At 39.0% G+C, this 144,179-nt stretch overlaps 2 protein-coding genes and 1 long non-coding RNA gene across 13 annotated transcripts in view; 1 reads left to right on the top strand and 2 right to left on the bottom strand.

Moving 5' to 3' along the window:
• Chd7 (chromodomain helicase DNA binding protein 7) overlaps positions 1-4,667 on the bottom strand; it is a 194,825-nt gene extending 190,158 nt beyond the window's left edge. For 4 of the 7 annotated variants that reach the window (XM_004842140.4, XM_004842142.4, XM_004842141.4 and 1 more), the window contains exon 1: positions 4,529-4,667. The gene's annotated coding sequence lies outside the window, so the exon portion shown is untranslated. Of the gene's footprint in view, positions 1-3,425; positions 3,796-3,843; positions 4,175-4,528 lie in introns of those variants that run through there. The other 3 variants (XM_087190359.1, XM_021256089.2, XM_087190360.1) reach the window with 3 other exon arrangements.
• Positions 4,668-31,643: 26,976 nt separating this feature from the next.
• LOC110348598 (uncharacterized) lies at positions 31,644-44,601 on the top strand. Of its 3 annotated transcripts, none has more exons than XR_015442697.1 (7): positions 31,644-31,751; positions 33,443-33,550; positions 34,450-36,224; positions 36,776-36,901; positions 37,042-38,093; positions 41,056-41,160; positions 44,360-44,597. It is a non-coding gene; the product is annotated as an uncharacterized LOC110348598 (long non-coding RNA). The 3 variants fall into 3 exon arrangements; XR_002393952.2 differs by having other exon boundaries at positions 36,720-36,901; positions 44,360-44,595; XR_015442696.1 differs by having other exon boundaries at positions 34,450-36,901; positions 44,360-44,601.
• A 15,648-nt stretch (positions 44,602-60,249) lies between these two features.
• Positions 60,250-143,945, bottom strand: Rab2a (RAB2A, member RAS oncogene family). Of its 3 annotated transcripts, XM_087190354.1 has the most exons (9): positions 143,606-143,919; positions 141,146-141,270; positions 117,237-117,308; positions 107,929-107,996; positions 101,770-101,852; positions 101,153-101,245; positions 95,743-95,854; positions 63,481-63,549; positions 60,250-61,545 (listed from the first exon to the last, which is right to left on the bottom strand). In XM_087190354.1, exons 4-9 carry the CDS (start codon positions 107,974-107,976, stop codon positions 61,450-61,452), a joined length of 501 nt encoding a protein of 166 aa, XP_087046480.1. In that variant the 5' UTR covers positions 107,977-107,996; positions 117,237-117,308; positions 141,146-141,270; positions 143,606-143,919; the 3' UTR covers positions 60,250-61,449. The 3 variants fall into 3 exon arrangements, with proteins under 3 accessions (XP_087046480.1, XP_004842201.1, XP_087046479.1); XM_004842144.4 differs by lacking the exon at positions 141,146-141,270 and having other exon boundaries at positions 143,606-143,945; XM_087190353.1 differs by lacking the exons at positions 60,250-61,545; positions 63,481-63,549; positions 95,743-95,854; ... (2 more) ...; positions 107,929-107,996; positions 117,237-117,308 and adding an exon at positions 128,045-140,001 and having other exon boundaries at positions 143,606-143,746.
• Between the last annotated feature and the right edge of the window lie 234 nt (positions 143,946-144,179).

The following is a 144,179-nucleotide window of genomic DNA, read 5'->3' as shown; positions in this document are numbered from 1 at the left end:
AGGCAGCTTGTTTAATTAATCTCTCTGGGCTCTAGTTTCTTAATTTGAAAAATGAGAAAGTTCAACTGGCTCTCCAAGGTCCTCACATTCTACATATCCAAAGACTCTAATGATTATAAAATTAATTTCTATTTGACAATATCATTCTGATTTTGTATTATCAGATGATTTCATTTAAAACTATGAATATACTGATGAAAGTAACATAGAACAGTAATCACCACCCCGGCTCTTCACCACCATCACAATCCACTATGAACTGCTATACCTGCAACCTGGCTGATACTCAAAATGAAATAATTTTTCTACAAAACAAAGATGGAATAACTTAAGTGATCATTCTCAATTTCTTTTATATTTTAACATTATCCATCATCTTCGAAGGTCAAAGATTTGGCCAAAGTTTTCTCAAGAAAGAAGAATAGTTTATCTTTCCTATGAAGCCATAATGGTTTTAAAAACCTGATAAGAAAGAAGAATGCTAAGTGCTACACAAATGTGTCCAGGTGAAGGCAACTGAGATTCACAGAGGATCAACCAAAAATTTTTCTCTGACTTACAGGAACACCCTATTTCGTGAATTTAGCTATGCAGCCTATAAGTGTGTGCCAACTTGCTTTACATGTAGAAATCATTTAAATTCTGGAGTGATCTTCTTATGAAGTTTTAAGCATCATTTTTTTGTACTGACATTTTGCTTACCCCTGACTAAGCACTTTTATTCTTGTAATTCCTTATTTACAGTGGATGGCCGTGGTGCTCAATAGCAACCCTAAAAGGCTATCCCTAAATAATGAAGGATAAATGACAACCAGTCCCTGTAAAATTAATCTTTAAAAAGTCAAAGACAGGGCAGGGGATTTACCTCACTAGTTTTGTCACCTGCCTCGCAAGCTCAAGGTCCCGAGTTCAATTCCCAGTACCAAAAAAAAAGAAAAACCCCAAAACAACAAAAAAGTCAAAGACAAGCATTTGCTTATCCACAGAAAGAACTGTCTCTCCTAACAGATGGTAAACTCTCTGAGGGTAAACACTATCTCTAATTTATACTGTTTTGCACACAGATGGCTTGCCAAGGTTTGCTGAATGGAAATGAACTAAATGGATGGTGACCGGACAGCAAGTATCAAACTTTTTCCTACATGTAATTCTAGGGTTAAAGGACTACTCTAAATATGTCACATTCACTGCTCTTACAAGTTACACAGCAGGTACACAGATGAAAACATCCTTGTTCTTTTGACCCAACTGCTTAAAAACTGTGTTTAGTGATTGTGCGTCTGTCAGGAAAAGGCTGTAACATCTATTTCGTGTGTACTATTAAAGAGATACGTCCCACAGCGTTCATTTTAACTCAATAAAAGTAAAGCTATCTTTTTTTTTTTTTTTTTTTTTTTGGTACCAGGGATCGAACTCCGGACCTTGTGCTTTACAAGGCAGGCAGCGGAACCACTAAGCTAAATCCCCGGCCCAAGAAAAGCTATCTTAGAAGACTCTCCTTTTGGACACATTCCTGTAAGTCAAACCATCTAAAAACTAGACCAAGTCCAGGTGAATCTATGGAAGTATTATTTTAAAACTAAGTTACTGAATATATTTTTTTGACTTTCATATTTTCAACTTATGGGGGGAAAAGTGTTAATTCTTTCCTTGAAAGAAAAAATCATTTTCCTATTCCACTTTCCATGTTAAGACACAAAAGGAATTTTTTTTAAACTAATTTAAAAATAAATCCATTTATTAAACCAATAGAACTAGAGTTTAGAGTACACATGTCAGTTTTTCAAAAGTATATTCATTTCTGATCTAGTAACTCATTTGAATCTTGGAAGCATAAACCTAGGATAGAATTCATCAAATTTCAATTTAGTGACTTGCACAGAGGGAGAAAATAGGAAATATCAAGAGAATATAAATAATAAAACCCATAGTGCGAGAAAACAATCTCCATTCCTGAGTGTCATACTGAGGAAATTCACCTGTTACAAGTTTTGACAAAAATCCACTATGTCCCTTAAGCAGATTACCAAAAAAGGGAGAGAATACCATATTCCCACTGCTGCACACAATTTTAAATTTAGCTCCTAGAATCTGCTGTTCAATCCCTTTCCCATTTCCAAATTCTCATCCTACTTTTAACTTTTCTCCTACAGAAGAGTTTTTTAGGAAATATAAACTTAGTGGGCAAATAATGGGCAAACTAGAAGAAATAAAATGCCTCCTACTTGTCACCTAGAAAGGCAACCCGAGTCCTACCCCGTGCCCTATGCAGCTAGCTTTCAGCCTCTTTATTATCATTGTCAATGAATGGGCCCCAGTCAAATGAAAGCTGCCATTTTAGGGTAAAGACTGGAGGGCTTCTGTTGTGCAACAGCAAGACAAAAACACTGCGCGACAGATGTACTCTAGGGGATGGGGGAAGGATTCAACTTCATAAAATCACTGCTCAAGTTATTTCCGAAATACGAATCACCCAGTACTTGGACATTACTAGAATCTAAATGTAATTATAACAGGGATAAATCAGGTACCCATGCTGCTAAAGTCACAGTCGCTAAGATTTTTTGCCATCGTTAGAATGGATCTGGGAGGAAATAAAGACATGTATTTCCTCCTATTGATTATCAGGCATGATGAGTTTACACCCCCACCCCTTTACTGAGAGAATCGGGGGAATGTAACACTCAACCCCACTGTAAATACGGCTTAAAATAAAATTTTTAGAAAATAAAAACCAGGGCCTTCACATAATCCTTTAAAAATAAAGATTATTTAATGTGTTCCAGAAACCAAGCCCAGAAGACAGACACATTTTGAGTTATTTAAATCGATTGCTAGATAATATACAATGGGAAACTAAAAAGTATACTTAGCAAGTGGAGAGCTGGATAGTGTATCTAATTCTAGCAATTCAAAAGGAAACTCTCCATGTGGGTCGCTACTTTTCTTTTGTCCATTGTCTGTTCAGAAGAGGGGGAAAAAAACTAGTTTAAAACCGAGGCGTGAACAGTCTCTGAAAGTGACCTCCGGGGAAACCGTCCTGCCTAGCCTGAGCACTCCCCGCGCCGCCCGCTCCACGGGGGCGCTCACAAAGCCGGCGGCTGGCCGCGAGTTTGGGGTGCGCTCCCACGGCGCGGGGCTACTGGAGGCAGGGCCATCCGGAGAAAGGCGGCTCGGTAATGATGGCTGCTCTGGGCTGGCGGCTCCTTCCCCCGGAGCCTCCCGACCGGCCCCCCCACCGCCGCCCCGGGTCCGCCGCCCCCCCCCAGGCCGCGCTCGCCCCGCGCCACTGCGCCCGCCCCGCACCGCTGTCCACCCGGTGCCCGCGCCCCCGCCCGGGCCCCGCGTCCCCGGCGAGCCCCGTCCCTGGTGCGAACCAAACAAACAACGCGTCCCCCGCCGCCCTCCTTCCTCTCCTCACTGACCGCTTGGCCTCCAGCCACCTCGACTGTTCACGCTCCGAGCCGCGGCTCCCTGAGGGGCAGAGCGCACCCGGGACAACCGGGGGCCACCTGGTAACCCCCCCCGCGCTGACCCCCTACAGGCTGGGGGGAGGGGGCCGGCGGAACCGAGTTGCTTTCGGGGGTTAAAGTCGCTATTATGCAGCCGCCGCCACCGGCCCGGCCAGCTCGGCAAGGTGGGGTCCTCTCCTCCCCGCGCTCGTCCCGGCCGGGCTCCCTTTCTTCTCGCGCACTCGAGAGCCGCCGGGAGCCTCCGGTTGCGGGCTCGCAACTCCGCGCCCGCCGCAGGCACCGGCGGAGCTCAGGACGCCCTCCGCACCGCGTGTTCGCGCCGCCTCCGCCCCACGCGGCGCCCCGCGCACTTTCCCCACCGCCGACCCACCTCGCCGGTGGCTGTCCCCGCGCGGGTGGCGCCGCCGCGCCGGGAGGGACGCACTTTGTTCGCGCCGGTGCGGCCGCCGCTCCCGGCGAGTGCGGCGTGGTCCGTCCGGAGCGGGGAGCGGGGAGCGGGGAGCGGGGGGCGGGGGCGGGAGGCGGGGGTCGCCGCCGTCCCCGCTTAGCCGCCCCGCGCCCGCGCGCCCATCGCCCGCTCGCGCTGGAGTTGGAGCCCAACTTTTCCTCCTTCCCTTTTCTTTCGAATGAGGCCGGTAACTCGTGCTCGGCGCCGGCGGGAGGAAATGCGCTCGCGCTCCCCCCGCGCGCAGACACGCTCCCTCCTGTCCCCCGGCCCCCCCAACGCCGGCAGGACAACAAAAAGCCATTTACATGCGAGGAAGTGACCCTCGGCCGCACCGCGCGCCCCCGCCGTCGCCGCCGGCCCCGCGGACGCAGGCAAAAGTTGGGGCGCCGCGCTGCGCTCGGGGCGCAGGTTCGGGCCCCACGGGCGGCGGTGCGGGCGGCGCAGCGCTCCTCGCCGCCCGGCCCCCGTCCGCCCGCGCCCCGCGCCCCGCACACGCCCAACTCTTCGCCTCAACTCCGCGCGCGGCCCCAGCCCCGGCCCGGGGCGATTTCCTGCCGCTGCCGCCGCCGCCGCCCCTCCCGGACGCCGGGCGAACTCTCGCGCTCACCAGGTCGGTCGGGCGATCGGTCGGCGCCTCCGCTGCCCCGTGCCGAGGGGAAACAAAACGCAGAGCGGGCTCGGAGTTGGCCGGCGGCCGCGGCCAAGGCGCGGAATCCACGGGCGCGGAGTTGGCCGGGGGCGAACGCGGCTCTGGCGAGTTTCAGGGTCTCCGGGTCCCCGGGCCGCCTCCTCCGCGGCGCTCCTTTGTGTAATTTCACTCGATTCAAGTTTAATCCGATAGTTCCCGAGCACGAGCGCGTCCGCACCACCAAGGCTCAACCCCCGCGCCGCCGCCGTCGCCGCCACCGCTGCCGCCGCGGCCCCAGCACGCCAGCGCCTGCGCGCGCCCAGCACGCCGCGCGCGCCCGAGGCCGCGGGACCGCGCGCACCCGCCGCCGACTCTCCGTCGCGCGCCTGCGCCCGCGCCCGCGCGCCGCCACCTGACGTCAGGCGCGCCTGGCATAATTTATGCAAGAATTCGGCCGGGGTGGCGGAGGCCGAGGGAGAGGCCAAGAGAAAGGGGGCGGTGCGGGGCTGCGGGGCCGCGGGGCGAGGGCTGCGGAGGGCGGGCTAGGCGCCACTTCCCGTCCCCGGGCGTGCGCCGCGCTGCTGGCGGCTCTCTTCGCCGGCGGGTGCGCGGTCGTTGCGCAGCCTTTCACGCCGGGCGGCTCGGAGCGCTCGGCTGCGGTGCCCCGGGCGCGGGCTGGAGACGGTGCCACGTTTCCCCGCGCGGCAGCTTCCCGAGACAGGGTGCGCCGCCCGGGGGCAGGAAACGGAGGCTCCGAGCCGGCAGCGAGCCTTCGGCCACTGCGCGGACGGCGGCGGCTCGGGTGTTTGGGTGTCTCTTCTGCAGTTATCCTTCAACTTGAAATTATTTTCCCACATGAAATTATTTTAGAATGGACACATTCTGTTTCAAACAGATTCATTCCTGCTTCTCTACATTGCTTTTCCTGCCTCCCCCGTGATTGGAGAGTCGGATCCACCACTAAATAAAAAACTTCAATGGCATGGATTTGTGTTGAAATTGTTACCATGCCCCCCCAAAAAGGCGAGAGAGCGCAATGGTTATGAAACAAAGAAATATGATGTGTGCCCATTATTAAACGTGTCGGGACTGGAATGTTTTAATTATTTTTTGACCAATATGGCACTTGTATATGATCTAGTCTTAAATTTCTGACCACCTTCTTTTATTTCTCTTTCTGGTACAAAATACTAATCTTGGAGAAATTTTTTTTTTATTAATTGTCCTTTTAGGAAATAGATCTTCAAAGATTTATTTAGCACCTTCGGTATGCAAAATAACAAGCAAGTATAATTTATAAACCGTCAACAGTTGTAAACTAAAATGATCTTATTAGGTTAAAGTTTGCACTTATTTTTAAATCAAGGAAGGAACTTGTATCAAGCAACTGTCCTGTGACAGAGTGGAGCAACTTGCTATTAGAATGATTCAAAATAAACTGAGGAAAAACGGAAAAACTAAAATGTACTAATCTCACTCATGATTTAATGGTCAAACTACCTATAGAGCTGAGCCTGGCATGACAATATTTCTGTTTGGACAAAGGATTTATTGAAAAATTTCTTGTGTGAGTACTACAACTATTTAATGACTTAATTTGATTATCCTACTTATAAAAATATTTACTAATACTAATAATTTTATAAGTGTTTGTCACCTTATACTTGGCTTATGAAAATATACTGCTTTTGGCTCTCTTTTACGTCATAATTGAGTGTGTTTTAAAAGAAATGAGCATTTTGACCAAGGAGCTTACAGATAAGCAGCAGAAAGATTGACACCACTGAAAGCATTGTGACATTAAGAAATCTGAAAATACTAAAAGTAAACTTTACTCTTTTTATAGCCCCATATCATAAACCAAGAATCAAGTTGGCAATTCTGAGGCTAAACTCCCTTTTCTATTTCAATAAAAGCATATCGGGATGCCTTGGCATGTGTGTGCATGTGGTGGGGGGGGCGCTATTGTAGACAGGACACATGTTTAGAAGGAAATCACTAGTGCCTAACTATATTAAAATACATTTTAAAAAATAATGTGACATAGAGGAAATTTTCCTATTTGTTACAATATATTCAAGCTCAACATCAGATGTGCATCTACTTCAAGGCAATTTACACACTAAAAAAGTTACATCTACCTATTGTGAAAGCATAACGTAACAGCTAACTTGTGAACAACAAATAGCATTGAGTAACTATGAGGAGGTTCCCCTGTATCCCTGTACATTTAGCCAGAAAGTTAGGCAATTTCTTCTCGTAATATACTGTGCTAGAAATGGTTGAACCAGTATACACTGGAAATGCAGCCTCCAGCCTCTCTCTAACTTACTCTCCTTCTTTACTGTGGTCATTGTCCTGAGTCAGAAAGAAGTGAAAACTTTTAGGGATGGTGTTGCTGTGGAACTCTAAGGGCCTGGAAGAGCAGAAACGCTCGGGGCAAACTCCTAAACAGAACTGACCTACCCAAATCCCAGTTCCCAATCACCCTCACCATTTTTTTTTTTTTTTTTTTTTTTTGGTAGCAGAGATCAAACTCAGGACCTTGCACTTGCAAAGCAGGCAGCTGAACCCCTGAACTAAATCCCCAGCACCCTCACCTTTCTTACTCCTGAAATGTTCTCTCTCCATTTGCTTCACTATTGAAGTTTTCTCAGTGACAATAATTTGAATTCACAAGCTTTCCCTTTAAGTATGCAAATATCTTAGAGCAAGATAAGGTGATAAGGGTCATTCACAGATGAGTAAAAATTAATTCAATGAGTCTTTATTTTCCCCAACACCTAGTTGAAAGTGACAGATTTAAAGGGCCGGGGATTTAGCTCAGTGGTTCCACCGCCTGCCTCACAAGCTAAGGACCCGAGTTCGATCCCCGGTACCAAAAAAAAAAAAAAAGAAAGAAAGTGACAGATTAAGAGATATAGTCATTGCTTCAAAATTGAGTGGCCAAGAGGTTCCAAGCTAGTTCTAGATCCTGAAAATAGAGCAATGAACAAAACATACATTTCTTGCCCTCATGGAGTTTACAATCTAATGGTTTGGGAGATTTGGTCTTTTTTGGATTTTGAGTTGTGTTTGTTTGTTTGTTTGTTTGTTTGTTTGTTTTTCAGTACTGGGGACTGAACCCAGGGCCTTCACACTAAGCTACATCCCCGGCTGTGTTTTATTTTTTATTTTGAGACAAGTTCTCACTAAATTGCCCAGACTGGGCTTGAATTTGTGATCCTCCTGCTTCAACCTCCCAGAGTGCTGGAACTATAGGCCTGCACCACCACACCTGGGTGGGTTGAAAGTTTGGCTTTAGCGATAGGAAAGAATGGTCATTTTGCAGTCCAAGTAACTGGAGAATACAGGTCTGAGTTAGTTGTAGGCAGGAAATTGTAGAGACCTGGAAATGGGGCACTAACTGATGGAGTGGGCACCAACAGAGAGCAGTGGAGAAGCCAAAGATATCATGACCAATTACAAGAAGGTTTCCTAAACCATGTGGGATAGTTCACACTTGTCATCTCAACACTTTGGAGGCTGAAGCAGAAGGGTCTCCATTTCAGTGCCAGCCTGGGCCACACAGAGTTTGAGGCTAGCCTGTACTGCACAGTGAGACTGTTTAAAAAAAAAGGGGCTGGGGGTTTAGCTCAGTGGTTTCGCCGCCTGCTGCGCAAGCGCAAGGACCCGAGTTCCATCCTCGGTACCAAAAAAAAGCAAACAAAGTTTCTAGGCCTCATGAAATGACAGCAAAGTCTCCTAAGAACTTGGGTCATAGTAACTGACCTGTAACTCCACTCCATTACTGATTAGACAACTAAATCTTCATCTCTGGGAAAACAGCCCATAAAGTATCAAACTATACTATCTGGGGAAAGAATAGGGAAGGATAATGTGCACATCCAAAATAACTCGAACTTCTACAACAACTATTAAAACTTGAGCTCAGTCTCTTCTTCCAAACGTTCTAAACTTTAAAGCTGGGCACAGTGGCATACGCCTGTAATCCTAGCACTAGGGAGACTGAGGCAGGAGGATGACTGGAAGTTGGAGGCCTGCCTGGGCGACATAGTGATTTCAAGGCCAGCCTGCATTACAAAGCAAGACCTTGTCTCAAAAAACCAAAAGCAAAAGTTCTAAACTTTGAAAAGTTACGTGAATTACACTAACTCCAGCCTTGAGGGCATATTTTCATGAATTTTTAGAATTCATCTTTTGCAATCATGTTTATAATCAAATTGTAAGTCCTAAAAACTCTCTTTACAACCATATCTCTTCTTTCCACTAAAAACTGTGTTATTCTACTTTGTCATTTACCAAATTTACATCCAAAGGACTGTGGCTAGCTCCAAATAATACATTTTGCCTTTAAATGGTGAATATTTACTGCTCTTGAAGCTATAGAGAAAAATAAAGATATAGCTATGTAGAAGATAATGAATACTGTACTAAAGAAAACACCCCAAACAAAAATCTAAGAAACTTTTCCTGCATTGCTGCAGTATTAGGACAATCTTGGGTGATTTTCTTTTTCATAAAAGAAAGAACCCAGTTGGAAATGTAAGTGCTGGTGTAGAAAACTGATCACATCACTTTACACTAAAACATTCCTAAGTTACAGCTGCTTGTGTGATTTTACCTTTTATTAGTTATGCTGCTTTAAATTTCCTATTTGGTCACTCTTATGCCAATTGAAACATACCTGGCTTTGGTTCTTTTGAATATTACTTTGTTTAGTTTGTTCCCCTATGTTTCTAACATAGATAGTATCTGAATATGAATTGGTCCACTTATTTTTCTGATGATTCTTTTCTTAAGTTATTGGTGGGGCAACCCTCATGTACTTTTGTATTTATCAAGAATATGTGGTACAAAATGTTTAGCAATAAGTCCACAGTTTCTCTTGAATAAGCAGATAGTGTATTGGTTTAAACATCATTAGATAAAATTCCCATTTCATCTCCATTAGCCCAAGAATATTGTAGAAGGCCATTTTGCTGGCAACTGTCAAAGCTGATAAGGTTGAGATATCAGTAAAAAGAAAACCAGTAGGGGCAGAATTCCACCATTGTTGCCTCTCAGAGACACCAAGTTTAGGTGAGTTTGAACCATTCTTTCAGGAAACATTTATTGAATACTTACAATGTGCCATACTGTCTATTAGCACTGGGGGAATGGCAAGTCCTAGTCCTCAAGGAGTTCATGGTGTGTGGCAATGGAAAGAAAGGAGCAATTCTTGCTGCCTGGGACAGCAGAGCAGGCTTACTAGAATATAGAACCTTGCACTGAATCTTGAGGAAGCATAGGAATCTGTCACAACAGGGAGGGTCATGGGAACAAGGGGCACAAAAGGGATTTTTAACAGAGGACAAAGAGACTTGATGGTCCCAAAGCCAGCCAAATTCAGGTTACTGCAAGTGGTTCCATTATGAATGAAACATGGAGGTTGAGCCCCTCTTCTCTGGTGTTCTCTAGTACACATAGTACTGGTTCCCCATGAGTCGGTTGTCCTTCCTTTGTTCTCGCAAAGACTCCAACTCCATCAATACATGCTTATGTTAAATTATTTTTTACTTTTTTTCTATTGGATTGTGAGCTACCTCACAGCAATGAATATCTTGTCCTTTGGCATCCCTGGTTAGCTAGAGCCTCCCTTAGAGAAAGTACTGGGTAAGTGCTTACATGCTTGTATAAGGGGGAAGGATAGGGAGGTAGGAGGGTAGGAGATCACAATGGAAAAACAGAAAGGGCTAAGGAGGCTAGACTTCATCCCAGAAGTTTGAGGCAATCACTGAAGAGTTTTCAGCAAAAGAGAAACAAGTCAGATCAGTGCTACTTCTCTCCAGAATGAAGAAAACTCTTCCCAGAGCAGAAAAAAAAGTAAGGAAGATCTCTGAACACGCACACACACGCGCACACAGAGGAGGGGGCTGGTCATCGGATGGGTAAGAGGAGACAGGAGTAAAGAACCACTCGCACCGTGGCACTGTGCTGGACGGGGAGCAGTGTCCCACTTGGAGGGAGCAGTGACAAAGCATGGAGAGGACGAGTCCTGAGAGGCAGTGCCACCACCTGCACTCAGCTTCTTCGCCTCTCGTCTCATTACTTTGTTACAGAATTTCATGACTTGGGGTCACCAGATTTATCCTAAGTGACACTGGCAGTCTCTTAAGCACATGATTATCCCCATCTCTAGTCTATGGTATGGAGACTCCTAGTAGTAACTTAGTTAAGATACTTTTATAAAACACTTAAACTGGAAAAATACAGTGTATTATTCACCCAATAGTTACTGGACACTTGCTGTATATCAAACACTTGTGCTAGGTAATGTGAACACAGGATTCAAGCAAAGCCTTGGAGGAAGTTCTATGAATCCGGTGGGGTAGGCAGACATTTAAGAATGTAATTACAATCAAAAGCTGTGCCAATGGTGGCATTGCTGGGTACAGTGATAGTCAAGAGGGACAACTAAGTTTGTTTCTGGCCAGACACCAAGGGGAGGCTTCACAGAGTGTATGACATTTAAGTCAAGCCTTGCTAGTCTCTGCAGATGGAGGGGAATGGGGAGGCCTAGCAGGCAGGAAAGCAGGCTGAGATATGCATGGGACAGATGGCTGGTGTCAGCACAGCAAGCAATTTGGCTCAGCTAGAGCACAGCACACACAGGGAAGGAAGTGAGGATGGAAATAAAGAGTAGGGCCAGGTCAGAAAGGGTTTATAGCATATTAAGAAATGTTCATCCCATAGGTCGTGAAGGGCCGTGAAAAATACTTAGTAGGCTGGGCATTGTGGTATGATGTAATCCCAGCTACTTGGGAGGCCAACCCAAGAGTATTTTCAGTTTGAGGCCAGCTTGAGCAACTTAATCAGACCCTGTCTCAAAATTTTAAAAGGGGGAGAGATGTAGCTCGGTGGTAGACCACTTACCTAATATGCTCAAGGTCCTAGGTTCAATCACCCAGTACCGCAAAAAAGGGAAAAAAATTACTCAGTAGAAAAAAGTGAAAGCCAATACATATGTGTTCACTGTGTGGACCAAGTCTCAGAGGCATTTCACAGTAGATAGGCATCAGTGATGATCCAGGTATTGCACAGTGAGGTTATAAGGAACAGATGTGTGAGGTATTGAGCTGATGTGTTTGGTAAGCTGTGGTAAATGAGTGAAGCTGGGGTATGACTGGCAAGGAGAAATAAAGATTACTTCTGGGTTTCTCCCCTGTGGATAGATAGCTGGTTGCACCACCAACCAAAACACAGAGTAGGGGCAGGAACAGTTTACAGAGCACAGGGCTTTAGTGTGGAAATTCAAGGTCATTTGTGGAGACCTAAGAGTTGAGAACCTAGAAAACTGATCTGGTCTAGAAAGGTAGGTATAAGAATTCCAAGGTATGAAGTCCGGCAAGGTGGCTCATGCCTGTAAGCCCAGCACTTGGGAGGCTGAGCCAGGAGGATCGGGAGTACAGGCAGTTCAAGGTCACCCTGGGCTACACAGTGAGTTCAAGAACAGCCTGAACTAAATAGTGAGACCCTGTCCCAAAAAACATTGTAAAAAGAAAAGAATTACAAGATATGAACAGCACTAAATCCCTTAGAATGGATTAGATTGCTTGAGGAAGTATGCAACTGGAAAGAAATCCAACAGATGAGAGAAATCTTTTTCAGTGGCCTATTACTTCTATTACTGTATATAAAACCACCCCAAAGCTTAGTGGCTTAAAACAACAAATTATAATTTATCTGGTAGGTTGTTTGGGATTCGTTCAGTTGGAAAAGCTGAGGTAGTGTTCTCTCTCTGTCTCTCTCTCTCTCTTCTCTTCTTCTTCCTCTCCCCTTTTCTCCCTCTCTCCCTCTTCCCTGACTTTGCTACTACATTTTGGTCATCTTGATGACATGTCACTCTTTGTACAGTTTTCCAAGAAGGCAAGGCCCAGTGCATGTACACTTATCAGGCTTCTGCTTGCTACCATGAGCTGATGTTCCATTGACTAAAGTAGGTCCCATGGTCATTCCTGCAATCAGTGTGGCAGGAATAGCACACACCCAAAGGTATGATTCATTGGGGAACACTATTTATTCACGTACACACATGCTAAGAGATAGGCAGGAAGAAATTGTAATGGGAGACCCTAAAAGAGAACCCACTGAAGGAGTCTCAAGGACTCATCCAAAATGAAAAATAAGACATCAAGGTGGAAGAATTTCTAGGAGAGAAGAGATATAGTATCCAATGTCACAGGGAGATCAAGCAGGAAAGGAAGAAGGATATTCATTGAATTTGGTCACTATTAACCTTTTCAGGTTCCGATGTTGAGGGTAGAAGCCAGCCTGCAGAGTATAAGGAGTCACGTGAGTTGAGGGTACATGGGGAGTTGGTGTGGACTCCAGGCCCCTACCTGAAACGTGGCTGTGCAACAAAGAGAGTTGGTACCAAGGAGGAATTCATGTTAAAAAGCAGACAGCAGTTTTTTGTGTATGTATATGTTTGTTTATTTATTTATTTATTTTGTGGTACTGGAGATTGAACCTAGGGCCTTCGCACAAAGCTGCATCCTTGTTTTTTATTTTTTATTTTTATTTTGAAACAGGGCAGTTGAGAAGCTGCTCAGGCTGGGCTTGAACTTGTGATCTTCCTGCCTCAGTCTCCAGAGGAGCTGAGATTATAGGCATGCACTACTACACCTGGCACCTCTCCCTCTGCAAAGCATTCATAATAAATAGAATCTTGGATTCTAGTCTTTCAGATCCTGTACAGACTTTGTCATTGTGCAAGAGAGGAAGGTGAGGCTTTAAGTAGTGCTCCAGGTCACCCTGCTGCAAATGACAAAGATGGAATCCAAGGCAAGTCTTCTGATCGCCAAACCCCCATCATGTAGAAATTTAAGCACTTCCAGAAAGCCACTTGCCTTTATCATGATCCACTGTGAACTTGAACTCCATTGCATCCAACTGTTCATACTTTCCTGTGCATTAGAGGAGAAAAAGTTGCATTTGACTGACAAGACTGCACTGTCACTCCCACAAGATCTTGCATTGGGCTGCAGCTCAGGATAAGATTGACTGGAGAGTTACTCAAGCAATTCTGATTAATCCCTTCTCTTGGTAGAACAACTGGCTTTTCCCTGCCTAACCACCCCCTTTGCAATATGGCAGACACAGGTACCCACATGGGTTTGTGAGAAGTCAAGTCCCTGCCAGCACTAGCACAGTGCCGGGCATTCAGAGGCACTCAACAAATGCTAATGGATTATGTGGCACCCAAGGTGCCAGGATAACTGGATATAGAAAGGCAAAGATCATGTTTAGAGAACATTCTGTGCACTTGAATCTTAAAGTAGAACATTCTTAATTTTATCTTAATTTGTATTTTGACATAGTTAACTTCCTCCAAAGTAATTACTTTTTAATATGTTTATAATGTGTTTATAATATGATTGAGTTGCTATACTGGGGTTTTTCATTTAGAAGCTAGCAAGACGTCGTAGCAGACAGTTTTCTAGGCTTCCCTCTGCAAATCCTCTGAGTGTGTGATGCGGCTGGTAACCTCAGCTCACATGATGGGGCTTCCTGGGGTCAAAAAGGCAAAAGCTGACCTGATGTGAGCTGTGAACCATCCTCCCCCCAGGCCCTTCCCATCTTCACAGCTGCTGTGGTGGGGCCCTTCCGAGCCATTGCCCTTCGGCCACTCCTAAGTCACCTGGGCCTAAAATAGATTAAGTACCCATTCACATATTTCACAGGCAGCCTATCTGTTTATTCCTCTCTCAGGAAAAGAAAATGTAATATTGTCAGGCACAACTCACAGAGGGTAAAACATGTGGACTCATCACAGCAAAAATCAAGGCAGTGGAATAAGAATGACAATGAAGAAACAATACAATATTCTGTGGTGTATGTTTCCCTTGTAGGTCTTTTTGGGTTTTTGTTTGTTTTCTGTAGTACTGCGGATTGAACCAGGGTCTTTGCATTGAGCTACAGCCCTAGCCATTTTTGTTGTTGTTGCTGCTATTGTTTTTGGGTTTTTTGGTACCGGGGATCTAACTCGGGACCTTGTGCTTGCGCAGCCAGCCCTGAGCTAAATCCCCGGCCGTTTTTGTTTTTTGAGACATTGTCTTACTAAATTGCCCAGGCTGGGCTTGAACTTTTGATCCTCTTTCCTTAGACTCCTAGAGTTCTGAGATTATAGGTGTGAACCACCATGCCAAGCTTTATGCTTTCTACATTATTGTAAAATATAGCATTATAACCGTTTTTAAGTGTGGAAGTCAGCGGCATTAAGTACATTCACATTGTTGTAAAGCCATGACCACCATCTACCTCCAGAATCTTTCATCATCCTAAACAGAATCTGTACCCATTACAAATAACCCTTCACATATTATTCACTTTCTCAACACTAGGGTAAGATGCCTGACACCTGAAACTTAAAAGAGAAGAGGTTTATTTTAGTTTACAGTTTCAGAGAATTCAATTCATGGTTAACTGGCTTCAAGGCAGATGTTGCATGGTGGAAGGGCCTGGCAGAGAAAAGCTGCTTAACCACAGGAGTCACGAAACAGAGAGAAGGAGAAGGGAGGAGCTAGGAACAAGGATGCACCCTTCCAAGTCACGCCTCCTCTGGTGAGTCACCTCTTCTGCCCAGGCCCCAACTCCTAATAGCACACTGAGCTATGAACTCATAAATGGATGAGTCTACTAATGAGTATAGCGCCTCATGATCCAATCATCTGCCAAAATCCTCACTGTAGAACACATGAGACTTTGGGGGAACATTCTAGATCTAAACCCTAATCCTCCATTTCCCCTCTTCATAGTCTGACAATCCATTCTATTCTCTGTCCCTATGAACACGACTATTCTAGGTATCTCATAGAAGTAGAATCATACACTGTGTGACCTTTGGTGCTTAGTTTGTTTCACTTAGCATAATGTGAAAATTCATCCATGCTGTATCACATCAGAATTTCCTTTCCTTCTGCCGGGGGTTTAGCTCAGTAGTTCTAGTGACTGCTTCACAAGTGCAAGGTCGATCCCTGGTACCAAAAGAAAAGAATTTTCTTCCCTTCTAAGGTTGAGTAATGTCACATTTGTTTATCCATTCACCTGTTCATGGACACTTGGAATGTCTCCACTCTTCAGCTGTTGTTCATAATGTTGCCATGAACATGGGTGTAGCATTGTGCCTTCTTAAGATAGCACCCATCCAGCTGGGTTCTGTACTCCGGAACTCCTCCTCCTGGAGACCAGTTCACACTGGCTTCCATTGTCCCTCTGCCCGCTCCATGGTGAAGGTCTCACCTTTTAGGAGCATAACTGAGGTGGCTACCTTTTGCCTTGCTGTGCTCTGTCTTTGGAGAAGTACTTTTTGTCCTGCAGATTCCTGAGACCTGAGCTGCATTTTATCTCTCCTGGGAGCCACTGCCATGTATCAGACACCCTCAGCCTGGCTCTTGCTCTTCATGAGTGGCAGTGCTGTGACTTTGAATGCCTCAAGATCAAGCTTCCAGAACATTCCATAGATAACACAAATACATTCTAACATGGGAAATTGTAGTGAAAGACACACACCATTGATTTGATAATGTTATAAGACTTTCTCAAGCTATCCCTAAACATTATTATAAAATAGAATTACTTGTACTTGACTACTGATAAAAATTTGCAATTGGTTATTTATTGAGACTTTCCTTTATGGAAAGTGTTATATGGATTTGTGGGGAACATACTAAAAGTAGACATATTTCTTCCATTGCCTGCAGAAAGAGTATCTTTAATCAGAGAGACAGGGACCATGACAACATAACTAAGCAAGTAAATTATGATTTATCTTCAGAGTAGAAACTACATTGGTAGGGCCGAGGATCTAGCTCAGTGGTTCTGCCACCTGCCTTGGAAGTGCAAGGTCCTAAGTTTGATCCCTGGTACCAAAAAAACCAAAAAACAAACAAACAAAAAAACAAAACCAAAAAACAAAATTACATTGGTATTAGAAAAATGAGGCAGAAATTTATGAGCTAATGTGCTATAATCTCCAAACTATAATACCATATAGGAGGAAAAAGTCTCAGTACAGAAGAATGTAGGTGGTATATTCATAGTTGTGGGGAAAAGGAATGAAGGATCACACATATGCACACACATGGACATATATGTGTCTACATGTACACATATGTGTATTTGTCTGTGGATATAAATGCATAGGTTGTATCTAAAATGATATAGGGAGAACTAACAATTGTAATTGCCTCTAGGATGAGGAATTGTGGGTGACAGAATATTTTTCCCAGACATCTCTTTTTGTACAGTTTAAGTTTTCTGTGTCCACTTACTTTCTAATTTTAAAAAGTGTTTACAGAATGAGCAGTAAAAGTGTGTGGTAGGTGACAAACGGATAATGGAGAAAGAGTATGGGCAGCTCTCAAAGGAAGCAAGATTACTGTAGGCTGGGCAGCAGGGTGGTTCGTGAAGAAGAGGAAGGTCTTTGAATGAGCTTTACAGGATGGACAGGATTTTGGGGACAGGGAGGAGTGACAGAAGAGCAGAACTTTCTACCAGTACAATTAGAAGGTACATGACAGGGCCAGGGATTTAGCTCAGTAGTTCTGCCGGCTGCCCTGTAAGCTCAAGGACCAGAGTTCCATCCCTGGTACCAAAAAAAAAAAGAAGGTACATAACATGCAAACTTGGAGTCTTAGGAGGTAATTGATCCACCCTTGTCTAGGGTAGAGGAATGTGATGGCATTTACTTACTTAATGTGTACCCCCAGTTCCTTCTCAAATGAATATTAAGCTTGTAAGAGGAATAGCAACACAAAGTTACTAAAGTAGAAACAAAGTTGTAATCCTAGCACTCGGGAGGCTGAGGCAGGAAGATCACTGTGAGTTCAAGGTCATCCTGGGCTACATGGTGAGTTTAAGACCAGCCTGAACTACCTAGTGAGACCCTGTGAAAGAAGGAAGGAAGGAAGGAAGGGTTGGAGGAAAGAAAGAAAGAGAGAGAGAGAAGGAAGGAAGGAAGGGTTGGAGGAAAGAAAGAAAGAGAAAGGAAGGAAGGAAGGAAAGAAGGAAGAAAAGAAAAGAAAGAGAATCAAGATCTAGGGAAAAATGTAAAATTTCTAACCAAGAGGATCAGCTAGTTATTTAGTCTCGTATTTGAGTCTCCTTGCAATCTATGCAAAAAGGAAAACTATAAATATATAGCTTTTCTATGGAAAGAAAGATGGCACACAAGCTCTTTTAGTACCATTTCTATCACCAAATTTTGTAAGAAAATGTCACATGGGAATTCACACAGGGACAGTGTGTTGTGGAAAAGAACAGGATAAGCTAGGGTGTTGCTCAAGGGCACCTTGGTTGAAGGTCTTCAGGATGTAAGTATCCACTGATCTATCTTAACAAAGTTCTTAAAAGACTGAATGAGTATCATATCTCCAAAAGAAATTTCTCCAAAATTTCTTTCTCTGGGAGTCCTTTGTGCTGCTTGGAGTTTCCATATTTGGTTTATAATGAAAGCCAGAGAAGAGGTGGTTGGAGGACAGAGCTTGGTTGGCTGGTATTCTGCACTTCCAGCCCATGGCAAGTCACATATCTTAGGAACAGGACAAACAGGCAGAAGTGTGGACATCCTATTGTGAAAGCTGGGAGAGGTAACAGGCTATTTTGCCAGGTGACAGGCAACTTTCCTTCCTCTGATTGGCCCCTGAGACCAGCCCAACATTGTCCTCAGAGGCAAGCCTTGCCTTATTCCAGCACTCAAATTGGAGGGTTCATGTGACTGTCCAATACTAAATACTAAGATAGGGTGTCTGATAGGACATGGGTCTACACATGCTCAAGTCAATTGATTTCCACAGCTATGGGGAAAATGTCTAGTGCTGAGTAACAAGACCTAGGTTTGGAATCAGATGTGTTGCTTTAGTCTGAGAAGTTTACCCTTTCTTCCAGGGTAATAGGTAGCCATTGAAGGTTTGTTAGTAAGGAAACACATTTTTAAAAATTATATGTACATATATGTATATATATTTATGCTATAAATGACTGGTCCAGTGACAGTTTAAGGGGGCAGGTCTGTGGAAGGCATCCTAACACTTACAGAGCCTGTATTAGGACAGTGGGTGTGACAGTCACAAAACTACATACATGAAGAGCTAGCCTGTCTCCATGATTGAATACTGGAGTGCCTAGTTCAGGGGTTCAACTGTGTAGTCCCAGCTACTCCAGAGGCTGAGGCAGGCACATTACTTAAGCCAAGAAGTTTGAGGCCAGCCTGGGTAACATAGTAAGAAACCCATTTCTAAAAAACAAGGATACTGGAGTGAGGAAAAATGAAAGATGACTCTGAGACCTGGAGCCCAAATTATTCAAAAGAACAATAGAAATTATAATAGAAACAGAGGGGTCAGGAAAGAACACTTGTCTGAGGGAAGAACAATTAATCTGTCTTACAGATGCTGACTCTGAGATGATAATGAAATATCTAGAATTAGTCAAAGACAAAAGAATCAAGCCAAATAGCAACAAATGAATTTTTTTATGAAAACTACCTACTCAATTTCCAGAAGGAGAAAAATATATTAAACAACACAGTGGGAATTCAATCAACAAAATTCAGAATGTGAGATTCTGCACAGGAAAAGGCATCTGCTGTTTTTAACAAATCAGTTGCAAGAAAAAAAGGGAAAAGGGAAATCTAGAGATTAAATAAGACTAAAAAGGGCCACATCAACCAAGTGTGACTGTAGACCTTATTTGGATCTTAATCTGAACACACTAGCTCAAGAAAGATTTATGAGACATTTGAGGAAATTTTATCTGACTGGATATTTGCTGATACTAAGAAATTCTTTTTAATTTTTATATATATTAATGTTTTGCGGTTATGGCTTATTAAAATGAATCCTTCTATTTTAAAAATATATCCAGATTACCTATTATACATTTTAGTCCTTATTTACACTTTCAGTTTCTCACACCAGAGAAACTATTTGGTATTTATACATGTGTGTCCTATTTATTTCACTTAAGAGTATTGCCTCAATGTGCATCCACTTAGCTATAAATGTCTCTAATTTCTCATTTTTTATGGCTGAGTAGTACTCCATTTTATAAAAAAAAACAAACACACTTTCTTTATCCAGTCTCCACTTGATGGGCATTTGGGCTGTTTCCAAGTTTTAGCTATTACAAATTGTGCTGCTATGAACCATGCGCACACATATATCACTGTGGTATGATTCTTTTAATTCTTTGGGGAAGATCCCCAGCAGGGGAATAGCTGGGTCAAATGGGACTTCCAGTCCTAGTTCTTTGAGGTATCTCCATACTGATTTCCACAGTGGTTGCACCAGTCTACACTCCCACCAGCAGTGGAGCAGGGTTCCTCTTTCCCCACAGCCCCGCCAGCATTGGTTATTGGTTGATTTCATGATAGCAGCCATTCTTTCTGGAGTGAAGTGGAATCTCAACGTTGTTTTCATTTGCATCTCTCCAATGACCAGGTAATGTGAGATAGGAAGAAATAGGAAGAAAAGGGGCAAAGGGGAAGGAAGTGGGAGGGCTAGGGGAAAGGATAGAAGGGAATGGGATTAATATGAGAAAATGGACAAATAGGAACAAAATCTTTGTAAATAGGGAGGAATGGAGGGGTTGAAGGGAGGGCTGGGCAAGGGTGAAAAATAAGAACCAAGAGAGACTATGTAAAGGTGCAGATTTCCAGTGATGAATGTCATTATATTGTATACCTAAAATGTACCAATGATTAGAATGAATAATTGATAATGTAAAATAGGAAGAAAAGGTCCAAAGGGGTAGGGGTAGTGGGAGGGGCAGGGGAAAGGAAAGAAGGGAAAGGAAAAATGATGAGAAATGGAAAAAATGGAAATAAAGTCTTTGTAAATAGGGAAGGGTGGAGGGCATGAAGGGAGGGCTAGGAATGGGGAAAAAATAAGAACCAAGATGCATCATGTAAAGGTACAATTCCCAATGAGAAATGTAAGTGTGTTGTATACCTACAATGTACCTATAAAAGAATTTAATAAAGTGCAAAAAAAAAATATCCAGAAATACAAATATGTGCTACTTAACCTCAGGATACTATGTTCAGAGAAACGTATCCTTAGGCAGATTCATCATTGTGTGAACATTGCAGAGCCCACTTACACAAATGTAGAAGCTCTAAATGTGGCTTCTTGTTGTAATCAAGGGACAGGACAAAACAGGAGATGCATGAGGCTGGCTCACACGGCATAGTATTCTGTAATAATGTTTACACATACGAGTAGAAGTGCTGCACTGTTCTATACAAACATGACAGTTTATCATCAAGTATCATTACTTTACATAATTGTAGGTACTACTTTTTTGTTTTTGCTTTTTGAGACAGGGTCTTGCTATGTAGTTAGTGCAGGTGTTACAGACGTGTGCCACCACACTTGGCTTGTATTATACTTTTACACAGCTGGCAGAACAGTAAGTTTGTTCACACTGCCACAACCTTGTGAAGAGTATATCGCACTACAGCATCAGGATGGCAACGACATTACCAGGTGATAGGAATTTAGCTCCATTAGAATCGTATGGGACTTCCATCATATACGCATGTCCAACATTAACTGAAATGTCATTTTGCTACAGATGGCTGTACTAACATTTAAGTGAAATCAGGAAGAAAGGAACAACAGTTTTCTGGAATAGAAGCAGTGTGCTCCACTGGTAAAACATCTGCTTTGGAATTCAGTCAACCTGGATTTGAGTCCAGCTCTAAGTCTTAGCTTTGTCATCTTGAGCACATTCCTTACCTCTGTAAACCTCCAAGGCTCAGTTTCTTTATCTGTAAAGTGGAGATAATAATTGCATCTATCTTACAGAAATGATTATGAAGGTTAAATGAAATCAGGTATACAAATCAGCTTATATTCTGACTGATACAAAATAAGTGTTCATTAAATGTTCATTGCTAGTACTGTTGTTTTATTACTACATAGAATTGTCATAAGAAATAAGGACAGAATCAGGGTACGTAGTGTGACAGAGGCAAGAGAAACCTTTGAAGAAAGGGCAATAATAATGGTGCCATGCTAGAGTCAAGATTAAGTCAGATGGAGGTCAACGATGACATCACCATGTTACTTTCAAAAAGATGTGGCAAGGGCAACCAGATGACAAGGAATTAGGATAGAAGTGGTGTTGTAGCAATGGGATCAGTGGATACTGTGCATTTCCTTATTTGGTGATGAAAGGAATAGGGCAGCAAAGAAAAGAGCCCAAAGTAAGGGACCAGGCAGAGGCAGATGCTTACTGAGCAGTGGAAGATGCCAGGCAGGAGCTCAGTAGCCTCAGTCAAAGAGATTGGGGCAGGGGTGGGTGGTCCTGCAGGTAGTCTAGGGTTCTGGGGAGCTGATCTACAGTAGAGCAGAGCTGACAAATAAAACCAGGACAAAGCCAAGACCAAGACTGGGGTTTCGGAGGACACTCCAGAAAGAATGGTGAGGGAGGAAAAATACCAGAAGGAGAAATAATCAGAAGGGGGACGGAGAAGCACAGAGAAGTATGGGAATGGGAGCAACAGAGTAGCTAAGCACAGGGCTCGCCGACTAGCTTGGTGGCTGAGCACAAGACCGGTTAAGAGGCAGGGCAGGGGCTGCGGAGCGCAGGCTGGAGTCCAGCAGTGACAGAGAACTGAGCAGGTGGCTGTCTCGACTTCGTCCTGCCATGGAAATGGTTCTGTACCCTGTTAAGATACCTCCTCTAGAGCGACTGGGAGAAGGGCGTTAACCTACACCTGTGAATCGATCTGTGTCCCCACTGGCCCGTGGTGGCATAGAGCCCTCCAGCTGCTCTGGGCGGAACTGCAGGTGCCTGAAAAAGCTCAGAGATAGGAACGCTGGCCAGAGAGTTCAGGAGAAAATACAAGACAAGCAAATCTAGCCAGCGAGATGTGGGGGTCAAAATAAAAAGCGCTAACTTGCAAAATATTTTTGTAAGAACTGAACCCTTCTCTTTACTTTTTTATTTAGCCAAGGGGGGAGCTCAAACTCACAATCATACTACCTCATCCTCCCGAGTACTACAATTACAGACAGGTGCCACCACACCTGGCCCTTCACGCTGCTTCTGCCTTTTACCTCTGTTGTCCTCCACCCCATCTCTAAGCCTTGTCCAAACAACAAAATTATACCACAGTTTCATTGTGGCATCTTCATACATGCATTAACATGTTTCATTGTATCTGCCCCCCAGCATCTTCTCTTACATCCACTCCCTCTCATTCTCTTCCTATTGCCTATAGTTTCCCTTCTGAGTCATGCTTATTTTTGCTTAACATGATGATTTCCAGTTCCATCCATTTCCCCTGCAAAATACATAATTTTATTCTTCTGTATGGATAAATATATATATCTGTATATATGTGTGTGTGTGTGTGTGTGTGTGTGTATACACACACACACACACACACATCTTTATTCATTCCTCTGTTGATGGGCACTTAGGCTGATTCTATAGCATCTTGGGTGTTTCAAATTCTGCCACAACAAGCATGGGCATTCAGCTATCCCTATAATATGCTGACTTTATTTCATGTGTATATCAAGGAGTAGTATAGGTGGATCATGTGCTAGCTCTAATTTTAGTTTTTCGAGGACTAGTATTGTTTTCTTACATTGCGGTAAAGAAGGGGGGTTGTCTGGAAATTCAGTGATTTGCTTGGTGTAAAAACTACCGAGTCTAAAGGTCATGACCTGATAAAGGAGATAAAGAGTTGGGAAGAAAACATGTGAAATCTAGATTATCTAGGTAATGATGTTATCATATTTAGGGCTCTCTTTAAATGTTTATATGGCCGTTCCTATTTTTGTTTCCTAATATTCATGGCTCTTCTTCTTCTATAGATGAAAATTTTTAGCTGGGGACATTTCTTCCTAAAATATGAGCTGTATATTTTATCCTTTCTCATAGGTAGGTGTGGTTAAGTTGTCCTAGCAGAATGCAAGCAAAAATACTGATTTAAGCTTCTGGAGAATGTATTTGACAGGCAGTTAGTGCAGTTCTCTACCCTTTTAAGAAATATCTTCCTCTACCCTGCTGCCAGGAATGTGAGTCCAGCATCCATCTTGGTCTATGAAGACTGTGGCACAGCCTCAGGATGGAAAAGTGAAGCTGGAATACAACTGCTTAAGAGTTGGAGTGGAAACATATATCAGACCAGCACTGTCTGCCCTTGAACTTGTACAGGATTGTGATAAAAAAAAAAACCACTCTATTTTGTTATGCTACTATCATTTGAGGATTTTTGTTACTTGCAACCAAATCTAATTCTAATGATATTTATACTAAGTAAAAATTTGCTAATCATGGGGCAGAGGGAATGCAAAAGGCAATGAGTTGATATTTCCAAGACTATAATAAAAAAATCACAGAAGTGTAAGCCAAATTATCATCAGTTGTTCAACCAATATGACTGAGTCAGGTGCTGTGTCAGACTCTGGAAATGCATAGTGAATAATCCACAGTTCTTGCCCTCATGAGTCTCACATCTGGGTAAGTTGGACCATAGCTTTGATAGTGAGTAGGCTGAGTGCTATAAACATACTCCTCCTTCCTGCAGCCTGAGGGGGGCGGGGACAAGGACTTCTCCCTCAGAGCTGAGGTCTCAAATGAGACCCAAAGAGCAAAAAGGTGTTTGTCAGACAAAGAAAGGGAAAGAGGCAGCCTTCCAGGCAGTGGGACCTATTGGTGCAGAAACTCGGAACAGAGCTTTTGTTCATGCAGAACCACATGAGAACATGAAAAAACAGCGCTCTTTTATGTGCACCAGTAGCTGGCTAAAGTGCTGTGGAAAGAAAATTAAGAAGAGGGAAGTTTTAGCTGGGCAAGTGGAGCATGCCCATGGGAGGCTGAGGCAGGAGGACTGCAAATTCAAGCCCAGCCTGGGCAACTTATCAACTTAATGAGACCTTGTCTCAAAATGAAAAATAAAAAGGGCTGGCCATTGTGGCTCCATGTGAAGGCCATGGGTTCAGTCCTCAGTAACCCCTCCTCCTCCCTACCAAAGTCAATTTTTAGAGTGGACGAAGAATTCCCCAATGGATTTGCAGAAACAAAACAATAAACTTCACTTTAGGTTGCAGATAATGAAGCAGCAGGCCCAGGATGCACCATCGTGCGATCACCCAGCAGTGTTCAGGAGCTCCAGCAGAAGAGAAGACAGAAGGCCAGAGAAGGGAGAGGGAAATGGTGAGGCATCTGAATGGAGCAGGGACAAGGAGAGACACTGAGAAAACACAACCACTATGAAGTTCAGCAGCAGGAGTAACAGCATCAAAGCCACGTGGGGAAGGATGGGAAGCTGTGGGAAACTCAGAAAATGTGACAGTTCCAGGCGGTGTCCCCGGTGAGCATGGAGGCGAGGCTCAGGGTGGCAGTGACTGCTCCAGGGGGTGGCGGTGGGCGGTAGCAGAACTTTGCTTGAGGAGAGCTGGGAAAATGCAGACACCAGACACGGTGTGTATCGGAAGGGGGCTGAAGAATATTCCCTGGAGAGACCTGTGGTGGGGGGTCTTATCTTCCAGAAAGAGACTGGGGCTGACTCGGCACTCAAACAGATCTCCAGAAGAGCCAGGTGCAAAGCATTAGGCAGATCACACACAACAGGCCTTTAGCCAGGGTTCCCTTATGGGCTTCCAGACTTGTTTGAAACATTTTTTATTGTCGCAAAATATGCACAACATAACATAACATTTGCCACTTGAGTCATTTTAAGTAATGCACAACCCAGTGGCACTGATTATATACATATATGACTATATATATATATATATATATAAATATGTTTTGCCATGATCACCACAATCCATTTTCAGAATCTTTATCCTTTCCTAAACTTTATACCCCCTAAATAATAAATCCCTGTTTTAGTTTTTTCCTTGTTGCTGGGGCAAAATACCTGACACACACAAGTTAAGGAAAGAAAGGTTTACTTCAGTTTGCAGTTTGCGAAGGTTTCAGTCCATAGTTTGCTAGCTCCAAGGCAAGGCGGCATGGCAGAGGGGCGTGGCAGAGAAGAAACAGTTCGTAGCAGGGCAGGCAGGAGGTGGCAGCAGCAGCAACAGCAACAAGGCTTCCTTTCCCTTTCATTCATCCAGGCTACAAACCTACTTTTTGGTGATACCTACACCCAGGTTGGGCCCTCCCACTATCCACACCCAGAACTATTCTAAAGCCCAACAATGGACTAATTTACTTAGCACACACCCTTAATCCATAGTAACACACCCTAGATCCAGCCAGTTTTGAAAAGCCCCACCTATGGTGCGTGAGGCTTTGGAGGGACTTCTAGATACAAGCTGTAACATTCCCCATTCTCTCTCCTTCCCACCCTCTATTTACTTTCTGTTTCTATGAATTTTACCTATCTTAGGTATGTCATCTAAGCAGAATCATAAAGCACTTGGCCTTTTGTATGTGTCTCATTTCACTTAAGCTAATGTCTTCAAGGTTCGTCCATGTTGTGGCTTATGTCAGAATGCCATTTTTTTATTTTTAAAATTTTATTAGTAGACATTTACAGTACATACTGATTATATTCATCACGGGGAGCCGGTACATGTATACAACACAACTTAATTCTTTTTAATTTTTCTCCCCTTCCCCTCTCTCCTCCCTCCATGCCATTCCTTTTTAAGGCTGAATATTTCATTATATAGCACATTTTGTTTATCCATTCATCCACCGATACTTTTTTTTTTTCACATTTGAAGGATGTAAAGTTTTTGGTCACTAGCAGTAGAGGTTAAATTAAAGGAGCTAAGGATTCTGGAGGAAGTTAGCAGGGGAAGGAAAAAACTCAGCATAAAAAGGGTGTCAACCTCCTGTCTTGTACAAATATGGAAACTAAAGTCTGTAGAAGTATGAATGGCTCAAATTCACAGAGAACGCAAAGTTTTCTGACTTTCAGATTCTTTTTTTATCTAGTACCCATGTCTACCACCGGGCTAGTCTGACTTCACCTGAGCTCCATGACAGCAAGGAATAGGGTGAGGCTTGTGGAACAGACAGACACTGGAACACTGAGACAGAGCTTCTGCAGCACGATGCCACAACAGCACAGAGACGGGGCTGGAGACAGGCGTTTCCGGAGTGAGACTGTGACTGTCAAAGTGTCTTTGGGTCGCCTCGCTTGGTCACTGGGCCTTTCTGCACCTCTACTTTTGTTGTTCACAGTCCCACTTCTATGTACCCATCTTTTTTTTTTTTTTGTACTGGGGATCAGACTCAGAACCATGCGCTTTTGAGGCAGGCGGCAGAACCACTGAGCTAAATCCCCGGCCCCTTTTTTTCTTTTCTTGATCTCCTCAGGGCAAGAATAAACTTTGCTGGACAGGTGTAGATTATTTAGGTGTTAGCCACCTACATCCCTAGGGAGATGTGTATTTTAAGGAGCAACTTAAAACTGAAAATGTTAGGGCCCAAAAGAATGAGACTACTGGTAGAAGGGCAGAGGAGAAGGTGAAAGATTCAGGCATGAGTCCCCTCTGGTAGGGCTTGTTAGAAGGTTGCAGAGAAACAGCTGGGGGGTGCTGCCCACTGAGGTTTTCTTCCCGTTCAAAGAATGAAGCCCACTTGCAAATGTGGTAGGACTTCAGCTTTATTTGCTTTTTATTTTGGTATTTTCATAACTTGATTTTCACTTTCTTGAGAAAATACATCTTATATTTATTTTACTGTCTATATAGAGCACATCATAGCTCACTCCACATAATAAGTTCTCAGGCAAATCTCTTTGGATAATTCATCTCTGGCTAAATATTTCAAACTTGGATGAAAGCATCAAGGATAATAGAAGAATTGCTTTCACTGCTACTTTGCTACTCTCCCTCAAGTATTTTGGTCAATAATAGCAAATAAATACTGTTGATGAGGAACACCTTCCTTTCTTAACCTTTGACAGTGAGCATTGAAGAAGATACACTTCATTAAATAGTTCCCTTATTTTATCTATTGTATTTGTTTCTTTCTCATACACAAATATTCCTTTGCTCTTGTATAACACTTAGAGCTCACCAAAATCTAGACTGTAACAGAATCCTCTGTAGACTTACTGCAATGGAACATATGAATCTCCTTTAAAGAACAGTTTGTGAAGAGGCAATTTATTTCCTACTTAGAATATTTTTATACTGCTTGTGAGATTATATATATATATAATTTTGAAACTGCTTGTGAGATATAATATATATAATACATTGTTATGTGACTTTGCTATACAAACATCAGAGTGCTTACACAAAGATGGCTATGACATCACTAGGTGACAATCTTACAGGACCACCATTGTATATACCATCCACTGGTGACTGAAACATTGTTACATGTTGGCCGGGGATTTAGCTCAGTGGTTCTGCCGCCTGCCTAGCAAGCACAAGGTCCCGAGTTCGATCCCCGGTACCAAAAAAAACCATTGTTACAAGTCTACTTTTATGATTTTCGTGAATACGAAATGTCTCTAAGCCCAAAATGGAATGTGTAGAACAGTGTCAGTCATCAGCGTTTTAAGATTTGCATTATCCTCATTTGATGCTTACATCAGCACTGTGAGGTATTTATGACAGCAGTCACCCCATTTATAAACGTGGAAACTAAGTTTGATGTAATTTGCAGAAAGTAGAAAATTGGCTGACTTCAACTTGAGTCTTAGTTCCACATTCCACCTTCCCCCAACCCTCCCATTCTTGAGCCTTCCCTCTGCATATCTCTACCAGATTGGCTGTTTATTTCCAATGCCAACTGACTTGAAATCTCTGCTAAACTCAACAAATGCAACAAATGACAACCTGAGATCTCACCTGAAACGTGTCCTTTTTGAGTGGTCATCTAACCATGTTTGGTATGCTTCAATAAGGCTAAAATGTATCACCTCTCTATACATATACTGTTAAAGCCAGTTATTAAAACTATAATCATTTAAAATAATATTTTTACTATTCCATCAACCATGGTGATAGGAGTTTTAAAATTTTTTAAAAAGTGAAAAATCCAGATAGCTAAAATGTAAGAAAACTGTTCACACTTTAGGACTTTTACCAAATTAGTGTCTAACACGTTTTCTAAACTCAAAATTATGCAAGCCTGCATCCAAAAGAGAAGTCATTTCTCCAGCATTTATTTTTCTCTTATCATTTGTTTATAACAGTCATTTGACATGTCCTATAAACAGATATGATACATACCCGGAGAATATTTTTCTGTAGAAACAGTAAATTATTATAGTGCATAGCTCTGCTTTAAATATTGTTTTCATTAAATTAATAGGGCAATATGTTATGTTAATTACTAGCATAAAAGCATAGAAACAAACTGCTTTTTATGTTTTTCTAGCTTAAAGTACACTATTGCTTGACTTTTGTCTCATTTACTCCTTGCTTATTTTATTAAACAAATTCTCCTTCCTTATTCTTATTTTTTAACTAAATTCCACCCCCCTACACACACACAAAAGTGTAACAAAGTCAATAGACTAGTTGTATAGTGGTGAGAAAATCAACAAGGATCTCCTTCAGAGCAAGGCTAAAGGGAAACAATTTGTAGTAGTTAAGATTTATTCCCCTATCCTCCCCTCTAAATATTACATTGCTCAACAAAGAATTCTTGTTTAATTTCACTGCAAAGTATGTAGTAGGGCCATGTTTAAAATACTACAGATTTAAAGGTACATAGGTTAGCTTTGCTAGCTGGGAGTGAGCACAGGAAAATGATAATTTCTAATTTGTTACACTGACATCTTATATATACAGAGGAAAAATATTAAGAGTACCAGCATTAAAACAACAAAAAGTCAGTGCTGGGGCAATTTCTTAACATACTGATAATTGCTGTCCTCAATATGAATCAACAAGGATCTAGAATTCTTAGCTGAATACTCTTCGTTATCATTATTATTAATACTCTTCTTCCACTCCTTTTTCAATCATTATTGGGGCAAAGTTTTAGCTTGCTGTTTTAAAGTTTCAGAGTCTGAGCTTAAAATGAACATTTTTGCCCATCTGGATTGAACAGGGAGCCATGGCTCCCAAATTTCATTTCATAAACCACACCAAACTATTGCTGCTAAAAGAGATTCCTAGTTGTGACAAAAATAACAACTGAAATCTTGTATCAGGTTTTTTAAAAAACATTCTTATAAAGAAACTTGTAATTCAGAAAGAATTCAAAACAGAAAAATATAACAAGGTAAAGAAAATGAATCCACAGATGTCTAAGGCTACTCCGTTTTGTTTTTCTGGGCTCACTACTGTGTTCTCTATGAGGGTTGTCGGCTGGTCGAGTGCTGCCGGGACCACCCTAAGAACTTCCAGCAGTGTTAAGTGCGACGGAGCCCCCGCCCGGGATGGGGTGGTGTGAGACGCTGTAACAGCCAGGCGGGCCACAAGCACCCGTGGCGTGGGGCGAAGGGCAATTGTGGAGGCAGGGCTGCCCTCACACCCTAGCCCTTGCTTTGGGGAAGGACGTGCAGGAAGGGAAGGACGCCACCACCCAGAGCAAGGAAACGAGGAATTGTGGCAGCAGCTTGAGAGGATTCTCACGGAGAAAGAACTGAAAGCTGTTCAGGTTGGCTGGAACCGGGGAAGAGCCAGGGGTGGCCCGATGTAAAAGATACAGCCCTAGACGAAAGCGGAAACAGCATTAGGAGGACATTATAAAGAGAATTTTAGGAGAAAGGACTTTATCCCGAGGGCGACAAGAAGCCCTTAAAATTTTTGAAACGAGAGCAACACGATCGAATTCAAATTAAAGCATTTATGTGGTTGTGCAGTCGGGGTGGGGGAGGGGCAAAGGCGGAGCCAGAGATCACCTGCAGTGACCCAGGTGAGACGCTCGGCCTACACCGGGGCAAGCAGGTGGCAGGAGTGAAAACCAGACAACACGAAATAGGGGTGCGAAACGGATTGAGGGCCTGATGGTCGGGCTATACTAATCCTGTCGCAGAGATGGGAAACATGAGAAGTTTGCAGGATAGGTCTGGAGCTCCGTGTGGAATGTGTTGTAAGGTTTTTTTCAGGACAGGGGTAGTCTGGGAGTAAGATGGTGTTCTTGGACCGGACAGGACCACAAAGAGCACGCACAGAGAATATGACCCAGATAACTCTCCAGGGAACTCCATCCGTGCGCCTGACAGTGCTTGTATTTGTCTTTTCTCCAAATGTACACCGAATCTCAAAACATGCTGCGTGGCGGTTAGGGAATATGACGACACGGGCAGAAAAAATAACACTTCAGGATAGGCAGTAGTTACTACACTGTTTCGCCAATTTACCCTCCGCTACCTACAGATTAACTCAGTGCCAATGTGGAACACATTTTCTCTCAAATTTGTAGCAGGATCACAGAAATGGATTTTGCTTTTTGTTCCTTTCTCCCAACCCTTACAAAATATTAAATGATCAACTTTCCATTTTATTAAGTATCACCGTGTAAAATACGCAGTCACTTTAAAAAACTGAAAGGAGGGTCGAGGATTTAGCTCAGTGGTTCCAGCGCCGGCCTCGCAAGCGCCAGGTCCCGAGTTCGATTCCCGGTACCAAAAAAAAAAAAAAAAAAAAAAATGAAAGGAGTAAAATCTCACTCCATCATTAAGTACGCAAGTTTTAATAATTCTTTGTCCGGCATGAACACACACACTGTCAGCTTCTGGCTGTTCGCTTGTTAAGCCAGCCCATCCATCCCCGGTTTTCCAGTATCCAGCACCGGCTACCCCGCTCCCGCCCACTCCGGACGCACCACCTGCTCCGGCGCCTCCCCCTCCCCGCCCCCAGCCCCCTGGCCCCCGCCCGCGCGCGCACGCGCGCGCGCGGGTTCTCACGCACGGTCTGCTACCCTCCTCGCCTCTCCCGCCCCTCCCACTCGGCGAGAGCTGTGGAGCCGCAGCAGCCAGCCCGCCCCGAGCCTAGCTCCCCAGCCCGGCGGGCGATCCGCTTCCTTCAGACTGCTTCTCGCCCGGGCGCCCCCTACGAAGTTCTCCCTCCCTCACCACCCCCTGCGAGGACCTCAGGGGGCGGTCCCGGTATGCCCGGCGCTGATTGGCTACTCGTAAAGAGCCCCGCCCTCTGGGCACGCGCAGGAGGTGGGGCGGGCTCGAGAAGGCCGCGCGGTGCGCGGCCCCGCGGGCTTAGCCTTCGTGACCCGCGTGCTGGCTCTGGCGTCCGGGCTCCCGGGCGTCCGCGAGGTGGGGATGGTGACGACCGTGACTGGGCAGCCACAGGCTGGGGGTGGGGGCTCACGTGCCTCGAAGGACCTCTCCTGCCCTGCTGCGCTCCCAAGCCGCGGCGAGCCGGGCATTCTTCGGGGACTAGAAACTGACCGAGGGGCTGTCGCTGTCGCCAGCCCGGTAGCCCGGATGTCAGTGCCCCCCGGAGGCTCGTCTTAAAGGGACAGCGCGCGTTCGAGCCGGAGGGGGCGGCGCGTCCTGCCCTCCGTGCGCGACCCCTGCCCCGAGGGGACGCTGTGGCGCCCGCCGCCCAAGCCCGCCCTCTCGGCCGGCCGCAGCGGGAGCGCGGCGCCCCGCCCCGGGGTGGCCGCAGATGGCCGCCCGGAGGCCAGGCTCTGCTTCGGTCGGAGCGGTGGCCGGTGGCGCCGCGCGGGGCCAGGAGGCGCCGGCCTGTGATTGGCGGAGGCCGTCGTGAATGCAGGACATTGTCTGGTGGCGGCCGTCTCTGTCCCTGCCTGGCCGCCCTTCCCCGGATGGAAGTGGGTGCGGGGCGAGGGTCCGGGTCGGCGATCGCCGCCCGCCAGGAGTCCTAGGAATGTGGGAACGCAGTGGTCTGAAGGGGTAACTTTTGCGAGCACAGATTGTGAGAATGGTGTTTAAAGATGCTGTTTAATAAATACAAAACAGTCTTTAACGAGGAAATAAAATTATTGTTTGACATAAAGGTTTCCCTTAAAATGAACAATATTGAAAGAATCAAAGAGACAAATTATAAAAACAGCTTATAAAAACGTCAAGAGTCCTTTAATTAGGATCTAAATTAATCTCTTTTGTAACATTTTAGGCAAAATTAACTGGTGTTAACACAGCTGTAGATCTTGTCCTAGTTCAACCTTTCTGGGTCTTGTTTTTCGCGTGTGTGAAATGAAGACCACTAGACCAGATAGCTAACTTTGCTTCCATTGTGACAATATTCTGATTCTAGTTTTGCAATCTTAGTATATGCTGTGTATTTAGATCATACCTCAAGGCCTTGGAATAGCTGAGACCTTTTAAAGAGCCCTTGAGCAGAGTGTAGTTCTTCCGGATTATCTTTGAAAATATATGGAGGTTGTAATCTTTTAGTGTAATTTGGAGTAAAGGAAAATTAGAGAAATGTATGGAGATCAGTTAGTGTGAACAGGAGGATTTTCTTAAGTTTTCTAGGTAATGGAATATAATAAAGAGTAACCATTTTTCCTATTTTGTTACTAGTATCAAAGGAGTACATGGGAAAAAAATCTTAAAGGGTGGATGTAGAAAGACAGGAAAGGAGAGATGCACATTAAATAAGATACACAGAAAATGTTCGGAGAACTTGGAATAAAGTAAACTTGACATTTGCTTTTTTAAAAAAATAAAACAAAAAAAACCTAGGTAGAAAACAAAAGCAGATTTGTATTATATAAGATTTTTAAGCTGCATTTTCATGCTTTCAAAATTTAAAAAATCTGATTTCACTTAATCGAGTAACAAGAATTAAAGACTTGGAAATGACAAATGGAGGAAGGAAAGTATTTAGAAAAGAAGATAAATTTTGTGACATGATTTATTGTAAGAGACATCACCTGATGTCTCATTAGAGGTATTTGCACTAAACTAAATTGATGTTAAATAAATTTATTTTACAGACTTTTCTCAAACTTATGTCTTTTTTTTTTTTTTAACAGAATCCCATTATGTAGTTCAGGCTGACCTTGAACTCACTATGTAACCCAGACTGTCCTCTAACCCTAGAGGATCCTCCTGCCTCAGCCTCCCAAGTACTGGGATTACAGGTGTGTGACACCATCCCTAGCCTGTCTTTACTTTTTTAATGTGGAGGAAAAAGGAAGAGATGCAAAAGGAAATTTAAAAAATATTGTCACAGCTTCCTCAAATGACAGTTGTTTTGGGCTGTTCACCCTCACCTATTACAATATAGAAATAAAAAAGCAGAATTATGAAATCAGAGCTCTCCCCAGAAATGAAACATAGTGTGAGCTTTTATTTAAATTTCTAGCATTGAAATTGTTAATTTTTATTCCACATAAAACTATAAACAGTAACACTATGTATGAGATACTTGATATGTGCCAAACACTATGTTGTGTCTTAATCTTCAAAACAACATTTTTAAGGGCAGGTATAATTATTATCCCCGTTTTAAAGATGTGGAAACTAAAGCTCTAGAGGTTGGGTCCTATGCCCAAGGCCTGGTGAGTACAGAGCTAGCCCTAAGATCCCGTGGGACTACTCAAAGTCATGGTTCTGTCTTTTCAGCCACTCATTAAAAAAACCCACCTCTATAAGTTTGAGTTTTCCAATCTATGGATTATTAATCCTTTTTTCCCTTTAGGTGCTGAGGATTGAGCCCAAGTGCTAGTGTATACTAAGCTTGTGTTCTACCACTGCATTATACTCCCAGCCAATTCATCCATTTTTTAATTGGACCTTTTGGACAGTTTACTCATTTAAAAATTTTTGTGTTAGCCCTTTCATTCATTTTCCAGGCGACAGTGTTAAAATGTGAAGAGGGTCAAGAGATGGATTGAGTGGGGAAGGAGAGACAGGAAAGGGGATGTAAAAAGAATTTAGATGTGTTATGTACATGTACTAATTCCCCACAATGCATGTAATCTTTATGTACTGCAAACATGAACTAATAAAAAATTTAATCTTTTTTTTTTGGTACCAGGGATGGAACTCGGGTCCTTGTGCTTGCGCAGCAGGCGGCGAAACCACTGAGCTAAATCCCCGGCCCTGTTTAACTCTTTTGACTAAAGATAAGTGTTAGGATTTGATATTCTGGGAGGGGAAGGGGTGAAAGGATTGTATCCACCCATCTTTCCCTCCCACCTGCACCTGAAGCTAGCTCTTGCACTCTATTCTTGGTCAAAAATGGGAGATGAAACACTGTCCAGCATACCCACAGCAGTATAGAAGAAAGAACAGCAGCTGCCAAACCTGCTTCACCAAGTCACACTGCCACTAGTGGTGACCAGGACCAAGGTTTTAACACTTGAGGAGCCTTGAATGGCAGGGCTAAATACAACCACCTTGCCTTGTGTTAGCTAGTGGGTGTGTTTTAACAAGTTCCATAAGTAAGCTTTTACCATTTGATACTTCTCAAATTCAAATGCAGATACCTCTTGACTTATGGAGTTATGTCACCATAACCCCATGGTAAGATAAAAATATTAAGTTAAAATTGCATTCAATACTCCTAATCTAGGGCCAGGATTTAGCTCAGTGGTTCGGCCACCTGCCTTGCAAGCGTAAGGACCTGAGTTCAATCCCCGGTACCAAAAAAAAAAAAATACACCTAATCTATCAAACATTGTAACTTGGCCTAACTTTTCTTAAACATACTCAGAGAACTTACATCAGTTTACAGTTGGGCAAAATTATCTAACACAAACCTATTTTACAATAAAATGTTGAATATCTCATGCAATTTATTGAATATTGTACTGAAACTGAAAAACATGGTAGTGTGGGTAGCTTTCACATGATCAAATTGAAAGCTGTAAGTCAGATCATCATAAGTTGGTGACTATATGAAAACATCTTGAAAATATATAAAAATACTTACAATAGCATGCATGTTTTACTTATCTCTATTCTAGTATTTCTTGGTGCTCAACAGATGGTCACTTTTCCTTGGCTCTAGCTGGAGTGGTTGCTTGTCTGTCACCCCACAGGCTAGGGTTGGGGATGGCTTTCACTGCTGCTGGGCTGGGGCTGTTGCACCTTGTTTTTTTTTTTTTGGTACCAGGGATTGAACTCGGGACCTTGTGCTTGCGAGTCAGGCGGCAAAACCACTGAGCTAAAAGTTGCACCTTGTTGATTTCCTTAACTCTGCTCACTTCCTTCAAAGTCCATTTATACTTCCTAAATGAACATGCCTTTCCTTCCCACCTTAGATGGTACCTGAACAGATATGCATCAAGGTCTAGCCCCTCCAATTTAATCTGCATGCTTTTCCTTCCGCACTCTAGTCTCTGATACAAATGAACCCCCTAGAATCCACCCCCCAACTCTGAACCTTGCATATGCTGTTCTAACAAGACTATTCCATGAAGACTTCCTAGATTTCCTTGCATGTAGGTGTTGTTACTGAGTTTTCCACATTGTATCAATTTTATTCATTTATTTATTTATTTTTTGGGGGGTTACTGAGGATCGAACTCAGAACCTTGCGCTTGTGAGGCAGGTGCCAGAACCACTGAGGTAAATCCCCGGCCCTATTTCGGTATTTTGAAACAAGGTCTCACTATGTAATTCAGGGTGGCCTTAAACTTGGGATAATCCTCCTGCCTCAGCTTCCTAAGTGTTGAGATTACAGGCATGTACCACCTTGCCCAGTTGATTTTATTATTTTTATACTTTTTTCTTCTTTTGCCACATTGTACTTGCCGCTTTGCCTTTTCAAAGCTGAAATTCCTTGAGGCTGAACATTGTGTCTTAATGGTAAGTAGATCTTTGGTGCTTAGTATAATATCTCATGCATGGTAGAACATCATGAAGGAATAACTGAATGGAAACTGAAAATCAATTTTTTTCCTCCATTGGTTCTTCTTCTAGGTTTTCTATACTTGTAGTTTTTCTCTAAATTTAATCAGTTCAAATTGAAATTTCCTTTATTTCAAGTAGTTAAAATTATATTCTTTATTTTTATTTATTTATTTATTTTTTGGTTCTGGGAATCGAACTCGGGTCTTTGCGCTTCCGAGGCAGGTGGCAGAACCACTGAGCTAAATCCCTGGCCCAAAATTATATTCTTTAATTAGTATTTGTATGATAGCATGCTTTTACCACACTGAATACAGCAGGTATGCTCTGGAATGTTCAATAAATTTTATAATTGAAACATTTAAGATTTTAATACAACTTCATTTCTTATTTAAAATTTTAATACAATTTCATTTCTTTATTAGTAACAAAGCTTTTTTCTTTTTTGTATAGCAAACAGTCATTCTCCAAGTTATTTGTTTTGGAAATATTACTTCTTCCTGTATCAGATTTACCTTAAGGTAATTCCAGTTCTCATGGGCTTCCTCAAGATGTGGATGGCATAAAGGACACAGATACCAAGAAGAGCTCACCATCATGGCTTTCCTCACGATAGGCTGCCCTGCTTTCTCCAGGTGTCCTTTTATTGATTTTTTCCTTTTACTCAGGCCAACCTCCCTCTGCCAAGCCAGTTTCTCCCCTACTCTTCACTTTTACTTTCTAGAATAAAGTTTGTCACTGTTTTTTGCTCATTTTGTTCAATTCTTTGCTCCAGATGAGAAGAACCTGGAATCTAACTCCAGAAGGAGAGATGAGCAACCCAGAACCTGCTAATGCTTAATTGGTGAGCCACCTTTGGAAGCAGGCTACCCAGAAACAGAAGGAGGATCACCTTGAGTTCGAGGCCAGCCTGGGCTACATAGTGAGTTCGAGGCCAGCCTGGACTACATACATAGCAAGACCCTGTCTCAAAAAGACCAAATAAATAATAAATGAATAAATAAATGTCTGAATTGGAATTCAAAAAGAAAAGAAGAAAAGTAATTCCGTGTTGTCCCCTAAGACATTATAAGATTTAACTGAAAAGAATCAGTTGACTGTCTTTTTCTTTTTTTCTATGAATAGAACAGTAAGGACAAAGATGAACAGTAGTATTTTTCTTCTGTGCAGTTCCCTTCCATGTTTTGGGCAGTAGAGAAAGGGAGAGGCAAATTTCTCCCCAGTCCCTCGTTTCTCTCCCTCTAGCAGGGTGTTTTCTGTAATTGGCTTTCCACATTTGCCAAGAGTCTGTTTCCTCTTAACATCCAACATGCTTAACAGAAGCCTTGTAATAGTTCCAAAAATGATAAAACCAGACCCAAGAATAAAATGATACACACGACACATTTGTTTTGGCCATAGCTTTGGTTAAGTTCTTTTAAATAATTTAGGGTTAAATGTGGTAGAAATAAAGATGTTTTCTTCACAGTAATAAGACCAAAAAGATGCAGTCAGTGACTCGTGCAGGGTTCAGGGGAGGGGTGAGTTGTCAACACAGAGGCGGGTACAGGACCCTGTGAAAAAGAAGGCACTTCAGTATTGTGGATCCATGTATGTGTATATGTGCCTGTGTGCAGATGTGGGGGTACTTCTGTGTGTGTGTGTGTGCGTGTGTGTTGCTGTGCATTGAACACAGGGCCTTAGACATGCTATGCAAGTGCTCTATTGCTGAGCTGCATTCTCAGCTCTTTATTTTTTGGCTTTGAGACAGGATCTTTCTAAATTGCACAAGCTGGCCTCAAACTTGTGATTCTCCTGCATCAGCCTCCTGAGTGACTGGAATTAGAGGTGTGTTACATTTCCTATAATGCTGTATTCTGAAGGAACAAGAGCTCATCCATCCAGTGTATCCTTAGGGCTGTTCTTAACCAGATGAAATCCATTTCTCACATTGTCAATTATTAAAAGCAACATTAGCTTCTTTTTTTCTTTTTTGCTACTGGGGCTCAAACTGAGGACCTTGTGCTTTTGAGGCAGGTGCAGTGCCACTGAGATAAATCCCTGGCCCAACATTAGCTTCTATTTTACTCTACCCTGTCATCAGTTCTAATACAGTGGTTAAAATGTCCAACAATAAATGTCTGTGCTTTAATAATTACATGTTTGACAAGTGAAAAAAATGCAGGCTTTCTTTAAAGGATACTACTGTTTGTGTGTGTTGTTGTTGTTTTTGGTACCAGGGATCGAACTCGGGACCTTATGCTTGCGAGGCAGGCACCGGAACCACTGAGCTAAATCCCAGTATCCCAAGGATACTACTGTTTAGTTTAGTTTTGTTTTGTTTTTTGTACCTGGGATCGAACTGGGGACGTTACGCTTGTGAGGCAGGCGGCTGCACCACTGAGCTAAATCCCTGGCCCACTGCTCTTTAGCTTTAATATTATTATTATTAAGGCATCTTTAAGTATTCAGTGCGTCTGGACTTAGGAAAAGCGTTTTAATCCTAGAGAGAGGTTAGAGGCAGCGGACAAGCAAGTAACGGAGCTAACAGCAGAGTCTGTGATTTTTTGCAAGCTATTTTAACTGTTTACTCATCAGCAAACTGGAGTCCAGGAAAAGTAAGTAATCCTGCAAAAGGAATATGATCTCCTGTGTCACTGTTACATCTCACATTCCACAACTGGCAGGGTTCTATCTCAGGAAAATTTCATCCTTTCCCAGAATCCATCTGTAAATTATCCCACCATTTTCCCAGACCTGGGTGTGGGAAACCTTTTTGCCATAGGTGTGGTCTGAGGCCAGCAGCATCCATAAGACCAGAGCCTCCAGCCATACCTGGACCCCTGAATCCAAGTCTACATCTTAAGGAGGTCTGCAGGGGGCTAGTGAGCAACCTTTAGCCATAAATCCCCACAGCTTGTACAGTGGGGGCCCCTTGTTACAGTGTGCACACCATTTTAACACATTTCCAGTGGAAAGATCTTGGTAGGGCAGTGCTTTACCACCTCAATGAAAATGAGTAGTTCAAATTGTATTATCCCCATTAAGGTAAACACAGAAAATTTTGATAGAGGAATTATCCTCCAGGGAGTATTGCATTTTAAGTCTATGTTAGTTTCTTAGAGCTATTGTAACAAATTACCACTGACTGAGTGGCTTCAAACCACAGAAATGAGCTCTCATTGTTCTAGAGGCCAGAGCTGGGCTCCCTCAGAGACGCTGGACAGAAGCCTTGATGTGCCTTGGCTCGTCACATCAGCACTCCAGCCTCTGCCTTCATTGTTACATGGTGTCTGCCCCTTTTCCCAGTCACATTGGGTGAAGCCTCACCCTGCCCAGTGTGACATCACCTACAAGGACTTTGTTTCCATATAAGGTCACATTTTGAGGTACTGGGATTAGGATTTAACATACCTTTTTGGCTGACACAGTTTAACCCATAACAAAGTCCTGCACGTGTCCTTATAATAAACCTTCACTCACGGGGAAAAATTAGTAAAACTTAAACACAGACTAGTCACTTCATACAAAAGACTTCATTCAGAGACTGCATCCTCTGTGTTCCACCCCATATGGACCTGACAACCCAGAGGGAAGAATACCTGGCTTCTGGTCCTCAGGAGTTTCAGGTTGGGGAGAGGGGAGGGCACAGAAGCAGAGGGTCCTATAGCTCAAGGCATTCTTGCTCTTCACAACATACTCCAGGGATCTTCATTCCCATTCAGATCCCAGGGCTCTGGAACCTGTGTTTATAACAAGCCCCAAGTGACTCTGACACAGGGAGAAATAGCCTCACTTGCCACCCACTGCCATGGGCATCTGGATACTGGGGAGTTCTCCCCAAACCTCTGCAGCCTGCAACACCTGCCTGAGTGCACCTCAAATGTGCATGCAACTGATCAGAGCTAGGGGAGCCTAGCTGTAGGGAGAGCAATTAAGAGGTTACAGTGATGGGGAAAAAGAACCCTCAATAGTGTCATGAGGGACTCTCTTATTGTTGTAAAGTATATAGCTTAACTCTGAGCCTTTCATGTCAACTAGAAGTGGTTCTTCATTCATCATATATTTGAGTGCAAAGTATGTGTGAAGGACTCTATTCAGTACTTTGGGATTTGGAAATTTGGTTTTAGTTCAAAATACCTACAAATTAAATACTGTGAAATTGATATAGGGTTGCAAATTTTAAGTTTTAATTTGCCAATCATAGACATTTGAAAAAATTTGCCATCATAAAAGAAAATAATTCAATTATTCTTTCTTTTTTTCTCTTGCATTGAGGATGGAACCTAAGGGCGCTCTACCACTGAGCTACATCCCTAGCTGTCTTTAAAGTTTGTTTTATTTTGTTTTGAGATGGTCTTTTTAAGTTCCCAGGCTGGGTTCAAACTTGTGATTCTTTGGCCTCAGCTTCCTCAGTGTTGGGATTACAGGTGTGTATCACCATGACTGACTACTACACTACATTTTATTTTAATGTGGACTTATTCCTTTTTAAATAGGTAATAAAAAGGTAAAAAGTATCACAGGGGAAAGTACATGTCCTTTGCATGGAGGCAACCACCACTGTTACAGAAAAAACAGTTCAACACCAAAAAAAGTGGAAGGACATAATCTTAGAGAAAAATAATTTTTCAAAATAAAAAAGGAACAATTGGGGAAATTTTATGTGTATCTTTTCCCTTCCTTTGTTCATCCATTTATTCATTAGACAAGTATTTTTTTAAACCCCTTCTATGAATGAGATGTTGCAGGTACAGGGAAACCAAACTGAAAATCTCATCGTCTGCCCTCTGGAATTTATGTCCTGTAGGAGCTGAATCTGAAACTGGGGCACCTCATAGAGGGATCCCTGAGCACTGGGAAACCCCCACAGAAACTGAAAGTGAGCCAAGAGTTAACTTGGGTTTGCTACAAAGTAAGTACAAAGAATTCCCCCAAAATTTTAAGTACAAAGAATTCCTCAAAAACTGAAACTAGAAATTCCATTTGACTCAGGTAGTCCCCGTCTAGGTATCTTTCTGAGAGAGTTGAAAACCTCATATTAGAATGATACATGCATGTCCATGTTTATAGCAACACAATTCACAACAGGAAATGGATAAAGAAAATGTGGTGTTTATAACCAATGGAGTTGGTTTTACATATCCTTCTACCATAAAGAAGGATAAACTTGAGTCATCTGTAGGAAAATGGATGAACTTTGAGACCATAATATTAACTGAAGTAAATTAGACACATGAACTTAAATATTGCATAGTTTCTCTTACATGAGAAACAATATATAAATAAAGTGCAAAATAAATGACAGACAATAGAAAAAAGGAGAAAAGGGTTATGCAATACACTGTCTTAGTTACTTCTTCATTGCTGGGACAAAATACCCGACACCCATAAGTTGAAGGAGGAAAAGTTTATTACCTCACAGTTTGTAGAAGTTCCAGTCCATAGTCAGCTGGCTGCAAAGCAGCGGGGAATGGCAAAGGGGCATTGCAGAGATGAAACAGTTCATGGGAGGGCAAGCAAGAAGCAGCAAGCAGCGAGTCTTCCTTTCCCTTTTTATCCTAATCAGGCTACAAGCCTATTGGTTGGTACCACTCACACCTAGTGTGGGCCTTCCCATTAACTACACCTAGAACTATATTAAACCAATCAGTGGAATGACCCAGTTATTATACCCTTAATCCACTGTTACACACCCATGATCCAGCCACCTCCTGAAAGCCCCACCTGTGAGCACAGAAGACTTTGGGGACCATCTCGATATAAGCCACAATGTCCACCATAGACAACATATCTAAAAGTGTGCCTTGGCTTAGAATAATCGTTACGTGTTATACATTTTTTTTACCTGTTAGTTTGGTTGTGAATCTGTGTGTATGATAACTAACTTTATAAGGACTTCTAAGATAAATAAATGAATCTGATGCTGATGCAAAAAGGGGAGGTGGAAAGCAGCTGGATGGAAATTATGCCCATTCTCCCCTAGCTGCAGTTAGGGCTACATCTTCAGAGGGGGAATATTATAGACAGATAAATTAGGTAGAAATATTATATGCAGTCAGACAGGACTAGGCCCTCAAGAGAATCTATACAGAAGATGAAAACACATCAGAATTGTGGCTGGAAGCACATCTAAAGAAGATTAAGGTCACAATTTACAGGTTTACATTATAGTTCCCTAAGGAATAAAGGGAAGCCTAAGATTATTGGTACCACCCTTTTGAGATTTCCTGGTGGGCCGTCCTCTCCCACTCACTAAGGCTACTGAGACTAACACTACTAAGACTAAGACTAAAGACAAGACTACAACTATAGATTATTGACCAAGATTAATGAGTCATCCATAGGCCCTTGCTACTACTGGATCAATATTAGCCAAGTGAAGTAAAAATTCCATCTCCAGAAAGTTACCATATGTGTTAGCTACATTTCTCTCCTGGCCAAGACAAAATACCAGACACCCAAAGTTAAAGAGGAAAAGGGTTATTTTGGCTCACAGTTCGTAGAGGTTTCAGTCCATAATCTTCTGGCTCCCAGACAGAGTGGCACATGGCAGAGGGGCATCGCAGAGGAGAAACAGTTCATGGTGCCTACAAGGTAGCAAAAGCAAGAGACCTTAACAGCCTCCTTCTGCCCCTTTTATCTTACTCAGACTACTTAGGGCGGGTAGCAGTCACGCTTTTAATCCTAGCGCCCTCGGCCTAGCCCCACCACGAATCAATCATACACTTCAGATTCGGCCTCCTCCAACACAGCCTATGACCACATGAGGCTTTGGGGAAACATCTAGACACAAGTCATAACATCACAATCAGAAATTAGGATGTATTCCTTCATATAATTTTCTTTGTGTGCAGTCAAATGCTCTCATATATGTATACACGTGGTATTTGTGTACATATAATCATATATATATTATTCTACATCAAACGTTTTTATTTTACATGTCATTGTGTGTATACACACATGCGTGTGCACACACACATGCACCTTTACTTATTAAAGATGACTTATAAGATCCTGATGTTGTTTTTCCAAATACTCTGGCACTTCTTGTGTTATAAACTTCATAACTGTGTTCTTCCAAAATCCATATGTTGAAACCTTACCCTCTTTGGTAGTTACTTTTCTTTTGGTAGTTGCTGAGACAAAATACCTGACATCCAAGATTTAACTCACAGTTTGTAGAGGTTTCCATCCATAATCGGCTGACTCCAAGGCAGGGTGGCATGGCTGATGGGGATCATAGAGGTGAAACAGTTCGTGGCAGGGAGAAGGTAGCAAAGAAACCAAGGGAGGATCACAGATTTTTCTATCTCTTATATCTTATTCAGGCTACTTAGGGTGGTAACACTCACACACTTAATCCTAGTGCCCTTGATCCTAGCATTGTACCATGAATCAATTCCAGTGTCACACACTCTAGATCCAGCCACCCTTGAAAAAGCCCCACCTATGACAATGTGAGGCTTTGGGGGAACATCTAAACACAAGCCATAACACCTTCCAATAGGATAGTATTAGGACCGGGACCTTTGAGATAATTAAGCTTACGTGAAGTCATGGGGGTGGAGTCCCAATGTTGGGACTAGTGTCCTTATAGAAGAGAAAGAAACCAGAGCTCTCCTTCTTGACCATATGCGTATACAATGTGAAGGTAGCTGTCTCCAGATACTAGATCTGCTAGTGCCTTAATTTTAGATTCCCCAGTCTCCTGAACAGTGAGAAATAAATGTTTATTGCTTGTGATGTACTTTTGATATAGCAACCTGAACTGACCAAGATATCATCAGATCCCCACCCTGCCTTATTTTTCTCTTTCTGTTTAACCAACATATATATACACTGCTTACTGTGGCTAAGTTACCGTTTTAACGCTTTATAAATATTAGCCACTATTTCATCATCATAAAGATTTCGGTGATAAAGAAACACCATAACCACCTCACAGATATTACTAATATTCCCACTTCATTAAGGAAACTGAGGAACAAAAAATTAGATACCTTGCTCAAGATCATACTAGTAGTCAGTAGTGGAATAGATTAAAACTTTAAAATTTTCTTATTCATAGGCTTATATTGTGTCTCATTCTTTTTTTCTGTTTCCAATAGTGGTATAGTAAACATCTCACAGACACAGCAAGAAGCCCAGAGGATAAAGGGACGGGAAATCAGGTCCAGAGGGACTGAGGAAGTTGGAAGTCCAAAACAGGTAGAAGAGCTGAGGGTACCAATGTGAGTAGTGTGCACAATGAGCACATCTTCCCAGCGTCCCTGGGGCAGCATGAGCAGGCCACAAAGCCAATCAAGTGCAATTTGTCTTGAGGACAAGGTTAAAGGAAGTCAACAAAGGCCAGCCAGCTGGGAGGATTTCAGTGTGGGATGAGTGCTTATTAAGCCACAAGCAGTGACACTGATATCATTATTTTTTAATCATTTGGTTTTAAATATGAAAGAATTTCACATATTATTAAATAGCATATTAATATGATATACTGTACTACATTTACCTGGTAAATAATGAGTATTTGCTGAGTGTTCATTTGTATTGAATCAAAAACATACACAATGAGTATTTGCTATTTGTGTATTTATATTTTGCTCCTTATTTTTGGATGACATTTTATAGTTAAAATATAAGAAGGGCTATTTCTTAGGATAATGCATTGAGATATATAGAAGAGAAAATAAATAATTTAAAAATAAAAATAACCGATGAAAATGAAAGTTAGTAGAAATTTTAAAATGTACAAGCATTCTAGTCTAACATAAAGTAAACCAGGCAGAAATTTCAACAAAATGTCCTGAATTTGAAGAGGTAAAAGTAAAGCTAATTTTAAATATTGAAAACAAAGAGACCTCCTCAAAACAGAGGTGTTTCTGGAAGAATGTCATTGTCTCTAAATAGTTTCTGAAAGCCCTTATTGTGCAGTAGGCATATCATGTTCTTGGATGAGAACATTTAATATTATAACATTATCAATTATCCCTCAAATTAAGCTGTATATGTAGCACATAGAAATATAGAAATCTGTGGCCCAAGCTGGGTGTGGCAGCACATGCTTGCAGAGGAATCACAAGTTTGAGCACAGTATGTACAAGTTAGCATCCTATCCACACCCTACATCAAAATGAGCAAAAAGAAGGGGCTGCTCAGGATGTAACTCAGTGCAAAAGCCCTGGATTAAACCTCCATGAGCAGAAAAGTAATCTGCAGCATAATAAAAATTTCACAAACAAATTTCACATATATGCATATAAAAATTTAGTGTTATCTGAAAGCATTTAAATGTAGTGAGGAAAGAGTGAACTGCTTAATAAATAATACTGAAACAGAAGATGGACTCATCAACTTTTGGGGCTTAATACATTGTCAAATACATTTTTCAAATAAAAAATCATATTGCTGATGATGGTTGGCAGAAAACAGAATTTTTTCAAGATCTGTTTGGAGTATAGATTGGCACATTTCTGGAGGGAAAATATGTAGATTAAAAATCTTTAACAATGTCTATATTTTATGAACCAGTAATTACATTTCTAAGAATGTATTCTAGAGAAATAATTGTTGATGTACTTAAAGATTTAATGATAAGGATGTTAATTGACCATCGAATGTTTTGCCTAAATTATTTATAGCCAGCAGTAAGAAATGATTAGATTAATACACACAATGAGATACTATACAGCCATCAAAATTATAGAATAAGAGTGAGCTAACATTTACTGAGTACTTACTATATGCCAACCAGACTTCTAAGGACTTGATTTGTAAAGACACATCTCACCCTCTCTCAAAATTATGAGGCAATGTGATCCTTCTATTCCATAGCTGAGGAACCTGAATGAAGAGGTTCAATCTCTTGCTGATAAGTATTCCAGCCAGTATTTGAAGCAGGAAGTCATACTTCTGACTCACACTCCTAATCATTGCAGCCTAGGAGGTTACTGTAGCAATGTACTGTATATATATTATATATAATATACATAAATACTGTATATACTATATACAGTAGATAATATAATAAGTGAAAAAAGATATACAGGATGATGCTATTTTGGTAAAAGCATATGTGTATACAAAATCATAGAAAGAAATTGGAAAGCAGTATGATGGCACTCTGGGAACTCTGCTGATGTAGGTTGTGCATCCTTGGAATTAGCCAGCCCCATGGGTATCTATATCTATATATCTATATCTATATCTGTCTATCAGTCTATACATACATACATACACACACTTTGGTTTGTTTGTGCAGTACTGGAGACTGAAGCCAGGAGGTCTAGCATGCTACATACATTTTTTTTTTTTTTTTTTTTGGTACCAGGGATCCAGGGATAGAACTCGGGACCTTGCACTTTTGAGTCAGGTGGTCAAACCACTGAGCTAAATCCCTGGCCCATGTGCTACATAAATGTTGTACCTACCACTGAGATACACTCCCAGATTTAAAAAAAATATTTTGTGATAAAGTCTTGTTAGTTTGCCCAGGCTGACTTCCAACTTGCAATCCTCCTGCCTCAGCCTTCAGAGTAGCTGGAATTGTAACTGTGTACCACCTCACCCACTTCTCAAGGTCTAATCTTAGTCAAATCTGCAAACTCGCCTTTATCTTTTAGCGTAACATATTGATAGTTTCTGGGACTTTAGTAAATATTACTAAAGGAATAAAGTGTGCAAATACATAAAGACCAAGAGAATAGAAGAGAAAGCAGGCTACAGGAAATGCCAACAAATACTTGACTTAGCAGAATGCGATGCCACTTAGGGAAGTGAGGGAAGGTGAGTGAAGGTGTGGGAGTGGCTCTCAAGTCCCCTTTTCACATTGCACTGCCGCGGGTCCCACTTTGTGAACTCTCGCATTGGAGCTGGAAGTTGAGTCCTGGAGTCATTGGCTTTGGACAGAGGAGCTGGAGCTGGGCAATGAGAAAGAAGGAGAGAAATGGGGCCAAGAATTCCGGGGAGGAAATTCGGACGTGGAGAGGGATAGGACAAGGGTGTTGTTTTTGGGGTTTTTTTCTAAATAAGCCTAATACTGTTTAGCTTTCTAAAAGACTATATGCATATATGACTAACCACTTTTTAGATGAACTATTGAAGGAATATTTTTGCTATTTAAATTTAGAAAATCAAAAGTAGATTGGAGATAAGTACCGTTTGATAATCCGTTTGATACATAGATATGTATGTTTAATACAGCACTAGTCACAATAGCCAAACAGTGGAAGCCCAAATGTCCGTCAGTGAATGATTGGGTGAGCAAACCATGGTATGTTCATGAAATGTTATTATTATTCAACCATGAGAAGGACTGAAGAACTCATGTGGGTTACGAAGTGAGTGGATCTTGAGATCTGAAATGAAAAAAGCCACCAACTGCTTTGATCTGATAATTACATATTGTTTACATGCATTGAAAGATCATACTGTATCCCATTAAATATGTATAATTCAAATAAAAATATATTTAAAAGGAATGAAAGAAGTCAGACACAAAAGGTCACGGCCAGTATGATTCCATTTATGTGAAATAGAGTTAGATCCATGGCGTCAGAATGCACACTGGTGGCTACTCAGGGCTGAGTGGAGTGGCCAATGCAGAGTGAGAGATGGAAGTGGGGTCTCCTTTGGGGGTAATGAAAAAAATTCAAACTAGCTAGGAGTGTTGGTTGGACACATCGTGAATGTACTAAGAGCCACTAGAGTGCTCACTTTACAATGGTTAGCTTTATGTTATGTGAATTCCACCTTAGTTAAAGAAAGAAACATTTACATTGAGAAAGGTGTGGGAGGCAACAAGAATTTGAGCAGTCAGCACTGCTGCACATGCTGCATTTTCAGGAATGTCATGGCACATCGGCAGTGCTTCCTGATGGATGGCACGTGGTCTTAGCATAGGCAGCACAAAGGAGGCAACCGTGCCAGACTTGTGCAAACTCCAGTGATAAAGTCCTGAGTTATTTAATGAGTCTCGACCATGCAGTGAAACCTATAGACCCAGAGAGGGGAGTACTCCATGTGTTGGCTTTTCTCTAGGTTCAGTGGAACCTGGATTACGGGGTATTAAACTCAGGACCTTTGCACTGAGCTATATCCCCAGTCCTTTTTTATTTTTTGTTTTGAGATGAGGTCTAGCTAGGGTGCTAAATTGTCCAGGCTGGCTTCAAACTTGCCGTCTTCCTACCTCAGTCTCGCAGAGCACTGGGATAAAACTCTCTTTACACCTACTTTGCCTATGTATCAAATACAGTTTCCCCGATCCTAGACCTACTGGGGTTGAGCAAAGAGCTTAGTGCTTTCCTTTCTTACTTTCTCAAACTCACAATCCATTACCACATTTGCTATGGGCTCAGTTGTCCCCACCTACAGAAAAAAATTCATGTTCAAGTCCTAACCCTTAGGACTGGAGAATGTGGCTGTGTTTGGAGATAGGATGTTTACAGTGTAATCAAGTTTGAAGTGATTCATTAGGGTGGGACTTCTGACTAGTGTCCTCGAAGAAGGGAAAATTTGGATATAGAGATACATATAAAGGGAAGATGAGGTAAAGAGATAGAGAAGTGCCAAGTGCGGTGGGGCAGGGATTAGGGTCCCAGTTACTCTGGAGGCTGAGACAAAAGGGTCACGAGTTTGAGGCCATCTTGGGCAGCTTAGGTCCTGTCTCAAAAACAGAAAAAAGAGAAGAGAAAAAGGCTGGGAATGGAGCGCAGTGGTGGAGCACCTGCCTGACATACAGGAGGCACTGGGTTCAACCCCTGGTACCGAGGAAGGGCAGGACAGGGCCAGGGGCTGGGGAGAGAAGATGGCTCTCGAAAAAACCAAGGAGACCTCAGACAGTGCCAGTCCTACTGACACTTGATCTTGGCCTTCCACCCTCCAGAGCTGTGTGACCCTGCATTTCTGTTGTTTGGGCCACTGAGTTGCTGGTACTCTGTCACGGCCGCCCTAGAAATTAACCCTACATCGTGTAGTGCTCTGTGCATATTAACCCTAACATCCACATCACTTGTCTGCTTTGCCCATCTTGTACTGACTGGTCATGTGACACAAGATCCTGCTTGCCTGAGATTATAAACTTCATAGGACAGAGAATAGACAGGTTTTGGGGGCCTATGGCCCCTGACAGAACCATCTATGATTACGGTCCTTAATAAATGGTTTCATAATACTTATTGCAAAGAAAATGTTGAATATCAGTGCTTTATCATAGATTACCACATGCTTGAGGGAAAGGCCTAAAGGAAGAATGGATACCTCAAACCTGGGCAGCACCCAGTTCATAGACACGTACACATACAAGGAAGCAGCCGAAGGAGGGCTGTCTTTGTGGTCATTCACCGTGTTCTGTTTCGATTCCCATAAACGTGAATTCTCTCCAGCAGCATTATCTCTGGGGGACTCTAGTGCGGCTATTTTAATGCAAAATTAATTGTCAAATACAAGACTGCAGCGGCTTTCTCTCGAGTGATTGCCTCGCCCTCCAGCTAGTCATCTCCACTCTTGTCATCAATGCCAGTACCTAGTTAGCAATATTCAAATTATCCTACATGGCTTCAGCGTTTCAAACACAAAACATGCTACTTCTTAGCCAGCTTGTAGCCTCCATCATTTGTTCTTACTTGCTCATTTCCACCGTAAGATTGAAATCCTTTCTAGAATTTGTCTTATTTCTCCATTGTCATTGTCATCATCATAACCATAGTAAGATCACATTTGTGTACCTAAAACACTTGCCTCGATTTTCAACTGAATTCTGGACACAAGTAGCATTAAAACTCTACCTTTCATGTTATATAAAAAAATCTCTATGGGTTATACCTATGATTTTTCATGAAATCTCCTGTGTACTAATATTCTGAGTAGCATCTTGGTATGTAAATTAAATTCTTGTGAGGCAGGAAGATGCAAAAATAATATCCCCAGAGATTAATTTTGCTTCTGTCAGGATGAACTCTACACATACCAAACAGTGAAGCAGCTATTATTGTCCTATAAACCCATGGCTTTGACGTGACCCTCCACAGAAGGTGCAGAGACAGCCCATCAGAAAAATGGCTCCGTTTGTAGGGTGTAAAGAGTATACTACTGTCCTAGTGCTGCCATTACAAAGTATAACTGGGTGGCTTAGAACAACAGAAATTAATTCTTTTACCATTCTGGAGGCCCAAACCCCAAAATCAAGATGTCAGCCGTCCATGTTCCTTCTGATACCTGTAGGAAAATTCTTTCTTGCATCCCCCTACTTCTGATCAGTGGCCACCAATCCCTACCATTCCACAGCTTGCAGGTGCATACTCCAGCCTCAGCCTTGGTCCCCTCTGGTATACTCCTGTGGTTTTGTGACTGCACTTAATCACTGTCCACAAGGGTACCAGTCACTTTGGATGTGTGGCCCTCCCTGCCCCAGTATGACCCCATCTGAATAATACCCTCAATGATCCTACTTCTAAATACGGTCAAATTCTAAGTGTCAAATTCAGTTTTCTGTTACTATGACAAAATGTTTGAGGATAACAAAGCAGAAAAGGTTTATTGTGGCTCATGGGTTCAGAGGTTTAAGTCCATGGTCAGATGGGTCCATTGTTTAGGCCTATTGCAAGGCAGAAACCAAATCACAGAAGGCCATGGGGGGAAGCTGCTCACCTCACTGAAGCCAGGAAGGAGAGGGAGGAAAAATTTGAAAGAAGGGGCTGGGGACATGATGTAGGCCCCAAGAGTCTGTCTCCATGAGCCACTCCCTTCAGGTAGGCCCGCCTCCTAGGTTTCATCACCTCTTAACGGTCTTAGTTGCTTTCTCATTGCCGAGGCACAATACTCAACACCCACAGCTCTAAGGAGGAAAGATTTATTTTGGCTCATAGTTTGCAGAGGCTTCAGTCCACAGACGGCTGCCTGCAAGACATGGTGGCATAGCAGAGGGGAACGGCAGAGAAGAAACAGCTCATGAATGACAGCACAAAGTAGGAAGAGACCAAGGGAGGAGGGAGGGAGATACATACTTCCCCCCCCCCCCAGTGATCCACCTCCTCTGACCAGGCTTCACCTCCCTATATCATATTCAGCTATAAAGTTATCAGTAAAGTGATCTACTGATGAGTAACACACCCCCATGATCTAATCCCCCCAAGCCACACCTATGAGCACATGAGGCTTTGAGGGTACACCTAGATATAAACCATATACCTACTAATATAATCAAATTATGAAACAACCAGTGGATTAACCCACTGATGAAATTAAAGCCCCCATGACACAATTATCCTTCAAAAGCTCACCAGTTGGCAACCAAGCCCCCAGCACATGGTTTTTGGGAGACATTTTAACTCCAAACCGTAACACTGAGTTACTCAGCAGTTAGCATTTCAAGAGAGCTTTTTGTTGGAAGGAGAGATACAATTCAATCCATAACAAGGGGGATAAGGCAAATTCTGTGCATTTCAGTTTTGAGGACAACTCATAAGGCAGCATTTTTGTTTGTTGAGTGGTGATAAATGCTTATTTACAGAAAAGTGCATAAAACACGTAGGCATAATTTAAATGCATGTGAACCAAGTGTCTATGGTCAAGAAACAGAACTTTGCTAGTACCAGAGAAACCCCTGTATGCCTCTTGAAAATCACTGTATTAGAGGTAACCAGTATTCTGGCTTTTGTGATAATTTCCTAATAGTACTTTTCTTGTTTAATCTTAGAATTAACAAAATGATACCCTACATATTCTCTTCTGCATTATTTTTCCACCTTGTTTGCAGAATTCCTCCTGTTGCCGAGTGGCTGCAACTCAACTCATTTTCATTGCTGCATGTTCTCCTCAATGGAAAAAGACCATGATTCATCCCTTCTACTGATGGAAATGAGGCCTGCTTCGTTTGGAGCTATTATATATGAGATTAAATATCCTGGTAGCATATTGTGGTGCATGCATGAACAAGTTTCTCTAGAGCCTGTCACAAGAGAGGGAACTATGAACTAATGGTTATACCAATTTGTACTCCTCTAGTAGTGGATGAGGATTTCCTTTACTTCACAACCTTGCCAACATTCAAATACTTGTATTTTTACATTTTTCTTTTTTTTCCAACACAAAGATTGTAACTGTCTCATTGTAAGCTTTAAATATGTTTTCCTGATTACCATTTAGATTGAACACCTCTTTCAAGTATTTGTTAGACACTTGGGTTTCCCTTTTTTAAAGGTGACTATTCATTTGTGTTGCCTATTTCCTAGTGAGAATTTAAAAAAGTACATATTCTGAATCCTACTCCTTTGTTAAGTAGGTGTTTCAAATATTTTTATCCCCTGTGGCTTTCACTTTTAATTTTCTCCTATTGAATGGAAATTCTGATTTTTATCAAGCTTATTGGTGCATTTGAGGCCTGCATCATAGTCCCATTCATTATTGGGAATCTGCACCTGTCCATGATGTATCTTGGTTCTTCTTTTTCCTCCCTGCCCTTTCCCTCCCTTCCACCCCTCCACCCCACCTGATTTACAAAAAACTTTGTTTTCACTTTTTCCTTTTTTCTCATAGTTTTTCTTTCCTTTCTTTCCTTTCTCCTACCTGCCCCCCTTCCCTTTCCCTTTGGACCTTTTCTTTTTATTTCACATTATCTATTATACATTTTGGCCCTCATTTACACTGAAATTCTGATTTTAATGTAGTTGAATTTATAAATTAAGGCACTTATTTAATGAGTTTTTTGTGCCTGGCACTCTTTTCTTTTTAGTTTTTTCTTTTTTTTGCTATATATTTCAGGCTGGCCTTAAACTCACTATGTAGCCCAGGCTAGTCTCAAATTTGTGGTAATCCTCCTGCCTCAGCCTCCAAGTGCTGAGATTACAGACATGTGCCACCACACCCAGCTTTTTTTTTTTTTTTTTTGGTACCAGGGATTGAACTCGGGTCCTTGCGCTTGCACAGCAGGCAGCAAAACCACTGAGCTAAATCCCCAGCCCTACCCAGCTCCTTTTAAGGCATTTCTTAAAGCATTTTCTCATTTGAGGTATTTTTGGGCCAACAGGGTAGGGATAGAGGAGATGAAGACACAGCTCAGCATTTATTTGTTTTACAAATTGGGGATCCAGGTAGCCTTCCAGTTGAGGAAACTTTTTTAAAGCTTGAAGACTACTGCCATAAAGGTTCTGAAGGTGTCCTGCCAAATTTCTCTTTTCTGGGAGGAGCACCTAACAAAATGCTCAATTTCTCTGCTTAAGGGGGAATGAGGTGGGGTTGATTCAGCGGGACACATAGGAACAAGCATGACACAGTGGCCATGCAGTGACAGATCTGCATTGTTCCGAAGAGGGGTGGTGGGAGTGTTCTTTGAGGCTGTGACTCTGGAACACCAACTCTATGGCCACACTGCTCTTCAACAGTCACTGGCCACTTGCTCATGCTCAATTTGTCTAGCTTTCTCATTAGTGCTATGTTAGGGGTAAAAATATTTTTAAAAACAGAATCAAGTTTATAGGTATGTGTGCATGTGCTATATGTGTGTATGTGTGCACGTACCTGGCAAGTGCTGTGCCACAGAACTATACGCCTAGCGCTAGTTTTTCTGAGACAGGATCTTGCTATGTAGTTCAGGCTGGCCTTGAACTATGTAGGCTAGGCTGGCCTTGAACTTGCAGCAATCCTCCTGCCTCAGGCTCCTGAGTGCTGGCATTACAGGTATGTGCTACCATGGCTGGCTGCTTAGTTCTTTAACTTAGGCAAATTATAGCTATGTCTATCTGTAGCTATATATCTACCCCATGATGCAGTCCTGAGTAGCAAGGCATTGAACTATTATTGTGAGCAAATATTTTCATCTTTCTTATACCCAAATAAATCATCCACTTCCTTAAAAAATTTAATAAAATTTTTGGTTTGAGAATATTGGAATTGATTCCTTTGGGCACCTAACTTCATTGTGAGGTGTACTGGAGGTTTGTAGCTGGATATCATGATATTTTCAAGAGGTACTGAAATGCAAATAATCAAGCACAAACCATTTTTTCCTCCCAACTCTCCTCCACCATACTTGTTTCTTTGCACTATAAAAACATTAGCTTTTCACTGATCCCATTGCCATTTCTACTGCTGCTTGCCACCAGTCAGACTTCTTTATTACCCTTGTCTCCTACCTTTCTCCCTTTCCCATCAACACTGTATCGTTCTTTTCTTTGTCTTTTTGCAGTACTGGGAATTGAACGGTGGCCTTTGTGTATGCAGGAAAGTGCTCTACCACTGAGATTTACCTCAGAATAGCCCCTGGGATATCCTTTTATAACATTTTTGGGTGCTCACGGTGTCCTGAGCTGTCTGGATGAGAAGTTGCTAGGGGAATCAGATAAATGTAAAAGGCTGGTCACCAATAAAGTTTGTTTTTTTTTTTTGGTACCAGGGATTGAACTCTGGACCTTGTGCTTTCAAGGCAGGCAGTGGAACCACTGAGTTAAATCCCTGGCCCTCCAATGAAGTTTTAAAGTGCTTATTCATACTAAAAAATAATTAAATTCAACAAATTAAAAGTCTACTATGTGCAAAACATTAGGGTAGGTGCTGGGGTTTAAAGACAGATGGATGTTCCCATTTTATTTATTTATTTATTTTGGTACCGGGGATCGAACTCAGGACCTTGTGCTTGTGAGGAAGGCGTGGTGCCACTGAGCTAAATCCCTGGATATTCCCATTTAAATAATTCTTTTTTTTTTTTTTTGAGACAGGGTCTTGTTTTGTAGTTCAGGCTGGAATCAAATTCACAGCGATCCGCCTGCCTCAGCCCCCCAAATGCTGGGATTACAGGCATGCACCACCACATCTGGCTAAAGAATTCTTTGTGTAGTGCACACACATGGTCAGTATAAGATCAGTTAGGATATATTAGTTTTTGTGTTACTTTTTAAAGGTATCACAGAGGCACAGGTAAGAAATCTTTTATTGAACAAGCTTTAAATATTAAAAAGTTTGTACTACTCTACATACATATATAGTTGTACAATTCTTTTTTCTTTAGGAAACATTTAATTTTACTGATCAAATTAAAGTTACCCAACCAATGCAAAAGCACCAAATGTATTCTTGGCAAGTGCTAGGATGATTGTATTTCCTGTAAAATATATGATTAATAAGAAACTGTAGTTGGCAGACTAATGCCCCCTAAAGGTAACCATGTCCCAATTCTGTGAACCTGTTCTGTTACATAACAAAGGGGAGCAAAGGCTGCAGATGAAGTTAGATTTGCTAATCAGTTGACCTTGAGATGAGATTATCCCAGATTGTGGGGCTGAACCCAAAGTATAGACAAGGTGCGTGTTAAGATGAAGAGACAGTATCAGAGTAGTGTGCTGTGGGAGACCCAGCTGTCCATTGGTGGTTTGGAGATGGATGAGGGGAGCACAAACCAAGGAGTACAGACTTCCTTGAAAAACCGGGGAGGCAAGAAAATGAATTATCCCTTGCAACTCAGAAACAAACGTACTACCAGCAACACCTTGACTTTCACCTAATCAGACTTACAGTCTCCAGAACAGCACCAAGGGAAAACTGACACTGGAAAAAAATAAATCTAGAAAATCCTTTATACTTTAACTTTATACTTGAATAGGATGATGACAATTCCTCAGTAAGTTCCTATGGTTTAGCATCCATGAAAATAAACACTGGTTTATAAGCCTCATGAAGGGCGGAACTTTGGTGCTAGTGCTTTGAAAAAGAATTTGGGAAAGAATATTTGCTTTTGGAAAGGTGTTCTTTTTCCTAATTACAAGGGAAGTATTTGAAGACAGGTACAATCAGCAGGCAAGAAATTAGCATTAGAAGAAAAATAATGCCACTTCAATTTTATTATTGCACTGATTTTGTCTCCATGATTTTTTTTTGCCTATTATTTAGAGATGTCAGATTTTAAAAAATTTCAAAAGCATCATTTTGCATAGAATTGTCGTCTACCCCTCAATGTTAGCCTCTGGCATTAACTACAGAACAATCAAGAAAGTCAGGAAATGAACATGATCAAAATTTCATTAATTTACAGATGTATTCATAGTTTACCAGTTTTTCCATTAATGGCTCTTTTTAGGTCCAGGATCCTAGTCAGCATTCCACACTGCTGGATTGACTTGTCAGGTCTGCTTATCTCCTTCCACCCGTTATAGTTCCCCTTTCACAACACTGATATATGAGGTCCTGGCCATATACTTTGTAGAATGTCACTCAGTTTGAGGTTTCATCCTGACTAGGTTGAGGTAACACATTTTGGGCAACACCACAGAACTGTGCCCTCCATAGTGCATCCCATCAGCAAGTGCCTGCTGTCCTCAGGACTTTCCATTTGAAGGTGGTGTCTTCCAGGTTTTCCCTCTGTTAGTATTTTTCCTTTCATAATAGTTCCTTAATAAGGGAAGGTAGTTTGAGACATACGGTTTTGTGTCCTGTGTTTTGCTCAGTAGTTTTAGCACTGATTTTTGCCTTTAACAATGCAATATTGGGTTGCTTGTTTGCATCGTGTGTCTTTACATTTTCATGTAAAGAAGGGCTGCCCTTCCCCACATTAACTTGCTCATTTATTTCTATCAACATAAACCCATGGGTATTTTCAGTCTACAGCTTACAATTCATTATTAGCATCATTTCTTAAACTGTCCCAGAGTTGGCAATAATAAGCAAAAGGATGGTGCCTGTCAACTTTGACTTGCCTCTCCACTTCCCTGCCATTTTCTACATACTTCCTTACTTCTTGGCATCATAAGATGTTCCAGGCTTATTAGTTTGCTTGTCCTAGCCCAGGAATAACCAGTTCTTTATAGAGCCTCAGTTCTCTTTATTAGAGAATGGTATTTCTGAACCAGTATCTGGGCAGCAGGTGTGCTCATTGCTACTGGGAGTGTCTTTGCTTCTGGACCCTCAGCAGACCAAGCAAGGTATATACACATACTCACACATTCATCTACCTGTACTTCTAAGTCTAGGCACCTGCAATATAGTAAAATCCATGAGCTTATCCCATCTCCAATTCCAAACTGATATCATGGGGTTCACTCTAGCCTTTCCCAACATTTATTTGGCAACTCTTTTCCATAAGGAGAAACTCTGTTCTCATTACCTGTGAAACACTTATTTGCTCAATTTGCTTAGTATATACAAAAGGTAGTTTTAGAATTGCTAACCCAGAGCCCCTTATTAAGAGTCCAATATTTGTGTATAGTCCATTCTGTCTTTAGCCTTACAACATGGTGATTACACTATTTTTCAAAGTTAGGCATGTTAGTTTTCTTCCCTACCCCATCAGTGTTGCAATGTTTATGTATTAGTTTGTATTTTAAATTCCCATACATCGTGGTTGATTTTCATTACAGTTAAGGCATGCAAAACATGACCATAGCTCAGTCAGAGCTATGGAAAAATGCAGAGATTAGTGTCACCTCCCCTCATCCCAACTACTCCACTTTCTACTTGTATTTGTCTCTGTAGTTTCTACTTTATTCTAAGGTTCTTTTGCACAGATGAACAGATACATATATACTTCTTAAACTCCCTTATTGTATGGACAGTAAACTGCAGACATTCTTATACTTTTTCTCACTTAATATCGGAAGTCATGTCAGTTTAGAGATCTTCCTCAAACATGTTTAGAACTATTAGGACTCGATTGTGTGGGATCTGCTTTATTGAATCATGCTCCGTTGTGGAGATATTTTGGTAATTCAAGTATTTTGCCATTACAACCAATGCTGCAAAGAGTAACCTTGTGCACATGAGCCTTTGCATGTTGGACTGTCTTCAGGACATATTTCCTAGAAGGGGCATTGCAAGTGTACATGTAGTTTTATTAAATACTATCAAATTACGCTCCAGAAAGTGAGTTCCAGTTTGTACTTCCACCAACACCCAAATGATGTGCTTGTGTTGTACCTTTGTATCCCTCCGGGGTCAGGGGTAAATGGCACCTCAGTTTTAATTTGCATTTCTCTAATTGTGTTTGAGTTTTTTTTTTTTTAAGATAGAGAATCACTATATAATATAGTGCAGGCTGGCCTAAAATGCGAGGTGATCCTTGGCTCTGGTTCCCAAATGCTGGGATTACAGGTATGTACTATCATGCCCAGCTTGTGTTTGATTTTTAAAAAATGTTTTATTGTATATTCTTTAAGGTAGATAACATGTTTTGGGATACAGAGTAAAAAGGTTATGATGGTAAAGCAAATTAGGAAATCCAAGTCATATTATGTTTATATTTTTAAAAATACATTGTATGACTTGTCTGCTCATTTAGAAAATTATTTTTATGAAGTTTTGTGTCTTTCAAAATTTAAGAGTGGGTCTCATGATTTTATGTAAACTAATACATATACTGGCACTTTAAAATTTCTTGTCATTGCTTCAACCAAGTAGGTTTGTATATCATTAGTATATATACCCAATACCAATACTATACTGTAGGGCTAGTCTCTTAATTTGAACATCAAAGCACATCTAAAAATCTAAGAAATATAGGCAGCTGTTAGTCTATCTGTATAGTCAATTCTTATTACGGAAAAGGTTTATCTTTTTGTTATTATCTTTATTATTTAGCTCATAAAGTAAAACTTTACACTTTCAACCTCAGAAATAAACAGATAGGGTTCACTTCCTTTTTTTTTTTTTGGTACTGGAAATCAAACTCAGGACCTTGTGCTTGTGAGGCAGACTTCGGCACCACTGAGCTAAATCCCTGGCCCTAGGCTTCACTTCCTATGAGAGAATATAATTTACTGTGTTCCAATGCAGGCATAAGTATTTTTTTTTTGAGTGATCAGACACATCTTGGTACTAGTCACCTCCCTACCCTTTGACAATCAGTAGATAGAGACTATTTTCTGTTAATAGGCTATTTTAGAATATGCTTAAAAACAAACAATAATCCAGTTTAATTTCTACATATTAAATTGTATATCTAATTATATGCTACTCTTTCAAAAATGGCTATTTCTTTAAAATTAAGACAAATGATAACAATGTCTTTATGAAAACTGCAATTTTAGGATGTTGCAGAGACATTAATAGCTGTATTTATTTTTTCCACAACCAATCTTCTATAAAATTGATTACAGATCAATTAAAAACTTGATTACAGTATGAAAGGTTCAATTGCAAGTACCAAAGTGACATTGTGACAAGGATATAAAATGAATCAGGAGTGGATTCACAGATAACACTGCTTTGTCACTTAACATAAAGGATCATAACACACACTTCTCAGGGGTAGAGGGATCAACTGCAGCACAGTCCACCAGTTGCCCCGCTGCCCCAGACTGAAGCACACTGTGGGAGTTGTGGCAGCAGCTGAGTTTGAGGGGGTCCATTTTTTCTTAAGGTTTTAAGATACAGGAGTTGATTTGTTGTTACTTGTTTTTTATTACTGATTTCTCTCCTACAATTGATTCAGAAAAGAACTAGTATGTAAAAAAGCAGAAGTTAAAAAGCAGTTCAAAATTTTTCAGAGAATCGTTTCTTAGTACAGAACACATTCTTTTCTTATTCATCAGTAAAGAGCATGACTAGTGAGGTCAGTGAATTTGTTATGACCACTCTCAAGACAAAGTTTATGACAAAAATATTCATGAAAACTAGATTTCCTCTCACCCTTCACTCTGTCCTCCAGGGGGCAATAAAACAAAACTCTGACAGCATTTAATGATTTCCATAAGAGCGACATCAAAGCTTTGACAAGAGTATTGCTGAATCCTCAGGGAAGATCCGCAGAAAGTCGAAGTCAGTGAGTGAATGCAAGTGGTAATGAGTGTCATACTTAGAACTTCTTTATGCCTTTTTACAGGAATAGATGTTCTTGTACCAGCTGCATAAAGTACTTGCTTACATTTTCTACAAGAATTTCAATATAGGGAAAGAGTTTTATCATATTTTAGTCAATTTTTAAAAAGGGTAAACATTTTGATCCTTTTAAAAAACATGGTTAATACACAGAAAAGCTCAAAATGGACTAAAAATACATTTAAAAAAAGATGTCATAAAAAGGGAACATTTTTATACATAGGATTTTATTTTGCACTGCTATAACAATTTCATTATAGACCAAGGGAGAAAAAGAAAAAAAGGATAAAACCATCACACTGTGTAGATTACTAAAGCTTTTCTACTTTTTAACAGGATTTTCCATCCAGTAGATTTACTGTCATATCCCCTTCAAAACAGACAAGATGCTTACCATATCTTAAAGATTATACGTTGCCACTGAAAGAAAAATTTTACAGTCACTGTACATCAAGGTTGAGAAACTGTCCTGCATGAAAAATACACTTAGAAATCATGTGAATAAAAGAAAAAAAACATTATTGTGTTTAAGGAAAGATTAAGTCTTCATAATGTGCCATCTAAATGAGATGTAGGGTTTTCTTGCTTCTGCCCTTTCCACTCATTATACTGTTTTTACACAACAGTATTCATTAAGGCAAACAAATCCTTTTCTGAAGAGTTCTTAAGGAAACTGTGGACAAATAGCAAACTTTTGGCATTAAAACAGGTTAACACATAAATAGCCTTTAGTAGTATACATTAAGCATATTTTTCTTGGACTAGTGACAAGAAAAGATGAACATGCTTGTTTAACAATGTCAAAAAGTTTAAAATTCAATGTCCAAGCAATTCCTAACAATGCTTCTGTAGCTTTAAGCTCTAAACAGGAGAGAATTTATGCAAATGCATTAAAGAATTCAAGCTTGGCAAATTATACCCAAGCAGGTTATTAAACTATATATACAGAAAGTAAATGATAAATACAGAATTAAAAGAGTCCTTCTGCTTTTCCTTATAGCCTTGAAAATTTACAAACTTTTTGAGGACAGTTCTGTAATATTAAACATTAGTTAACCACAGGTTTTGGGAAACCTAACTACACAAACTGATTTAAAATACTCAAGATGACTTTGTAGTGTTTAATACAATTCAGTTTGTAGTTAAGGGCACAAGACAACATTTAACAAAAATAATCACATCAATTGACCTAGAAATCAAATGCAAATAGATATGAATACAATCTCCAAAATTTATCTTTTAAAGTGAACATTAACCATTTATTCAAAGTTATACAAGAAACTGAAGGATTAAAGTCTTCTGTGACACAAAGCCATTTCAAATAGCTTCATGTCTCAGTGGAGCAGGAGCAGAGGGTGAAATAATAAGTGAGCGGCCCTGCTTGGGCAGTTGTACAGTCAAAACAGACTCAACAGCAGCCTCCCCCAGCCTGCTGTCCTCCCTGATTGCCTGCATGTGTCGCATTAGTAGCAGCATGCTGGGGGCCAATTTTAATGCCATTTGCCTGAAATAGAAGAGAGTAACAACCATAAATGGACCCAACCAGACAACAGAATTTAATTAATTTAAAAAAACTCATTTAATTCTTAATGACACATTTTAAGTAAATTTTAGCAACAATTAAAACTCTTAGATGTTTCTTCTTTTAAAAACACTTTTTTTATGTTTCTGAAAATAATTCTTACTAGGAAAACAAAATCAGATAATGCTGCTTTTTCAGGGAGTTCTCATAATGGAGAAATTATTTAAAGCAATTATTACAAGGAATCTTTAAAGGATAAAAATATCCAAAGCTCCTGCTGTTCTAACATGATATAAAATCTTCTCTCTAGACAGCATTTCTGTTCCATGTTGAATCAGCTGTACAGGCTAAGGGCATATGAATGTTCTGTGTCATCAATAATTTCTATGATCCCAGAAGACATGGCAGGTTGCCAAGAACCCACACACCGAGTGGTTCTTTCATCCATCAAACTCACACTTATGTCTTTACCCTCACTCCTTCAAGTGGATTTTACCTAAAAATACAACACTTTGAGAAAAGTAATACAGTAGCTTCAGAAATTAAGCTCTTAAGGAAACTTTACGTCACAGTAAATCTCAGATTTATAGTGCTTGGCAGTTGTTCTGCAACAGTAGTAGCCTTGGGGTTTCTGGCACTCGCTCAGTATTGACAGCAGCTGATGTGGTTTCTTTTCGCTCTTTTGACTCCTCTTTAATAAAAAGCATGCCCTATGGCTCATTGGTTTTGCCCCCTCTGCGCTGCTAGCAACTTCTTGAGGAATCAAGGAGTCAGATTTGGCATTAGGCCAAATAAATAGCACAGCCTGTTGGCTCCTGATAGCACATTACAATCAAAGCTGCATAAGGCACAGTAAAGCAGTCAGCTACTATATGAAACCAGACAGAAACAATGAATGTGCCCTTTTAAATAGAGGCTCAATTACTGTTCAATTATTAGGGCATTAGTCTCTCAATGGTGTCACCTTTAAGTTAACTCAGAAGTACTGCCATATAAGTCTAGAAGATAGGATGGAGAAAGTATACTATTGCAAATAAAAAGGAGTGACAAAACTATTTTTTGGAAACCTTAGGCAAACTACTGTTTGTTTTAGCAGAGACTATTGAGGTAAATTCTAGAAAGCCGTGTGTATGTAGAAGCCAAGAGATACATTATGTGATAGCTTCATAGCACTTTTCTAACTGCAACTCGGGGAGGAACTAGCTTTTTTTTTCTTAGGAACTAGAAGTCTTAATATAGATGGCAAGAATATTTATGTAATGAATAACATGCTCTACTCAGATAAACATTTTGAAGTAATAAATGTAGAGTGGGGATTTAGGTCAAAATGACAGCTAGTGAACATTAGGAATTGTATACTTCAAAGTTATACATATTATCCTAATCACACCGAACAAAAACTGTCAAAATTGCAAAAACCTATTGATAATCGCCAACTGTATACATTAATTTAATCACCTGAAAACAAACTTTGCTATACTGGGAATAATTTCCAAACTAAGACTGTCCTCCTTTAATACCAGAAAACAAAGTATCTTGCATTAGTGACATACATAGTACATGCATTCACATACTACACTATTATTCCCCAAGCAGATGACACCATATGGACAAGTGGATAAAAGTGGATTTTCTTTGCTCTTTGGGGGATTTAAATTATTTTGCATTACATGCAATAAATAGATAGGACCACTTACTTTAATCCATTTTCACTGACAAAGCGATGCTCTACTAGAACATAAACATCTAACTGTTGTACTATATAAAATAGGTTTTCAGTTAGATGATTGCTAACTAATGCGTTAACTAATTATTATCAATACATTTTAGGACTTTAGAAAATATAAAATCATGAATCCAAACAGTAAATAAAAGTCAATTCTAAATTAACGTTAACCAACATTTGTATGTATATACCTCGTTATTAATGTCAAAGACTCCTTCTTGAATTTTTTCATAAATTTCTTTTGCTGTATTAATAAATGCCTGAAATATAAAGTAGAGGAATTGGGTTCACATTATTCAATATTAAAACAGCAACAAAACATTATATAAAAGTTCTAAGATGTTGAGTGCAGTGTGCACCTTTAATCCCAGCTTCCAGAGGCTGAAGCAAGAGGACCAAGAGTTCGAGGCCAGCCTCCACAATATCATACTCGTCTCCAAAACATAAAACAAAAATCAAAAACCAGCTCTAGAGAATATAACATTCAGTATATGAAAATTAACTCATGTAATATACTCTATTAACAAAATAAAGGATTAAAAACCTGAATAAATGAATAAAGGATAAAACATGACCATCTCAATAGATACTTCAACAACCTGTCATGATAAAAACAATCAACAACTTAGGAATAAAAGGCAACTTCCTCACCCTGATAAGCAGCACCTAAGAAATACCCACCAAACATTATATTCAATGCTGAAGACTAAAACTCTCCTCCTAAGATCAAGAACTAGGCAAGAACAGATGTGGTTTTTAAAATTAAGTTTATGGTATATTTTAGGTATACAATGATGACATTCATCATTGGGAATTTGCACCTTTACATGATATATGTTGATTCTTATTTTTTTCCCCATTCCTCTGCCCTCCCTTTAACCCTTCCCTATTTACAAAGACTTTGTTTCTGTTTTTTCCTTTTCTCATAATGTATTCCTTTCCCTTCTTTCCTTTCCCCTACTCCTCCCACTTCCTTTTCCCCTTTGGATCTTTTATCCCTATTTCACATTATCTATTATACATTCTGATCCTTATTTACATTTTCAGTTTCTCACACCAGAGAAACTATTTGGTATTTACACATGTGTCCTTTTTATTTTACCTAAGAGTATGGCCTCAATGCACATCCATTTAGCTATGTTTCTAGTTTCTCGTTCTTTATGGTTGAGTACTACTCCATTTTATTAAAAAAACCGTCTTTTTTATCCAGTTCCCAGTTGAGATATGTGAATTTTTATGAGCATTATTAGCAGCATCATTCACAGCAGTCAAAATGTAGGAACAACACAAATGATCATTACTGGAAAACAAAAATGTGGAGTACTACTAGAATATCATTTAGTCCTAAGAAGGAAGTGCTGCTTCATGCTACAGTGTGGATAATCCTGAAAACATGCAGAGTAAAAGGCAGCAGGCACAAAAGGCTATACATAGAACAACTCCATTTATACAAAATATCCAGAATAGGCAAATCCACAGAGATAGAAAATTGATTATTGCTTACCAGGGGCTAAGGAGAGGGGAATGGGGAGTAACGGATAATGAATATGGGGTTTTCTTTCAGGGTGATAAAAATGGTCTCGGATTAGACTGTGGTGAGTTTTGTAGTGTATGATTTATATCTCAAAGAAATAAAATCATGATAGGAGGAGATACCATAACATGAAAATAGCATTTCCAAGAACACTACCGGTCAAATAGGGAGCCTGCATAACCCTCCGCTGAAGACTGGTTTACTCTTGGAGAACACTGTCCCACACAGGACCCTTTCTGCTATATATTACTTGATAGACAGTTGACGAAGGAAAGAATGAAAATGCTTATGTTAGACAGAAGGCAGTTTAGGGTTAAAATACCATACACTAAATTAGGCCCACAAAGGGCTGAGGGTGTCGCTTAGTGCTGGTGTGGTTGTCCAGCACGCATGAGGTGATTGCTTTAAAAACAAACGAAACAAAAATCACCCCACAAAACAAGCCCTTAAAAGATAAAATTTACACTCATTCTGTATTTATATAAAATACTATACATCACTAATGTTACAGAAGGTATAAATAAACTCTGGTAGGTTTTAAATTATCAGATTTGAGAGCAGTTAACAGAACTAATCTCTTCAATTAACATTCTGAAAATTCATAAAAGAAAGTTATTCTCCTGTATCAAGGATATAGTCCTGATAGAAATTTGAAAAAGTAGACAGGGTTTGTGGAGAAGAACAAATCCTACCTTTCATCTTTTCTACACTGAAAACATCTGACTGCTGAACTTGCCATCAGAGCTTTTGTTTCCTAATTAACAGGACTGATATGTTTTCACCTTTAAAGGCCTTGCAGCTCCCCAGAGTAATCAATCTACTGCAGCTCAATTACTGCACCAAGCACACACCAGTCAGCCAAGGAGACCTGGACTGCAGCAGCAGCCGAGATATGAATATGCATGAACTCTAAGTGGCTGATCGAATCATCACAGAGGGTCATGAGAATTTGCAGCAAAATAATGAGAAGAATTAATCACTGCAGATTCACAAGGCACTTAGGACATGAGTACGCTTTTCATGTGTGTGCTAGTTACAGTGAAGGAGAAACTGGCTTCCAGCCAACTATGAATGATTTACATTCTTCAAAACTGAAGTTATCCCTATAAATAATGAAAAATTTAACTTTATTTCCAATAACATGGCAATTACTGTGATGGCCTTAGAAACCAGCTTAACTAAATACTGAAGCCAACAATAGATAAATTCCCAAGGCTAGAGTTACTTACAGGGGCATTCACATGTGCACATTTCACTAGAACTCTAGACAGACCCACAAGGTCTAATAAATGAGTTATAACATCAAATAAACAAGCAGTTTTATATTACAAAAGTAATTATTACATTAGCCAATTTATGTAAATAAACAGCCTCTGTGCCAATGTTGACAAATCATTTTAAAAACTGGCTTAAGAAAAAGATGTTATATGAAATTTCCCAAGTCACTACTAATTTTATTACCTTTTAGTACTTAATACTTTATTAAGTAGTTTTCAAAGCATAGCTGTACCACATGAATTTAAGGTATATTTTATATGTGAAAGACAAGTAAATTAATTTCCTTTAATTGAAATATAACAATGATTTTTTTCATAATTTGTCATTTCAGTAGTTTTTGGATAATCCTATCTTTACTCTGTCCATACAACTCTCCATATTTAAAACACAAATATTTTCTGTCCTTCCAAAATATTATAAATGTTTGTTTTATATGCTTCATGAAAAAAGTTAACGTTTAATATGTATTAAGTGATTAATGACTAATTTTAATGAGCTCATAGGGTGCGAAACCCAACATGACAAATGTAGACATGAGTATAGCTGTTTTTAAACTGTGTGGCTATGAACTGAAATTGCTGATTCTCCAAATACAAAGAACCTTAACCAAATACTATGAAGGCTTATTAGAGATCAAAGAAACCTAAGATAACAGTCTTTGGTGTCACAGGTAAAATCGTCTTAAGTTTCAAAACATTTTGATAAAGAGAAATAGATATCTAAATACTAACAAATTGGCTGGGTTTTTAAGAAAATGATCATTCAATATCAGTCCTCATAGATATTTTTCAATGTATAGATGTTTCTGGTTCCATCCTTAGACTACTGAATTCTTTATGGGCATATAAGATTTTCAAAAATAATTTTAAATATAGCTTAGTAAATGTGTCAGTATGTTCTACTGTTCCTCACAGAATTAGTTTAATTTGAATGGCTAAGCTGTTCCCTTAGAAAGACTTTATGTTTAGATATTAAGTGTATTATATTTTTGAATCTCTAGCACAATGCTAAAATAAAGCAGGTGCTTAAAAGACTTTCACTAAAGTCAATTACCCTCAGCAAGGAAATATCAAAGGGTACACTGGATTTACATGAGATGATGGTTTTGTTTTGCTTATGTAACATCTTTCCGGGAGCAAGTTCTTTTGAGACTTTACTAGGTGGCAAGCAATAGGCAAAAACCAATACATTTCAGTATAGGAAAAAAATCTGCAGAGAAACTAATGTCAAATGATTGTAGCAGCACTCTGCAATAATCAATTATTAGGCAGATCCATGGTTATGAAGTATAAACAGATTTCTTAGCAGCCAACTGATATTAGTGATCCTATTGCTTCCCATGCAGTGAGTACTCTATTCTAGTGGCAGAGGCCTGTCTCTCTCCTCATTGTACCACCAGCTTCCCCTTCACTACACTTTGATTAATTGCCTTGTTCAGTCCTTCACCTTCATTTTCTTCATCAGCCATTAATTTTCTTGCTTTTCACCTCAGACACTAATCTTTCAACCCTTGGCAGCAGTTATCTGAATGATACTGATAACACCTAAACTTAAAGAAAATTTTCCACAAATTACAATAAATATAACCACCAAACTCTATAAATGTGCTGTAATTCAAATACATATTCAGCTCATACACATGTCTATGTGCCTCAGGTCTCTGACATTACTCAAGGTCACTTTACTCAGAGCTTTGCTAGGTACCATGGAAGATATGAAGAGAACATAGTTCCTACTGTTGCTGAACTAAAAGGAATTAGGTGGGAGAATCTAAGCACAAGGGCTCACATTTCAGTTAAAGACAGAAAAAAACTTTCTGCAAGAGCAGATAGAGGGAGAATGCCGGGTAGGACCGAAGCAGGTCTTATTGTACACCACAAACAATGTACTAACAGGGGCTTTAGAACTCACTAGAGAGAATAGGGGCACGGGAGAACCTGGAGCAGTTTTTATTAGTTTAACAGTATTTAAGGCAACATACTGAAAATAAATTGTCTTCCAGTAATGCTTATTTCCTCATGTAACATGCTGCCACCTGGTGGCAAGAGAAAATTTACAGCACCTGTTATAAACTGTTACCTTGGTTCATGAACGCTTTTTTTGGTTTGCAAACAAAAGCATTTGGAAAAATTTTGTTTTTGTTCGCAAACTCTACATCAGGTGACAAACACGACCTCAGCTATTCTTCCCACACAAACACAAACGTGGCCATCTTTTCCAAAATCGTGGAACAAATTAAGTTTGTGAACCAAGGTACCGCTGTAACTCAAAAGTTACTTGGACAGATGGTAGAGAGCAAGGTAAGTCATAAAATAAGTGACTTTTTAGCTTGTTCTTCAAACTGGGATGATGTAACTAGAATACTGTTTACTTTTCTTCTCAAGTGCCAAAATCTTCCACGTGCCTAAGCTAATAATAACCAATACGTACTAAGTACTTATTATTGCTTAGTCATGACACTAAGTACTTTACATATCTTTTAATTATTTCTTTAAAAAATCAAATTGTGTATAGAAATGCTGAAATTAATTTTCTTTTCAAGGAAACTTGTGGTGGTGGGATGAAGTTATGCCTATAAAGTCAGCAGAACTGTGAAGGGTAGGGGTCTAGCACCACGTACTCCAGGTTCACACCACAGCGTTGCTTGGGATGTACAGCTTAACCTCTCTGTAAGATGAAGATGCCACTGGTACTACTTTGCAGGAATTTTAGATTAATGTAAGGCACTGAACATTGTACTTGACAAGCATCAAGTGTGTGTCAGCGCTCATCCTGAGAGTTTGGGGACTATCAAGTGTCTATGAAGGACTATGAGTCCTTCAGACACTGCAGAATGAAGGAAACACTGATCAAGGATCTTCAGTCAATTCACATGTCTTGACTAGACAAAACATTTTAAAAGTGCATTAGCAACATATGTGTAAAGGAGCCCTAAACAATAAGACATATGGAGAGACGACTTAAATATTATGCAAAGATGAGAAAGTCTTGTGAAAATAAATGCAAATTAAAACAACACTGAGATTCCATCTTACCCCAGAAAGAATGGCCACATCAAGAAATCAAATAATAACAAATGCTGGCGCAGGAGAAAAAAGAATCCTTCTGCACTGTTGGTGGGACTGTAAACTAGTACAATCACTATGAAAATCAGTATGGAGATTCTTCAAAAAACCGAAACTAGAAATTTTATTTGACCCAATACTCCCCTTCCAGTTATCTTCTTCAAAGAGTTAAAGACATCACATTACAGTGATACATACATACCCATGTTTACAGCAGTACGATTCTTAATAGCTAAATCTTGTAAGCAACCTACATGGCTGTCACAGGTGAAATGAACAAAAGAAAATGTGACATTTACACATAATGGAGCACCACACCCTGTTTGTTATTTTGAGACGGGGTCTCACTATGAGGTTCATGCTGGCCTTGAATTCACTGCTTCAGCCTCCCAAGTGCTGGGATTATAGGTGTGAGCCACCACATCCAGCTACTCTGCCATCTTTTTTTATTTTATTTTATTTTTAAATTTTTTTTAATTTTTTCCGGTACCAGGGATCGAACTCAGGTCCTTGAGCTTGCGAGGCGGGCAGTGGAACCACTGAGCTAAATCCCCAGCCCTTTTTAAAATTTTTATTATTTATTTATTTATGTATTTATTTATTTTTTTCTCTGCCATCTTTTAAAGAAAGATAAACTTGAGTCATTTGTAGGAAATGGATGCACCAGGAGACCATAATTTAAGTGAAGTAAGTCAAACACATAGGCTTGAATACTGCACGGCTTTTATTTCCCTCATGGTTTTTCTTATATGAAAAACTCAAATTATGAAGAAGAAAATTAAAACAAAATTTAAAAAAAAATACTAAAAAATACTAGAGGGCTGGGGATGTAGCTCAGTAGTGCAGTGCCAGCCTGGCAGGTGTGAGGCCCTGAGTTTGATTCCCAGTACTAGGAAAAAAAAAAAAAAGTGGAAAAAAGAATACTAGATCAGAAATTGGTATTAGTGAGCTTAAAAAAGAAAACCACAAAACTTCATATTCTGTGACTTCAAAATGTACTGATCCCATTTCATTTAGCTTCAAGGGAAGAAAACTCATACACCATCTAGTACAGTGGCAGTATTGTTGGGGCTACCTTTTGGGGATGAGGAGGGAGTAAGGTAGTCCAGGGAAGAGAAGTTTTTTCTTTTTCCTCCTCATTCTCCACAGCAACTCCAACTCCAAAGCAGAGCTCCATTTTTACTCCCTTCTTACATACTTCCTTGTGTTTTACTGAAAGAGGCACTGCCAAACCTACTGATTTATAATAACTCTCATTTAATAGGTATGACTGAGCTGCGAAAAAAGAAGTGATGTGCCTGAAACCATGTACACAACTATAAGCAGAAGTAGGATTAGAATCGAGTATCATTCTCAGCACATTTATCTTTTTTTTTTTTTGTACTGGGGATCGAACTCAGGTCCTTGCGTTTTTGAGGCTGGTAGCAGAACCACTGAGCTAAAGCCCCGGCCCTCAGCACATTTATCTTTAACACAGAAAAAAGGAGGGATTTTTTTGGATATCGGGGATCGAACAGGCAGGTGTGTTGCCACTGAGCCAAATTTCTGGCCCCAAATGAGTTTTCATTTATTTTATGTTGCAGTTTATTTTGAACATAGAACATATTTTACACACTCTTGAAAACCTTCTACCTAGAAATGACTTTGGATTTCTAGGATTATTTTTGGGTGTATACGAAATGTGATTAATTATGTCCTTTGTCTCCTTCTTACTCTTTACAAAACTAGTATTACCAGTGATTGCTTCTAAGAAGGGTAGGAGGTAGTTTAAACAAATTTTGATAAATTTTAGCAGAGAAGTTAGGGGTGTACAGTTCAGTGGCTAGCATGTGCAAGGCCCTGGGTTCCATCCACAGCAACCTCTACTTCACAAAAAAGTGTTATTAGTAGAGGAATAAAGAGGGGAGTGGGGAGAGTCTGGAAGTATTGGATTAGAAAAGTTTGGGGATTATAAGATTTAAGAATTTCCTGAGGCAGCCACCTGATTCCACATTACCAAGGTGCAGAAGACACCAGACCACCAGACCAAGGTATTGAGTCCCACTGTTCCCGGCACAGAGGTAGGGCCTTCTGAGCCGTCGTCCCACTGCTCCTGGTCCAGAGGAAGGGGCTTCCCGGTCACCATCCCTCCCGCTGCTCCCAGCCCAGAGGAAAGGGCTTTGGGGCCGCCTTCTGTCCCGCTGCTCCTGGCCCAGAGGAAGGGGCTTCCCGGCCACCATCCCTCCGGCTGCTCCCAGCCCACAGGAAAGGGCTTTTGGGTCACCATCCCTACTGCTGCTCCCGGCCCCTGTCCCACCTCACCCAGCTCAGAGGAGGTAATCTGTGCAGGCGCTAACAGCCCCCCGCCCCAGTCGAAATGAGAAAACACATAAATAAGTCTCAAAACCAGACTTCCAGATCACCTACAGTAACCCCAAAGGGAAATGAGATGGAACACTCTGATACTCAACCACCTGGACCCACTCAACTGGCAACAAAAGGGGATCTGGTAAAAATGAAATCAGAAATAATTTCTCATATAACAGGAGAAATTGTGCCCTTAGTGCAAGACATGATTAATAAATCTAGAGAGGAGCTGAGGAACATGATGGAATCCCAACATAAGAAACAAATGGAATCCATAAAACAGATGCAAATAGATTTCCAGGACATCAAAAACTCCATTGAAAGTCTACACAGCAGAATGAGCCAGTGTGAGGACAGAATTTCAGATATAGAAGATAAGATTGCAATTAGTGACCAGGAAAAGAAAAATTGCTTCAAAATTCTAAGGGAACATGAGAAATCAATCCAGCAGCTGCTAGATGATGGAAAAAAGAATAACATAAGGCTGATTGGGCTCAATGAAGAAACAGGAGAGAGTGGAGATGACATAAAAAATCTCTTCACAGAAATAATGGCAGAAAACTTCCCAAGCAGGGGAAAAGAGCTTGACATACAGGTAAGTGAGGCATATAGGACTCCAAATAGCCTTGATCAAAAAAAAATCTACACATAGGCATATAACTGTTAAGATTCCAGAAACACAACAGAAGAATAAAGTTCTCCAAGCAGTCAGAGAAAAGAAAACAAATCACATACAAAGGAAAGCCCATCAGAATCACAGCAGACTTCTCAACACAAACCATCAAGGCAAGAAGAGCTTGGAGTGACATATTCCAAGCCCTAAAAGAAAACAGCCCCCAACCCAGATTGATGTACCCTGCAAAACTATCTTTCAAAATGGATGGAGAAATAAGATACTTTCATGACAAAGAGCACCTTAGGAACTTCGTGAATACCAAACCAGCACTCCAAAAAATTTTATACAATAGCCTAGGAACAGAAATGAGGATCACAACCCCAGGAAGCAAAGCAGAATGAACCCATCTGGCAGGACAAGAAATTAAATGGAAAGGGGGAGAACCCAACAAAAAGAAAAAGTCATGGCAATGACAAGTCAATACGTTTCAGTTATAACCATCAACGTTAATGGTCTCAATTCACCAATCAAAAGAAATAGACTGGCAGAATGGGTCAAGAAGAAAAAAATCCAACAATATGCTGCATACAAGAAACACACTTCATTCAAAAGGAAACTCATAGACTGAAAGTTAAAGGGTGGAAAACAATACTGCATGTGACAGGAACCTGAAAAAAAGCAGGAGTAGCTATCCTCTTGGCAGATCAAGTAGATTTCAAACCAACACTAATTAAAAGAGATGAAGAAGGACACTACATCCTTGTAAAGGGAACAATCCAAGAGGAAGAGATGACAATCATAAATATCTATGCACCAAACACTAGTGCACCCAACTATATAAAACAAATACTAACGGACATGAAAAGCCATATATGCACTAATACAACTGTAGTGGGGGACCTCAACACCCCACTGTCAAAAATAGATAGATCAACTAGACTAAAAATAAGTACTGAAATACTAGAACTCAATCGAACTCTTGAACAAATGAACAGATGTTTACAGAGTCTTCCACCCCACAAAATCAGAACACACATTCTTCTCAGCTGCACATGGGTCATTCTCCAAAATAGACCACATACTCACACACAGAACATGTTTAAGTAAGTGCAAAGGAATTGAAGTTATCCCGTGTATATTATCAGACCACAGTGCGATGAAATTGGAGATCCATAGCAAAAGAAACTCAAAACATTTCATAAACACGTGGAAATTGAACAACACACTTCTGAATAGCCAATGGGTCACAGAGGAAATTAAAGAAGAAATCAGACAGTTCCTTCAATTAAATGACTATGACAATACAACATATCGGAATCTATGGGACACAATGAAAGCAGTCTTATGAGGGAAATTCATAGCAGTGAATACGCATATTAGGAAAACAGAACGAGCTCAATTAAACAACCTGATGCTGAACCTCAAGTTTCTAGAAAAAGAAGAGCAAGACAACTCCAAAGCTCATACAAGGGAAGAAATTATAAAGATCAGAGGAGAAATCAATGCAATGGAGACTAAGAGAACGATACAAAAAATCAATGAAGCCAAGAGTTGCTTCTTTGAAAGAATCAACAAAATTGATAAACCTTCAGTCAACCTTGTCAGAAAAAGGAAAGAAAAGGCCCAAATCCATGCAATTAGGAATGAAAAGGGTGAAACTACAACAGACCCAGCAGAAATCCAGATGATCATCAATACCTACTTCCAGAACCTATACGCCAATAAGATGGACAACACAGAAGAAATGGACAGATTCCTAGATACATATGAATTACTAAAGTTGAACGAAGAAGACCTAAAAATTCTGAATAACCCAAAATCAACCAATGAAATTGAAAACGTAATTAAAAACTTATCAACTAAGAAAAGCCCGGGCCCTGATGGCTTCACTGCTGAATTCTACAAGACATTTAGAGAGGAACTGCTGCCACTACTGTTTAAACTCTTCAATGAAACTGAAAGGGAAGCAGTACTCCCAAATTCATTCCTGGAAGCAAGCATCACCTTGATCCCCAAAGCAGAGAAAGACCCAACTGAAAAAGAGAACTACAGGCCAATCGCACTAATGAACATAGATGCAAAAATCCTTAATAAGATAATGGCAAACAGAATGCAGAAGATCATCAAGAAGATCATACACCCTGATCAAGTGGGATTCATCCCAGGGATGCAGGGATGGTTCAATATACACAAATCAATTGATGTAATACACTATATCAATAGAGCCAGGGACAAAAACCATATGATTATCTCCATAGATGCAGCAAAAGCATTGGACAAAATCCAACACTCATTCATGATAAAAACCCTACAAAAAATTGGAATGGATGGTCTCTACCTCAAACTGATAGAAGCCAGCTATGAAAAACCAACAGCCAATATCATACTAAATGGTCAAAAACTGAAATCCTTCACACTAAAATCAGGAACAAGACAAGGATGGCCACTATCACCACTCTTGTTCAATATAGTTCTGGAAACATTAGCCATGGCAATTAGACAAGAGAAAGAAATAAAAGGAATAAAGATAGGTAATGAAGAAGTCAAATTGTCATTATTTGCAGATGACATGATACTCTATATAGAAGACCCCAAGAACTCCACCAAAAGTCTTCTAGACTTAATAACCAAATTTAGTCAAGTAGCTGGTTACAAGGTCAACACACAAAAATCAATAGCTTTCCTCTACATGAATGACAGACTCACTGAGAAAGAAATAGCGCAAATAATTCCTTTCACAATAGCATCCAAAAAACTGAAATACCTAGGAATCATCCTAACGAAAGAAATCAAAGACCTCTTCTCTGAAAACTATGGCACTCTGAAAAGAGAGATTGAAGATGATATCAGAAAATGGACAGACATCCCCTGCTCCTGGGTAGGAAGGATGAATATAATGAAAATGGCCATACTTCCAAAACTGCTATATAGATTTAATGCAATTCCAATTGAGATACCACCAGCATACTTCATGGACCTTGAGAAAACAATCCAAAAATTCATTTGGAATAAGAAGAGACCCAGAATAGGAAAAGCAATTCTAGGTAACAGAGACATGGCAGGGGGTATCACAATCCCCAACCTGCAACTCTACTACAAAGCTACTGTGATAAAAACAGCATGGTACTGGCAAAGAAACAGACTTGAGGACCAGTGGAACAGATTAGAAGATGGAGAAACAACACCAGACACACTCAGCCATCTCATCTTCGACAAAGGAGCCAAACACCCTCACTGGAGGAAAGATAGCCTCTTTAATAAATGGTGCTGGAAAAATTGGGCTTCAACTTGCCAAAGATTAAAACTAGACCTGTATCTCTCACCATGCACTAAACTAAAATCAAAATGGATTAAAGATCTAAATATTAAAATAGAAACTCTGAACCAGTTGGAGCAGAGGTTAGGTAGAACCCTTGAAGACATCGGTGTAGGAAAAGATTTTATGAACCAAACCTCAGTTGCCCGTGAACTAGCACAAACAATCAACAAATGGGATCTCTTCTTATTAAAAAGCTTCTGCACAACAAGAGAAACCACCAGCAGTGTGAAGAGACAATCCACAATGTGGGAAAAAATCTTCACCTGCTCTTCCTCAGACAAAGGTCTGCTATCTTGAATCTATAAAGAACTTAAAAAGATCAGACCTCCCAAATTTAAAGACCCAATCCAAAAATGGGCATCTGAAATGAACAGACATTTCTCAGACAAAGAAGTAGAAATAGCAAATAAATACATGAAAAAATGTTCAACGTCACTGGTCATTCGAGAGATGCAAATGAAAACAACACTGCGATTCCACCTCACTCCAGAAAGAATGGCTGCTGTCATGAAATCAACCAATAACCAATGCTGGCGGGGCTGTGGGGAAAGAGGAACCCTGCTCCACTGCTGGTGGGAGTGTAGACTGGTGCAAGCACTGTGGAAATCAGTACGGAGATACCTCAAAGAACTAGGACTGGAAATCCCATTTGACCCCGCTATTCCACTGCTGGGGATCTTCCCCAAAGAATTAAAAAGAATCATACCACAGTGATATATGTGCACCCATGTTCATAGCAGCGCAGTTTGTAATAGCTAAAACTTGGAAACAGCCCAAATGCCCATCAACTGGAGACTGGATAAAGAAAATGTGTTTTTTTTTATAAAATGGAGTACTACTCAGCCATAAAAAATGAGAAATTAGAGACATTTATAGCTAAGTGGATGCACATTGAGGCAATACTCTTAAGTGAAATAAACAGGACACAGATGTGTAAATACCGAATAGTTTCTCTGGTGTGAGAAACTGAAAGTGTAAATAAGGACTAAATGTATAATAGGTCATGTGAAATAGGAAGAAAAGGGGCAAAGGGGAAGGAAGTGGGAGGGCTAGGGGAAAGGATAGAAGGGAATGGAATTAATATGAGAAAATGGAAAAATAGGAACAAAATCTTTGTAAATAGGGAGGGCTGGAGGGGTTGAAGGGAGGGCTGGGCAAAGGTGAAAAACAAGAACCAAGAGAGACTATGTAAAGGTGCAAATTTCCCATGATGAATGTCATTATATTGTATACCTAAAATGTACCAATGATTAGAATGAATAATCGATAATGTAAAATAGGAAGAAAAGGTCCAAAGGGGTAGGGGTAGTGGGAGGCACTGGGGAAAGGAAAGAAGGGAAAGGAAAACATGATGAGAAATGGAAAAAAATGGAAATAAAGTCTTTGTAAATAGGGAAGGGTGGAGGGCATGAAGGGAGGGCTAGGAATGGGGAAAAAATAAGAACCAAGATGCATTATGTAAAGGTACAATTCCCAATGAGAAATGTAATTGTGTTGTATACCTACAATGTACCAATAAAAGATTTTAATACCAAAAAAAAAAGCATATTTTAAGAAAAAAAAAAAAAAAGAATTTCCTGTTCCTACTTTCTGTCAGAGACAAGAGAAAAATATGTTTAATTCCTTAGTAATCTAGTTTTCCCAATGAATAAACATTTACTGAATGCTCAATTTGTCCCATGAATTGGGGATACTCAGGTAAATACGAGTATTTTAAACGTGAAGAATATGAGTAGTATGGGATAGAAGTAAATCTAAAACTGGAACATAGCTTCAAAGACTCCAGTTGCTTATATGGTAAAGACGCACGACAAATTCTGAGTGAGAAAGCCCCTCGAGTAAAGGCCTGTAGGATAAGCACGCTCCTTCTCATTCATTAGGAAAACCGAGGAGAGGAAGAACTGAGATGGTTAGGCTCAATTCTCTTGGCAACTGGGGACAGGCAAGTGTGTGAGCTGACATGAGAGGTGGTCCTATCGACATGAAGGAACTCTGAAAAGTAAATATCAAGTGAAGGACAAAATCAGAGGATAGTTTGAAGGATACATTATAGAGGAGGGTAAGACTGGCAACACAGACACCAGTGAGGAGCTCAGAAAAACAATCCAGCTAAGAAACAAAAGCTCAGTGAACTAAGATGGTGACAAGAACAGAGTGCGAATATCAAATTTAATATCTACTTTGACAAAATTAACAGTACTTGGTAAATGATAGGTTAAAAACAGTAAGGTGTTTACGACTGCAGTTTTGGTTTCAGTGACTGAGATGAAGGGCATTCTGTGAACCGAGGTAAATTAAAAAGGGAAGAAAATCAGATTTTGAGGAGGTAATAAAACTTGTAGATGCAACTCTAATGCTTATGGCATCTACATGTAGGAAAATCTTGGTGTAGTTGGTAATCTATGAGTATATAATCAGATACTTATACATGAATATATACTATAGGTAATATATATGTGTAAGGTTAAGTCTATGATCCATGTATACTAGCTGCTCTAGTTCAGTGTAGAAAACTGAATAACAACTTTCAAGAGTTACAGTTTGGATCATCTGAAGTTCCCGAGAGTGGTGATCAAATTATATGTGGAGAAGCCGAGACTAGACAGCTAAGTCTTCCAATATGTGGAGGAGAGTGGTAAAAATTAAAGTAAGCTATCCTCAAGGAATGGTTCAGGCCTAATAAGACCAGCCCAGATTTCTACTGTCCTGTGGCATGACTCTGACAATGAGAACAGGGTTAACCATACAACAAAGGCTTGACTTTACAAAAACATTCCAGCTATCTGAAACATCTGTTCCACCACTTACAACAAAGCCCAAGACATTTAAGATGACAGCTCAATGCATAATAAGTCTGTAGATTTCCAAGTACTAGGACAGAGCACAAGTATAAGCAAGGGGCCTTGAAATCAGTCTTCTTCCTAGTGAGCACAGTCGCTTAATAAATTTTCTCCATACAAAGACAAAGATTCATTTATCCTGTCAAATTAGGTGGCTAGGCAAAATTAATGCCTTCTATTTTAGGGTTAGCTGGCTATATTTTCAGTTACTATCTTTGCTATATCTTTGCTATGTTAGCAGCTAAGCCGGCCATTTCCAGCCCTGAGTTTTCAATAGTTTAAGATATGTTTGCTTATTTTTTTGTCATATAAAATTTTTACTATTACACTGAATTTCAAAAGGTACTCAAGTTTTCAAATTTTCAACACAAATTTTATACACAAAACATTAAAATTATATATATTTATGGTATACCATGTAATGTTTCCATGCATATTTAAATGTACGTTTAAATCAGGTTAAATATATCTACCACCTCAAACACTTATTCCTCTGTGGTGAAAACATTCAAAATCCTTTTTTCTAGCTTTTTGAAATATATGGTACATTATCTAGTCACTGTACTGTGCAATCTCTTACTTCTACCTAACTCCAGCTTCTTCCTATTCCTCTCTCTTTCCTATTCTCCCCTAGTAACCACCCATGTTTTATTCTCAACCTCTATGAGGTTAACTTTTCTGTATTCCACATGTGAGTGAGGTCATGTGGGTCTTGTCCCACATTGTCTTTATCCATTTATCAGTTGGTGGGCACTATGGTTGTTGTTTCCATATCTTGGCTGTTGTGAACAGTGAGGTATGCAGACATACGGGGGAGCAGACGTCTCTCTGGATATATATCAGGCAGTGGGACTGCTGGATAGGGTAGTTCTATTTAAATTTTCCATGGAACCACCATAATGTTTTCCATAATGGCTGTACCAATTTACATATCCATCAAGATAGTGCGAAGATTTCTTTTTTCTCCACATCTTGCCAGTACTTGTTTTATTTTTATTTACTAGATCTGGGACATGATGTTTAGCAAAGATGACAGTGGGCTAAAAAAAGCTTTCCTTCTCGAGAAAAGCCCTGTGATTTCTGCTTCAAAAAAAATTTTTTTTTGGTGTTTCTGTATTCCCATGAATATCCAAGCTTATTTTTAGGCAAAATGGATGAACAGAAGGAAAATGACCATATGAAATGTCTGAAAAAGTGAGAAGAATATCTGACAGTTAACAATTGTCTCAAAAATGTCAAGTTTAATCATTCTTTATACCTCAATCACCTATATTAAGACTTCAGATGTCTTGGAGGGAACATAACAGTTTAAGTTTTAGTAACATATAACTCTGAGAAAGTAAGTGTTTAGAGGGAAAACAAAACAAAACAGGAAAGAATTTATAGCAAAAAATACATCATTTCTAGGGTATTTTGACACCTTCAAGAAGGTGATCTAAGGCTTGTGGGAAGGGCTGGTTTATCTACTTTTCCATAATCTTTGCTAATAATCATTGGAGAGCTATCTCTAGGTCTAAAAAAAAAGGCTTTACAAACCACAAAGACAGTTGGCAGCTAGGGGAAGAACCATCTGGTGAAAGGAAGGGTAAACATACTCATTTGGATTCTCCAAAATCTTATGTTTCAGAATAAAGAGATCTAGAATAGCAAAAACAATTCTGGGCAACAAAGGCAAGGCAGGGGGCATCACAATCCCTGACTTGAAATTCTTTTTTCTTTTTTTTCTTGTTTTTTTTGAGAGAGGGTCTTGCTTTGCAGCTTAGGCTGGCCCTGAACTAACTATGTAGGCCCAGGCTAGCCTCAAACTCGAGGTGATCCTCCTGCCTCTGCCTGAGCTACCATGCTTGACCGGACTTGAAACTATACCACAAAGCTACTGTGATTAAAAACAGCATGGTAATGGCAAACAAACAAAGAAAAAAGGACCCAAGGATCAGTGGAACAGATTAGAAGATGCAGAAACACTTCCAGCCATACTCAACTACCTTATCTTTGACAAAGGAGCCAAACACCTTCACTGGAGGAAAGACAACCTCTTCAATAAATGGTGCTGGACACCTGCTTGGCAAGCACAAGGCTCTGAGTTCAATTCCCCATACAAAAAAAAAGAAAAAGAAAAATAATTTAAGAGCTGGGCATGGTGGTTCACACCTATAATCCCAGCACTGGGAGGCTGAGGGAGGAGAATCGCTGGCTAGCCCTGAGGTACATAATGAGTTCAAGGCCAGCCTGAACTACATAGACCCTGTCTCCAAAAAAAGAAAAAAATTCAATATATTGTCTATTTTTCACAATGCCCACAAAAATTATTTTGGCAGGTTTATTTCATTTGGCTGATGGAGGTAACCACTCATTTGAATGAAAATACTGATCAAATGAACAAATACTGCTCTCTATTTAGAGGTAAAAGATCTGGATTTGAATCTTTTCTCTGCTACCTAATAGCTATAAGAGTTAATTACAGAGTTGTGACTGAGATTTGCCATTGGTACAGTGGTAATCATGGATTACCACCATGGAAATCAATGTGGAAATTTCTCAAAAAACTAAAACTAGAAGTTATTCAACTCAGCTTTTCCCCTTCTTGGTATCTTCCTGAATTAAAAGCATCATAACACAGTGATATGTGCACACCCACGTTTATAGTGGCACAGTTTCTAACAGCTCATTCTGAAGCTCAGAAACAGCCCAAATGCTCATCAAGCAACAGATGAATGGATGAAGATGTGTTTTAAAAAAAATACAATGGAATACTACTCTGCCACAAAGAGGGATAAGGTTGAGACATTTCTAGCTAAATGGATGCACCTTGAGCCTATACTCTTAAGTGAAATAAATGGGACACACATGTGTAAATACTGCATTGTTTCTCTGGTGTGAGAAACTGAAAGTGGAAATGAGGACCAAAATGTGTAACAGATACTGGAAAAGGGGAAGAAAATGTTCCAATGAGAAGAGGAATGTGCTGACAGCCTTATCACCCTGAACACACCCGATCTTGGAAGCTAGGCAGGGTCAGGCCTGGTTAGTACTTGGATGGGAGAAGGGGAGCAAGGGAGAGGGGAGAGGTGGGGTGTGTGGGAGTGAAGAAGGGACAAGAAAATAAAAGAATGAAAGAAAAAAATGGAAACAAAACTTTTGTAAATAAGGAGGGGAAGAGGTGTTGAAGGGTGGGGATGGAAAAAAAAGCAAGACATACCATGCACAGGTACAAATTTCCTGTGATGAATGTTGTTATTATGTGTATCTAAAATGTACCAAAAATGTTTTGCTTCAAAAACAAAACAAAACAAAAAACCCCTCAAAGTTGACCATAAAAAAAAAAGAATACTGAAGATAAAGATAAGATTCAAGACCAACTTCCACCTACATGCAACAAAGCATAACCTAAGGAAAAACTGAAGGAAGAGAAGCAGGGTTGGGGCAAATACTTCATCGGCCAAACTTGTTAGCTACTATTCGGGCGAGGTACTAAGTACTGGGGATGTGCTAAGTATTAAGTATTGTTAAGTATTGGGGATGCAGAGGTGAAAAGGTAAGTTTGTGTCTTAACAGAACTCTGTCCCTATGGTGGGCTGACATGAGAAACAGATGAGTTCATTCCTAGGATAACCCAGGAATGAGTACAGACCTTGCAATGTCAGACTATGTATGTGCAGTGGCCAGTGGGAGAGAGGGCTCACAGGGAGAGTGTCAGGGAAGGCACTCCAGAAGAGCTATCAGACCTGACCAAGTCCTCCAAGGATCTCGTAGGATGGAGAAGCATTTCAAGTGAGAATACTTTTTGGCAAGGAAGGGAATAAATACAGCTGATCAACACTCAGTTTAATATGAAGGGCAAAATACAGGGGTTGGCAATCAAAAAGCTCTGTCTGCCAACCTAAGGAGAGTGATGCTGAAACTGTGGGGAACCACGTGTGGTTTTAATGAAACTGGACAGTGACATTTAATCTTCATTTTTAGAAAGATCTCATAGATAATAAAGTAAAGGACTGAAAAATGGAGAGGAAGTCCAATTAGGAGGCAATTATGACTGAGGGCAATTTGAAGAGATATTTAATAGAAGAAACAATAAGGCAGCTGGTGAAAGTGATATATATTAAACGGAATAAATCAAGGTGAAGGGATAAGGAAAAGAGAACATACAGAATACGAAAGATGACCACACAAGAGTAGTAAAGGGCGGTCATTTCAGTGCAGAGGTGTTTGACTGGAAAGGTCTAAACACACGCTCATGCAGATCTGTCTACGCAGCAGCTGTTACTGTGGAGCTGAAGGGGAGCTGAAGGGTATCTGAAGTCATGGGTTTAGATGGCAATTCAACCTAGCAAAAAGAACCAGTAAAGAAGTCTGGAGAAGCCTAGCGGGGCATGGGGAAACAGTGTCAGAAAGCTGAGGAAACTGTCTATAAAAGAACATTCAAGGGCCGGGGATTTAGCTCAGTGGTTCCACCACCAGTCTCACAAGCGGCAGGTCTCGAGTTCGATCCCTGATACCAAAAAAAACCACCCCAAAACCAAAAACCAAAAAAAGCCATTCAAGGGCCTGGGATGTAGCTCAGCGGCACAGTACCTGCCTGGCAAGTGTGAGGTCCTGAGTTCAATCCCAGGTACCAGAAAAAGGAACAGTCATTAAGTATCAAGTATCTTGGAGACTGTTTAAGGTAAAAACAGAAAAGCACTTGTTAGGTGTGGTATTATGAGATCTAGGAAGACTTTTGACATGGTGGAGGAAGTCAAATAATGGACTGAGGTGTAGAGAAATAATGAGGAAATGGAGATAGGTTTCAATGGAAGCTGAAATCCAGGAAGATTGGAACGACAAGTTTTTAAAAACGGTCAAAACTTGATTATCATTATAAACTGGGCACCAAGAATCGAGAGAAGGAAGGGATGAAGATCATGAGGTTTGAGCAATAATGTGTTAGAGAGACTGGGAGGAGAGTACTCAGCCAGATTTTTCTGTTAGGTAATAACCCGCATGGCTCTTCGGAGAGTGATCATGGATCAGCAGTAGTAGAAGGCTGGTTACAAATGCAGGTTTGCAGGCCACACTATGGACTTATGAATTAGAACCTGTATTTTAATAGGATTCTTAGGTGATCTGTTATGCACATTAATATTTGAGAAGCATTGCTCTAAAAGACAATTAAAAATAACCATATGAGGTATTCTGAGTTTAAGAAAAGAGTAGTGTTTGTACTTTTTCCTATAACCTAAATGTTACCATGAAGTTACAAGTAAGCAAAAAAAAAAATATATATTTTTTGGTACCAGGGATTGAACTCAGGACCATGTGCTTGCAAGGCAGGCAGTGGCACCACTGAGCTAAATCCCTGGTCCCACAAATAAGCAAAGTTTGAGAGAGGAATACATGGTATGTAATCAGCTGTTACACAGTGTGATATCTTTACATACACTGGATGGCACCTGGCAGTGGCACTCATCAAATTTTTGATCATACCTGTAAAGACACTCATAGTTGGATAGTGTTTAAAAACAATGCAAAATTGTCTTCCAGAGTGGCTGTATCATTTTACATCTCTACCAGCAATATTTGAATTTTCTGACATCTTCACTAGCATTTCGTGTTAATATTTTAAAATTTAGCTATTCTGATAGGTGTGCAGTGATATCTTGCTGAAGTTTTAATTCACATCTCCTTAACAGCTAGTGATGCTGAGTATCTTTTCAAGTGCTTATTTGCTATTTGTATCCTCTTTGATGAAATGTCTCTCAGGCTCTTCTGCTCATTTTCTAAGTGGATTTTTTTTTTTTTACTATAAAGTTTTGAGATTTTATATTCTAGGTGCTAGTCCTTTGTTAGGTAGGTAGTTTGTAAATATTTTGTTAATAGACTGGTCTTTCCAGCTATACAAGAGTCTTTCACAGAGTAAAAGTTACTGAAGTTGAATTTCTTAATTTTTCCTTTTATGAATCATTCTTTTGATAACAGGAAACCTACGTACCAGTTCCAAAGACTTTCACTGGTATTTATTTTCCCAAAAAGAAAAATAGCTTCATGTTTTATACTTCACTACATGATCCATTCTCACTTAAGTTTTTGTATCAGCTGTGCAACTTAGGTTGAATGTCATTTCTTGCTGCCTGTGGATTTTTAATTTCTTGAGTATCATTTGTTAAAAAGTCAATCTTCCTCCACCGAATTACTTTTGCATCTTTGTTAAAAATCAGTTGTGCATCCTTCGCCTGCCTCGCAAGCGCAAGGTCCTGAGTTCAATCCCCAGTACCAAAAAAAAAAAATCCGTTGTGCATCCTTGTGAATGGGTTTCTGCACTATTTATTCTGTTCCGCTGATATATGTGTCCATCCTTTCACCAACATCCCGCATGACTGTGGCTATGTAAAACTTAAATCAAACAAGAGTGACTCATCTCATTTTATTTTTCAGTTTTAGCTACTCTAGCTCTTTTGCCTTTCCATGTATTTTATAATAACACTGAAAACGTCTATAGAAAAATTACTAAAATTTTGTTTCATAAGAATAATGTTAAAGCTGTCCTCTTGGAGAACTGGAATTGAGACACCTGGAAAGTAACTACTTAGCAAGAAGAAAGCAAAGCACTGGCAAAACAGCAAAAAATCATGGAGAAACAAGAAAACGTAGACAAGAGAACGAAGCAGTCTGGAACATTAACCCCAGCTGGTGTGTATGTGGGGCAAACACAAGATAAGTCTGGAGATGTACAGCAGCTCCAGTGATTAAAAAAAGACTTGCAGTGTTAGCCATAGGAAACACCTACCATCACTGTAGAGTCCAAATACTCTGAAAGTGACTACTGGCAGGCTGCCCCTCTAGAAAAGCAATCTACTGCACCTACCATATTTAGGAATGGTGTAAATAGGAGCCATTTTGAGAAGGGGTTTATTGTTTTAAGACTGAGCTACTCTAGGAATCAGAAATAATAGAACAGCCCCACTTTAGGGCCTCTGGGGTCACCCTGTTGCAGTGACTGGGGAAGAGACAGCTACAGGAGACAGTTCTGGAAGGAGGGAGGGCTAATTGAAAATCCCCTCAGAAGTTAAGCTGCTGGGAGGTTCAGATTGTGGAGGACATACAAGTTGGTAGCACAGCCCTCTGTGGTAAGGAGCCAGGCCTATCATATGTGGTTTTCTTTTTTTTTTTTTCAGTAGGGGGGATTGAACTCAGGACCTTGCGCTTTCGAGGCAGGTGGCGGAACCACTGAGCTAAATCCCCGGCCCCCATATGTGGCTTTCTGAGGTGGCTGGGTCAGAAAATGCTGGAATGGAACACTACAGATTTCCTGGCTCCCTTCATTGTCTCTCTGTACCACAGAGCTCAGTGGTCTGTTTGCCTTTCTCACATGCCAATGTAATCAGGGATACATCTTGCTTAGATGTGTCCCATGTCCCTATGTGCATGTGCACGAACAGAGAGGTCTCTGGATCAAGTGGGGCACCTCATGACCCCACAAGGTGCAAAGCTAGTGGGAAGTAGAAGTAGCTTGGGATACACAGAAGGGCACAAACACTAAAAGCCACTGGAGTAAATACAGCCCTGAGGCAGATAACATACTACTGACTGCACAACAGGAGCAATTCAGAGAGAGACTCTGAAGAACAAATAAATTCCAGAAATGAAAAGTACAGTAAGTTAAATACGACAAATTCAATGGGAAATTTTACCAATAGGCAGGACGAAGCAGAAGACAGAATTTCAGGGATTTAAGAAAGGTTGAAGAATTATTATATGCAGATTATATTAATGGCAAACACACACATGAAATTAGAAACAAAGCATCTAAGAACTCAAGAATACGGTTAAAAGACCAAACTACAAATTTTTGGTGTAGAAGAGAGCATTAAGGTAAAGACTAATGGTACAGAAAATGTACTTGTTGAAATAATAAAAGAAAACCTCCCAAATCTTAGGAAAGATACAGATAGCCAGATACAGGAGGCATTTAGAATACTAAACAGGCATGACCATAAAAGAACTCCATGTCAATTATAATTAAAATGTCAAGGGTGAAGAACAAGGAAAGAATATTGAAGGCTCCAAGAAAGAAACATCAAGACAATGACAAAGGTATATCCATCAGAATAACCACAGACTTTACTGAAGAAACCCTAAAGGCCTGGAGGGTATGGAATGATGTATGTCAAGCAATGAAAGAAAATAACTGCCAACCTAGGTTATTATATCCAGCAAAACCAGTCTTCAAAATCGAATCTTCTAAAATAAGCATAAACTAAAGAAATTTAGACCACCAAGCCAGCACTGCAAAGGATACTTAAAGGAATCCTACACACAGAAGAGTAAGAGTAGATAAGCTATTAAGAACAGACTCAGCCAGGCGTGGTGGCGCAGGGCTGTAATCCCAATACTCAGGAGGCTGAGGCAGGAGGATAGCCTGGAGTTCAAGGCTAGCCTGGGCTACACAGTGAGTTCAAGGCCAGCCTGAACTACATAGTGGGATCCTGTCTCAAAAAAAGAAAAACAAAACAAAACAAGAACAAATTCAAATGTGAGAAAGACAACAAAATGATAGGAATTAGTACAGACCTTTCTATTATAACTTTGAATGTAAATGGATTACACTCATATGGATTAAGAAACAAAACCCAACTTTTTGTTGTCTGCAAGAAACACATCTCACTAGGAAAGACATACAGAGACTGAAGGCAAAAGGACAGAAAACAATATTCCATACAAATGAAACTCAAAAGCAAGTCGAAATAGTTATACTCATTTCTGACAAAGCAGATTTCAAGACAAAATTAGAAGATGCAAAATGGCTACCACTATATATTGGTAAAAGGAATAAGAAGATATAAAAAACAACCCCATAACTTAAAAGGCAGGTCAACAAGATTGCAGAATACAAGATAAACATCTAAAAATTCATTGTATTTCTGATGCTAACAACGAAAACAGAATACCAAAATTCAAAATACTGTTCCATTTATAAGCACACAAAACCAAAATGGAATAGATGTACATGTAAAAATAACACGTACAGGGCATATGCCAAAAGCTTCACACACTGATGAAAAAAGTAAAAATTTGTTCACTAAACTACTCAACCTTGTAAAGATACTTCATAAATTAAGTGTGTGGTTTTTTTTTTTTGGTACCGGGGATCGAACTCAGGACCTTGCGCTTGCGAGGCAGGCGCCAGAACTACTAAGCTAAATCCCCGGCCCTCATAAACTGATATAAAGGTTTAATACAATTCTTATTTTAGGTAACTTTTTTCCCTTTTATTATAAGTGCCTATTTTACAAAATATTGGGTTTCTTTTTAAAATATGTTTTTACTTACGGCCTTCACCCCAGTGAAGGGCACAGAGCTCAAAGCGTTGAGATGGGAAACCACAGGTGTGGCAATCCTGAAAAGGGTGCTGGCGGCACAGTAAGTACTGCCCGTTCACCAGCCTCGGGAGTTACTTTAGAAACTTACCACACAACACATACACAAAGAAATTCTCCCTGTGAAGCTAGAAGACAGGAAACTCCCTGGATCCAACCCAAATAGTCTAAGATGGGAAGGAAATTTGTTTGAGACAAGATTGTCAGGGAGGCAACATGGAGAACTAAGACCAGAACCAGCTTGGATGATGGTCCCAACTGCCATTCAGACACACATGCCTCTTGGAGCAAAAACCCAAGCAAAACAGCTTGAGAATATTACCCTTAGAGGATCAGGACAGGGATCTAACCTAACTCATCTGGATTAGGCCTGGCCTAGTACAGCGATGGTGAAAAAAAATGGGGTTTCAATGCATATATTTGTATCCTAGCAATGCCACCTTTACCCTCCCATACATTTCTACTCACTCCACTTTATTCTTTCCCCTTTTTTAAAGTCTCCTTTCTACTTTCATGTCAACTTTTTTAGATTCCTCATATTAAAGAGAAGACGCAGTATTTGTCTGAATGTGGCTTATTTTGCTCAATATGATGATCTCCAAATCCATTTTCCTGCAGAAGACAAAAGATGGTTCTTGATGACTGAATAATACATATGTATGTGTGTTTCTGTGTGTGTGATTTTAGTTCTGATCTTTATTATTTCTTTCTTTCTGCTGGATTTGAAAGACCTCAAGATATGCAGTTATTTATTTGAGAGCTCTCTGATTTTGGGTGTAGAAACTCCTAGCTATATACTTCCCTCTTTGCTGGATCCCAGAGATTCTAGTATGTTGTATTTTATTTGATTCTTGGAATTTTTTAGTTTCTTTCCTGATTTTGTCACTGACCCAACTGATCTTTCAAAAGTAAATGTTCATTCTTTATGTATCTGTAGAGTTTATGGGTTTATTTTTTCCTATTGATTTCTAGTTTTATTCCATTATAAACTGGTAAGGCACAAGGAATTATTTCAGGTTTCTTTTCCCCTTTGGTATTTGTTAAGGCTTGCCTTATGGCCTAAAATATAAGAGCATTCCATGAGCTGCTAAGAATGTATATTCTGTAGTTGTTGGATTGTAAGCTCTGCAGACACCCGTTAGTCCATCTGATGTATGGCATATGTAATTAAAAAGATGTTTTTTTGTTTGGATGACCTGTCTGTTGGTGAGAGTGAAGTATTAAAATCACCCACTATTATTGCATTTGGGATCTGTGTGTTCCTTTTGTACTTCAAGTAGTTTAGGAAGTCCTCAATTCTTTTTCTTCTGAGTTTTAAAAAAGTGCATGGGTGTTAATTTTATTATATAATTTTAATGCATCCATCGCTATGATTATGTTTTTCTTTACAGTATTAAAATGGTGTATTACATTGATTTGAAGGGGGGCAGTATTGAGGACTGAACCAATGGCCTTCCATGTGCTATCAAGTGCTCTACCATGGAGCCCATTTTTCTACCCCCCACTTTCTACGTTTAATTTTATGAAAAAACAAAAAACAAAATTTCATAGCAAAATAGTAGGAGAATAATAATAGTTAATACACTGTGTATCATTATCTCCAAAGCAGTTACTCAGAGTACAAGAGAAAGACCAAAAAGATTCTTACAAAGAAGAAACAGATAATAAACAAAACTTCTGTAAATAGGGAAGGATGGAGAGGTTGAAGGGAGGGCAGGGAAATGGGGAAAAAATAAGAACTAAGAGAGATTATGTAAAGGTGCAAATTTCCAATGTTGAATGTCATTATATTGTATACCTAAAATGTACCAATAAAATTAATTAAAAAATAAACAAAACTTTATTTTCAATGAAGTAAAATAATGTCATAAATGAAACAAATGAACATAAACATGTTAAAGTATTTTTCAAACAACAGAATAGGTAATTTGAGCCCTTTAAAAATTTTTTTTCCACGACAGGACCGTGCTAAGTTTCTCAGCCTAGCCTTCAACTTGCGATCCTCCTGCCTCACCCTCCTCCTGCTTCAGCCTCCTAAGTAACTGGGATTACATGTATGCATCACCACAGCTGGATTAGCCTGATTCATCTTTTAAATACTGAACAAGCTTTTCCATACTTGGAATATAGAAGCTTTGCATATTTTAGCTATGATGTATATATTTTATACATACATTCATACATATATACCTGTATATACACTGAAATTCTATTTTCTGGGGTTTTGTGGAAGATTTTTGTTTATATATCCATACAAGCTACTGGTCTGTTCCTTTCCTTTTTTGTACTGTCTTTGGTTTCAGTGCTGGGTCAATATTCATTTCATAAGACATACAGGTAAGTGTTCTATATCTTGTATTTTCTGGAAAAGGCGGTCTAGACTTGGTATTCATTCCTTCCTGCAACATTTGGTAGAATTCTTAGGTGAAACTTTCTAGACCCAGAGATTTCTTTTTTGGAGAAGTTTTAAAACTATGAACTCAAAGTCCTTAACAGTTTATAGGGCAATTCAAATTAATTATTTCAAGGGTTTCCAAGTAGCTGAACACTTTAAGGTTCCTGAAAAGTGTTGAGCCTGGAGAGAGCATGCAAACTCTATACCCTTCCTCCTATATCTTAACCCATGTAGCTTTTCATTTACCTAGCCATTGGTTTTCTTAACAAACTCCTTTACATTTAGCCTACTGAAATTAATCATAATGAAAAATAGTCAAGAAATTCTGGATCTGGCTAGGCATTGTGGCACATGCCTGTAAAGCCACACAGTTGGAAGGCCGACGCAAGAGGAGCACAAGTCAGGCCAGCTGGGGCAAATTAGTGAGACCCTCTACGGGAGAGAAAGAAAAAAAAAAAAAAAGAAAAGAAACTAGATCTGGCAAAAACACTCACTGTTCAACAATTCTTACCTACTTTTGTTTCATAAGGATTGGATAATTCCATTAAAGAAGTCAGAAGTCTGGATTAGCTCAATTATTTTCTCTGTTCTGGAATTCACAAACCCATATTTAAGTGTCTTGATGTTACAGTATGACAGGGGATGCCTCAGCAACTCTGGCTACCTTGTGATCGAAGGACCGACAGGCTGAACACAGTGGAACAGGATGTAAGGAAACTGTCCTTAATGAAGTTGTTGGGCTGGACTCCTATTCTGGAGTCTGTCCATATACAGATTTATGAAAAATTAGTCTTACTGGGTGGAAAAAATAAAAGTTTTCACACTGAATGGGTTGTAGTAGTTGGTGTTTGTGAGAAATAGATCAAATTCATCTAAATTATATTTACATGGGTAGAGCTGTTTATAACATTTCACTTATTGTCTGCAGGATCTACAGTGAATCTTTGTTTTGTTATTGATACTGGTAATCTGTACCTTCTTTGTCAGTCTTGCTTGAAGTCTGTCAGTTTTATTGATGTTTTATTTATTTATTTTTTTTGGTACTGGGGATCAAACTCAGGTCCTTGCGCTTGTGAGGCAGGCGGCGGAACTAAATCCGTGGCCCTATGAGCTAAATGAGCTAAATCCCTGGCCCTACTGATGTTTTAAAAACTCAGCTCTGTCTCACTAATTTTTTTTTTTTTTTTTTTTGGTACCAGAGATTGAACTCAGGACCTTGAGCTTGTGAAGCAGATAGCGTGATTTTTGTTTTTAATTTCATTGATTTCTTCTAATTTTTCTATTTTGGATTTTATTTTGTGTTCAGTTCTTGGGGCAGGAATTAAGATTATTGACTTGAAACTTTTCTTTCTTTCTACTGTGGCTATTTAATGCTATACCATTCCCTCTTAGGCAGCTGCTTTAACTATGTCCCCTAAACTGATGTGCTGTATTTTAATTTTCATTCAGTTCAAAGTGTTTTTCTTTGAGACTTCCTGTTTGACACAGATCAGAAGTGTATTAATTTCCAAGAGCTTGTAGATTTTTGCAGTTATCTGTTGCTTGTTTTTAGCTTATTTCCACTGAGACTAGAGAATATACTCTGTATGACTTTAAATAATTTAAATCTTCTGAGGTTTTTATTGGCTCAGGATGCAGTCTTGGTACATGTTCTAATAACTAATGATGTCTCCAGCCATAATTTTAGACTTGTCTATTTCAATTCTATTAATTCTTTCAATTCTATTAGTTTTTGTTTCACATATGTCACAGCTCTGTATCTGGCAGATAAACATTTAGGATTGTTATACCTTCCTGGTGAAATGATTCTTTTATCATTGTGGAGTAACCTATTGTTCCTATTTTTTCTCTCTTAAGCACACTTTGATATTAATATAGCCAGTCCTGCTTTCTTTTGACTAATGTTTATATATTATCTTTTCCCATCATTTTATTTCCAACCTGGCTGTACCGTTACATTTGACATGAGTCTCCTGCAGGCACTTTATGGCTGCGTCACTTTATCTAATCCTCTGCCAATGTGCCTTTTGATTGGTGTAATTAGATCATTTATATTACAGGTAATTATTGACAAGTGAAACCTTGCATTTGTCTTTTTACTTTGTTTTCTTTCCCATGTTTTCTGGTGAGCTAAATATTTGTTAGTATTCCTAATTGATTCATCTTGTTTTTATTGTCAGTCTCCTTACAGCTTTTTAAGTAGTAGCACCACATAATTTGCATGTGTACATACGTATCAGTGCATACACACAAGATATAGCTTATCACAGTCTACTACACTGATTGACTTGCTATGTAGTTCAGGGTGGCCTTGAACTCAGGGTGATCCTCTTGCCTCAACCTCCTGAGTGCTAGGATTACAGGTATGTGCCACCGTATCTGGCTACTGTTGTCATTTTAACAAACCAAATGAAGTGTAAAAACTTGACCGGTCTTGACATCCCTTCATCCTCTTTGGTTTACAATATTTTTCTCTATGTACACTTATAATCACATCAGACATTAATACAATTTTTACTTCAACTACCAAATATAATTAGGAATCAAAATTTGTCTATATTTTACTCATTTTTTCTAGTATAGTGCTCCAAGATTTCTTTCTTTTATCATTTCATTTCCATTAACATGTTCATTACACAGCTGTAATTCCTATCTTGCTGCCTGGTAGCTTGAACCACTGATGGTACATGCATGACTGTACCACTTCTACTGCCAGTGGTAGAAGCCTCCCAATGGAACAGTCATGTATGTACCACTGGTAGTTCAAGCCAGCGCAAATGTATTAATTTCCTTTAACCATTCTCATATGGTAGATTTGCTACTGAAAATTCTCATAGTTTTCCTTTATTTGATAATGCTGTTATTTCTCCTTCATTCCTGAAAGATCTGTGGCAGAGTATGAGGTTCCGGGCTGACAATTCTTATCTTCCAGCTCTTGCAAAAATGCTTGCTACTTCCTTCTGGCCTCCAAGGTTTTGGATGAAATATCTGATGAATTTTTTTTTTTCCTATAGGTAGGGTGCTGTTTCTTGTTCAAGTTTTTTTTTCCCCCCTTATCTTCCTCTTTCAGAAATTTGACCATATAGAGGTTGGTTTTGTGGATTTATCCTGTTTGGGGTTGCCTCAACTCGGATTGGTAGGTGCCTGCCTCCTTTTCCTCCCCACCTTTTTTCTGTTTTTATTAACCACATCTAGGAAGTTTTCAGCCCATTACTTCTGAATATTTTTTCAAAGCTTTCTAAGACTGATGACACATCACATAATAGCATATGTTACAATACTCCAAGTCCCTAAGGTGCTATATTCACTTCTTGTTTTCAGTCTATTTTCTCTCTACAGTTCAGTATTATTCATTTTTGTATTTTACAGTACTGGGGATCAAAACTAGGGGTTTATGAACACTAGGAAAATGATACACAACTCAGTCACATCCCAATCCCTTCTCTACAGTTTAGAAAGGGTGGCTTCTACTGTTTTATTATCTAGCTTACTATTCTTTCCTCTGTTCCCTTTTGCTGCTGAGTTCATCACTTGAGTTTTTAGTTTCAGTTATTGTTATTTTCAGTTCTAACATTTTTATTTGGTTCTTTTTATGGGGTGTGTGTCCTGCCTCAGGTTGGTTTGCACAAACAACAGAACCTCGGTATTACATTCCAAGGACGACCATTAGCCTATTCAGATGACAGTCTAGGGGTCATGCCAGCCCTTCTTCCTCAAGTTGGTAGACAGATGCTTTACTATGGAACCTGGGGACTGTTGGGAACCTGAACCAGAGTTGGAGCTGAAGCTAGAGCTAAGATCCTTCCCTACGCATGCAGAAGGACTTGCCAACTCTGGAATGGGTGATGTAGACAAGCTGACTGAATTTGTAGCTCACATACTTTGGGATTTTGAGCTTAATCCTTTTGAACATAATGAAGGGGTTCAGAGCCTTAGTATATTTCCTTGTTGTTGCTGGTCCTTGACAAAATGCGTGTTTTCTCAGGGAAGCCCCTTAAGAAACCCATATCTCTGTGATCAGGGTTTCTTGATGCTGCTTCTGTGATAGTTTCAGGATTGATTATATGCAGTAGGGTTCTCAAACCTGGCCTTGTCTGTACTACAATTTGCCTCTTATAATTCTTTTGCTGAAACTTTTGCTTTTGGGGGGGGTGCTACTGGGAATCGAACTCAGGACCTTGTGCTTGCCAAGCAGGTGAGGTGCCACTGAGCTAAATCCCTGGCCCGTAAACAAATTTTTTTTAACAGAATTTTTGTAATGAGTGCTGTGAAAACACTCACGAGTAGTACTACATTCCTTTAAATGTTTAGCCAAAAGGCCAACAATAATTTACTGTTTACAAATATATAACTACTATTAAGAAAAAGTAACACAAAGGTATTAGAGATAGAATTAGAAATGAAAGATTATCTTCCAATGGTTAATGCTTTACTATCTGACTTCATATACATATATGTGTATGTATATATATGTGTGTATACACACACACATATTTATTTATTTTAAAATTTAATTATTTTTTCGGTACCAGGGATCGAACTCGGGACCTTGGGCTTGCGAAGCAGGCAGCAGAACAAATGAGCTAGATCCCCGGCCCTTCATAGTATATTTTTAAAAATGCATACAATTTTGAATTCATGCTTCTTAAAATAAAAAGATATACACTGTTACTAATTAATAAGGGTATGTTTCAGATGTCTTGAACCCTACCCCAACACACTGATCTCCGTAAATGCAACACTTGTAAGAGGAGCATCTCTCTGAAACACGTAGCGTTTTATGTCTAGCTGAAGTTGGACGAAAGGGTGGGATGCATTTCTTACTGAGTATGCTCTGAAGTGAAAAATTGTTATACGTTATCGAGCTATAATTTTTGGCAAACATTAGAGCATGTAGTCAAAATAATCATAGAATACCTCATTAAGTACAGATTAATGTGATATTTTACCTAAGAAATATATCTTCAGTGAAAACACCAGTGTTGAAGAATTACTATAGTTGATTTCAGGTCTTAAGAATTAATTAGAAGAGCTCCAAATATTACTCTTAATAAATAGGTAACAAGTATTTACTATGTTGAAGGTACAGTGTTAGATGCTCCCTTGGATCCTATCATCTACTAATCCTTAGAATGAGATTTTTCAATCATTTGTTTTCTAGAACTCCTTTCTGCACCTGCTTTTATAAGGTATTCTTAACCAGAAGGTGAAAATTAAGCATTGCTTTGAGGAAACTACTTGTTTTCTTAGCCTCATTTCTTATTTTTGATGAATCATCTCTTTTATTTATCTTAGAGAGGATTAACTGTCTAATCATCTACGTGTGAACATTATATCCAAATACATACAGAATAAAAATACATCATGTTCAGAAAATGTCCAATAGTTAAAGTTAATCAATGCAAATGATTGAGATGTGCACTTCCTCTATTAAAGGCAGAATTGACATGCTTTATATGTTACATAGCAATAATATACATAGATGTGATGAATGTAGGCTTCAAGAGAAGACTCCGAATATAATTTAAGAGTCTGGCAGCTGAACATTAAAAAGGTACTTCGAAAGGAATAAATTTTCTAATTTATGATATTCAAAAACTATCACAGACTAATAACTTAGGAAATAAACACCAATAAATGCTAAGGTATATGAAACATTTCTATTAAGTGAAAAGATGATGAACATTCAAAAGGTCCTATTATTTACCTCTTCTACATTGGAAGCAGTCTTAGCAGAAGTTTCCATAAAGATAAGTCCATGTTCTCGTGCGAAAGCTTCACCTTCTTCTTTTTTTACTTCTCTTCTAGATTCTAAATCACTACATATGGGAGAGAAAGGGTCAGGTTACTAGCAAACATGTATAAATAGCAGCATTTGCAGAAAGCAAACCATGGGATTCAGAGTCATGATGACCATTCTTTCAACACATAATTAAGTGCATTATTCAGAACATCATAATGGTCAAAATATTTGAAATACATCGCCTTTAAAAGAATGAGCAAACCAGCAGAAGATTCCAAAATCAGCAGTAACCCAGAGGGAGTCTTTAGTACCCTGTTCTTTGAACATAGTGGTAAAATGATTTTGCTGAAAATACATCCCCCTGCCTCTGTACTGGGGACTGCACCCAGGGTTTTTCTATTGAGCTGTATTTTTTTATTTTCAGTCAGGGTCTTGCCAAGTTACCCAGGCTGGACTCAAACTTGAAATGTTCCTGCTTCAACCTCCCAGAACGCTGGGATTACAAGTGTGTGCTCCACATCTGGCCTGAACATAACAACTTGAAAGAGTAGGACTAGATTAGTCACATCTGTTGGCCAGGCTGAATGTAATTAAAACACAAGTTATAGGATGGTATGGTAGCACATGGAAGATTGTAAGTTTAAGTCCTTGCCTGGGTAACTTAGTAAGACCCTGTCTCAAAAAAAAAACAGGGTGGTGGTGGTGATGACGTAGCTTAGTAGTAAGAGTGGCCTTGGGATCGATCCCCAGTCTCCCCCCGTTCCACACACAGAACAAAACAAACAAGCAAGCAAGCAAGCAAACAAACACAACCAAAGTTCCACAATAGGAAATTGTTTAGCAAAATACAAAATGCTAAAGAAACAATAATCAGATCACTAATCTCAGTTTGTTTAATTCTCAAGTTTCTTCTTCATAAACTAAAGCTACTCAGGGGAAGAGTAGAGACATACAAAAGTCTTAAGCCAGAAATTCTGGATTAAAGCATGCTACTCATTTTTACTACACTAGAAATGGATTAGGGAAAAGTAGCAGTTTCTTTCAAGTGTATTTTACAGTAAAACTTTATTATTACACAATGTTACTTTATGATATAATATCCAAGGACTTCCACTTAACCTTAGCATATTTTGCCAGATTTCAGTCCATTTTTAAGAAACAGAATCAATAAATAGCCTCCCATGTACCTGTGGGGAGCCCATTGCCTTCCCTCTTACTCAAAGGGTTAACTTCCTTTTTGAATTTAGTATCTTTATTCTCATTTGTTTTTATATTTACATTCATTTTAATAATCAACGGTATTCTTTTTACATGTTTTAAAAAATTCAGATGTAGCTAATGTTTTACAGCTTGTTAATTTTGTTTTTGTTTGTTTGCTTTGTTTTTTTTTTTTGAGACAGTGTCTCACTATAGTTCCAGCTGGCCTTGAACTCCGAGGCTGGCCTTGAACTTGCAGTGATCCTCCTGTCTCAGCCTCCTGAATGCTGGGATTATTGGTGTGCACCACCGGTTAACATGTTTTTCAGATTATTCACACAATACATGTAGATTTAGTTTAATTTTTTTACTGTTGTACTATATTTTACTGAATATACAACATAATTTATTTTTCCAGTAAGCAGGATTATTTATAATTTTTCATTACTAAAATGCTACAATGAATATTATATTTTTTGTGTACAGGTGCCAAAGCCTTTTTAGGGTACTATCTTTCAAACTGTGTTACTACTCAGTGAACTGTAAAATCATTTTAGTAGGTCACCATCAGAATTTGTTAAAAAAATAGAATAGGAAATACTAGAGTGTATCATCCATTGATCCATGGAATTTTTGTTACATGTGTAAATATTAAATATAGGTACAACCCTAAAATTTCTTAATATAGATCAAATAAAAATCTGATCACTGTACTTGAATATACTCCTAATACAGAGATGCTTTCCAAAAACATTAATCATCTCAGTTTTCCAGGCATAAAATCAAATTGTTGTTTTTGGCTACACACCCTGTGATTCCTATTCAAGTTGCTTTCTTTACTTATGTTTCTCTCCTAAAACCATTCTTTTATTTTATACCCCTTTTGTTTAGTGTTTATATTTACATCCTTAATTTTAAAAACTTATGCCTCTCAAAACTCTTCCTGTTTCCTGTACATTGGATTTTAAATGGCACAGTAAGAAAGTGTCACTCTGACTAGGTTTGCTCTTCTCAAATCCTGTCCTACCTCACTATTAAGGTACTGGACTCAAAAATTGCTTATTCCCTGTTCTGAAGTCTATTCCAATTCACCTCATCCAATAATAATTACCTCATTTACTTCTCTCTGTTCTTACCCATTCACTATAATTCTATTTGTAAGGGTTACTGCTTACAATTACTAGAAACATTTGTGTGTATATACTACACTTTCCTTTTCCTTTACCAATCATGTTTCAGGCACAAGGAAAAAAACGGCACAATAAAAGTATGAAAAATCTCCAAATATTGTCCTCTTATTATTTTGAACATTGAATGGTATAATGAATACAATCATCACATAGATTAAAGCTTCCCTCCAATAGTTTAACCTTTAAAGAAGGTTAAGTGAGATGATTTAAATGAGCAAAGAATACCTAGCTTTGAGTGAATGCCAAGATAATACTTCTAGTTACAGTGAAGTAATCAAAAATTGGCTTTTTATAATGCAAATGTCACTTAAGTAAATATTTTAATAGCAAACATCAAGTCCTACTAAAATAACACTATCAAATGAAATCTATATAACATAATGTTGTTGTTACTTTACTTTCTATAGTTTTACTGACATATAATTGACAGAAATGAAACTGCAATTAAATATAAAATCTGATGAGTTTTGACACATATAGCAGTTCTCCAAGATTCCTCAAACCCTACTATAATTTAACCCATCCTCTTCCTATACTGTATGCATCTATGCTCATGATCTGCTTTTCTATTACTCAGGATTAGCCTACAATTTCTAAGATTTTATGTTGTCTTTTTTTGGTTTTTCACTCAGCATAATTATTTTGAGATTAATTCATTCTGGTATTGCAATCCATTAGTTATTGTTCTTTATTGTTGAGTTGTATTCCATGTAACACTGTACCAAAATTTATTTATTCATATATTTGCTTATTGACATTTGGGTTGTTTTTAGTTTTGGGCAACTGCAAATAAAGTTGTTACAAACATTTGTGTCCAATTCTTTACGTATGAAATAAAATGAAAATCTATGTTTAGCTGACATCTAAAAGTCAAATGGCTAGGTACTATGGTGGATGTGTTTCATTTCTAAAGAAACTAACAAATTATTGTTCAAAGTGATTGTATTCATTTTAGATTACCAAGCAATGTATCTTCTTTAGTGAGCTGTCAGTTCAAATCTTTTGCTCCTTTTTAATAAATGGGTTGTCATTAATAACAAACTACTGAGAAATCTTCGTATATTCTAGATACACCTGCTGTGTGAGGTATGTTTTGTGAATATTTTCTCCCAGCCTGTAGCATGCTTTTTCATTTTTGCAGCTTTTAAAGAGCAAAAGTTTAATTTTGTTGAAGTGTAATTTATTAAATTTTTTTCTTTGGTGGTACTGGGGATAGAACTAGGGTCCTTGAGCTTGTGAGGCAGGTGGAGGAACCACTGAGCTAAATCCCTGGCCCTTAATTTTTTCTTTTTATGGTTTTTGTCTCATTAAGGAAATGTTCACCAAAACTGGGGTCACTAAGAGTTTGTGTTTTCTTTTGAATTTTATTTTAAGGTTGTAGCTTTTACCTTTCGGTCTATGATCTGCTCAGGATTGATTTTTATGTAAGTTAAAAGGTAGAGGTTTTTTTATATATGGCTCTTCAACTGTTGCGCACCATATAATGAAAAGATTTGATCCCACTGAATTAGCACTTATGTCAAATAATTAACTGACCATATGTACATATGGATCTACTTTTGGACCTCTTACTCTGTTTCACTGATCTGTCTATGCTGCGATGGTTTGGATCTTAAATGGCCTCCAAAAGCTCATATATTGAAGGCTTGGTATCCAGCTGGTAGTGATATGGGGGCGGGGCTAATTGGAAGGAAGTTAGGTTACCGGGGGCCTGCCCTTGAAGGGGATTTTGGGGCCACTGCCTCATTCCTCTCTTTGCTATCTGACCACCATGAACAGTTTCCTCTGCACGATGCATTATGCTGCCAAAGGCCCAAAGGCAACAGGGCCAGACAGCTATGAACTAAAACCTCTAAAATGGTAAGCCAAAATAAACCTTTCCTCCTTTTAAGTTGATTTTTCTTCAGTATTTTTTCCTAAGAGACAGAAAGCTGACTAGTACATATGCCAATACCCTAGTAAGTCTTCAAATCAGAATTAGTGAAATCAGTAATTCCAATTTTGTTCTCTATCAAAAAAAAAAATTTTTTTTTTTTTTTTGCAGAACCAGGGATAGAACTCAGGACCTTGGGCTTGCCAGGCAGGCACAGTGCCACTGAGCTACATCCCTGGCCCTATCAAAACTGTTTTGGCTAGCCTATGACCTTTGCATCTTCATATAAATTTTAAAACCAGTTTATCAATAGTTACCTCCTCTTAAAAGAGCATGTGGTATTTTGATTGGGATCATAATTAATCTTTAGATAAATTTGGGAAGAACTGTTATCTTAATAATATTTAGTTTTCCAATCCATGAATATGGTATACATCTCCATTTAGTCACTCTGTTCACAATATTTTCTTATGCTTTTAATATCTGAAGGAATTGTGTCGGAAGCTTTTGTTTGAGAACCAAATTGCTTGCAAACAGAAGTATTCATGAACTGAGGTACTGCTGTAATAATCTATAAGATTAAAAAACTAACAGGATAACACTAATATAAAGATAAGGAGGTAAGCTTGAAGTATTAATGTGATGTTTACTAACCAATATTAAGAGCGTTTTAGAACTTTAGAAATTTACCTGAATAATCTATCATATCAATTCATGTAATACACACTGTCATGAGAATGGGAAATAATATTATTCTGAGATACTTATTTTTACTGGTACGTATTAAAAAGATTTGAGTAATGCTTAACAGTTGTTACCCATTGACCAATAAATAGTGAGTTTTATTTTAAATTAGCAATCAGATAAAACTTTCATATTATTTTTTTAAAAAGCATACTTTTGAAGAAAACTATCTCAAGTTGTAATAATTTCAAAAATCTTATATTTTAAAGACTAAAAGAAATACCTTAGAAATACCTTAGAGTTTTCAAAAATTTAAAATTTAAGAAACCAGTAATTTACCTATAAACAAATGTACCAGAAAAAGTCATATAAATAGTAACCTACAGTGTTCATCAGTAATGAAAAGTAAGCTCTAAATTAGTCTTTTTACCTTTTATTTCCAATAAGCATAATGACCATGTTGGAATTGGAATGCTGGCGGGCATCCTCTAACCAAGTTGTCAAGTGGTTGAATGTATCTCTCCTGAAAACAAATAATGATTTGATTATTTTCAAAGTATTTCTCTCAGTAGTGTATAATAAACAGTGACTATTCCATTAACAATAACCATTTTCAGCCATATTCACTTATGTAATGAGAAACAGATTACAAATTCAAAATCTGGGTTTAGGGTTCACTAATATTTCTCTTTAGAAATTAAAAGTAACCACACTTTAGAAAATTATAATGCATAAATAATATTACCAAATTGATCAACTTGGGATGCTTATTAAAGAAAAAGAATTCAGTCACATATTTCTGTAGTATACTTAAATCTGATTCAAGACACATAGTTTTAAGGATGAAGAGCTAGGACATAAAGGTAAAGTTATACTTTGTTACTGTCAACTATACATTAAATAAAAAGACTGTCTGCACTGACTACTGAACTACTGGCAGAACATGTAACAACTCCCAAGGATGAATGTAATCATTATGTACTGCAGATATGTACTAATTAAAATTTTTAAAGTTTAAAAATAAAAGAAAAATTGGCAAGTATTTACCTTGTAATATCATATACTAGTAAAGCCCCTGCAGCACCTCTGTAATATGATCTTGTGATGGAACGAAAGGACTCTTGCCCGGCCTATGAAGAAAAAAAACAGCTGAAAAGTTTCCTTTAAAATGATGTACTTTATATTTTTATATTACTTATACATGGAACATAGGCAAGGAGGAAAGGACAGCATAGAGAGAAAATTGACCGGTTTTAAGGAAAAGTTACATAATATTACTCCTGCTCAAGCTACTGGGATGCACATACAGCTGTTCCTGCAATCCTCACCCCTCAACCCCAAACAAGACCCCTAACCCTTTCTGGCACTCTCTGACAACCCAATCAACTGAATGGTTTCACAATACACGAATCATTATTAGAACACAGAATGGACACCTAGCAACTAAGCTCTGAAGACAAATTTGAAAGGAAGCAAATAACCCAGAGCTTCACATTTGAATTCAATAACCTACTCCCCCGGGGCAGCTGCTGACACTAGAATAAATAAAGCCCATTGTTAATAAATGATGAATGACATTTTTACGCCCACCATCTGCTGGTGTAAAGGTTGTTGGAAGGCCAAGGATGTGGAGTCTATCAGTTATATCATAAACTGTAGTGAGCTTTCAACAGTCCTAAGATGGAATTCTTTGAGCAATCATTTTACTATGAAAAACAATATGGTTCTAAATTTAATTTATATAATTTTTTCTCCACAATGAATTTTTTCTGTATTTGATGTATAACGCTTGTCAAAAGCCAACAGGATGTAAAAGTCATCTTTATATCCACTTGTGAAATAAGACACAAGAAATTATGGAAAATTAGGTAATTTAACACATGACACACAGCATGCTGTTTTTTAAAGAAAGGGTGATGAGAGATATGCCTACTTGTCTGAGTTTGAAACTGAGACAGTTCTTATCAAAAGTTCTTTCTTATTCTTAATCACTTGTATTCTATCTTTGAGAAAAAACATTCTAATTAAGTAAACATAAAGCCAATTTTAATAATGTTTGCATCTGTAATACCTTGCTGTTGTTGGCCCTCCGACTACACTTTCTCCTTCCAATACCACTCACCCTAAGTGCCTACCACTGGGTCAGGCATACCACCGGCATTTTGAGAAAGTATGCTCAATTAAAAAATAAATTCTAATGCCTGACTTACATACACAAAATGGTCAGTACTCCATCCCACCTAAATAAGTAGACATTCTAAGATTCAATGAGGATACCTTCTTCTATGCAGAAATTAACAATCAGACCCTCTCCTGGTAACCAATTCTAGTACCCAGAATGTCTTACACTAAATTAGAGACTAAGAAAGCCACCATATAAAAAAGCTATGGAAGTAGCCAACTTATTTCACAAAGTTTGGGATTTAGAAACTGGTTATTACTTGGGGGCATAAAATTACGTATTTATTGAGATATATCTTTCAAAAAAACTTCAAATCTAAGTTCAAAATTGGAATTCGTATGCTAATTTTTTTTAGCATGGGAAAGGTAAGGACTAGATCTTTAAAGAGATTCATTTTAATCATTTACATAAACAGATAGCACTCTGTCAAAATAAATCAGGTATAAAGTTCATACAGTCCCATGGCTAACCCATCAAGCAAAGGTAAAAGTCCTTTTAAAATAATCTCTTTGGAATATTCCATGGGATGAATTAAAACAAACATGTAGGAAAAGCACTACATAAAACTTCAGCGTCTAAAGGGAAAAATCAAAAGGATAAAAGCAAGTTTCTATAATGTTTTCCCATTCCCCCAAAATTTTTTTGCAAAGAACCAAAGTCATGTTCCAATATGGAAATAGCTTATACAATGAACCCTTCATACTAAATCCATTGAAATCTACATTTTGCCCCTTAATAAAAAATCAAACAAAAACCACATTTTCTAATCAAAGACTATGAATGGAGCTATGCATCTTAAATATAATTATTTTTATAATAAGTGAAGATTCAGAATAGTTTCCAAATTTTTGAGATCTCACTTGTATGAAAACCATGACACACTCTAGCCCGTTCTTTGTTAATGGCACTGGCAGGCTGGAAATAAGTATTGCCTAATAAATAATGGCTTCTCTATAGATCTCTATAGCATCTCTAACTATAAATAAACTCACATAAATTAAGTGCATAAATCTGGTCCAATGGTTAACTAACTCTCTTAATCATATTAAAGCAAAAATAATCCAGCTTTTAAAAAAGTACTTTAACACAAACCTGTCTAAACTCTGACTGAATGAACTATACTGTGATAAAGGTTAACTCAGGGAATATTCATGTTGTATTTGATTCTTCATTATAAGCGTTAGGGGAGATTTTAAAACCTTAAAAACAAACAGGACAGAATTCTTGATTATATGGAATTTCTGATAGTAGCAGAAGATATTTTTAAAAATGCATTTAATAAAACAAGAAGGACTAGCTAAGTGAATAGCACCAGAAAACAGATAAACCTGGGTTAGGGATGGTCTTGCTTCTACCAAGTTACAATTAAGTTGTCTGATTTCTTTTTTGTTTCTTTAAAAAAACAGAAAACTGGGCCGGGGATTTAGCTCAGTGGTTTCACCACCTGCTGCACAAGTGCAAGGACCTGAGTTCGATCCCCGGTACCAAAACCCCCCCAAAACCCAGTAAGATACCTAGGTAAGCAAAAAGTAAAACAAAGCACATCTGCTTCAAGAGATAATGGGCATACTCGTTTTCAGTAATGCTTAGCATTGAAATCAGAATCATGGGACATGTGTAAGAATTCTTACATAGATATTCATTTTCCATCTGAGGACTATTAAATAAATTTGATATTCTGTGTCATAAAACACACTTCCAATAGCCAAAAAGAGATTTCCCCAAAGTGGTTTTCCTGTATGCCTGGATCTTTGTGTTCACACCAATTTTTGTATGTACCAGGCTGGCAAATGGCAGGAATCTTAACTTCTTTTCCTCTATTACCCTCCACATACAGATTATGCTACTACTCAAAAAATCTCTATATAACTTGAATTAAAGTTCTAAGCACTTGAGAATCTGACCACTATTTGTCTTTGGAGAATTTTTTTTATTCAATAAATGTCTTGTTCACACAGTCCTACTAGTATCTTGCTTACACAGTCTGAATATTCCTGGTTTTATGCCTCTCCTTAACTTCCTGCCTGAAAAGCTTTTTCCTCCACCTGTCCAATTTCCATTCGTTTACATGACGAATTCAAACACCTAATTTTTCACAAAGCTAGGGAGCTTGTCTAGTACAGTCCACACCTACCCTCTTCTCTTCACAAGTCCAAAAACACTTTCACGTAGTCTTTTGGTCCTAGTATTACCGATTAGATAAAATGAACACTCAAATGCATTTTCCCTCTTTAGTTCTTCTTGAAGTCTGGCTTAAATCAGAGTACCAAGTATATTCATAGTGGGCACGAAAGTGGGTTATTTTAATTGATCCCAAAGAGCCAACAGTTAGAAAATTAATATTTGAGAATCAACATTATTGTAATACTTTTGTCCATTTATCTAAAAACTACAGCTATGTAGAACACAGATAAGATTGAAAGAGAAGGAAAAAAATTCTAAGCAGCCAAATAAGTTGTCAACTGCCTAAGCATTACATCAGATACCGTACTTTACTAAACAGTCTCAAAAAATCTACACATGTAAATTTTTGTCTGAATGACAATCAAACCAGAGACTCAAACTGATTTTTTAAGCTGCCTCAGGGTTCACAGCGAGGATGGTGAAAAAGTCAATCTGAACTATTTAAATCTGGGCCTTTAAGGAAGTCTTCTATAGAAACTAAAGCAGATTCTGAGAAGAGAAACAAAGGTTGGAAATATCTAGAAAGAACAGTAGATGTTGTATGCTGAATACTTTAAAATATCTGAAGACACCTGCTTTATGAAAAAAAGACTTTAAAGGTGATGCAATCCCTAACTTCATATTCTTTTAATGTTGCCAGGTAAGAGAAACTGGAGGACAGAGGTAGGAAAAATAATCACTAGAACAGAAGGAAATGTCTTAAGTTCCTGCCCCTGTAGTTGTTCAAGAGAAGGCTGATGAACAGCTGCCAAAAGGAGGCCTAACAGTTGGATCTGTAAGTCTCTCAATGAGGGTAGGAGACGTATGTTGGGAGTAGAGAGGAGAGGCAGAAAGGGAGGCAGGACTGTTTCCCAGCCCTGAGTTCCAGAGCCTTCCCTAGCCCTACTGCATTAGGTTGTTACTATCATGTTGAAACAAATAATATTTAGTTACTTGATAAGAAGTCTAGAGTATAAACTAACACATTTTTCAAAGAACAAAAAAATGCCTATAACTGGCTGAGAAGGAACTTTTAGAAAGTTTCCACGCCAATAGTTTATTTTATAGCAAAAATATTTGTAAATCTAAAATAACAAATTTTGATAGGGAAATTGAGCAGATATATGTACCGAACTAAAACATTCATACTCTGTGTATGTGTGGGTGCATGCGTACATGAATATATGTTAAATTTATCTGAATAAGTTGGGAAAGCATATGAAAGAGTAATAAAAGTCAAAGATGAGTAAGTGTAGGACAGAGCAGGTAAAGGCAGCTAGGGAATAGAGTACAGACTTCCTTTGTGCTCCTTCTACCAGAGTAAAAACTTCCGTTTGTTCACTGACTTATACTAGTAGACCCATTTGGTGTTGGCTTTTGATTAAAAACAATAAGATACCCATCACCGGGCCTTGTGGAAGGTGATTTGAGGAAGGCACTAATAGATTCTTAATTTTAAACCTCTAGGAGAGAAAAAACTGTATTTTTATTCTTATTTCCATGCAATTTTGAAATCATGTTACCTCAAAGAATGTAAATCAAAAGTTTTGAGATGCTATAGGTTCAGAGAGGAAATCCTTAAGAAAGAGTAAAAGTGTGAATCTTTACCAAAGAGAAAGTCAGAAAGCACAAGAACTCTGAGTCTAATGGATTACTCAAGAATAGAGCAGGATAGAGATGCAGGATTTACATTTAAAGGACCGCTGTAGGATACACAGGAAGTTATCAGGAAACCTAGGTTTTACAACAGTTTTCAGTAACTAGCTTGGTTTTCAAAATTCTCTGTGAGAATAGATATTCTCCCCAGTTCCTTCCTACAGTAGCTACTATACTGGACAGATGAGTCTTACATGCTTTTATTTTAGTTGATTTCCATAAAAGTTGCAGTGTTCATCCTAATAGTTTATTTTTAAAAGTAGTAAGTTTATTATCATTATTATAAAATCAATTGTATAGTTCATCGGTAGAGCACCTGCCTAGTTTGTGTGAGGCTTTGGTTTCATCCCCAGCACTGCAAAACCCAACAAAAAAAAATTTAACAATCGAGTATCTATAAACTTCTCAGTTTTAATATATTTTTTTTTTTGGTACCGGGGATCGAACTCAGGTCCTTGTACTTGCAGGGCAGGTGGTGTAGCCACTGAGCTAAATCCCCGGCCCTCTCAGTTTCAATTTTTGACACAGTAAATATTAACAGCCATAAGCCACATAAGCTAAAGCTCTCTGGGGCCCTTAGTAAGTATAAAGAGATTCTGAAATCACAAAGTTTGAAATCTGCTACATTAACATATCCATTGATATAGTAAAGTAACTTCATTTTTTATGCATCTAAAATGGGTGAATAAAGAAAAATGTCACTCAAATCATTTTCTATATTCTGTAGTTCAGATGAATAACCACTACTAAAAACTATACAGCATAGCATGTACTAGGTACCCAACAAACAGGAGTATACGACAGAATTAGCTTAGGATACTGAGTTAGAAGACAAGTAGTTTCAAGTGGTTAGACTAAATCAAACTTAAATCAGACATTCTTATTTTACTTCCTAAGTATAGTGTAGACTTGCTGATTATTTTTCTTAAAAAAATACAATTTCCAGGAAACTTGCATTTAACATAGTTAGCATCCACTCAGGTGTGTTCACCAACACCCACCACCTGGGGCACACCTGCTGAAATTACTGCACTGCATAAGAAAATCACTCTTGTCTAGTATACACTCACATTTCATTTCACAGCTGTAGGATTTTAGTATTTAAAAAACTGTAACATTAACATTGACATTAACCAAAACAAGCATAAAATATACTTTTATAAAACAACTTTACAGGTCATGTAATAGTCTTCTGCTATACTTACAGTGTCCCAAATCTGGAGTTTAATCTGTTTTCCATCAATTGTTATCATTCGAGCACCAAACTCCACACCTGAAAAGAGCAGAAAATGATTTGTTTTATAAACTAGCTGAAATTTATTTCACATTCAAAGAATAAAATTCAGAATATTTCCAAAGAAAGGCTATGTGTTATACAAATAACCTTTAAAATTACAGCTGCTATTAGAAAATATATATATAAGTTAAGGTAGAAGTGCTAATAAGACATATGCTAAAGATATCAAAAAACAAACAGTGGTTTTCCTGTTTCAAAGGCTCAGTAACATAAAGACAACTAAAAAAGCAATTCAAGAGCCATAATTATTAGTAATGAGAATTAAATGACATAATTTCAGACACTGCTCCATGAATACATACACATGATAAGTATACAATTTTACATAAATGGGAATGTGTAATGCTGTTCTGCAATTTGTTTTTCATTAAATAATATGGCACAGACATTTCACATCACAAACATCCTTGCAAATCAATAAACACATAAAACTATATTATTTTTAATGTCTACACAATATTTCTTTGTTTATAATTTATTTAATCAGTACTCGACTACTATAAATTTAGGTTGTCACCATATTTTCACTAAATAGTTAATGTGGAAATGAACTTTTTTTCAACTCATTCCAATTTTAGGCAATTACAGGAGTTATGATTACGAGTCAAAGGGAATACAGACTTTATATTTAAATGTTTACTTCTTTACCTTTTCTACTTGTATTTATCATCTTTTTGGAAAGTACTTAATCATCAAAACAAGAAAAATAGAGATAGTTTTAGAACAGCAAGGAAATGGGAAGACAACTCTGAAAGTAATCTATTACTTACACCAAAACATTAGTGCATGGGAATATAGTTTTTATCAGTATTTGGGTCAGAGTCAAGGCAGGAAGACACACCTGATCTCCAGAAACCAGGTATTAGTTATTCTGGCAGAAAAACAGCTTCTAGTTTCTCAGGGAAGGGTATATTGTGCAGTGCCAGAATTCCTTTTCAGCATCTCCTACAATTTCTTCAACTGTGATTAGCAGGGTGAGATAGAAAGGTAATTTGTCATCCCATGACATATAATTTGATGTGCTTTTACTTTTCATTTTGGTAAATATTCCATCTGAGGGGCACAGTCAATCCCAAGGACCTAATAGTGATGTTCATGTTTCTCAGGCTTAGAAATATAGGAAATCAAGAAAACCTAGTCATGATGAACTGGAACAAAACATGTGAAACTATAAAAGTATGCTACAAGAAACCACTAAAAATGTTTACAAATCTACTTAATACAAAAATATACAAACATATTTATATCTATTCTATGCCACAGGGTGGGGATACAAACAAAGCAACTGTTGAACAATGTGAATATGAAAGTACTTGAGGGGGAAAAACAGTGGCAGTGTATGGTGTAACAGTTTTTGAAAAAGCCAGTATTTAAAAGGAATGTACTAAAGCACAAAATTCTGCATGTTAGTAAGATATTTGACATGTAGAAGCCTTTCCATGAACCGATTGTTTGTACTTATAGAGTAGAGAGAAATTCTATAGTTCTTTCCATTGTTGTGGATGGGCTGGCTTCTAACCACAGTCCAAAAACCTTTGCACTGTTCCCTAGGATTTAGGAATCCTATCTACTGAAGTGTCAAATTTGACCAAAAAACAACTCCAAACTAGAAACAGACCCACGAATGTTCCTCACAGACTCACGAACATCAAGGGTGGGCAAACAAGGCAACAAGGGCAAGCAGATGCTCCCTCTTTGGAAGTGAAACCTTGAAGTATCTTGAGAAGGATAAAGATGTGAATGTGATTTGTGATGCCATTCTAGCGTATGTAACAGTAACAAGACTTCCCTTGCTGTAGACTGCTGTTGGAGCTTCTGCTTCCTGTCCTCTCAGAGGCTTTGTTTCTGTCCATTCCAAAGCCTACATCTCCACCCTCCTGTAGGTTCTACATACAATTCTAAATATCCTAATATAGACCCTTTTGTTTAACTTAGCCAGAATTGCATTTTGGTATGTTTATATTTTATAAGGTAGGTAGAGAGAAGGTGCTGAGGTTTAAAGTCTCTAAACAAAGATTTGTGCCTCTAAATATAAATCTAATTTTAAATAAACCTATTCAATAAAAATCAAAAGTATTAATAAGGTAGGGAAATGTCATGTTTTATATTTTAACTTCATTTCCCAGTAGGCTCAGGATAGAATATAAAACAAAACAGGACTTATTAAAACACTATTGTGTTATTTAGGCATGAGGTAAAGAATGGTGGTACAAAATATGTAACTGAAAAGGAACAGTTCAGAAGCACTGATTACTAAACTACCATGATTTTTGTTTTCCTATCAAAAGCTTCAATTTCAGCTTCAGAAACATAAATCTTTCCCACTTAACTTTTCATAACTGGATTCAATATTTAGGTTTCACCATTATATTCTGTGTGGCCAAAGAAAATACTAAAATCAAAAGCGTCTTGTGGCCGGGGATTTAGCTCAGTGGTTCCAGCATGTGCTGCTTAAGCACAAGGTCCTGAGTTCAATCCCTGGTACCAAAACCAAAACAAAACAAAAGTGTCCTGGAAGTCTCAGAAATGAAGACCAAATGACATTACTTCTTTTCTGGATTGTTAAAAATTTTAAGTCCTTTTTCCTTAAGTATATATATGCTTGAAAATTCCATTTAGAAAGGTTCCCTTATCTTTTCTTAATGGGCCAAACCATTAATGGGGGATCCCTATGCCTCTAAGACTCTTTTCCAGATAAATTTTCAATTAATAGTTAATTTGGCTACCAAAGAAATTATATGTGAAGCCAAAGTCTAAACTTCATTTATATTATATTGTTGGAAAGTGATGGTTATTTTTCTCAGATAGGTTATTCACTCCCAATTTTCTAGAACAAAATGTTCTGAATATAAATATACATTTTCTAATTGTCTCCAAATTGTTTTTACTTTCATACAGTAATTATGCCATTTACTGACCACTCATAATCAATACTTACTGGCTTTGTGACCTTGAGCAAATTAATACATTCACAATGAGGCCGTAATTCATTGCTGGATAGTTCCGATTTGAACTCCACTGTCTGATGTTAAATAGACCTGATGGGACAGTCATGCATGTACCACCAGTGATTCAAGCTGGTGGGAAAGTGTTAAGCCTTTCCTACGTGTTAAATTCCTCACCTGTAAAATAGTATTCATGACACCTATCTTATGAGGTTTTCCAAGATTAAAAGGATAATACACAGAAAAAAGAACAGTGTCCAAAACACAGCAAGTACAAGTGTATTAGCTATTGCTACATTCCACATTATACAAATGAATTTGTAAATCACCATCCACATCCACATAACTAATAATGACAGCTCCGATAAGAAAGGGCCACCTGTCAGAGCCAGGTGACTGTAGAGGCATAAAGATGTGTAGAGGTAGAATGTGGCTCCTCCCCCAGGGGAAACTGTGGCATGCCCATTCAGGCCTCCTTGCAATGTCAAGATCAGAACCTCTAGGCTGCTGGGGTACAAGGTGGTGATGCCAATGAGCACAGTAGAGCTGGAATCAAGCAACCAGCCAGGCCTAGGCTTCTGTACACCAGCATGGGAAAATATATGCTCCTATCCCTTACTCTTGTTACCTAGACCCTGCAGAGGTTCAAAATGGAGACTTGTGGGAAGGTGGCTTGATTTTTTCCTAATTTTAGAAACAAAGAAGAACTAGGTATAAATGGTAATACTCTTAATTTTCTATGAAAAAATTAGCAAACATTAGATTTAACAGTTAAAGACTAGAAAACTTTGAATTACTATGAAAAATATAAACACTTTCAACCTAAAATTACTCTAGAGATTTTTAAAAAAACGGTACAAACAGAAGAGATATCAGCTATGGAAAAAAATCAGTAGCTTTGACTAAAAATATATAAAACCTAGTAGAATAAGGGTCAAAGATGTAAGAAATAATGTTCGTTCTCATTAAAATTTAAGAAACAAAAGATAATAATAACTTTTTGCTTTTCTGATTGACAAACTGTAAAAACATTAATAAGCTGTAATAGAGGCAAGAGTGAAGAGATATGGGTACTTCAGAACACTAGTGGTGGGGTTATTTGGGACATGTTAAATGCAAGATGTATACTGGGTATTCGAGAGAGATGCTGAATAGGCAGCTAGATTTGTACAGGTGGGGAGGGGGATTAACTGGAGTGGGTTCAAGAAAGAATGGGTGGAAAGAAATTGGAGATGGGGAAAAAAATGACGATGTCTGGAGAAAACAGAGCTGGTAAAGTAGTATCCTTAAGAGTATGCCTTGGCTAGGAGCTGAAGAGTTCCCTAAAAGGCACAGACAAGGCTTTATTAGTACAATGCAGACAGGTGGGTCTATGTGGTGGTAGGAACCTATGAAAAAGCTGTTCTAATTTGACTCTGTTTTCTGAAACAGAAACGAAGGTTATCAACTCAGTGAAAGCAGGAAAGGTGCTCATGTTTAAAGAGTAAAAAGGATATGATATAGTTCTATGGGAAAGTGTAAAGTGACCGGACTGGAAAAATAGTGCAACTGTCACATGGTACTACAAATTCACTTGAGGTTGGTGTCTAAGAAATTAAAATAAGATGAGTTAGCATGGTCTGGAGGAAGTAGAACTCCAGTTTTTTCCCCAGTCATGTCTAGTTGTATACGTGCAAGTAAGCAATACACAGCTGGATTTAACCTACAAGTTAGCCAGGAGAGTATGATGAGGCAAGAGAGACACAAGGGGACTGTGGTGTATGCAGCAATGATTATAATGGCACAGAAGTTAGAATTATGAAGTAGTAAGGAGGGAGTAAGTAAGACAAGAGTGAGTGAAAAGACGGTAGGGTCAATGGGTTACAGGTCCGATGAGGTTAAAAAAATGTTAGCAGCAGGAACTACAGAGTAAGTTAGGGTTGGGAGAGTCAAATGGCCAGATACATGAAATTAAAATTCTGTAATGACTCGAGGTATCACTAATGACAAGGTTCTGGCTGTGACTATAGGAGTGAATAGCAGACGCAGGACGGAAGCAAGATCACTGGAAGAGTGGAAATAAAGGCAGTGAGAAGCCAGGATATATGTGGATGCGAACTTGTATGTGTGCACAAGGCAGATAATGTAGAATATTCTCTAGCTGGGGAGCTAGTATTTAAAACTTATTGCTCCAAAATGAGAAGGGGACCAAAAGATAGGAAGGGGGAAGAAGGGAGGAGGAGGAGCAGTAAAAAGAATTAAGATGTGTTATATATATCAACTTCCTACAACGAATGTGATCATTATGTACTGCAAATGCACTTGTAAAAATAAAAATTTAAATTAAGAAAACTCATTGCTCCAATTTTTCTGAACATTATTGTTCACAGGAATTGCTTGCAGGTCTTGTTAAAATGTAGATTGTGATGCAGCAGATTCTCCAATAAGCTTCCACATGATACAAGGCTGCTGGTCCAGGTCTCCTGGCTGGATTCTGAAGGTAACTGCATCCAAAAATCCTAGGGACACAACGACTAACTAGGATAGCTAGGTAACAGGGAATTCTTTTTCTTTAAAGCAAAATTTATTCTTTCAAGTTGTAGAAGTTGAAAATCCAAAGTCAGGGTGGTGGCAGGGCCATGCTTCCAAGGAGATTCTGTCCTTGCCTCTTCCAGCCTCTGGTGACTCCAGGGGTTCTTTGGCTTGTGGTTACAACACTTTCTGCCTCCATCTGGTGACGGGTAATTATGGTGGAAGCTATGTATGACTATCTATCCAAACTGCCATCCCCTGCTAGATTGGGTTACCATGTGGTATAAAGTGATTCTGGGGCCATGGTCACAGCTGATAAAAAAGAGATGAGTAGCCCTGAACCAAGCGAAGGTAATGAACTTTCTTCCCAAGGGAATTGTAATTCAGTTTAAAAAAACACTCTCGCTGGACTGAGGATTTAGCTTAATGGCAATGCGCATGCATTGCAAGCACAAGGTCCTGAGTTTGATCCCCGGTACCAGAAAAAAAAAGAAGAAAAAAAACCCCAACTCCCCCTCAAAAAAACCCTTTTGCTTTCCAGGTGTGATGGCCCACACCTGTAATCCCAGCACTTAGGAGGCTGAGGCAGGATTGCCACAAGTTTGAGGCTAGTTTGGGCTACCCAGAGAGACCTTGTCTCAAACAAACAAAAAACCTCTGCTTTAGCAGACCTCGTGGTACATGCCTGTAACTCCAGCTAGGAGGATAAAGCAAGTGGATCACAAGTGTGAGGCCACATGGACCTCAGAGCCAGTTCAAGGACAGCCTGGATTACATAGTGAAACTATGTCTCAAAAAAACCATAAACACAACAACAAAAAACCCCAAGTTATCTCTGCTTTCCTGAATGAGATATGAGCACTGAACCCCCCCCCCCCCTTTTTAAGCACTGGGCCTACAGATGACAAGTTTCTACCATGAACACAGGGAAAAAAACCATTAGTTACTAGGGAGAGAGAAAAATGAGGGAATGAGGAAAAAATAAGAGGCAATGAGGAAAGTACATGACATAGACAAAAAAATTTCTGGATTTTCTCCTTAAGAACCCTAAGCTCTGATTCCAAGTTGCCTCCCTGCTTTCCTCAATTTGTAAAAAACATGCTTAAATTCTCCTTTTGCTTAAACAGAGCTATGTGAATTTTACTATTTATAAATGAGTATAAGAGTTATAAGGGAGAAGGTATCCCAACTGGGGCCAACTAGAAAAACAGAAATCATACTCAAGCATCCGAAGGAGGAGGGGATGTGATATAGGGAACTGCTTACAGACCCTTGGCTTCTCTTCTCATTTACCCTTCTATTTCCCAGTGTCTACCACCAGAAAACCTAGAACAAAGCCAGCTGGAGATTATAGGAATTAGTTTTTCAAACAAGTCTCTTTAGTCTGTTCCCTCATCGGTCTTCATAAGTAGACTATGCCAATTTCTGACAGCAGGCTTAGGCTCACCGTCTCCACTGAGTGTGTCATAACAATTCAGAAATTTAAATGTAAGATTCAATGAAAAGGGTGAAAGCTTCTATTTAGCATCACATATTAACAGTTTTATTTAGTATCCTATATTAAAAACTGCTTGGTTAGCTGTCATAGGACTGAGTCATGCCTAAAATTGGCTACTGAGGTTTCAAACCTTGGGCCAGGGATTTAGCTCAGTGGTTCCACCGCCTGCCTTGAAAGCGCCAGGTCCCAAGTTTGATCCCTGGTACCAAAAAGAAAAGGTTTCAAACCTACTGAGCAAACAGCAGATACTATACAAAAAATGAGCTCACAAATTGGGCACGGTGGCACACACCTATAAACCCAACTACTAGTAAGGTGAAATAGAAAGATCGCCAAGTTGGAAGTCAATCTGGGCAACTTAGTGAGACCCTGTCTCAAAAAATAAAAAGGACCAAGAATGTAGCTGAGTGGCAAAGCATGCCTAGGTTCAATTACCAGTATCAAAAGCCAAAATAAAACCAACAAAAAATCCCACCAAAAACAAACAAAAACCCTCAGAGGAGTTTAACAAAGTTATGAGGAACAGTATGAAACAGTATTACCCATCTTATCTGTCATTATTGTATACTTTCAAAACTGTCAAAATTAAAATAGCATAAGCATATTCTTATTGATAGTTTTTAATAAAAGATTTTAGGCTGGGCATGGTGGTGCAGGTTTATAATCCCAGCCCTTGGGAGGCAGAGGCAGGAGGATTACTGCAAGTTCAAGGCGAGTATAGGCTACATAGCGAGTTCCAGGCCAGCCTGAACTACATATGAGACCCTGTCTCAAGATAAAAGAAAGAAAAGTTTCAAAACACCTACAAAGTGATGTTGGTAGTATGACTTGTGTCTAGATGTCCCCCAAAGCCTTATGTGCTCACAGGTGGCTTTTTCAGATGGCTGAATCTAGAGTGTGTGATGCCGGGATTAGGACAATGTACTAAAACAGTCCACTGATTGGCTTGGCACCACCCTAATCCCAGTAGCCTGGATAAAATAAAAGGAGCAGAAAGACACTGTTAAGGTCCCCTTGTTGCTTTGTTACCTTCTGGCTGCCACGAACTGATTCTCCTCTGCCAAGCCACCCTGTCTTGGAGCCAGCTGATTATGGACTGAAGCCTCTACAAACCACGAGCTAAATAAACCTTTTCTCCTTTAGGTGTCGGTTATTTTGTCTTAGCAATGAAAGAAAAGTAACTAAGACAGTTGGCTTGGTTGAAACTATTTTTTTTTTGGTACTGGGCATCGAACTTGGGACCTTGCGCTTGCAAGGCAGGTGGTGGAACCACTGAGCTAAATCCCTGGCCCCAGAAACTATTAAATGATCTAATAATGCGATTCATAAGCTCTACTTTCACTTGATATTTTGAAAATGCACATGAAATAACTATAAATGCTAAGTTAATAAAATCAAGAGAAAATAAGGAGCCACTGAAGATTCATTAAGCAGTTAGCTATAAAGAGTAACCACATTTCCAACTAGCCTTTTTCTTCTAATTTGTCTCATTCCTAGTTGTTAAGAAATCCAGGTGGATTTCTTAGCTTTCAGAATAAAATACAATTTTTACACAAACAAGAGCCCTGAACCAGCCAGCGTGACTACCCCAAACCAGTATGAACTTTGATACGTTTCCATATTAATAAACATTAAAATTAACAAACATTTTGAATAACAGCTAATATTTGCTGAAAATTTACTAGCAATTATTTCATTTACTCTTTATAATTGCCTGATGGACTGCAGTTTTTTTTATTAATAATTATAGGTAACGCAAGGTCTTGAGTTTGACCCCTGTACTCCCCCCCCCCCAAATTACAGGCAAGTCTACAGCATTTGGCATGTTGCTAAGTGCTATTCTAATGCTTTGCATTTATTATTCATTTCCACTCACAGTAATTTTTCTAGGCTTGATACTCATATTAGTCCCATTATACAGATAGAGAAACTGATATGGAGTGATGAACTGGCTTGCCTAGATAGAGACAGAAACCTGATTTTACTTCCAACAAGCTGGTCCAGAATCTTTGCTCCTACTATGATGACATACTGTCTTCCTATTGTTTGTTTCATCATTAATCTTAAGTGGTAACGGCCCTGCATTTTAACCATTTGTGCAAAGTTATATTTTTATTACACATATTTCTTAAAAAGATACGGAGACTTAACTCTGAACAATACATTTAGTTTCACTGATTCTGAAATCATTCATAGATCTGCTAGCATTTCACATCAAAATTATTTAAAAATTTTAATGCTTATCTTCCTTATAAAACTTACCAATAGTGAGGTCATGCACTGGCTGAAACCTCTTGTCAGTAAACTGTAGCAATAAACATGATTTACCAACACCTGAAAGTTAAAAAAAAAAAAAAAGTAAGAGACAAAGCTCATAGAAATCAAACACTTTTCAAAAGCACACAGAAGAGTGGCAGAGAAGGTTTCCTATAGTGATTTCTCAGGACTCTGTTTGAAATACCCTTTTTTAATCCATGTAACATTTTCATGGGAAATACGATGTGGCAGCTGAACTTGTAGAAGACAACTATTTAGGTCCTTCTAGTAGTCTCTACACATTACCATACCATAGTTTTCATGCAGAGCGAGTGCGTAACAGTGAAAATATTTAAAGCACACTAATTTTCTCTTTTTATAGTTTATCATGTATTGCTATAAAAAAGCCAACAGTGAGTATTTGGGATCTAATTTTCTGAAAAAAGCTGCCTTTGTTTTCTTGCTAATTAGTTTCATGAGCAACTGCAATCTGAATTTCAGTCCTTCACTCCTAAAACTTACCTCATTAAGGTCATGCAAAACTTCTACATTCCTAAATTCAAAGAAAAATTTTCTATATTCATCCTACTTGCCCTTTAAGGAAATTGGATATTGATTACCACACTTTGTTCCTACTTTTGAGATCCTCTAAGAAACATTTTCTGATCCTCACACTAGACTAAGTCTGCTTCATAACATCCTGCAGTTCCATAAAGAATAAAGCAATCATTCATTCACTTACTTATTCAGTCTTTACTAAATACGCGCTGCACAGGGTCTTGGAAGATACAGTATAGCAATGTGGAAAACTGACATGCTGCCTATATATGGAATTTACAGTTAGTACAGGTGGGGCAATTAAAATGAACCCAAATAATATCTAATCATATTATAATCAGAATAATTAGAGTAACTAATTTGAAAGAAGGACTGAAAGTGGTATGAGCAACAATAACAGATTTAATTTGGACTAAAGGGAGACAGAAGGTCTTTCTGAAGAAGCGATATGTAAACTAGGCTGTTCAATCTCTTTAAAATGAAGAACTCAATGAGGAAAGGGACTTTGAATATTTTGTTACTTGTTGTCTGTCTTAATTCTGCTTAGTATCTGGCTGTAGCATCAAACATCACTTGTCAAAATGACAAGTACAAATCAAAGAAACCTGTACTTATGCGTGTTTTAGGAAGTACTTTATATTTTCAAAGTTTCACGAATGTTGTCACTTCTCAGCCTTTTGGTTAAGATCAAGTGTAGTTTCATGAATGTTTAAAAACTGTAGCTAACTGAAAATAAATTGGAATTTGGAAATGTGATCTTAAGAGTTTTCTTCACTTTTTTTATATCCCAAAAGACCCCAATTCAAACTCATTTTTTAAAAGAAAACTCTTCAGGGCCAGAGATTTAGCTCAGTGGTCTGGCGCCTGCCTTGCAAGCACAAGGTCCCATACCAAAAACAAAAACAAAACAAAAAAAACCCCTTCAATGGTCTTTCAGAATACAAAAAGGATGGTTTTTCTAAGTTACAAGAATCGGGGCTTGCGGGGGGGGGAATGGGATAAAATAAAATTTATTTTAAAAAAAGAATTGGTACCAAGTATATAAAAAGAAATGTTTCGGCGTACAAAACTCAGAATGAAAGAAAATATTAATTTTTCCATATCATATACAAAAAAATGATAGTTAGAAATCACAGGTTTTGAGAAACTTCAAGAATCATCTAAAAAAGAAAAAATACAAGAAAAGGAAAAAAATGGAAACAAAGTCTTTGTAAATAGGGAAGGGTGGAGGGGGTGAAGGGAGGGCAGAGGAATGGGGGAAAAAATAACCAGGATACATCATGTAAAGGTACAAGATCCCAATGATGAATGTAACTGTATTGTATACCTAAAATGTACCAATAAACTTAAAAAAAAAAAAATCTAAGAGTTTGGTAATCATCTGACAGGAGAGCCTGAACATCCTTTCCTATGTTCCTACATATACACTCTAATAAGATTAATCTTACTCTAAGAGTTGGTTAAACATAGAAAACATCTTTTTTTGGTTCTTTACTTTCAAGATTCCATATTCTTTTCTTCAGGTAATTATTTTTTTCAAAGCAGAGAATACACACAAGTGACACTGTGGTGTTTTTCACATCTCCTTAATTACAAATCTGTAGACCATTTGTAGGTTTTGTTATGTTTACAGATTGCATACTTTATTCAGGATTTAGTGACTTTTTACTATTTTAATTCCTGGTAAATTTGTTTACAAATACTCAGGTTATCGGCTCACATTCACCAATGCTTTTCCGAACTGCTGAATAAAATAGCATATTTTTTTTCCTCAGTCTTCATCTTGTCTGATTCACAAGTAGAATCTATTTGTGCCCCTAACCACATCTATATAATTTACTGGCCTACAATCTCTTGGAGAATGACCTCTTCTGGTTTTGTAACTTCAATCTGTGACAACTGCTTCTCTTCTCCCATATAACCCTGATACACTGGAGGTTTTCTTCACCACTATTTTGGTACCTTTTTTTCTTTTTTAAAACCCAAAAGAACCAATCCAGTCCCACAGCCTCGACCTGCTTCTATAAATTAAGTCAGTGATCAAATCCATCTCTTCAGCCACCATCTTCTTTCCAATTATTTCCAACTGCCTATGAAACACTTCCACCTTAATTCTGTCAGGCTTGAAATACAAACTTCTAAATCCATTCTTTTCCATTCTTCTGCCCACTATCTGCTCAACCAACTCCCACCTCACTCCACACAAGACACAAAATGTAGCATTTTTTTCAGTATTTCCTAATCTCCAGAACTGTTTCCCAATGGGCCATTCTAATAGGAAACTCAGAATCATTCCTAATTCTTCCCTTCTTCATCATCTGCTTCTAAAGGTTCACCAATCTCATCAATTCTCTTTGAAGTGTCTGCATGAATTCCACACCCGCTCCTCTTAATCCTCAGTGCTTTAGTCAATTAGGCAACCAAGTGGCAAAGCTAAGTAGGCAACTGGATATATAAGAGCCTACATTTCAAAAAGGACATTCAGGATGAAGAATAAATTTCAAACTGGTCAGCAAGATGGTATTTAAAGCCATTGTAAAAGAAGAATCAGCAAAGAAAAGTACAAAGGACATATTCTGTTTTCTAATCACTTAACTAAACAGAAAGAGAACAAGAAGTCTGAGTAAAGGCCGTGATTTCAAAACCCTCTCTTTTTAAAAGTATAGGGAATTCATTCATTCATTCACTCATTCATTCATTCATTCATTCATTCATTCATTATTCACTGCTGGGAAGTGAACATCCTAGGGCTTTGTGGATGCTAGGTACATGCTCTATCACCGAGCATCAACTCCAACCGTAGGAATCTCTTTTAAATGGTTATTCTTGCACTGCTGTTAGTAATTTTCTTAAAAATAGAAATGGAAAATTAAAGAAAAAGCAACAATCTAGTTTTTAAAAAAAATTTATTATGGGTTCTCTGATAAGACTGAATGTGAACTGGAAGAGAAAAATCCATCTCCTATCACTGTCTTTCATTCTTTATCGTTTGTTCACTCACCCTCTTTTTTCTCCCTATGCAGATAAGATTCCACAACTGGCTTTTCACTACCACAGACGCTTTCCCCTGCATTCCATATGAAGGAGCTTCCACCCTAAATTATTTTCCAGTTTTCAATCTTTACTAAACAAATAAAACCGCAACCCTCAAAGTTCTAGAGATTCTTACTGAACTGTCTAGTATTATGTAGTGGTTAAAAGTACTACCTGGCCTCATGCCCATATACACCTGTGTCCTTTTTTAAATGTATCTCCTAAAGAAATATTCCTTTATTACTCAAAACTAGACCTCCTCCCTTCTACCAATTCTGAGATCTATTAACTCCTTTTGCTTGCATCTTTATTACTTCCTTTTTTATTGAATCCTTTTCCCCAGTGGACAAATATGTTCAACTCTCCCATACTCAAACACACCAACTTCCCTCAAGGGAAGATCAGTCAGGTCTTGTTCAGCAAACTCTCAGCTGTCACAAGTAGGAACTATTACTAATCATAATCCTAAAACTAAACTTTAAGCCTCCAGAAAGCTTAAGAGAAAGGGAAAAGTCCAACACAAAGAATAACAGAGTTTGGAGAGGAAATGATCAGACAGCAAAGGTTATCTGTTTTCCTCAGTGAACAGAAAACCACTGTCTATCTGCTACCTGTTTTCCTGAAGTCCACAGAGCCAACTACCTTCATGAAGACTTGTAGATTTTATTTCTATTAGCTGGCTGTGAACTTTCCCTTATTGGACTTACAATAGATTTTATTTCTATCTCTGAAGTCCACTCTGGAGATTGAATAGGTCTTTGGTGGGGGCCCAAGAATCTAATTATTAGCCAGTGATTTTTAGGCAAGGAATCCTTCTCGACAAAAAACACTGAAAAACAAAACAAAACAAAACACTGAAGTATGCGGGGGACATTCTATTGAAGTTTATTTTCTATGTTGAAAAATGACTTCTGCCAACTTCAAGATTGTTAAAAATTGGCAATGGTGCTATTTTAAAACACAAACCAAATATCTTTCATGCAAAATATATGAAAAATCAAAGGCAAGAAAAATATCAGGACCAACTCCTAACTACTGAAGAAAAGTTTTGTACAACTATTATCCCAAAAGGAAAGAGAGAAACAAAAATCTCATGAATGAAAAACCTATCCCACCAAGAACTAAAAATAATACACTAAGGAATCAAGATTTAAAATTCATACTAAAGAACTGAAAAAGTTCAAATAGAACATATAAGGATGAGGAAGTCTGATTTAAATATTAGATGCTTATTTTGCAATCAGAGAATTTTATTCTTCTTCATGCTATTATAAAGGGAGAAGCATGTAAAACATGAAAAACAGAAACAACCTGCTGCTTTAAAATAGAAAATTAATAATCAGCATGGTAGGTTAGAAAAAATACAGGACAGTGTTCAAATCATCTGGATTATTTCATAAGCTCTGACCTCAGTCATTGGTTACAGAAACTTAGCCCCATTTCTACATCTTTAAAATGAGAACAAGAAAACCCAGCATACCCATTTCAAAAGATTATCATGAGGTTCAAATGATAAAATGTAAAAATATCTGGAAAACTCATAATTTTATGCAAATGTTAAACTGAGAATTCAAGCTGAAAATAGCTAGGAGAGTAAAATCTCTAACCAAACCCATCTGACCCAGTGTAAAACATTTTAACTACATATTTTAAAAAATGAATGGAAGAAAGTACACCTTACCAATTTCCTTTTAAACAGAATAACTGCAGCATTATATTCATACTGTTGGTTAGCCATTAATACTGTATTAGGTTTGTAGGGTCAATGAAACAAATGATCATGTGTTTCGTGACTTAAAACCAAAGAAATGTGCCTCCTTGCTTCCAAGACACCAATTTTCTCCATTATTTCAACTACATACTATACTAGTGGTTGCTGAGTTGAACCAAAGTTCTAACCCCAGGACCTGTATTGTGATCTTTGGAAAAGGATTTTTGCAGATGTAATTAAGGATCTGAAAATCCTTAATCCTGGATTTAGATGGGACCTACATACAGTGACAGGAGTCCTTATGAGAGAAAGATCAAAGAAACAGAATAAAACTATATCAAGAAAGAGAAAGAGATGAGAGTTACACTGCTGCAGACCAAAGAACACTTGGAGCCCCTAGAAGCTGAAAGGTGCAAGCAAAGAATCTCCTTGGAGCCTTTAAAGGAAGCAGTGCCCTACTGACACCTAATTTCAGACTTCTGACTGCTAGAATGGTGACAGAACACATGTCTTTGGTTTTAAGTCACCAAATATGTGATCATTTATTTCAGTGACCCTACAAACCTAATAAAATTTCTCTTTCTCCTTAGAGTTCTTCAGTTACTCTTCCAATCTTGCAGTCTATAATAATTCCTGTGTAATCAGGAATGTGACTCAAACAAGAAACATTTGAGCAGTAGAGAATAAAGAGTATTTATCTGAGAAGCCTGTCAATGAAAGCTAGGAGGGAAGGGAAAGGTCATTCAAAAAGTACTTACTGAATGCATGTCTTATACGTTCCAGGCACTGAGCTTAGTGATAGAAACAAAGAAATTAAAATTCACAGGATGTAGTCTCAAGAATGCAGGACAACTTTCCAAGGAAATTAAAAAGTACAGAAAAAGGTATGCTGAAAGGATAGGAGAGTTGCTAAAAGATCAACTAAAAAAAGGAAATAAGATGATACAGACAACTGACCCTACTTCTCTTGATGCAAATCACCTTCTATTTCTTTCTTTTTTAAAATTTTTTGGTACCAAGGATTGAACTCTGGACCTTGCGCTTGTGAAGCAGGTGGCGGAACCACTGAGCTAAATCCCTGGCCTAACCTTCTATTTCTGTATCTTTCTTTTACAATATCCCATGCACTCCTAATAACTAGACAATTCTTCTGGGATGTGATCAAAGTCATGAAAGTGAGTAAAGCAGGTAACCTTAGCTGAAACTGTGTTCCCTTATGCTAGTAATCTCACACACTGGGCCTTTGCACATATTTATTGAATGTTTTTTTCCAATACTCAGTGACATTTTTTGTCCACTTAGCTAATGGCTACCCATCTTTTAAAACGTAACTCAAGGGCTATATCCTCTAATGAACTTTCCATAACATACACCCTCTTTCACAAAATGAATTAAGTATCCTGATTTTTAAATATAGATTTTCTGGCTAAGTGTATAAAAATAATGGATTATCTGATTTCAGGGGGAAGGGAGAGAACACAATATCCTCTGCTATCACGGTTGCAGGGAAAAGAATACTGCCAGGTTTCTGTGATTAGCTTGGTTGCCCTGAGTGCGGCATGGACAACAGAAGAAATCAGGCCTCAGTGAAGAGCAAAATGGATCCTAAAAGCAGACTTATACTATATTCAGCACCTCTTCACTGAGCATCTATGTTGTATATACAATGGTGAGTGACAAGAACTTGCTCGTTTATTCTTTCTCCTGCATCTCTCTCATCCCTCAGCTATGTGATACTGGGTATCAAACACAGGGCCTACTACATTCCCAGCCCTACGCTGCACTTTTTATACAACCTCTTTGCCAATAATTCCTTGTTATAATTTAGGTCTAAAATGTTCTCCAAAGTCTCATGTGTTCAGAGATGGGGATGCTGAAAAGTGATTGTATTATGGGTGTGCTATATTCATCAGTGGTTTAATCCATGAACAAGTTTATAGATGAATGTACTGTTAGGTGGGGACTGGTTAGATGTGGTCACTGGAAACATGTGACCTGGGTATATTCTTGTCCCTGGCTCCTCCCTTCTCTCTGCTTTCTGGTCCATGGGGGTAAGCAGTTTTTCTCTGCCAGACCCTTCTACCATGCCATTTCTGCCTTGGAACTAGTCAACCATGGACTGAACCCTCTGAAATTGTGAGCCAAATAAACCTCTCAAGCTGCAGGTGTTGGTATTTTGTCCTAGCAGTGGGAAAGCTGACCAATATATACTGCTTCAAGTTCTGATTTTCTTTTCCTTAGTTTTTACCCTTAGGATCTCACCCAGGATAACATATTACATTTGGTTGTTATATCATCTTAGGCACCTCCTGGTCATGAGTTTCTCACACTTTCCTTGTCCTTGATGACCTTGACAGCTTTGAACACTGCTCTATTTTGTAGTACATTCCTGAGTTATCATTTGTCTGATTTTTTTTTTTTGTAATTAGACTAGGGTTTATGGGTATTTGAGAGAAAAGCACAGATAGAATGCCATTTTTATCACCTATCAACATGATCAATCACTGCTGAAATTAATCTTCATCACCTGGCTGAGGTAGTTTTTAAGGTTTCTCCACTGTAAAACAAAAACCCTACTCCCCTTCTCCATGCTTTGAAAGGAATTCACCATGTACAGTTCACACTTGGAGAACTCCCTCAATGTTTTAACCTCTGTATTTCCCCTTACTTTTGCTCTTGTATATCATCTTTTATCCTCATATCTATTACCAAGTGCATCCATTTAAAAATTTTTTAATGGTACAATGTAGATATACGTAATGATCACATTCATCATGGGGAATCTGTACCTGTACATGATGTATCTGGATTTTACCCCCCATCCCTCTCCCTTCCCTTCAACCCCTCTTCCTCTCCCTATTTACAAAAGCCTCATTTCCATTTTTCCTCCTTTTCTTCCCCCTCTCCAGTTCCACTTCCTCTTGAACAATTTTTTCCTGTTTCACCTTATCTATTATACATTTTGGTCCCTATTTACACTTGCAGTTTCTTACACTACAGACAATGCAATATTTATGTGTGTGTCCGATTTATTTCACTAAAGCGTATAGCTTCAAGGTGCATACATTTAGGTACGTCTCAATTTTATTCTTTATGGCTGACTAGTACTCCACCTTATAGAAAAACAACATCTTTTTTATCAATTTATTGGTTGATGGGCATTTATGTCGCTATAAACATGGGTGCACATAATGTTGTGGTATGATGCTTTTAATTCGTTCGGGAAGATACTTAGAAGAGGAATAGCTGGGTCAAATGGGACCTCTAATACTAGTTTTTTGAGGAATCTCCACATTGATTTCCACAGTGGTTGAACCAGTCTGCACTCCCATGAACAGGGTCAAAGAGTTCCTTTTCCCCCACATTCCTGGGTGCATTTGTTGCCGCTTGCTATTATCATGTGTATGCATTATTTTTATTTAAAAAATAAATAAAAAAGAGCCTGTATATGGAATGTATTCTTTAGAAATGGAAAGTGCCTGAAAATTATTTTCATCTTTAATTCTTTTTCACTCCCTATAACATTCTTCAATGTTAATTCTGTCACCTGTAACCCCTTTCATTTTCACTACCATTACCATAGATAAATAAGGTCATGACTATTTATTATGACCCAGTAGAATAACTATTGTCCACCTTTCTAATCTACAATGACTGTACCTGGGATGAATGAGAAAAGGCCACAGAATGAAAGGACTTTTACATTCAATATGACTGTGCTATATTACAATATAAATTATATATACCATATAATGATGTTTTATTAAACAAAGGACCACAAATAGGGGAGTGGTCTCAAAATTATAATGCAGCTGAAAAATTCCTATTGCCTGGTGACATTGTAGGTGCCATAACATTTCAGCTGTCTTAATGTCATAGTGCAATGAATCATGGATTTTGCAGTGTTACTGATGTAAATAAACACACTATGTTGCCAGTTGTAAAAAAGTATAGCACAAACAATCATGACAGCTTATAATACCTGACAGTGATAATAACTATCATTGTTTCCAGTTTATGTATTTTCCTATGCACTTTGTTTCATTATTTTAGTGTACTCCTCTTTTTCACTGTAAAAGAGCCTCAGGCAGGTCTTTCAGCAAATATTTCAGAAGAAACTCACCATAGGAGATAAGCTCTATGCATGTTAATGCTTCTGAAGACCTTCTAGTGGGACAAGATTTGGAGGCAGAAGGCAATGATGTGGATGATCCTGAATTTGTAAAGGCCTAGGCTAATGTATATGTTTGTATCTTAGTTTTTAATAAAAGTTTTAAGTTAAAAAAAATTAAAGAGAAAAAAGCTTACAGTAAAAGATATAAAAAACCTTTTAAATACAACTGTATAATTACATTGATATTTTAAGCCAAGTGTTATAGAGTCAAAAAGATTAAAAAATTAAAAAGTTTACAACAGTAGGTTAAGGTTAATTTATTTTCATATAAAGGAAAATTTTTTTTCACAGAGTAGCCTAAATGAACAGTGTTTATAAAGTCTACAGCAGCATATAGTAATGTTCTAGGCCTTCACATTCATGCACCACTGACTCATCAACCCACCTGAGCAGTAATCCTGTCTGTACCATTTATCTTTAATATCATATTTTTACTCTAACTTTTCTATGTTTAGTTGCACAAATATTTACCATTCTGTTATAATCACCTACAGTACTCAGTACAATAATGTTCTGTACAGGTTTGTAGCTTAGGAGCAATAGGCTGCGCTAGAGTCTATGATGTTAACACAATGCAAGAACTACCTAAAAAAAAAGAACTGCCTAGTGACACACTTCTCATGACGTTTCTCCATCATTAAGTGTAACTCTAGCCTGGTACTCTTTCTTTTAAAAATTTCAATGCTTTTTAACTGTCTATAAAGAATAAAGTTCAAACTCAACCTTAACCTGTAATGATATGTACCTACAACACATTTAATGAATTTATTTTTCTAGTCTTATTTCTCATTATTGCCTGACACAAGGTTAGCCTTTTTTCTATTTTTACACTTTGACTTTTTATTCTTTCTACTCATCTAAATACTACTCATTTTTCAAGAACCAACTCAAAGGTCACCTTGCCCTAGGTTTTCTGAGGAGGAAAAAAGGCATTCCCAACCATATGAAACATCAAGCCTTTTCTAGTTTCTCAATCAAAGCCCTTATCACAATTCACCTGCACTGCTAGATTTTAACCCTTAAGGGTAGGGACATATCTAATTTACTTTTAAAATCCCTCACAACATCTAGTCCTGTGTTTTATATATGGTGAATTTTCATCTTCTGTATTTTAAGGCTTGATTTTTTTTTTTTTTTTGATACCAGGGATCGAACTTGGGACCTGGCACTTGCAAGGCAGGCGGCAGAACCACTGAGCTAAATCCCCGGCCCTCATCTTCTGTATTTTAAAGTATACCATCAAGGGCCGGGGATTTAGCTCAGTGGTTTCGCTACCTGCTGCGCAAGTGCAAATGACCCGGGTTCGATCCCCGGTACCAAAAAAAAAAAAAAAAAAGTATACCACCAAATTAACAGATAAAAATATTTATTGGACATTTTTTTCTTTTTTGGTACTGGGGATCAAACTCAGGTCCTTGCACTTGTGAGGCAGGCGCAGCACCACTGAGCTAAATCCCCGGCCCTACTGGACTACATTTAAATCCTGTATGACAATAAAAAACAAAAACAAAACCAAAACTTTCACATTCTATGAAACTATATGGCAACACTTTATATACTGCCCCATCCCACAACAGATACCTCTGGAAGAACTGAGTGGATAACGTGTTTTTCTTTTTAATCAACAAATGTTAAATTTCCTTTATATTAAAACAAAAAACAAAAAATCCTGTCTCAGCTTTCAAAGCTCTGTTTATTTGTATAATGGTAATCATACCACCTACTCTGTATGAGCTATTGTGAAAAATAAAACACATAGCATATAGAGAATAAAATGATAATAAGTCTCTATTTCCACAGGGAAGACTCAACCCACTAAATTCTAGGATGATCAATTACAAAAATTATCACCATTATTAGTAAAGCACTTCTGTACATATTATTTACATCAAGCTCACAAACATAATGTGAAAGAGATATATGAGACATTACTATTGCTTTTTCTAGATGGGAAAAGTGGAGATGAAGAGGTCATAAGTATACTATAATTCTAGTTACAAATACCACCCAAGAGCGGTGTCAAAGCACAAAAAAATCAGAGGAGGCTTGGAATAATACATAATAGATGGTAAAAAAAATATGATAATTAAAAATTTAAAATATATTACAATAAAGACACACTGTCATAATCCCTCTCAAAACACTTACTCGTCACGTATCCCATTGTTCTGAAGCAATTGTGGAAGTCTTTCTTTTTTTTTTTTTTCTCATTAAGTTTATTGCTACATTTTAGGTATAAAATACAGTTACATACATCATTGGGAAACTGTACCATTACATGAGCATCTTGGTTCTTATTTTTTTCCCCTTCCCCTGCCCTCCCTTCACCCCCTCCACCCTTCCCTATTTGCAAAGACTTTGCTTCCATTTTTTTCCTTTTCTCATATTTTTTCTTTTCCCTTCTCTCCTTTCCCCTACCCCTCCCACTTCCCCTGCTCCTTTAGACCTTTTCTTCGTGTTACACAATATCAATTATACATTTTTAAAATTACAATATCAAGATCTAGGAGACATTACCACAGATTTTACAGAATTTAGAAGGACGTAGAAAGCATATTTCAAAAATCTGTTTAGAAATAAATTTGACAACTTCTAAGAAGTACCTTGGAAGACAAATTAATGAAACTAACTCTGGAGGAAATATACAATTTGAATAGCACCTATTAAAGAAAGTATATTCCTAGCTTGAAAACCTACCTATACAACAGGCTCGTATACATTTTAACTGATAAATTATATCAAACATTTAAAGCAGAAAAAAAAGGGAACACTTCTCCCCTCATTATAGGAAATCAACACTGTGCTAATCCTAAATTGGATAAAGATAATAGAAGAAAAAAGTATGAACATAGATAGAAATGGGTTTAACAAAACAAACTATTAGAAATCAGATCTGGCAGTATGTAGAAAGTGGGTTTATTATAGGGAAGGCAGTGTTGGTTCAGCATTGGATGATCCACCCCCAAAAGTCATCATTTTAACAGAGGAAAGGAAAAAGCCATATGATCCTGTCACTAGTTGGGAGAAAAATGATTGGACTAAATTCCACAGCTGTTCATGGTAAAAGCTATCAGGAGACTAGAAGTAGAACAGAACCTTCTCAACTGATTAAAGACATGTACTCCACACTTCCAGTGAGAACGCCTTATATGAATGGAGAAGATACAATGCTTTCTCCCTAAGGTGGGGAACAAGGGCAGACATGCATACTCTTCACCTGTCCATTAAACTTTGAAACCTAGGCCCAAACCAAAATAGTCTGGCAATAAAATGACACAACTAGGATAGGATTGGCAAGGTAGAAGCAAAATCTTTATATGTAGATGAAATGATCATCTACAGAGAAAATACTAAGAAATCTCTAGGAGCCCCTAGAACTTGTATTTGAATTTAGCAGGACTAGAAAACACAAGGTGTATATAAAAATTCAGGTCTATGTATACTTGCTATAAATGAAGAACTGGATATTGAAATTTAAAAGTTATGTAGGAGTACAAAGGACCTAGAAAAGTAAAAAGAAAAAGAAAAAAAAAACAGTGTTGGGAGACGTTTAGTACCTAACTTTAAGACTTTCTCTAAAGCTACAGTAATCAAGGCAGTGTTGGTGTAAGGAAAGACATACAGATCATTGGAATAGAACAGAGAATCTAGAAATAGAACCACACATACATGGTCCACTGAGTTTTGAAAGATTACTAAACAGTAACATTTTATAGAACATAAACTCAATTCAAGAGCCGAGGAAAAGATAATGTTTTCAGCAAATGGCACTAGAATACCTGGTATACGTATATAAAAAATTAACCTCAACCCTTTATTTCCATACATGAAAATAACTTGAAAGGATCTATGAACCTAAATATGAAAGCCTAAAACTATAAAACTTTAAGAAGAAATTATAAGGGAAAATGTTTATGAATTTAGGGTAGGCAAGAACTTCCTAGGATACAAAAAACATGATGTATAAAAGAAAAAATTGATAAATGAGATTCCATCAAAATTTAGAACTTTAAATGACATTGTTAAAATGAAAAGTAGTCCTTAGACCATATTTACAATGCATATAACCTATGACAGGAATATATAAAGAATTCTTACAGTACATTAATAACCCAATTAAAAAGTACACACAAGATGATAAATAGCCAGTACAAGGAAAGGTGTGAAACTCTAGAATCAGAAAAATAGTAATCAGTACAATAACAAGATTGAATTATACACTCATTAGGAAGATAAAGTTAAAAGTTTTAAAAGTCTTATCATAACTTTTTCTTTTTGTTGGATTCTCCCCCTTTGTGTTTAATTTGTCACGCCAAACGGATTCATTCTGCTGGGTTTCCTGGGGTTGTGAACCTCATTGTCTTTTCCTAGGGTATTGTCTAAAATTTTTTTGCGTGTTGGTTTGGTATTCATGAAGTTCTTAGGTTCTCTTTATCATGAAAGTATCTTATTTCTCCACCCATTTTGAAAGACAGTTTTGCAGGGTACATCAATCTGGGTTGGAAGCTGTTCTCCTTTAGGGCTTGAAACATGTCACTCCAAGCTCTTCTTCTTGCCTTGAGGGTTTGCACTGAGAAGTCTGCTTTGATTCTGATGGACTTTCCTTTGTATGCGATTTGTTTCTTTTCTCTCACTGCTTGTAGAATTTTGTTCTTCTGTTGGGTTTCTGGAATTCTATTATATGCCTATGTGGAGTTTTTTTCTGATCAAGGCCATGTGGAGTCCTATATGCCTCACTTACCTGTATGTCAAGTTCTTTTCTCCTGCTTGGGAAGTTTTCTGCCATCACTTCTGTGAAGTTTTTTATGTCATCTGCACTCTCTCCTGTTTCTTCATTGACTCCAATCAGTCTTGTTATTCTTCTTTGCATCATCTAGCAGCTGCTGGATTGATTTCTCACGGTCCCTTACAGTTTTAAAGCAATTTTTCTTTTCCTGGTCACTAATTGCAATCTTATCTTCTATATCTGAAATTCTGTCCTCACATTGGTTCATTCTGCTGCATAGACTTTCAGTGGAGTTTTTAATGTCCTGGAAATCTGTTTGCATCTGTTTTATGGATTCCATTTGTTTTCTATGTTGGGATTCCATCATGTTCCTCAGCTCCTCTATTTTTTTTATCTGTGTCCTCTGTAGATTTATTAATCATGTCTTGCACTATGGGCACAATCTTTGCTGTTACCTGAGAAATTATTTCTGATTTCATTTTTTCCAGATCCTCTTTTGTTACCAGTTCAGGGAGTCCAGGTGGTTGAGTATCAGATTGTTCCATCTCATTTCCCTTTGGGGTTGCTGTAGGTGATCTGGAAATCTGTTTTGGGGGCCTGTTTACATGTGTCCTCATTTCAACGGGGGGGCAAGGGGGTGCTGCTGGCGCCCGTGCAGCTTACATCCTCCTGGGTGCTGGGATTGGCTCACCTCCTCTGCCCTAGGAGTGGTGGAATGGTGGTGCATGGCCTCCTCCTGGGTGCTGGGATTGGCTCACTTCTGCCCTTTCCATAAACTTTTGAAAAATGTTGCCTTGAAGACTTTCACAAATTTCTTCTATGTAATGCTGAAAAAGAGTTGATGTCACTCGTTTTTTTGGACAGGTGACTTTGTACGTGTTCTACAGCTTGCTGTGAGAATGGATGCGAACAAGAAAGAAGCTCCTTCATGATGTAGGCATCATAAATCTGCGGACTTCTACATAAGCGATTTTCCTCATTGTCAAGCTTCTCGTATTCCTTTATCTCTTCATAAAACTTCACCTGAGGTACAGCTTCATTAATTTCATTCAAACAAAAATCTTTAAATAGCAAGAAACCAATTTTCTGATTGAAAATCTTGTCAAAGGTTATTTCATTTCTCTCAAGATATTTCTGTATCACGCTCCGGATACTGGGCTCCGGCAGGACGATCTTCTTGCTGGCGCGGGCGGCCGGCGTCGCCTTGCTCTTCTCCATGGCCATCAGGTAGCTGACATCGGTGAGCACCGGCTCCAGGTCCCCCATGCTGGCGAGCGGAGGAGGCTCCCGGAGACCAGCACGTGACCGGCACGTGACGCGCCGCCGCCGCCTGCCGTGCCCTGACGTGGGGGGGCCGCCCGGGGCAGCCTCCCCTGCGCGCGCTCGCCTCATGTGCCCCGCGCGCTAGGAAGTCTTTCATAAATGTCTTTACAAGGTATGACAAAAAAATACAGTGAATGCTGCTGCCGAGTGCCATCCAGTGGAAAGGCAATTTCCTAAAAATATTATGGAATGTCCTCCTCCATCTTACTGGCAACATGTGACTTCTAGCTCTTTCCCAAATTCAAAGTGATAAAGTTTTGAATTGATTCAGGACATCGAAATACCCAAAAGAGCACTACTGAAGAGTCTCTTAAAAAAGAAACTGCTTCAGAAAGTGACAAGAACAACAGGGTAAGTGTTTGAAGTTGGGGAAGGGAGGGAAGTATTTTCAGGGGGATTATTGGCAACGTGTCTTTTACTGTAACAATTATTTTTAAACAGTTATTATAAATTTTTTTTGTCACACTTTGTATTATCTGACTCCTAGATGCAAGAATAATCCATGCAATATTGTGTTTTACAAGAAAGTAACAAATAACCCTAAAATTTTGACAAGCAAAGGAACAGGGAAAATTGTAGCACACAAACAACAAAATATAATTAATCCAATCAAGCAATTAATATCAATGATACAGAGCAAAATATAAATCCCTGAAAATAATGCTAGATATTATATTTCATTAACATGAAATTGAAAAAACACAAAGAACTGCATATGGCTGCAGACACAGACATATATACATCCTAATTACATAGGAACTTTCACAAGAACACTAAAGACAAAATTCAGAAGATGATCTCTGGGGAAGAAGACAAGTAAAGGGTACACAAGGGGCTTCAATTGTATCTGTGATATTTCCTAAACAAAAGTAAAAAGAAAAGATGAAAAAAGTATACAGTAAGACAAATGACCAAAAGTCAATACTCAAAATTATTACAAACCCCTGAAAACTAAAAACCATATAACAAAGTGAGAGAAGCTTAAATGAAAAAGTTGTAACTCCTCAACAAGATGTCACATTCCAGAACCCACATACATCTTACAAATAAGTTTTTAAATTTATGGGGGAACACCAATCTGTCAGAACTACAAGAAAAATCTAGTCATAATAGGAGATTTTTAAAAACATCTCTCCCCAAAACTAAAAAATGAAGATGATTGGGCATGTATGGAAACCAGAAGCCTCCACATAAACCAGAACAGACTTTGCAAGCACAAATTGAACATATACAAATAATTACCAAACTCAATTCATCTCAAATAATGAAGAATCAATATATATGGCCCAACTCTCTGATCTAAATGAAATAAAGTTGGAAGTCATCAATGAAAAAATTATAGAAAATTTTTTAAAAAAGAAAAGAAACATGCTTAAAAACCCAAACACAAACTGGACATGGTGGGTCACAGCTGTTATCAGCACTCTGGAACCCTGAGGTAGGAGAATCACAAGTTTAAGCCCAGCCTGGGGAATTTATGAGACTGTCTTAAAATTTTAAAGAAAGGGAGGGCTGGGGATATGGCTCAGCACAAAGGCCTTGAGCTCAGTTCTACTACAAACCTATCCCACCCACACCACCCCACACCACCAAAACACAGCCAGACAAGGTGGTGCATGCCTGTCATTCTAGAAATTCAGGAAACTGAGATAGGAAGATCACTTGAGCCCAAGGGTTTGAGCACAGCCAGGATAACACAATGAGCTCCCATCTCAAAAACAAAACAAAGCAGAACAGAAATGTAAACATAATTCTAAATATCTCAAGGGTGAGAGAAGCCATGGGAGAAAAAGATTTCAGACTAGCCAGCTGCCCAAGATGTTTACCCAGTTTTTCTTGGGATTCCTAAACTTTAAATTCTTATTAAATTTCTTTCTTGAGCTAGTTAAAGTGGGTTTCTATCCCTTGTAATCAGATAGGTCCTTCTTGAGTCTCTCTAAATCACTAGTGGACTTGGATGGGCATACACACTAACTTAAGCAAAGCTACTATAAAACATATCTGGGATAAAATGAATCTTGAAAGACTATCTTGATAATGTAATGAGCATTACACACTGTTCAGATTTTAAAGTCAGTTGTATATTTACATTCTTTCACTATATTACACTATTCTTAAGAGGAATCATTTTTTTTCAAGATTCAGTATCAGGACTTAGTATATGCATACACATAAAAAAATGGATACTAAGGAAGTGAATGGGGTGCACTGTTTAGTCCTAAATACAACACACTTCAAAGAGGTATACACACTTGGTTATTAATGTTGTGATAGCCAACCTGACTCCACTTGTGTACCTGACTCCATTTGTGCAAAGTTCAGTGATTCCAGGTGGTCGTCACCTTCCCCTTCCTCCCCATGAATTCCCCCAGTTAATGCATAACAGACCTCAACATCCTGTGTGAGTCTGCAACGGTTATCTTTACTACCTGTAAACAGAAGACCTCCCCCACCTGAGATACTTTAATTAAACCCTGTGAAACCGCCCCTGACCCCCACTGACTTAGCAAAGTTCTGCTCCTGTGAAATTTCGCTTGTGCTCCCCCTCTCCCTGAGCCCTCCCCAAATAGAAGAGGCCTTAAAAGGACCCTACAAACTGCCTTTCCTTTGTCCAGAGTCTTTTTTGGCATGAGCCACTCTGGAACACCGACTATAATAAAGGATTCCATTTAATTCAGAGTGTGGCATATCTCTATAGTTCCAACTCACCTGGCCCTACAACAATGTCCCTTCTGAGTTTTTCTTGTTTCTACCATTTGCTCTTTAGCCTTGTATGACAGGTAGAATAATGCTCTCCACATGATGTTCTCAGCCTAATTCCTAGGACTCACGAATATATATGTTACTCTACAAGGTAAAGGATAACATGTAGATGTGAGTAAGTTTAAACCTTGAGAGCCTGGTGTATTTCTGAGGTCCCAGCTCTTCTGGAGGCTGAGGCGTGGATTTAAAATTCCAGGCTGACCTAGTCAATTTAACAAAATCCTGTCTAAAATTAAAATAGAAAGGACTGTGGACACAGCTCAATCACAGAGCACTTGCCTAGCATTCATGATGCCCAGGGAAGAGGAAGAGGAAGAAGAAGATACAATCCAGGTGAATCCAGTCTACTCATGTATCCTTAAAAGTGGAGAATTTTTTCTAGATGAGAGATGGGATAACTCAAGAAGAATCAGAAAAATAGTCCAGAAGGATGTGGTTCACTGTTGCTGCCTTTGCAGGTAAGAAAGGTCACTGACCAAAAAATGTAGGAATGTGGGTGGGCTCTAAAGCTGGGAAAAGCCCTCAGATGACAGCCAGCAAAATAGGGACCCAGGGATTGCAGCTCTATAATTATATGGAACTAAATTCTGCCAACAAACTGAATAAGCAAGGATTCTCCAGACGAGAACCCAGTCTCGTGGAAACCTTGATTGCAGCTTGTGAGACACTTCAGACTTCTAAACTTTAAAATGGTATGTTTGTGTTGCTTGAGTTACTAATTTTCTGGTAGTAACACAAAACGACCTCCCTCTTTCATTTACATTTTTTAAAAACCCAGAAAATTTTTAATAAAAATGTGTCCTTAAATTCTTTTGGAAACAAGGAGAGATACAGTGGTGCCTTGGTTCACGAATTTAATTCTTTCTGTGACTCTAGTCACAGAATTTGTTCCAGGATTCTGGTTGCAACCAAATTGCAAGCACAGTTTGTGAATCAAGGTACTACGTTACTCAATGCATGCAGCCTACCCAGCAGAACCTACTTAGCACACCTTCATCATCACCTGAACGTGGGAACATTTAAAGAGACAACTGGGAGAAACTTCAAGATTCATTATAGCTATGAAGAGTCAAATTAAAAAGGAGGGGGAGTGAGAGTAAAGGGGCATGGAGAAGGCCACCCTATAGTCAAGGGCATGGCCCCCGGAGCAGACAGCCCTAGGTCTTTATTCTAGAACTAAAAATAATTACTCAGAGCAATACAGCTTAGTTTCTTCATCTATAAAATGGCAACTTCATACATGGGTTGAAGAATTAAAAGAAAACAAATGGGATGGGGAGTGGCTCAGTGGTAGAGGTCTTGGCTAGCAGACCAAGGCCCTGGGTTAACCCCAATGGCAGGAAAAGAGAGAATGGGGAGCAAGCCTTTGATACTGTGTGGGAACTATAAAAAAAAAAAAAGGTGAAGTATTCCTCATGACTCTATTGAGAAAAAGTGCCAAATGCAAACGTGATGAAGAATTCCACATAAATCCAGTCTTGATCTATCTTAGTGATTATTTAAATAAAATTTTAAAGAGCAGAAAACGTGACAGTACAAAAAGAATCAATTTGAAAACCTAGCCAAAAAAGGTTTGACTGACCAGCAGAGGAATATTAGAACAGTACTACTACTATATATACGTTTTAAAAACACGATGGTATCTAGGTGTCCTCCTAGAACTAGTGAAACAGCATCTCTAAAAGACTTAAGTGGTTTGAGTTGAGAAACAATGCAGCAATTAACACAGGGTGACTGACTACCTGTGCATGGTAGCAGGAATCTGGCAACTTTTCACCAGAAGTCTTCTAACTCTGCTTTTACAGAAGTGAAGAGTAACAGCTAAAATGTAGAGTATTTTAAAATTTGCAAATAAACAAGGCTGCTGAAATCAAATGGAAAAGTCTCATGCAGAAAACTAGAAATCAGGAAGGAGACAGGTCAACATGTAGCTGCATCTTCTGTAGCAAAGGATACAGGCTCACAGGAGGATGACTAGAGAATAACAAAATGGAGCAAGCACAGCTGGGCCAGAAGGAGAGGGCAAGACAGCTGAGCTGACAAAATTAGGATCTGTTCAAATGAAACGGCAAAATTATTGGCTACTGTAACAAGAGGAAAGCTGCATAGAAAAATGGGGGACGGAGCAGTGGGGAGGACAAAGAAAAAAACGAATTTCATGCTGGAACAGGAATGGAGTTAACAGAAAGGACACAAACACTGACAAGGGAGGGGTCGTTACTGCAGATGAAGAGGAAGTCACCGTGAGAAGTTAAGAAAGTGAAAAGGAGAGAGAATTCAGGGCCGGAGCCTCTACAGCTCAACACCAAGCCACAGGAGCAAAACATATTAGGGAGAGGAAGCAGCAAATAAACTGGGTTAGGAATAAGAGAAAAGAGCTTTTCAAAAATCTTGAAAGACTACACATGTCATTCATAAAGCAGAAATTTAAGTACAAAAGAAGGATATCATTTGAATTCTAATGCTAAAAGTTATGTTTCAACTCTCACTTGATATAAGAAATAGCTAAACATCTAAAAACAGGCAAAACTAAATAGGGATACATAAATGTACAACTATGAAGAAAAGCATGGGAAGAATATAAAATTTAGGCCAGTGGAAACCTGGTCTCAAGGAAGAGATATGTAAACACATGTATTCCTGTGGCACGGGATTTTATTATTATTAGTTAATAAAACTATTAAAACTATACATATATACTTTTACATGCATGATATATCTCGTATTAGAAAAACTATGGAATTTTACTACCTCTGAACTTTGCCAGTTTGTTTTTCCATTCTTTGAAATATTCTAACAAAACTGTTCCCATAATAAAATAAAATAATGTTTTTGGCCACAGGTTTTGCAAGAAAATCTCTGAAGCTTTTTTTAAAAAAAAACAAGTATTGCAGTTGACATACAAGAATTTAAAACTCAAGTTTGTATTCCCATTGGAAGAAGACTCTCTTGTCAAAACTCTGAAGTTCTAGAGAATCTCATCTTATTCCTATAGGATTCTGTTTTTCTGGGTTCAACCTTTCAATCTTAAGTCTCTCCTACAAAATACATACAAAAATGAGTACAAGGCAGCCAATCTGATCTTGCAACCAAGTCTAAACTTTTCTCTTTCCTTTCCCACTCAGTCTTCAATAGAATAACTCACTCTATGGCTCTATTTTTAATTCCCTAACCCACCGCTTATCCCTCTCAAAGCACCATACTATATATATGATACTGTTTAAAACTTAAAGAAAAAAGGAGGTAGAATCCCACAATATAAAAAGCCCCATTTCAACAATATCAACTTACCTAATATAAACATAAAATGACTGTTCTCCTGAGAAGTAACTGTTAAAGTGTGGAGTGATTGGGATTTTTCTATATAATGACATGGTATATGTAAAAATCCATAGTTTAAAAACTACTATACCTTGTATTTCTGTAACTTGCTTTGAAAATCTCTCTTATTCACTTTTTAATCCAAGAGTGTGGCAAAGCACCATGCCTTTCTGCCATTTTAATCAATAGTCCCTGACGTCTGCATTTGACATTGGTGATCACTCCTCTGGAATTTGCCTCTTTTGTGGACTTTGTGACACTGTACTGTCTAAATCTCTCTTCCTTTTTGTCTTCCTTCTTAGATTTCTCTCCTGATAATATTTCCCACTGTCATATTCAAGCTTTTCCATCTGACAATATCCACTAATGAATAATCACCACTAACTTCATTCCTGGAGGGCAACCTTGTCAGGTCCCCATTTTTGTCAATGGTTCTGTATGTGAATCAAAGATCAAAATACTTTTCCTCAAATAAACAAGAGCATGTATTTTTTTTGGGGGGGGGGATGATATATAATTTTACTTCGTAACTACTTGAACCATGCTATAATCAGGAGGACCCTATGCCAAAGCAGGAGGATGGGGACAAATGGCAAAGAAAAGGGATTAACTTCTTAAAGTGGGAGTTTACTAACAAACATTTTCATATTATAGGAATTGTTTGCTTTCCCACAAACTTTGTAATTGACAGTTCAGACAATGAAAATTCTGTTTAATCTTAGTTCCCACATCTCTCACCCAGATCATTCTCCTGAGCTACAAACATATACTTTCTCTGAGCTGCAGACATTCCCTTTGTCCATATGGCAAATCTGTGCTTATCATTTTAATTTCAGCTCAAGCATCACCTCCTTAGTAAAGCCTTGCAATACCTTCCCTAAAGACAGGCTTATTAAAAATCACTGCATGACATAATCGAAGCCATCCTAGCAAAAAAGGTTTAAAATGCAAGTGAGCAGGAAGAGTAGAGGGAGAGAGAATGAATGAAGAGAAGGGACTAGTATAACGTACCAGGGAGAGGTGGGGTTTGCTGTGGATGAATGAACAGAAGCTGGTTAGGTGACAAAGTTTTGACATTATCCTTCTCTTTTTTCTTGTGGGGGGCAAGAAGGGGAATTTCAAACAGAAGTCAGGATACAAGCCAGTTTGTGCCTCTGTGTGCCTGAGAGGCAGGGAGAGTGAGTGAAGAGGTTAAAATGGTAGGCAGATACCAGAATTTTAGGAGAAGTACAGGTTTGTTAACATTTTTTCTCTCAATAATTACTTGCTTATAATATTAGGGTAGGCTCACTAAAATCCATTTTCTACTTTTTTACCTAGACTTAAATCATACGTTTTCCTAAGTGATTTTTCAGAAACAAGACATTATCAAAGAAAATAAAAGCTCTATTTTAACTACATTTAGTTTTACACTAAGACAGTTCAAGAGTATCATCATGACCATAGTGTTAAAAACCACTCCTATCAAAGAGGGATCTCTGAAAAAATGTGTGCAGTTCCTTTCTCTAATCAAAGCATTTTCACATGTATCCTCATTTTATAACACACTAATGAGAGAAGGTAAAGCTAACAATACCTATCTTAAAGGCTGGGAAAAGTGAACGATATGAAAATTAATGATTTCCTTTGTTTAAAAATGTGTGTTTTCCATACTCCAAGTTTTCAGAAACAATAAAGATGGATCTCAAATTGCTGACCTTTTGGGAAGGGGGCCAAATTATGATCAGATGCTGAATTAAGAAACTATGCTAAATTTCCAATGATGAATGTCATTATATTGTATACCTAAAATGTACCAATTATTAGAATGAATAATCGATAATGTAAAATAGGAAGAAAAGGTCCAAAGGGGTAGGGGTAGTGGGAGGGGCAGGGGAAAGGAAAGAAGGGAAAGGACAAATGATGAGAAATGGAAAAAATGGAAATAAAGTCTTTGTAACTAGGGAAGGGTGGAGGGCGTGAAGGGAGGGCTAGGAATGGGGAAAAAATAAGAACCAAGATGCATTATATAAAGGTACAATTCCCAATGAGAAATGTAAATGTGTTGTATACCTACAATGTACCAATAAAAGAATTTAATACAAAAAAAAATATGCTAAAGGATTTCAGGCAAAATCAATAAGCAAGAAGGTGGCAGAATTAAGCAAAAAAATTCCATAGTGTTATTAATATATACTATGATATGAATATAGTGACCCAATGGCTCCTTATTCATTAGTATATAGGGCTTATCTTTTACTAGGTTCTTTCTGAAACACAAAGCCACATGCAACACCTGTTCTGCCCTCAAGAAATGTAACACACACCTGTAATTCCAGCACTCTAGGAGGCTGAGGCAGGATGTCTGCAAGTAATACCAAAAGAAAAAAAAAAAAGGCTGGAGATGTAGCTCAGTGCAAAGCTGGGTTCCACTTCCCAGTACTCCATTAATCTAAAAAAAAAAAAGTGTAAATATACAGATTTATATACAAACTAAGAAACATAACTCAGAAAAGTAGTAGTCACTTCCTGACAGTATATCAAGAAACTCCTGGCATACTGCACAGTAAGAACTCAACATATGCTGACTCTGCGGGCCTTATGGAAGACCTGGGTAAGGCTCTAAAGTACTGACAGACTTGCACAGGAAGACTGTGGCAGAAGGCACTCCAAGCAGAGACTGCAGCAGAGCCCAAGGAAAACCCCAGAAATCAGCCAAAGGGCCTCTATGGCAGAAGCAAGGTGAGGAATAGTGAAAAAGAAAGCCAGAAAAGTAGATAGGGACTCTCAGTTATATGAGGGAGACTGAGGCAGGAGGACTGTAAGTTTTAGTCCTATCTGGGTAATCCAGAGATTCTCTCTTCCATCTCCCTCCAAAAAGTCAGGGATGTAGCTCAGTGTGAAGGTCCTGGAATCAATTCCTAGTATCACCAGGAAAAAAAAAGTTGATGGAGTTCATTAAAGGTCAAACTAAAAACAAGAAAAAAGGCTGGGGCTGTAGCTCAGTGGTGCAGCGCCTGCCTGGGAAGCACAAGGCCCCGAGTTCAAGTCCCAGTACCCCACACAAAAAAAGACAAGAAAACAAAAATAGCAGTGAGCAGAGAAGTTGCCTCGACGTCCACTCTATGTTTCAGGAAGATTAAACCGACAGTGATATATACATACGGGCCGAACTGGAGCGGGGAAAGAAAGTGGTGCTCTACACTATTGTCAGGTATTTGGTGCCTGACTCTACACTGTCTATTAAGGGTCAGGTACTCAGTGCCTGAACTAGGCTGCAAAGCTGCAATGTCAAGAAAGGATCCCTTGGAACTGTGTAGGAACTATTTTCAGATGAGGGCAAATTACATAAGAATGGAACACCGACCAGTATTTGTAGCCCCACTACTCCCTGCACAATACATTCTATTTCTGGAATCCACTCATATTAATAGTTACTATGGCATCTGTCTACAATCTTAATTTTTACAGCCTAAATGGTTTTAGAACTTTCTTCCAAATATACCACTTAAAAAAAAACTTTATAAATTTGTTACTAAACATGAGCATAACACTGCTTTACTCAAGATTTTACAGAGCAAACCACACAGTTTAAATTCAGACCCCTCCAAAAAAACTTGCTGAAAGACTGTATAAATACAGATTGTAGTAGAAAGTTTTTCTTTTAGGATGCAACCAAAATACTTCTGTAATTACTTATAGAATCTGCTACATCATTAGTGCAACCACAAGATGCTGCTTACATTTCCAAAATTGTGCAAGGGGTCAAAAGTTGCAAAAGAGTCACCACTAAAAACAGACTGGTATATGAACAGTTATAACGCTTGAGCAAACCTTGTTTATTAGACTCAATGTAATGCCCAAACTGCAGGTATTAACAAAATATTTTACAAGTTTGTTTGCTTACCTATAAAATACACTAGGACGTTATATTAAGTTAGAATAAGTTAATTTTTTCTTTTTCAAATGAACATGAGGATATCTGAAAATCTGTACTTGTGACCCAGGACTTAACACAATTAAAAAATTCAGCGTCGCCAGCGTACATATACACCTATCCGAGCACCGAACGGCCCTACGTTACTATCAAATCAAATAACCTCAGTTTACACGTATTAAGAGTCCTCTTTTCTGCTTTAATAATCCCCAAAAGATTAGCCAGCTGTCAAATCACGCGAGGTGACTTATTCTGAAATGGGAGTTGACAGTGTTAAAAATAACAAATTTTTAAGAGGATTTTTATTAAAAATTCATTATTTTTAAGAGAATTTTTTTTCTCCCCTCCTCAGTGGGCGTCCCCATATTTTGGAGCGCCTGGCTCAGGGCATGGGGGACGTGTGCAGCAGTGAGAGAGGTAGGAAGGGTCAGGAACTCAAGCTCCTGGCTTACGTTCGCCTCTCCCGGGTCTCCTTTTCCCTACAGGAGACCCCAAAGAAATCCGAGATAAGGTGCCCAGGGGACGCGGTGCAGTCTCCTGAGTTCGGCCCTGACGTTTCGGGGCTGGGTGCCCCCTACGGCCAACACTTTTCCGACCTGGCGTCGCAAAAGGCTGCCGTGGCCCTCGCCTGCAAGGATGGCCGGGGCGGGGGCCGTGGACTGGGCCTGGCCAGGCCGCGGCCGCTCGCAGTGCCCACGTCACCAGCTCCAGCACTGCGGAAATGGAGCCGCGCGGCCGGGAGGGAGGCGCCGGGAGAAGTGTGGGTCCGCGCCGCCGCCAGGAGCCGTTTGCTTCCGAACCCCGGCCCGAGGGCCATCGAAACCCGCTCTGCCCCGCCCAGGGGCCTTACCTGTGTCGCCGATGATAATATACTTAAAAAGATATGCGTACGCCATGGCCGCGGCCGCTTGGTGCCAGGGCACACGGCTCCTCCTCCTGCTACTGCTCCTCCTCCGCGCCCCTCAGCCCTGCGCCGCTCAGCCTCGAAGCGCCAGGCCCCGCCCGCCCGCCGCCCTGGCCGTCAGCCGCTGGGAATGAGGGCCCGAGGGGAAGCCGGACAAACTGACACCCACGAAGCAGACAGAGACAGCGCCCAGGTGAGCCCTGCAGAACAATAACAGCCGCTAAGGCGTCTCCACGCCGCCTCCGCGCCGACCCGGAAGTGCTGCAGTCTACAGCGCCACCGGAAGAAAGGGGAGGAGACCCGTACGCCGGCCCCGCCCCGCGCCGCCCGAGCCCCGCCCCGCGTCTTCGGCACCGGGTCCGGCCCGAATTGATCAGGCCAGGCGCGAATGGTTCCGGTACTCTTAAATTGGTGACCCCGGCGGCCCAGAGCAGATGGGGGGGGGGGAGGTTCGATGCGGTGCGGCGCAGCCCGCGAGCCGGCGCCGCTGCCTCCCCCCTTGCGCTGAGGGCACGGCACG

Source organism: Heterocephalus glaber, unplaced genomic scaffold (genome assembly GCF_053883595.1).
Source record: "Heterocephalus glaber isolate CG9 unplaced genomic scaffold, H.glaber_assembly_v1.0 deba00001553, whole genome shotgun sequence".
Classification (NCBI taxonomy): domain Eukaryota; kingdom Metazoa; phylum Chordata; class Mammalia; order Rodentia; family Bathyergidae; genus Heterocephalus; species Heterocephalus glaber.
The sequence above is the reverse complement of the archived record's forward strand: the minus strand, read 5'-3'. Positions and strand labels throughout refer to the sequence as shown.

What these genes read in the sequence shown, in the direction of transcription:
- Rab2a (XM_004842144.4), bottom strand. Translation starts at nt 143,651, where the DNA reads ATGGCGTACGCATATCTTTTTAAGTATATTATCATCGGCGACACAG. An exon ending in AACTCCAGATTTGGGACACT is followed by an intron (nt 101,853 to 107,928) that starts GTAAGTATAGCA and finishes TTTTCTTCATAG; the next exon opens with GCCGGGCAAGAGTCCTTTCG. An exon ending in ATGCTTATTGGAAATAAAAG is followed by an intron (nt 95,855 to 101,152) that starts GTAAAAAGACTA and finishes TCCCATATGTAG; the next exon opens with TGATTTAGAATCTAGAAGAG.